This window comes from Eupeodes corollae, chromosome 1 (assembly GCF_945859685.1).
Source record: "Eupeodes corollae chromosome 1, idEupCoro1.1, whole genome shotgun sequence".
NCBI classification, from domain to species: domain Eukaryota; kingdom Metazoa; phylum Arthropoda; class Insecta; order Diptera; family Syrphidae; genus Eupeodes; species Eupeodes corollae.
Genome location: NC_079147.1, coordinates 159796186 through 159940364, shown reverse-complemented (window position 1 = coordinate 159940364; position 144179 = coordinate 159796186). Strand labels below are relative to the sequence as shown.

The window sequence follows — 144179 nt, the reverse complement described above, 5'->3', positions numbered from 1 at the left end:
CCCTATATCCTTGCTTCCTAATCTCTGCAAATTCTTGAACTACTAATCCTCAGAAAACTTCGCTCACTAGGTCTAGTGCAGGATAACCAGTTCGGCTTCAAAGCTAAACATTCCACGTTCAACGCATTGTTGAAGCTGCACTCTGACACAACTTTTGGTCTTAACAAAGACCATACGACAATAGCCTGCTTGCTTGATATTAACAAAGCATTCGATTCCGTTTGGAAAGAAGGTCTGGTCTCAAGCTGAAATCTTTTCAATTCCCTGCCCACCTTGTCCGTATTGTACACGGTTTCCTTTCAAACCATAAGTTTTACGCTTCAATAGGAAACACTGATTCGACTCTCAGGAATGTCCTAGAGGGGGTTGGTCGATCAGCCGATCATATTCCACAAACAACGACACTTCTATTCGCTGACGACTCAGTAACTCCTGTAGGAGTCCTCAATTAGCTCGCCGTAGAATCAAAGAGCACATTTTTACACTCTGGGAGTATTATCTTGCTGGAAGACATGCTCAACTCGACTTAATCTTCTTAAATAAGGTACTAAATTCTCCTCAAGGACCGAAGTGTAGTCAACAAAACTGTTCTAGTATATGTGAAGGCAAGTGCAACCTTACCAAGCTCTTAGAAGGCCCCCAAACCATACAGCTGCCACCACCAAAGTTCCTATTGGAACCAAACTTTTTTCTTTCCTCAAACCGTATGCCAATATCCGCTAAAATCATCTGGTCCATCAAGATTAAATTTGTTTTCATCACTGAAAATAAACTAATAAATAACGGTACTTTATTTTTCTTCTGAATTTCCTTGATCATGTGATGCAACTCAATAAAAAAATAGTAGGAGTAGTAGTAAAGTTTTCTATAAAACGGTGTGGTTATACTTATGCAAGGCACTGTAAATTTATTCCGTCGAATGTGGGCGTGGCAGGCTTTAACTTTTTCCGGTTTTCCTCAGTTGGGTCAAAGAAAATTTACCTTTTTAACCCAAATATCGTCTGCAGCTGAAATCAAACCATTCGTCGTTTTCTTTGGTGTTGATGCTTATTCAACTTGTTATAAAAGTGATACTAATTTAAGAATAGAGTAATGGTCTTTTTTTTAAATCTTAGAAATGTATGTTCAATGTTATTTTTCAATAAAACCTTAACCTGATTTAAATGTGGTTTTTAGGTTTCTATAATCTTTAGTAAAATGCCGCTGAATTAATTTTGTATATTAATATGAAGACTATTATTTTTTACATTTTATAGGGGAACTTCCTATAAGTCTACACCACAAGACTGAAGACTGAATCTCTAAATAAAATCAAAGAGAGTGAGTCACAAAGGTGCCACACAAAAAGTAATGTGCTTCCCATTGGTATGATGATGAAGCATCTACTAAATTACGTATACGATCTTTGTTTTTGATGTGAGTGCTTTAGGCTTTAGCGCGTTGTGCTCTCTAAATTTAATAATCTGTCACCCACCTTATTTTTTATGATTTTTATTTTAAACGATTATATCATTTTACAAATCGCCCACACAATTGGATAAAATTAACAAGTACTAAATTTGTATACATATTATGTACATTATGTGTTTATAAATGTTCATCTATTATGCGAATGACCACATAGCAAGAATTGAGATAAAGAATATAATTTTATTAGGATAGTATACACCCTGATCTATTCAAAATGATTCAGAAATTGTTTAATATTTGAATACAAACCTTATGGGGTTTTCCTTGGGCAAAATAAATCAATTTATTCTTAATCTACATCTTTCAAAAAAAAAACCAGAGACAGATTCTTCGAGGTCTTGGACAAGATATACGTATGAGCAGTGCCCTGGTTATGACATTAAAATTATCTTAGGAGATTTTAAAGGTCCGCCAGGACTGTAGCGCCACCTTAAGAAGAAGATCTATCAAAATACAAATTTCCCCTGTTTTTCAATTCCATGGGGCAAAATAAATCGATTAATTTTTTATTTAAGATCAAATCTGCAGATCTAGATTTTTCGGTGGATTTACCACTCTTTGCGCCAATACCAAATGCAATTTTAAAAAATTATTAAGCATTTTCATAGCTCTAGCGCCCTCTATAGCATGTATACGAAATAACAAAAATACAATGACAGAAAAAAAACAGATCCAATTGTGTACAACGCGCCGCGAATAAACAAAAAAATAAATAGGCATACGAGTAATAATATATAACATTGTGTTTAATACAATAATTGTATAAACATGGTTTTATTAATTAATTCGAAAAGAACTAAAATAGGTTAAAGGGATTAAAGGGAAAGGGGTTATTGTAAACACACTTAATTTTCTCAAAACCGTTTATAATTCGAAGCATGCCATTAAATTATTTGAAAAAAAACATTAGGCAGGTTCTGACGACATACGGGACTTGAAAGTTAGGCAAGTTTCTAGTATTTGATTGGCCAGCTGCCAAAAAATGACCTTCCAATTAAGGCAACTTTAATGGAAAGTCGACTGGAAAGTTAGTCAAAAAAAATCTCCCTAACTAGGTATTAAGTCAAATCTACTTCTATCAAAATGACAGTTGATCATGTTTTTTCATTCAACTGAAAGCTGAACTTTATTACTTCATGATTTATTTATTTTCTGCACAACTTCATTTAATGCTTTCTCTAAAAGGGTTCCTTGTCAATTTGGAAAAGAAATAACTAATATTTCTTAACAATACAAAATACAAATCGTGATGGACTTGTAACTTGCCTGAGGAGTATTTTGTAGACAATAATTTTGTTGGTACTTTTTGTATTATGAAGTTATAGTAAAGGTTTGCGAAGTAAAGTTCTGAATTTGAAATTCATGACACTTGAAAAACTAACTAGTTGCTTTAAATGTACGTTCAAAGAATGAAGTTGACTGCAAATGAAGTCCCTTATGTTGCCTGAACCTGCCCAATTTCATATTGCGTTATTAAAACCCAACTATAATAGGCATAAGCAAACACAAGCTTATGTCAAAAACTCAACGAAAATTCACTTAAGTTAACTGCATAGCCATAATGCAATTTTGCTCACGTATCTACTACCCTGGTTACAAGAGGAGATCGAGGAATCGAATCGAATTGAGATTTCGATCCAGGTATATGGTGGCACTGAATCGAGGAATCGAATTCAAATGGAATCGAAATGACATTTGGGTTGTAGTTGTGTGCGTACTGCTACGTGAATAATTTTCAAATTTTAAAACAATGCTCTCAACACAAAGACGAGCGCCAAATTAAAATCAGCTTATAACCAAAAATACTTCATTTAAATGGAGTATTTTTGCTTAGAACAAACAAGATAGAAAAAACTTATCGCACGCACACAAGCAAGACCTCACACACCAATAACTCGCTTCCCCGATTCAGGTTTACAAACAAATTTTCGATTCGATTCACCTCTTTCAGTGGGATCGGATCGAGTAATCCTATTTCGATCCGATCCAGGTCTATACGGCGCTAAATCCTGATTCAATTCGGATTCAATTCTCCTTGCAAACGCGGTATTTATGTCAGATTTTACTTATGCGGCGAGCGACTAGGATCGCTCTTGCTTAAGTGTGCTTAAGTTAACGAAACTGAGAAAAATTGAACGAAACGGAGCTAGAATCCATTATGTTCACTCGTATTGAGATTCTTTGTATTCGCACCTTTATGGCTGAAACACATACACGCTTCAGCTTCGGCTTCGTCTGTGTTACGTTAGGCCTGCTTCGAAGTTGCTTTGAATGACATTTCTATTATTTCATCCCTCCAAAGAGCAGTTGACATTTTTTTACAGCTGATGAGCTGTCAGACAAAGCAAATGTTCAGATAATTGAACTAGAGCTTCCGTTTGGAGTCACATTACGTTACATTACGTTCTTTTCCTTACGATTGTCAAACGAAACGTGAGGTCGAAGCTCCATTGTGATAGCATGCATTTAATTCCTATGGCTGAACTCGTAAACGTCAGTCGAAGCCGAAGCGTGTTTGTGTTTCAGCCATTACTTATACGCGCATATGCTAGCTTATGCCTATTATAGTTGGGCCTTTACTCTGTAACCGTCATATTATTCATTCTTGGATTTAAATGAACCCAAATGCATTAACCTGACATAAATGCACACAAAACTCTCTTTCTTACATAAATGTTTCTTATATCCCTAAAATACTGTGCCTTCTAGTTCAAAAATCAACTTTACCGCGTTTATCAAAAGTCTATAATCAGCCCTATCATGAATTCCATCGTAATCGGAAATTTTTACGAATCCCAAAAAATTGTATCATGAAATCCGTTCGTAGTGGAAAATCTCATACAATTTTGCATTACGAACGGATTTCATGATATACTTTTTCGGGATTCGTAGAAATTTCCGATTACGATGGAATTCATGATAGGGCTGAATCTATAAAACTTACCGCTCAGTTTTTTCCAATTCAGATTTCCAATTGCTTTTGTTCTTTTGTCTGGCTTTCCCATCACCGACAAGAATAGGCGAATTTGAACTTTCCAAAACATTTTTCACAGAAGAAAATAATAGAATCTTTTTTACAAGAACAACCAAATTCTCGAATTTCGAAAATCAAAGAGGTATTTTATGACAATAAAAATGAATAAAACACGATAAAGGGGATTTCCCTCATAAAAAATAGGGAAAAATTAATGTGTCCATAGACAAACCATATATGGTGTGTCTTTAATTGCTGTGTAAGAAAGCCTATTTGGGAATAATTTTTCAATATTTCTTTTGAATATTTCCATCTAACGTCATACCATGGATAAAAGGTTTTTTGAGTTGCTATCTGATAATTTAAAATATATTTTAAATGGATGTAATGGATTTTGGTGCGAACAAAAAAATAGGATATAATGGATTTTAAAACAAAAACTCAATTGGATGAAATTGGTTTTGAAATGAACTACAGATTTTGTGGTCTGATTTCTATGGCAGAATTCTTTGGTGGTAGTGTCGCAGCCAAGTTTTTATGATAACCTTGACTATTACAATAAATAACTGCCAAAGTAGTGGCAATTCCGAAGAAAGGCAGCACCAATATGATCTGCAACTAAAGGCCCATCTCAATCCTCAACAACATCAGCAAAATTCTGGAAGAAGTCATTTTAAGGAGACTGAAGAAATTCTGCAATGAGCATAGAATCATCCTCGACATGCAGTTTGGATTCCGACAAGCTCACTCACAACGATCCATCCACTTCTAAAGTTTCAGTCCGACATCACCGCTGCCTTCAATAGCCACCGAGGCACAGTTGGATGCTTTCTGAATGTCGAGAAAGCTTTCGACAGCGTTTGGATTGAGGCTCTCATCCATAAGCTCGGAATTTTTAATATCCCAGTATCCCACATCCAATAATAAAAATTTTGTTTTCTTTTCTTTCTTTCAAAAACTTCTTCGTAGAAATAGATAATTGCAAGTCAACGATTAGAGACGTTAAGGCTGGAGTCACCCAAGGATCGAAACTTGTGCCGTTCCTCTACAGCCTGATGACATCTGACCAGCCAGTGCCAACGGATTGTGAGAACCTGCTGTTTGCGGATGACTCACTCACCTATTCGTCCTCCACCCGGGGAATAAGGGTAAATACCTCAAAATCGGAACTGGTATGCTTCCAGAGACCCGTCACCAACAACAGCCGCTGCAGATCGGCGGCAGTGGCCCGAAACCTTGTTCTGACGTTCCCGGATGGATCAAGGCTGTGATAACGAAAGCTAAAATTGCACTCCACCGAGTTTATCCTCTCTTGAAGAAGATAGATAAAGTAAAGGAACGAAACTGTTCCAACAACTGCTAAGACCGGTTATCAACTACAGTTTTCCGATACGGTTCACCATATCAAGCACTGCAATGGGAAAACTTAAAGTCTTTGAGAGGAAGATACTTAGGATATGCACTGATCTACAATTCGACCGTCAACGACAGAAGCACTATAGCAAACGTAGAGTCTACGAAGAAGCTGAAATTAAGCCACTTGACCAGGTCCTTGCACAGGCAGCAAGGAAGATAATCACCAAAGTCTCCAGCCACCCTAACCAATTAATGAGAAGGATGATCAATCAGGACACGACCCGAGATATCTTTGTGGTATGAATATCTTGCAAAAATCCCCACTGACGAAGACAACGACGTCTCCTTCTATGCTGGCCTGGAGTCGGCATACTACCGCGGCTGAACGCGCACCGCCACACCCAACCATCCTCCATCAGGACAACTGAGACTGAATAACCCGAGATGAACCCCATCAACGACACTCTTTTTTTTTAGCCATCGACTTCATGTTAAACACATGTTAAATTTTGAATTTTATCAATGTATAACGTTAGGCCCCCTTTGTGCCAACAAATGTTTCAGTTAAAGTTATTGTTAAATATTATTTATGTTAAAATTAAGCCAAATGTATATAAATTTGTATGGTTCAATAAATTAAAATGTAAAAAAAATGCAAATTTGAATTAATTTAAATTTAAAATGTTTCTAATTTTCAAATTTTCCAATTTCAATATCATTATTAATTTTTTGTATATTCCATTCTTTTTGTTATAACTGTGTTTAATAAAAATGTAAGTCACGTTACGGTGTAATTGATACGTTTTTTTTTATTTTGTCAATTTTTGCGTCCAATTAAAATGTTCAGTGGTGGTGCGGTAGGGCTCTTCAGTGAACAGGGTCAAAAAACATAACTTCAGCTTCGAAGTCAGAGGAGATTTCGAAAAATGAGGCCAGTTGAACTCCAGATTGGGTGGCTACGGCCATGCTGCACCAACAGCCGCAGAGTTCTCGAGGTGTGTCAGGTCCAGAGTGTCGGTAGTCCGGTGTTGGTGTGTCTGGTGATGGTGTGTCGGTCGTGGTGTGTCGGTAGTCCTGTGTCTGGTGGCGGTTTGTACGTTGTCTTTGAGTATATGCTATTTTCGAAGTTCTGGTTGTCGTGTGTATGTCGGTTTAAGTTTTTGTTCTCTTAGAGTTATGTGTATGTAAGGTCCTTCTATCCTAGTTCTGGCCTACCCTTATGTGGTGGTCTTGAATTATCCGCGCCCCTAACCTATCCTGAGTCCTAAATCCCTTCCTTATTGCTTCCCTTATCGCCGGCCTTATTGCCTCTCATTTCAACTGTTGAAAGAAAAATTGTGTTCTTTCGTGGTACTGGATCTCGATAATACGTAAGACATCCACCCAATACAAAATATGTTTAACAAAAACAATACAAATAAAATAGGGTCGAACATTTTAGTTTGGGCTTGTTTTTCTTACTCAGGTGTAGACCAAATACATTAAATTAAAGGCATTATGGATCAACGGGACAACAAAAGAATGGTGCCGAGTTAAGGGAATTTAGGTTATGGTTTGGCCGGCACAATCACTCGACATCAATCCAATAGAAAACTTATAGGGAGATGTAAAGGAAGAGGTAAGGAAAGCCAAGCCTACGAATAATCTGGGAACTGTGGAACGTAGTAAACGAATCGTGGAAACAAAGTACTTATTGAACGTTGTGAGACTTGGATTGAATAAAATTTCGGTGTAAAGCTCTTGTTGGCAGTAAAGGTTACCCTACTAAATTTAATTTTACTTAATTTTGTCTCTTATTTTCGTGAAGTGGCGGATTGCATTTACTCGTTCTTCAGAAGCGGCTATGAACGACCTCTAACGATTCGTCTTAATACAAGCTAAAATTTAAAATCGTTCCTAACTCTAAACATCATCATACAAACATTTAAAACGTGTGGAAGATACACTCATCTCGTTGGCTCACTTTTATTTATTTGTTTTATCTACGAGCTACAGGCTCAACAGTTGCAAAAAAGAATAAAATGATTACTTTCTTAAAAAAAAATAATAATACAAATCATTTTTGAATTTGTTTCTAGGCCATGCTATGTCAATAAGACTAATTACTTCGTTGAACTCCTTTATTGACATTGAAACTGGTTCATTCATTCCAAACTTTGTCCTAAGCTTAGGTTGAAAAAGAAGTTATCTTTCTCTCAATGGTATAATCGGACCATAAACACAAATAAACGATAGAACGTTAGAAAACTTTATATGGTAACATAAAATATCTCGCACAAATATCATATCATGAATAGTTCTTCGAGATTTCAGACCCAGAAGATTAAGTCGAGCTTGAGAATCTGAACAAAAACAAAACACATATTTTGTGAAACGATTCTAAACTTTCTCAATTCTATCCGAAAACGTTTGTTGGAAAGGATACCATATGACATCAGAATACTCAAGTAATGATGTAACTAGTGAGTTATACAGAGATGTAAGCTGAGTTTCTTTTAATGAAACCAATCATAGAGGCTTTAGCTACAATTGCATCCATGTGAGGAACAAATGTAAACTTGGAACCAAAGAAGAGACCTAAATCCTTTATTGTAGCAGTTCTCTGAAGAGGGAAACGATCAAGAGAATACGCAAACTCATAAGTTGAAAGTTTCCTAGATACAGAGATAGCGAAACATTTCTTGACATTAAGTTTAAGACAGTAAACCAAACACCAGTTTGATAAATGATCGAGGTCTATTTGGATATCAATCATAAATGGAATTCATTTTTAAAAAAAACATAAGATCATCAGCTGAATTTTATGTTTTTGCAAATATCATCGATAAAGATTATAAATAAAAGTGGACCAAGATGACTGCCCTGGGGAACTCCTGAGGTACATTTAATAGATCTCGCGGTTTGATTGTCAAGTTTTACTTTTTGTGCCCTATCAGTTAAAAAGGATGAAATCCACTGAAGGAGATTAGAGTGAATCCCAAAGTTATGAAGCTCACGAAGCAGTATGTTGTGGCATACAGAATCAAATGCTTTACTAAAACCCGTGTAGATAGCGTCTATTTGAAACATGCTAGATTTGTGACAGTTGATCTACCCGATTAAAACCCATGCTGATCTATACTAAACTTTCGAGCAATTTAGGAATTGTAGACAGCTTACAAATGCTTCTGTAATTTCCAACATTTTTTTTCGAACCAGACTTATAAATTGGGATCAAAAAAGAAGATTTTCATTCGTCCAAAAATATTCTGGACGATAAAAATAGATTGACAATAATTTGCAATGGAAAGCATACAGAACTAGAGCATTTTTTTAAGACAAGAGCAGTAATGCCATCGACACCAGGAATGTGATTATTTTTAAGATTCTGAAGTCCATTTAATTCTTTAGATAATTCTTAGTTTATTGAACTAATATCTACTTTAGGGGTAATATCTGAAAGAAAATCCAAGTTTCCTTGTGAAGTTGAGTAAAGTGATTCAAAAATTGAACAATGAATGAATTTCGAGTTCAATGAAGTTTGATTTTAAGAAGTTAAATGATTTTGGATTGTTACAGTTAAATTTTAAATATCTATATAATTTTATTTCAATATATAATTCCTAATGGATTGAATTGTTTAACAAACTATATGGAACATTATCTGTGATTGAAACTTTCAATTCATCTTGTGATGTAAAAACTAAATCAAGAATTTTATCTAAATTATTAACAATGCTATTAATTTTATATAAGTTTAAAGCAAATAAATGATCAATAAAAGTTCATTCAGAATGTTTTTTTTAAATTACATGGGATAATTTATATCCTTAAAACTAAACAAACATCACTTTTTATAAATTTTAGTTTAGCCCGATTGCAATTCCAGTACACTTTTTTTGGGAAGCTCAAAAAAATTGTAGTTGAGGATAGGTAAAATAAAATCATTATGATAAACAGAGATCGATAGAAGAGGGAGAGGGGTAAATATTAGCAATCAAATCTTCAGAAACGAAAACTCAATCAAATAATCTATTTAAAGAATTAACAACATTATTTATTTGATGAAGGTTTAAAGAAAACAAAGACTCAACCAATACAATTTTAGATTCAGAGTTTATTAAAAGTTTTACTAATTTCTTTTCATCTGTTTCACATCAAATTAAGATGGTTAAATGAAAACTCACCCCTCACAGAATGATGTCAATATTGGGTTCACACTAATATTCTTATTAAATAGATCGAGATCAATTCAAAGTCAAAATAAATTCAATGATTTATTTAAGATAATACTTTTATATTGTTATTTTTGTTTATAAATAATAAAATCTAAAAGGTTATTCAAAGTAAATTAAGTAAATCCATGAATTTGCAGTTAACCTACTAATAAATATAAATAAAACTATTTCATTGTACTCTTTAAATAGTATCAGCGCCCTGGCCATTTTCGTGTTCACGGTTGACATGTCGCTTCAACAAAGCCTTCTGTGTAAAGCCCTTTTCGCAGATGTCACACTTAAATGGTCGCTCGTTTGTATGAATCAACAAATGCGTGGCTAAGGTACCGCTGTGGCGGAAACTCATCTCGCAATGTGGGCAACAATATGGCTTTTCGTCGGTATGAATCTTCTGATGACCGGTGAGTGCTGCACGTTGGATAAATCGTTTTCCACATTGATCACATTCGAATGGTCGCTCGCCGGTATGCGTGCGTAGGTGATACTTGAGGTTATCGTTGCGAGCGTATGATGCATCGCAATAGGTGCACTTGAACGGGCGTTCACCCGTATGACTTCGGGTATGGGAAACCAGACGCTTTCTCTCCGCAAATGCTTTGTCACAGTAGGAACATTTATGGGGTCTCTCACCGGTGTGGGTACGCATGTGTCGCCGCAAATAGCCGGACTGTGTGGTCGCGTAACTACACATCTGACATTTGAAAGGCTTCTCATCGTCGTCAACTGGAGTAGGAGCCGTCGTCGGTTCCGTTGTTGTATGCTCTTCTTTATGCGTACTATAGTGATTGCGTAGAGCCTTATAAGAGGCGAATTTTCTATCGCATTTGGGGCATGGTAACAATGTTTCAGGAGTATGAATCTTTCTATGTTCTTTTAACTCGTCAGCCTCTTTAAACGATTTGCTACAGACAGAACAAACATAGAACTTGTCACTAGAGTGGCCCTGTTTGTGGGCGTTTAGAGAATTGGGATCTGAAAAAGATGCCTCACAAATATCGCATTTCAACTTTTTTTCTTCATTGTGAACTTTTAAGTGGGCCAATAGAGTTTCTCGTTGAAAGAACACCTTAAGACAGATATGGCACGAGCGTTCTTTATACGTGCGCTTCTCGTGGATTTTCATGTGATTCCGTATGGACGCCAGTTGGGAAAATACTTTGTCGGGACAAAGTTTGCAGGTATACGTAGCCTCTCCATCTAATTTGACGGAAATGTTAACATAATCTTGGAGAAGTTTCTGCCTGGATAATCCAGGGACCTGAGTTGGTGGTGCTTTGTGGTTGGAGGATTTCTTCGGGAGATGTTCGTACAGCTCCGATTTGTGCTCTGCAGCATGCAGTGAAAGATCTTCTGTGGATAAGAAACGTTCACCACATATTAGACACGAAAAATAATCCATCTGTTCGTGCTCCTCAGGTTTTACGAGGAACGAATTTACTTCATCTTTATCTGGTTCTTGGTCATTTAAAGTGAACCTAATAAAGGAATCTGGCTCTTGTTTGATTATGTTTTCGGTCATAAGAAATCCATTGATGTGGTCGGCTTCGTCTACATTGTTTTCACCTGACCATTCGCATCCATTGTAGGTATTGTTTTCCTCCTTAATGAAATTTGAGAATTCAGTTTGTGCTAACTCGCCATCTCCAGCCATTTTTCTGAAATTTGTAATGAAATGATGAGATCAACGGGGATGAATTAAATTTCTTAAAATATCATTATTAATTATTGATTTGGAAATAATTCATTCCACTTAGGAAGGACTAGAAGAAAAAGAAACAATTCACAAACTATACAATATTACAATTTTGTAATTTTCAGTATGTCAAATGTGGCGTTTGCGTTTGGTTTTGTTGAATGACGTTTATTTTAAGATTTAGGGTAAGCTGACATTTTATATATAGTCGTCGGTAGTGTAGTATCAATGTTAAACCAATCTTCCGGATGCTATAAACATTTTTCTTGTAATCTTTGTATTTTTATAAAACATGATAAAACTTATATTTTAATAGAAAGTTTTTGGTAGGAGTGTTATTTATAAGATAATTTACTGTTATGGCCAAGAGAGTTCGCTTGGGGAGTTGATTCATTTAATGTTGACTAACAGAATAATTACTTCAAAACTGGGCAACTATTCTGGCAGACGATTCGTTAGTAGTGGGACACCGCAAGGTGGTGGTCTATCACCTTTAATCTGGAACCTAGTGATAAATGAAATCCTTACTAGTATGGATGCGGAGGGTTTCAGAGTAATCGCCTATGCGGATGACGTTTCTATATCCGTTTCAGGAAAGCATCTTAACACATTAAAAGAACTCTTACAAAATGCCTTACACAGACTAATGGGCTGATCGGTGTGGACTGGGTGTTAACCCACACAAAACCGATTTATAGCACGTTTCCACCAAAAAATAATCCGAGATTTAAGGCAAGTGATTTAATATAAATCATGAGGTGGTTCCACCAAAGAAAAGGAGATTAATTTGACGTTTGGTTAATGTCATAACAACCAATGTCAAATTATTCTCATGGAACATCCGGACTGGATAATGCGGCAGGAGTAGTGGATGCAGCAGCGATCGAAGTGGAAGCGGAAAAAGCAGCCGACGGAACTGGCAATAGGGAAAAACATCACCCAAAATGAGTCTAAAAATGACTCTTGAGTGGAGTAAATTGATTCTGAAATACATAACAAATTTTAACAAAATTATTTTTTTTGAGTAGTTATTGTTTTACCCATAATGCTGTCCTCTTGTAGATTTTCCACATTACTCAGTTGTCTTTCTCCCAGTATTGCATTTATTTGTAAATACAGACCCCATTTAGACGGAAAACCACCAGAATAGCCCAGCAATTTCTTTTCCTTTCTGTTAGTGAAAAGAATTTAACAATACATTAAAAAAAGAAAACAAAAAACTTTACTTATACCGATTCGTTAAGTTTTGAATTTTCACTTATATTTCCTCTGGAGTATATCCCACCATAATCTTAGCCATTTCCAACAAAAGCGTTTCATCCTCCGCTGCCCAGGTTTATTTGTATTTGTTCACTAATCATCGGTAAGTAATTAGTTTTATTATATTCTTGTTTATATTTATTATTTTTGTATACCTACTTACATACATTTTATTCCGTCTGTGATTTCTTGAAAGTTGTTTATTGTATTGAATTTGAATCATTTGGAAGTGAGACAGATAGTTTTTTTTTTTGACATTTCCATCTGTAAATAAACGAAATTGGCGTTTAAATGGTTCGGTTCAGCAACCCGTCGCATGATGGTTAGTGCGTTGGACTGTGCCTGTGCCACCTTAATTTTAGAAAAAAAATAATAATAATATTTTTCGCGGGCACTGCCTCTTGCGAGGAATTGACAAATCCTTCAAGAGTAATTCTTGTCATGAAAAAGTGCTTTCTCAAACTAGGCGTTCGGATTCGGCCTAAAATTGTAGGTCCCTTCCATTCCTGACAACAGTACTCACATACATGAATGGTTGAGAGTTGTAAGTCACTAGGCCCTGGTTCACAACGGACTGTTGCGCCACCCCATTTGATTTTTTTTTCAGCCCTTATTCTCCGATTGATTTGACAAACTAATGTTTCCAAGTAGATTTCAATGAGTTTTATTTGAAATTTTCATTTGAGGAGATTAAAATTTGTATGGTAAGGAGATTGTGAAAAATCTAGCTTAATCTTGGTTTAGTGCCCGGTGGAAACGTAGTAGGCCCCTCCGTAATTCTTAGGTATTTAAAACGAATTCCAAAGTACACAGTGTTGTGGATGCCTTCCGTTAACCGCATCCTCAATCCTAAGATAATAAAATAAAAAAGAATAGTTAAATAAAAAAAACAAATAAATTTCATACTTACCCAAAAGTTGTTGACTTGTTGGATGTTGTTTATTTTGTGATGTAGCTGTCACTTGCCTCATTGTTGGTCTCCATGGAAACTCTCCATAACTCAGTGGAGAGAAATTCCATGGGAAAGCAATGGGTGCGTTCCGGAAGAGATCTGGGTTTGGTGTATTGTCGTTTAAGTTGGTTGAATTGTTAAGTTGCATGTGAAGGAAACTTTGTTTTATGTCCGTGTTTAGTTTTCAGTACTGACGGTTAATGCATGTCATTGCAGTGGTTAGGTGGTTCGTATTTATACGTTTTGTGGTTACGTTGTTATTATGTGTATGGATTTTTTTTTTAAATGTTCTGGTTTCATGTGGTTCTGTGTTACAGGTCTCTCCGATTTCGACCGTGGAACACACCCTTAGTTCTTGGGACACTGATACCCCTATTCTGTTGGAAGTGTTCTAATACCTAAGTGGTTTCCCACTATTTGAGTGTGATGATGTTGGTTGAGGTTATATGTATGGATAGGTGGATCGGATGATGTGTTCCTGTTAGAGATAGAATACATCATCCGAATATTTTTTTTTGCCGGTGTTTGTGGGATGATAATTTCAGCCCTCCCTCATTTGGCCATCTACCACACAGTGGATTAAAAAGTGAGTGATAGTGGTAGAATTAAATTCAAATATTAAAAAAGAAACAGTTGGACCACCAGATTCTAAAATAGTTAGTTTTTTTAATTAATTTGTTTTTAACGCGAATATGTATAAAAATTAATTCTTTATAGGAAAGAAAAGATATTTAAGAAAGTGAAATAAGTGGAATGTTAATTGGTGCCAACAATTTTGGATAAAGAAACCCAGCAAACAACAAGAAAAGGTGGTGAGTCTGTTAATTTAGCGAAGAATAGGAATTTACTTAGGATTATTTTTTTTTATAATAGTTTGATTCCCGGCGGCCCGAATTAAATTATGGAGAGCGGGGCCGCCGCCCAAAAAAAAAAAACAAAGATTTTGAAATTTAAATAAAATTCGAACAAATTTTGAAATTGAATAAAATTCAAAAAATTTTTGAAATTGAACAAAATCAAAAATTAAATACAAATTTGAAAAACTGAAACCCAAAGAAGAAAAATCTGAAATTGAAGGAAATAAAAAAAGGAAACTTGAAAGAAAAGGAGGTTTGGACGTGAACCAAATTGAAGGAGAAAAAAACAATCAATTTTTAAATTATATATACATATGCGTACATCTCCATATCATACATATATTTCTTCGTACCTAACCAGTGGATCTTTTTGTGTTTGTGATTGTCCTATATTTAAGTTTTTTTTTCGAAATTTAACAAATTAATTCTTTAAGTAATTCATCGGCGTGGAAGTTAATTTTTTTTTGTTTAATTCCATAATCTTTTTTGTATCTTTTTTTTTATTGAGGTGCGAAAAGAAACGGTTGGTGTTAATTTCGTGTTTGGTCCCGTAAATTTGTTGTTGTATAGGGTCCTAAAAGATACCTCCTGAGAGCTCTTTAGGGGTAGGGAATTAGGGCTCCGATAAACGTTTTCGCTTAATAAAAATAGAATATACCCCAAAAGGGTACTTCTACGCAAAGGTAGAAGCAAATAAAGTCGTGGAACTACCAACCTGGCTTTTTTTTTGTTACCAGATTCTTTTTCTTGTTTTTTTGATGTTAATTTTTTTTTGTTAATTTATTTTGTGAATTTATTTTGTTTAAATTAAACTTCCGACAGAAACGCCGGAAATAGAAAAGAAAAGTTTTTTTATGTTTCGCCCAAGCGAAACGATGAGTGTTTGAGTCTTTTTTTTTCAGGGGTGTCGAGGGTAGCGGAGTGGACATGGACCTAGGATGACCTGAACCCGATCGTCGACCACAATTTTGGGGGTATCCAAAACTGGCCACGGATACCTAAAGGTAGGGTGGGTAATGGCCTCACTGCACATCATCCGCAGTGCCCTGATGTGCCAATAGTCCGTCCGTTTATGTTTCCTTCCTTTTCCTCATTCCTTGGCCTGATTTATGTTTTTGTCTGCAGGCGAGGTTGAGTTTCGGGGGCAAGATCCCCCCCCGTCCGACGAGCTGACGCCGTGCACCGCAAGCAGGCCGCGTCCCCCGGATCTCAACAATCCCACCTAACCTATTCCAACTCTTCCTATCTCTTTTTCCTACCTCATCCTTATCCTACCCTTCCACTTCACCCACCTCCACACCTCCTCTTGCCTCGCAACAACAGACTACACCATCCCCCAACTGCAATTCCACAGAAATTTCCAGATTTCTACACTTCCCAGATCTTTCTGGGAGAATGTGTATGAGAATATCTGTATGTATATACAGATGGTTCAAAAACAAAAGAATGGGTTAGTGGTGGTGTGTACTCTGAACGACTGAATTAAGCCTTTCATTCCACCTTCCCACCATTGTAGCGTGTTCAAGGCGGAATTTTTGGCGATAAAAGAAATCTTGTCCTGCCTTAAAGAAAACGTGATATCAACAAGTGATATCCGTATTTTTTCAGATAGTCAGGCCGCTATTAAATCTCTAGACTCTGTCTCTACAAACTCTATAACAATTCATAACTGTCGACCATCTCTAATGGAGATGCCACAACAGTTTAATATTCACCTTTGCTGGATGCCGGGCCATAGAGACATTCCAGGTAACTGTAAGGCTGATGAACTCGCCTAGAACGGCACAGTGCAGCTCATCCTACCACGTTTGGTACGTACTGGCATACCAATCGCTGCTAGTATACTGTTGCTAGTGCAAGTCGCTATGAAGAAGGCAAACACCAGGTGGAACAACATCACCACCAACAGCTCAATAATAGGTGTCAAAACCGGACACTGTCAAATAGGAATTCACTCCACGCGGCAAGCCGTATTCACAAATGACTTTTGCAGAAGCTTAATGGACGAGAAAGAGGAGGAAACAGTTCTTCACCTTCTCTGTACATGCCCTGTTCTAGGTCAAAAACGCAAGAATTACCTAGGAGGATTCTTCTTTAACAATCTAAATCATATCAGACTAATCAGCCTCTCACGTTTCGTAAGGGACTCAAACTGGTTCCATTGAGCTCAGGAGGAAGCCTCAAGATGCATGATATATCACAATGGGCAATTAAACTGGCCCAATTGTGTCCGTTTCCAATATGAACAGCCACTTTAACCTAACCTATCACCAAGAATTTAGCTTTTATAAAGAGACAAGGGTTTGCAAATGAAATTTTAAACATGGTCACAAGGTAACCACGACACAAATGGTGAAGAAAATTCATTTCATCGCATATTAACTGCAAATTTAGACATGAGCAAGCTGTGCCTGCCGCGATTACTCCTAATCATAGTGAAACAAAAACAGCATCGTGAGGATGTTTCAATAGAGTGTTTGGAGAAGTTTCAAAGCAATGAAGCAGAGTTTTAGCGTCTTAAAAAAATAATTAACACTAACTCTATAACTACTGTACTCTACAATACTCTACTTATGTAGATTATGGGGTGTGCTACTTAAAAACTCCACAGCCGTCCTTCCCTCACCTTCGTTTAACTCCGAAATGAGCCAAAAGATTCTTTCGTCTGCTCTTACATATTTTGATCTTTTAGTGGGAGGCTCTTCTCCGCGAACAAATTGTTCGTAGTGCTTATCCCTTCCATTTTGTGTGTTTTTTTTAAAGCTTATAGGTATTTCCAAATAGTTGGATGATCTTCACCACATTTGATCTGCATCCTGCGATGAGCAGCCTCCACCAAGTTGTTGGTTTGGCAGCACCGGTTACCGTCCTTCCAAAAGACGTTCCAAATTTGTGATGGAAAGAGTGCCTGTCTTCGCCCACCGGTTAAATTTGGCCGACCCAGATAATTATCTTCGAACCAATTTAAAATTAGTTCTAGATTCGGCGGAGAAAGCTTCCTCTAAACGCTCCGGTGGCACGAACGCCATCGCTACAATTTTTCTGGCCGAAAGCGAGAAATCGACTTCGTTGTTGTACTGTGTCATTAAATGTTCTGCAGCCATTTATTTCTTCATGTTTTTAACAAAATGGAAGAAGCATCCGTCAAAAGCCGCATTTGGAAAAAACCCTGAGTCGTGAAGCAGGCAATTTTCCTCCTCATCCGGGCCCACTCGGTATTGACACTTTTGTGGTGGTATTATTAGGTCGCACAACCTATTGAGGTTAGGTGGGACACTTGATATTGCGATTCGCTGCCTTTGCACGACCTTTTTCAAGGCGTCATGGTTGGGTAACTTCCCACTTACGACAGGCGATTGATTGCCATAGTCTTTATTTAAAATAGTAGACGTGGATTAAAGTGTCGTTGCAGTTGCAGTTCCCCTTATTTCTGACACGACCTGTAAGAATATTTCTTTTTAATTTTATAAATTACACTGTAAAGAAATGTGTTTGTTCTTGACAATTTCTTTTTGGAACAAGGTAAGCAAAGATAGAAAATTTAAATATGTATTTTTAAATACCTTTGAAGCTGCTACTCCGGCCGAATCGCTTCCATGCGTGTGGCTCCTTATTTGCTGGATGAAATTGCCAGAATCAGCAAAGGTGTGGATTCGATATGCGCTTATCGCAGCCCCAAAACGCTTTGGTGCCGTCAACACTCAATTTTTCAACATTGTAAGTGTGACCTTCATACGAAATTTTTTAACCGTTTCTTTTTGTTTTAAGCATATCCATTATTCTGGAAACATGTATATGTAGTAATATAATGAATAAATAAAATAAGTTTTTCATTTAAACTTGACTTACCGGCTGTTAAAGGTTTGTTAATTCAAACTTGCTCTTCACAAATTTAACAAAAGATAAATTCATGTTTTGAATATACAAAAAACAGTAAAAGTCATGGCCTGCTAGTTGAATTAAATTTTCAAAAATTTTAATAAAAGTGGTTACGCCTATTAGAGAAGTTTGAGATACATTTTTTAGTCGACTATATCTCAAGAACCAGTGGAGATATCGACTACAATTAAAATTTTGTTTTACAGATAATAACATCAAATTCTGAAAAAAGAGTTTTCAAAAAAATTCAATGGGTGTATTTTTTAAAACACAATTTTTAAAAAATCAAATATCTTACGAACCATTGAAGATAGCGCCTTCAATAAAATATAATATTATATATTGCGATGTAATACCAAATCAGTATAAGGTTGAACAAAATTTAACAAGCAATTTTATTTATAGGCCAAGAAACTGACAACAAAATATTTGAAAATCTAGAAAATGTATATTTAAGGTTTTCGCCTCAAATATGGAGAAAATGATTAAAAATATTGGATTTGTTCTAATTGTATTTTAAAAAATAGCATTGCTCTTACTTACTTACTTAAGATGGCGCTACAGTTTCGCACGCCACCAGGGTGCGCCACCTGTGTCGCGGTCTTCCTCTACTGCGCCGTTCCTCGGGATTGGATTCGAAGACCTTATGGGCTGGAGCGTTGATGTCCATTCGCTCATGACCCAGCCATCTAAGCCGTTGGACTTTAATTATGCTAACTATAGGTCAGTGTCGCTGTACAGCCCGTACAGTTCGTCGTTATATCTTCTCCTCCACTCTTCATCTATGCGTACAGGATCAAAAATCACCCGAAGAATTTTTCTCTCGAAGCATCCTAAGATGCTCTCATCTTTCTTTGACAGGGTCCAGGCCTCAGCGCCATAAATTAGAACCGGGAAGATGAGTGTCTTGTAGATGGTGATTTTAGAAACTCGAGAGAGGACTTTATTTCTCAATTACCTTCTAAGTCCAAGGAAGCAGCGATTTGCAAGAGATATTCTTCGTTTGATTTCAGCGCTGGTGTCGTTGTCTGCAATAATAGCGGTGCCTAGGTAGACAAAGTCCTTAACTACCTCGAAGTTATAGCTGTCCATGGTGACGTTTTGTCCAAGAATGCTCAAAAGCGCTAAACTGACATCACGCTTTGATCTTCTAATTATGTCAATTTCATCTGCGTATCCGAGTAATTGGTTTTACCTTTAGAAGATTGTGCCTCTAGTGTTGACGGTTGAGTTTTGCATGACAGTCTAAAACCTTTTTTGACATCAAATGCATCGGTGAGATCTTTTCCGGCCTTGATAGAGCAGCGTGCATTCTCCATCGTCATTCTGCACAAACGGATAAGTTTGACAGGGATGCCAAAACTAGACATTGCTCGGTAGAGCTCTTCCTTATAGATGCTGTCATACGCGGCTTTAAAATCGATAAAAAGATGGTGGGTATCGATTTGAAGCTCCAGGGTTTTATTCCAAGATCTGCCGTAGTGTGAATATTTGGTCGATAGTGGACTTTCCTGGTCTGAAGCCACACTGATAAGGACCAAAGCTTCAGACGTTCACATAAGCTGACCCAGACAAACCAATTCGTTTTTGGGAAAAAGTGTTCTAGAGCGATGAATCCAAATTCTGCCGGCTCGGATCGGATGGGAAAAAATATGTATGGAGTCTTAAAACAGGGAATATGATCCAAGGGCCACTATTAAGACAGTGAAACACGGTGGAGAAAACGTTATGGTCTGGGCTGCTTTTTCATGACACCAAAATGAACCACAATGTGTACAGAGCTATCCTGTTGGCTCATATGATACCCTACGAAGAAGACAATTGCCGTTATTATGGCGCTTCATGCACGACAACGACCCTAAACACACTTCAAAGTTAGTGAAGTGTGCCTAAGAGGTGAATAAAATCGATGTTTTGAAGTGGATTTTTGGATTTTAACCTGATCGAAAATTTGTGGAAGATGTTAAACATCACATTGAGCAAAAAAAAAAACAATTTAACACAATTGTGGCAGAAGATTCAAAATGCTTGGTCTGCAATTCCAAAGTCACGATGTGAGGCTTTGGTTAAAAGATTGCCAAGAAGTTTTGCTTCTGTACTGCAAAAAGTCAATAGGCAAATCATTCACTACTGCTTCCTTTATCGAAGCCCTAATTTAGACAGAGTATCAACTTCTCGTGAATTTGATGCTTTGTCTGATTCCATCCAAAGAATTGTTTCGTCCTATCCTCGCACTGAAATCGTTGTTACGGGCGATTTCAATGTACACAATTCTTCATGGCTTGAACATTCAGGCCAGACAACACCCGATGGAGTGTGTGCAGAAAACTTCGCTGAGTTGAACCACCTAACTCAGCTGGTCAACGAGCCCACCCGAATATTGGACGTTGAAGGTCGAGCAGAAAACACTGTTAGTGTTCTATCTCCTCTAGGCTCATCGAACCATTGTGTTATATCAGCAAATTTCTCGGGTCAAAACTGTTCAGTTAAAGAAAGAGCTCCTAAGAGAATCGTTTGTCAATACGAGAAAGCCAACTGGGACGGTCTAAATAATTACTTCAGGATCTTTAACTGGTCACTATGCTTCCTCGATGGTGACGTTGACACTGATATGATAACAAGTTAAATTCTCCTGATAATGAGAACTTTTATACCAAACATGGTTAAAAGTATCAAACCCAAGGGAAACGCATGGTTTGGTGTGAGCTGTAGAGGTTGCTAGGGTCAAAGAGGTAAGTTTCCGTTGCTATAAAGCCAACCGTACTGACGAAAGCCGGAAAAAGTTCAAACAAGCCAGGAAGGCCTGCAACGCCCATATTCGACGGACCAAATTTTAACATGACCAAACAATACTGCAATGTCCCAAAGGCAGTACAAATTTTTGGCATTTGTAAAAAACATGAGGAATTCATCCTCTTCATCGGTTAATACGCTCGTTGTCAATGACACTCCATTTGTTAGCTCTTTGGAGAAAGCTAATCTCTTTGTTATGCAGTTCGCCACCAATTCTACGCTGCCAGTGAGTGCTATGACTCCACCTGTACTTGAACGAGTTAGTGATTCTATGGGACCAATTTTTTTTCGCACTCGTACTGTGGCAAGAGTCCTTAGAGATCTAAACACACATAAATCCGCTGGTCCGGATGGTATCCCCGCTATTGTTCTGAAGAGATGTTCTTCAACGCTGGCAAAACCACTTCGTTAGCTTTTTCATCTGTCCTACTCCTCAGGCCTCGTTCCGAGAGGATGGAAAACTGCGTTTGTCCAGCCCATACCCAAAAAAGGCGAATCTTCCTCACCCTCTAATTACCGACCGATTGCACTTACGTCCCTTCTTTCCAAGGTCATGAAAACGCTGATTAATTATCAGCTCAAGAAATATCTTGAAGATCGAAAGCTTCTTAATGATCGGCAGTACGGCTTTCGAAGCAATAGGTCCACTGGTGATCTCATGGTTCATCTCACCGAACAGTGGAGCAAATCTTTACATCGCGTTGGAGAAGGTAAGATTATTGCACCTGATATTTCAAAAGCATTTGATAGGGTTTGGCATCAGGCTCTCTTATCGAAAATGCGTGCTTTCGGTTTGCATGAATCCCTGCTTCATTGGATTAGTAATTACCTTTCGGATCGTTCAATACAAGAATAACTGGATGAATTCAAGTCTGAAAACCATAAGCCCAGGGCTCTGTTTTGTCTCCAACACTCTTTTTCATTTTTATTAATGATCTCCTGTCTGCATCCAATACATTGTTTCGCTGCCGTAGTACTCTTATCTTTTCAAATTCGTTTTCAGACTCACATCCCTCTTCTTCGGATGTGGAACTGCAACGACAAAATATGATAAGCTCATTAAATTCCGACCTAAACAGCATTGTTCAATGGGGATTAAAAAACCGCGTTTAATTTAATGCTTCGAAAACCCAATGCTGCCTTGTATCGTTAAAGCGATACATTGCCATTGCCATTACCTATGGATGGCACTTGCATCAATGAGACTGAACACCTCGATATTCTCGGTATGTGTATCACCAACCACCTCTTGTGGAATGATCACATACGCGATCTGGCTATTATCTACATGACTTACATACGTCCTAAGCTTGATTACAACTCCCATCTCTGGGCTGGCGCTCCTGCAACTTACTTAAGCCTCTTGGATAGTATTGAACGTAGAGCATTTAAATTGATAGATGATAATATCATCATAAGTTCATTTACTTCGCTTGAACATCGTCGTAAGGTCTCTTGTCTGACCCTTTTTTACCGTTATTTTTACGGCTTACGCTCTGTCTTTCCTAGTCATTGCAATATTCAGGAATTCTAAACCTATGTGCACGGACATCTCCTTTTTAATCCTCTCTCCTCTTCCTAGTGCTCACACTGTGCCTCTGCATAATAAGGGTAGTAATATCCCCTTGAGTGTGTGTTTACTATAAAAAAAAAGAAAGCATATTGAAAATTAAATGGTTTTTCTTTCTTTAACAAGTGTGCTAAATTCTTGTCCACCACTGTATACATTTATACATAGCTCATATCTCGATTTTCTCCAATCTAAATTGGGATCATTGATTTTGGACACCTTGTTTATCAGATTCAATAAATTAAGAGAGAAAAAATATGAATACGAAAAAACATAATAACTTGTTTATTCATAATTTGAATTGCTTCTTGTAATTTTATTTTTCCCACTCAAACAAAAAACACATAATATAATTTTGTATATTGTAATCAAAGACTAGAAACGACACACTTTTTAAATTAAATTATAATATATATTAATTATGCATTCATGTGCTATTAAATATGAAAATTCTCCCCCATTGTTGCAGTATCCCAGCTTATTTTATTTGTATTTTAAATAAATTTGGTATTTTTATTTCTACTTAATTTTAGATACCCCCATCCCCGTGTACTCTGGCAACATGTCGCTTGAGCAATGCCCTCTGTCTGAATCCCATTTCGCAGAGATCACACTTAAATGGTCGCTCGTTCGAGTGCATCAACAAATGAGTGACCAAGGTCCCGCTCTGGCGGAAGTTCATGTCACAATGGGGACAAGAATATGGCTTTTCGTCGGTGTGAATCTTTTGATGAACAATTAAAGCTGTACGTTGGGTAAATCGTTTTCCACAATCAACACATTCGAAGGGCCGCTCACCGGTGTGAGTTCGCAGGTGATATTTGAGGTTATCAGTGCGAGCGAATGCCGAATCGCAATATATACATTTGTAGGGACGTTCTCCCGTATGACTTCGGGTGTGTGTCACTAGACGCTTCCTCTCCGAGAACCCCTTGTCACAGTAGGAGCACTTGTAGGGCCTCTCGCCGGTATGGGTTCGCATGTGCGTCCGCAGGTATCCGGACTGTTTGGTAGCGTAGGAGCATATCTCGCATTTGTACGGTTTCTCGCCTGTATGTACCCGCAGATGTGTTGTCAGACCTGTGCTTGAACGAAACGTCTTTGCGCAGTAGGAGCACGCATACGGACGCTCATCGGTATGCGTGCGGCAGTGGCCGCGAAGAGTCTTATTGGTGGTAAACTTCTTGTCGCATTTGGGACATTGCAAAAGCTTCTCAAAATGAGTTTTCTTGTGGGCCGCGAGCTGTCCAGATTCGCGAAACGCTTTGCTACAAATCGTACACACATACGGCTTCTCACCAGTGTGGATGCGTTTGTGCGAGACCAGGGAACTGGAATGTGTGAAGGAAGCATCACAAACGTCACATTTGTACTTTCGTTCGTCGCTGTGAACCCTTAAGTGGACCAGCAGCGTATCTCGCCGAAGGAACGTCTTATGGCAGATATGGCAAGAGCGTTCTTTGTAAGTTGGATTTTCGTGGATTCTCATATGATTCCGTATCGAAACTTGTCGCGCAAAAACTTTATTCGGACATAGTTTGCAGGTGTAAGTAGCCTTTCCGTCCAGCTCGACGGCAATATTAACGTAGTCTTGCAGTAGTTCCTGTCTCGAAAATCCTGTGTATTGAGTTTTCGGTGCTTGTCGGTTTGTCAGCTCCTTTGGGATATCATCTTTAGATTCGGTTTTTGTATGCTCCAACACATGCAGGGAAAGTTCTTTGGTAGTCAGAAAGCGTTCATCACAGACCAAACAGGTAAGCCAATTGAGTTGTTGTCGCTCCTCATCATCGACAATGGTCTTCTCGAGGAACGAGCGAATTTTATGCTCCTCGTCAGGATTATTTAAGTCAACTACTAACTCTGGTTCCTGCTTAATCATATCCTCCGTCATGATGACTCCATTGATGTGACTTTCGTTGTCTATATCGTCGTCTGGCCAGTCGGTGAAGCTGCAACTGCCGTCCTTGACCAAATTAGAGAATCCGATTTGTGTTAACTCGCCAGCCATTTTTTAAAGATTTGTTTATTTTATTTTATAATGATGGAATGATGGTGTACATTAAAACTATATGCAGAAGTTAATTTTTCTAAGGAATCATTGTAGTTAAATTGGTATTAAAGATAAGGAAAATAATTCATTTGAATTAAGAAAGTAGATAAAAATAAACTTTGCAAAGCAAAACGAAGAAATTGTTCAATATTTTCCTGTCAGCTGCGTTTTGTTGACGTTTAGGTTTTTTTGTCAATTGGAAAAACTTGTATTGAAAAGTTAAGGGCGTATTGGCACTTTAACGTTTGTGTAACATCTAACAAGCAAAGGTTAGCTACACGAAGAGATTTTTTTCATTTAAAGTCGACAAAAGTTTCATTCACTAAATTTTCAAATAAAAGGGAAAGCTTATAAATTTGAAAACATTTCACTGAGTTAAATAATACTAAATATATAATAAATAACATCCCACATTGTCTGCTCTTAACTTGCTTTAGAATTTTAGACAAAATTGATAAGATAAATAAAAACAATGTCCAGATCAAAGTTAAGTTTCTTTTTTAAACAAAAGGATAAAAAGAAAAGAGAGGAATCAACAAAAAATATTAGCTTATTGTATGGTGAAAATGTGTGGTTCTATTAAGATAACAAATGGCATTTGAACTCACGCAAAGATTTAAGGATAATTTACCTTATTTTAAACTATTTTAATACCTCACTATAATTTAACAATTTGTTAAAGTTAAAATCACGAGTTGGGTACTTAAAGTTTTATCGAATTCCCTAAATCCATATGTTCAGTTATTCTTAAAAGAGCAGTGGATGGAATGGTCCAGCCTACAGTTGTGAATTCCAATTAATAGCACAAACCCTCTAGCAAAGATATAAATCCTTGGTAGCCATATTGGTTTCCCTACAAGTAAAACCGGAAATCAGACTCGTTAACTCTTTTAAGAATGCGTGTGATTTCTCCTCTTATTTTATGAAACTTCCCATAAAAACTTAGTAGTTGATTCTATGTATGCGTGAAAACACGTCAATTTTTCCCGTTGACTTCGTACACATTACAAATACAACAATTTAAACAAATGGATTTTTTAGTTTGTTACGTGCAAAGGATTTATATCTTCATCAAGAATGTTTTTGACTCATAGGCCCATATAAGCTTATTTGCTTTGTTTATTTTCATGAACTGTCGCTTTTTAGACACGTTTGGATGCTTCTTTTATGGCTGAAACACACACACACGCTTCAGCTTCGTCTGCGTTACGTTAGGCCTGCTTCGAGGTTGCTTTGAATGACATTTCTATTATTTCATCCCTTCAAAGAGCAAATATTTTGTTTGTTGACATATTTTTACAGCTGATGAGCTGTCAGACAAATGTTCAGATAATTGAACTAGAGCTTCCGTTTGGAGTCACATTACGTTCTTTTCCTTACGATTGTCAAACGAAACGTGAGGTCGAAGCTCCATTGTGATAGCATACATTGAATTCCTATGGCTGAACTCGTAAACGTCAGGCGAAGCCGAAGCTGAAGCGTGTTTGTGTTTCAGCCATTATTAATAAAAGGCAGTTAGAAATTTAGTACTTAGAAAAACAAAAGGAAAGGCTTAAAATGTTGGAGTCCCTTTGTAAATTGGTAACTTTTTTTATAGCAAATTGCTAGCTAGTAAATTGTTAAACCCTAAACAATAGGATGTTTAAAATATTGCACCATCGTTTTTACCCAAACCAAAAAAAAATTACTTATTTGAGAATGAGTTGAGTAAGGATTGCTCCAAATCATAGCGTTTAGGAACGATAATAGTTAACGATTCTTAACAATAGAAAAGAACTGGCATCATTTAATTTTTCATGCTTTTTTGCCGCATTCTTATGGTTGTCTATATTTGTTTTTGTTAACGTAGAGAACTCAAAGATCGATTTCATGCCGAATAATGTTAAGAACCTGCTGTAAGCATTGAAACCCAGTGGCAACGTTGTGTCGCAGCCATCAGAGATGCCACCTTTCATGTGCTAGCTTTCACATGGCAACCAGAGTGAAACCCCTGGTTTGACGACAAATGTCGGCAAGCGCTACAGCTAAGGAGATAGAGGGATGTCACAACAGGAATGAGGTTTGTTAATATTACCAAAAGGTAAAAACCGTAAGGGTACCAGCCACGAACGAAAGCCTGTAGAGACGATAAGGGAAACTGAAGTAAATGCTGAGAATATGAAAATATCACTCCATTAAATTATATAATGGCAATCACAAATCAAATTCCGCTATAAGGGAGTTACTAAATACTTTAACTTGGCAACATAGAATAGCTATATCGAAACTAAAGTCCAACAAAGCTGTTGGAGCTGATGGCACCACTTCCTAATTATTCAAAGCAGAGTAAGCAATGATTTGGTACGAAGCATGCACGAACTCATCTGCAACATATGGTCGGAAGAAAGCATACCAGATGTGTGGAATCTCAGCATAGTTTGCCCAATACATAAGAAAGAAGACCCTCTAAACTGCGCCAACTACAGAGGCATCAGTCTCCTTAACATTGCATAAAAGACCCTTTATGCCGTATTATGTGAACGTCTGAAACCGCTCGTCATCAACCTGATAGGTCTTTATCAGTGGGTTTCAGATCAGGATAGTCCACCATTGACGAAATATTCACATTACGGCAGATCTTGGAAAAAACCAAGGATCTTTAAATCGATACCCACCATCTGTTTATCAATTTTGAAACAGCATCTATAGGGAAGAGCTCTACAGAGCACTTGGACTTAGAAGGCAATTGAGTTTACTACTCTTCTATCGCGAGCATCTTAAGTCACCATCTACAAGATACTCATCATTCCGGTTCTCATTTATGGCGCTGAGATCTGGACACTTTCAAAGAAAGATGGGTGTTTCGAGAAAAAAAATTATTCAAGTGATTTTCGGTCCAGTCTGCATATTGACAAAACGACTAACCGTGTCATCAGAGTGCATCATGAGTGACGTCATGCTGTTGTGTTGTGTATGTTGAATACAAAACTCTGGTACGGAATAGAACTTTAAGAAAAAACTGTACTCTACTTTACTACTTATTTTTTAAAACGTCATTTATACAATTTTAATAAAAACTACTGTTAAAAAATGTAAATAATGTATTGTTAGAATTGCCTATAAACATTTACAGTCTTATTTAAAAACGCTGTATAGAGCCTACATAAAGTTATGTAATCTCTATAATGCCTCTAAACGGAATAGTCCCATAATAAGCTAAACGCGTTTCGAGGTTGAATAGAGCCTACATAAAGAAATAATTATAGTTATTATCATTTCGTAAATGTCATTTTGATTTCCCTCCATTATTGAAATTAAAAACAAAACAATCATGCCTTTCCAGTTTAGCTCGTTTATTATTGATTTTTATAATTTAAATTACCAAATCCGAGAAGGCGGAAAGTTTATAAAATAAAGTTCAACCCAATGAGCCTAAGAAACGAAAAATTAAAAAAATACTAAGTAGAGGAGGCCACATCCCCATAGATATTCAAAAATGCAAAAACTGATTAAAATTGCATGTCTGAACATTAAGATAAAAGAAGCATAGAGGATAATAATTTATTTATTTTCAATTGACTGCATTAATTTCATAGTTTTTACATTAAAAAAAAATACTTATTTTCTTAACACTTAAGAACATTTAATGGAAATACAACTGGCTTAGCACTTCATTAAATATATATTTGTAAATGTTATCAACTCAAATATATCAATTTTTAAGAATTCATTTATTTAATTAATGATATTTATTTAATCGGCCTATAAAAGTAGTAAAGAAGTTTTGGAAAATTTCGTGCTTATATTTACACCAACTTAAAACCAAAATTCGCATAAGGAATAGATTTTATTACAAAAAACTAATTGCTACGAAATTTTAAGTGTTTAATATTAAATATTTCGTAACTCGCAGTTCCGTAGTCTTGATTCGTGATGTTTCCTTTTTCGTTTATATTTCGTATTTTGTGTTTCAAAAATGGTCTTACCTACTTACTTACTTAAGGTGGCGCTACAGTCCGGGCGGACCTTGGCCTCAACCAACATGCGTCTCCAGCCAGCTCGGTCCCTAGCTAGCTGTCTCCAGTTACAGTTGACAGCATATACTTGGTCTTGCCTCATTGACCACTAAACCCATCTTCTTCGCTTCCTAGACATGGCTCTGTAGAGCTCTTTCCTATTGATGCTATCATACGCGGCTTAAAAATCGATAAAGAGATATTGGGTATCGATTTGAAGCTCCTGGGTTTTTTCCAAGATCTGCCGTATTGTGAAGATTTGGTCGATAGTGGACTTTCCTGGTCTGAAGTCACACACATTTTATCTTCAAATGTTCCATATCAAGAAAATAAAATAGCTACAATTTATTTCTCTGAAACTTGTAGCAACCATATAATTCACAGTAGCTTTATGTAGCTCATATTATATGGATTCACGATTTATTTGAGAAAATATGCGCCAAGACATGGTGTAATGGTCGTCTTCTGATGAGCCCAACCATTACATCAGGGTGAAACGCATATATGAAAACCATGCTGGTTTATTTTTATATTCATTTTTCATGATTTTAAAATCATGTTTATAAAAAAAAAGACCTATTAGGTTGTTGACGAACGGCTTCAGATGTTCACATAATACGGCAGAGAAGATCTTATATGCAATGTTAAGGAGACCCTCTGTAGTTGGCGCAATTTCGAGGGTCCCCTTTTTATGTATCGGCAAACTATGCTGAGATTATACTCATCGGGCATGTTTTTTTCGACCATATTTAGCAGATGAGTTGGTGCATGCTCCCTACCAAGTCATCGTCTGCTGCTTTGAATAGTTCAGCAGCGATGCCTTCATCTCCAGCAGCTTTGTTTGACTTCAGTTTAGATAACGCTATCTTAACTTCATCGAGGTTCAGTAGGAGGAATTGTTGATCTGAGTCGCCGAGGTTGAGTGGTTCTATCTCTCTTACAGCTGAATTCGGTTCGTCATCGCCGTTCAATAATTTGAAGAAGTGGTTTTTCCATATTCTCAACATTGACTGCGGTTCTACTACGATGTTCCCCTGATAGTCTTTAAAGCCTTCGGTTCTTGGCTGATACCGAATAAATGCTGAAATGTGGAAAAATGCTTTGTTGTCTGGAAGCAATGATTCCGCATTTTGTTATCAGGTATGAGGTGCCAATTAGAAAATGCCAAAACAACTATTAAAGCCTTACAAATTCTTAATAGCTTGGCCAGTTTTTATATTTTATTTGTTTTGACAAACAGCTGATTTGATAGACAGATAAATGGAATAGATTACTCCATTTTGGGACTTTTTTATGCTTGTATAACCAAAAATTATAGAAGAATTTTGTATATATAGGAATTTTCGCAACGTAACATAGAGCCTACATAAATCCTTATGCACTGCATAACCTTCATCCATCCAACTTCCATCTGTGTAGCGAATTATATTTATTGTTGCACCGCTTTAAGTTTTCCAAATAACAAATATCGTGTCCAAAAAATTAAACAACTTTTTCGGAAATTTTACGGTTTTATTTTCTAGAAAAAATGAGAATTATACATAGAAAATATTTAAAGCCAAACAAACTTACAAATTGGTATATATACAACGATGAACAAACATACAAAACTATTTAAAAATTCAATTCTAAACACTCCTTCACAAGATTTTAAAACAGAATGAAAATTGTTTCTGAAAATTTTGAAAAAAAAATAAAAATAAAAAAGTCAAAGAAAAAGCTGTTAGATATCACTGAAATAAGAAATAGTTTTTTGAACAAGTGGAAAATGAATTTTGCGATTTAAAAACTAATAAGCAAAAGATTATAAAACTAATGAAAAAATGATAAATCAAATATGGCTTGATGAGACTTATAAATAAGACTGTTAGTTATTATAAATCTCACCACAACTGAACAGAGCCATTTTCCACAACGAATCAGTTCAGCAACGTTCTGCCATTCCAATCATTCCAATTCCAGTTGTTTTCCAAACTTCATTCTGCAAATTTGACTTGGTGTGCTCTGCTGGGCTGTCTCGTTGGTTGGTATCGGTGCTCTATCGCCTCGAACTCTATTCATATAAAATTAAAAATAAGTTTTTTTTTGTTTTTTTAACTTAATTCAATCCAAAAATGTCTTCATTTTAATTTTTTTAAGAAAAACAGAAAACACATCGGAACATTGTGCGTTTTTAAAAGTGTCAAGCCGGACAAATCGCTTGTCCAATTATTTGTGAAGTGCGCATTTTGACTAAAAATAAAAAGAGGAACCATCTTTGGATAGAAAATACCCTTTCCTCCACCACCACCACCTCGTATTCCTTTCATCATTTTTATTGGGAACGAACGAAACTTCCTTTTACGGTAAGTTAGAGCCATTTAAAGACAATAATAATTGTAATTCACGTCTCGAATAAATATGAATTATACTTCCTGGAATTATTTAATTTTTTTTTGATTTAAATTTATTGATTCTAACTCGTATCCCTTTGTCTAAAGATAAACAATACATTAAAGGGGTAAAATATCTTCGTTTCGGTCTCCGTCTCTAACTCCACTTCACCAGTTGGCAGAGGGTTTTATCTTTTTTTTATCTTCTCTTGTTCGATGATAGGAAGTGGCATTTCGCTTGACATTCATTTTCTTCTTGTATCTCCCCTTCTCATTGTGCCCCTGCCTTGCCTGCTCCTTGGCCATTAGTTTTCATTCAGCATAATGTATCATCAACACCCTTAAAATTAAGAAGCAATTTCTATAGCCAAGCCCATTTCCTTACACTCGTATCATTTTCTTCCTCAATTATCTCCTTTCAGGGCCTTGGCTGCTTCTGTGTCGTGGTTCGCGGCGTTAAAGAGAAGAGGGCAAAGGCAAAAACACAGTTCGCCTGTTCTCAGTTCATTTTGTGTGTTCTATTTCTTTGATAAGAATAAGAAGAAGGCCAATTATTTCGGAAAATACCGAATTATGTCGACCACTGCGAATTTTTATGAAATTCTTCAATGCAGTGAGTCTGCCACCTTGGAAGAGCTCAAGCATAAGTACAAGCAACTCATTTTGCAATACCATCCGGATAAGATGAATGACCTCTCCGACTCCCTGCCATCGTCATCATCTGTGAGCGAAAACAACTACGATGATGCATGCTCCTTCCATCAGATTAACACCGCTTGGAATACATTGAAAGACCCCACCAAACGTAAGCTCTACGATGCCGAATTGTGTCAGAATCGATTTCAATTGCACAACAATGTTTTCGATCGGCTGCGAATAGAAGATCTAGACACGGAAACTTACATCGATGATGATGATGATGGAACAGAGAGAACAATTAGAACTTGGCGATGTCGTTGTGGCGGGCAGTACATTTTTGAGGATGAAGCTGAAGCTGAAATATCCACGTATAACAACACCGATGAGCTGCTTATCGAATGCACCGAGTGCTCATTAGTTATAGTTTTAAGGAGGTGATGTATGTGGATGAATGAAAATGGGCTGGAAAAATAGGTCAGTGTGTTTTTGTTGTTGTTGTTTTTTTATTTTGAATTGCCACCAATAAAGCGAAACTTGATTTTTAAGTTGTAAAAAATTGTCTTTATTTGTTTGCGGTCGGTGGTGGGTGGAACAAAAAGGTGATTTAAGTGAAAATGCTTGTGATATTTTTGTTCAACTTTATTTCGTCTTCTAAATAAATTTTGTGTCAAGACAATAATTTTGGATTCAGTTATGGGAGTAATATAAATGTTGTTGTTCTTTCGCTAATTCTAGGAATAGGTTGTATTGATTTTTTGGGATTGATAAAAGTTTTGTTTTTGTGTTAAGTGAATTTGATGATTGATGTTTGAAACTCTTGAATGAGTGGGTGACGAGTGCTTGACATACATATTTAGTTTGACTTGATGAAAGAATGAAGTAAAATGTAGAGTTGCTAAATTTAGATAAAAAAAAGCTGAATAAAAGGCAACAATTCCAGGAATAGTTAAAAAAGCTGTATTTAGCTTAAAAAATTCGCTGCATGTTGCATAACATTTAATATTGAAGAGTAGTGTGGAGAAAAAATGAACGTATGTTTGCGTTTTCTTTTACATTTTCTGTGTTGAACAAAGCCATCAAAATAAGATGACATTCTTATTTTTTTTTGTAAATGATTGATTGCTTACATTCGAGATCAATAGCTTCGAAACCCTGAATACAGTAAGAACCGTCGAGGTCCTGTGGCCTTTATTTTTATTTTGTCTCTCAAGCGCTGCAATAAGTTGGCATAATACTCGCCGTTGATTGTTTTTCTTTTCTAAAGATCATCAATGAAAATTATCCCACGCTCATCCCAAAAAAACTGACGCCATGGCTTAGTCTGCAGATGGAACTGTCTTCGCCCTCTTTGGAGCCGATTATCCAGTTTCAATCCATTGTTTTGACTGTTATTTCGTTTCAGATGTGAAGTGATGGACCCATGTGCTGCTTTATTGCTTTAAAACTTCTCCAAACACTCAATTGAAACATTCTCACGGTGCTGTTTTTGTTTCACTATGATTATGATTAATTGCGGCAGGCATCTCACGCACAGCTTTCTCATGTCCGAATTTGCAGTCAATATGCGAGGTTCAGCACTTTTTTAAATGCACCATTTTGTGAATTTTCTTCACCATTTGTGTCGTGGTTACCTTATTCGACCTCGATATTGGTTGGACCGATACCTTTCAAATACTTACTTACTTAGGTCCTCAGACCTGTTAAGTCCGTTTTGAACCCTTTAAGGGGCATAGGGCCTCTACTACGCCTAAGCGCCTTTTACGTTTTCCGGAGATGTGTTTCAGCTCCCTCCAAATTTTGCCTAGTGATGCTGATTCCGCTTCGACTGTCCTGCGCCATGTGCTTCTCGGTCAGCTTCTTGTGTGAACGGATTCCACTGCATTGCTTGGCCTGCAATGCAGTGTTACGTCTTCGGATTATAGATTTTATAGGTTCGTGACATGTCCTTCTATGAAGGACCTTTATTAAAATAAGGGTTGGCCAGAAAATCCTTAGGATGTTACGAAGGCATCTATTTACGAAGGTTTGCAGCTATCTTGTTATGGCTGAAGTAACCTGCTGAACCCATAAAGAAGTACAGATTCGACATTTGTGCTCAACAGTCGCAGCTTTATTCTTAAGCTGATAGAGTTATTCTTCCAAATATTTGACAGCATACCGAAAGCCGCCTTTGCTTTACCGATGCGGCAGATGACGTTTTTTTCGGTTCCGCTTTCGATGGAAACGATACTTCCAAGCTCTACACTTTTTCCACGGGTTGCGAGAAAATATTTATTTGAGGGGATGGTCGGGTTCCGAGGCTGATCAGTTTGTTTTTGCCGGAATTAATATTCAGACCCACAACTTCTGCTTCTCTCTCCAAACTTGTTGTGATTTGATGGAGATCCATAATCCTATGAGAGAGTAAGCTAACATCGTCCGCGTAATCCAAGTGCTTTAAATAGGATGTCAAAGTCCATTGGATCCATCCGCTACCTGACAGAGTTGAGCGCAGTACATCGCTTATCACCAAAAAAACAGTATTGGCGAGAGAATACAGCACTGTCTGACTCCGCTTCGGATTTCAAAATCATCTGACAACCTACCATCGTGCAGAACGTGACACTTGGATCCATCCTATTTGCTGCTTTATTAATAGCAATTGGTTTTTCTGGGATGCCTCTCCTCCGCAAAGCCAACCAGATATACTCCCTGTTAACGCTATCAAAGGCCTTCTCGAAGTCGATGAACAGCAGGTGTAGTGGTGATCGATATTGAACACACTGTTCAATTATGATCCCCAGGGTGTTGATATGATCAATACAGGAGGATCCAGCGCGGAATCCTGCTTGTTCCGCATCAAGTGTGGCCTCAAGGTGTTCTCTGATGCGTTCCAGTATGACTTTTGCTACTATTTTGGCAACGGAAGGTAGAACGCAAAATTCCTCTCCAGTCATCGGGGAAGCTTTCGATGGTCCAGGCTTCTTTTTTAAGCGGATGAAGCAGTTCGCTTGATGAATTCCATCAAGTCCTACCGCTTTGTTATTCTTAAGTGCTTTAAATGCGGCAAGGATCTCATCTTTACTGGGAGGTGCGGTGCGGATTCGGGGAGTAGTTTCTTCAGGCGCTTCAGAAGGAATCGGCTGCACGGTTTAAAACCGAGGAAAAGTGTTCTTTCCACCTTCTTACTTGCTCATCCACCGAACTTATCACAGTACCGTCTACTTCTTTCACCAGGTGTTGCTTTGAGCTGTGTGTACCGTTCAGCTCTTTGGTTATTCTGTAAACGGTCCTGCTGTCGCACCTGTTTGCAGCATCTTCTGCGCCAAATCGTTGATGTAGTTACGCTTGTCACGGCATTCCAATAGTGTTCGATGTCGTCATGTACTGTGCTGCTGATTGTTCTCATTTCGTGTGACAGCTGGTTCCTAAATTGTTGACGGGTCGTAGGATCCTTTAGTCTGGCATGTTGAATTTTGGGGCTCGTGTTGTTCCGTTGGATCTTCGAACTGTAGCTGTAAGTAATCTTAGGGTAGCTATCATTAAGTGGTGGTCACGGGCAAATCCCATATCGGTGCTTCTTCTGTTTCCTTTCAAATAAAAGTATTGTATCACCTAAGCGCTATATATACGTCACCTCGGGTACTTCTGGGACTACCCTCGTATGACAAATCATTTTAGCCATTTAACTTTAGCTATTCAACATGTGTACGAAAGGTTTTGCTACAAAACCGAAGAAAAACGCAGGAAAAAATCATCAAATCTAATGATTGGAATCTCTTCATATCTGATATTTCTATGCAAGGGTTTTGTGCCATCTGATGGCGCTAACTAATAAGAAAAGATTTTCAAAAGAATGATCACCAGTTTTTCTTTCTGTCATTTGCACAGTTTTTGCTTTGTAAATTAGTTCGGTTATGAATCTTACAACCTTTTGATATTGTTGGACAATTTTTCGCTAAACGCTAACTTAATTGCAGAAATTAAGGATTCTTTGTATTTAAACTGACGACCACCCTCATCAGCTGTGGGTACTAACCATTAAATCAGGTGAGTTTTTTAAGGAAGTTCAAATTTAGCTTCTCTGTCGGAATAATTTCCTTATAATGGCTCTAATAATTGTTGATGTTAACTCCTCAACATTAAATGTTCCATAATAACTGACAGCTGTTAATATAACGATACCTCCTTCACAATTGTGGTAAATTTTTTAACACCTTTTCATTTTCTCAAACCGTGGAAATGAACCATCAGGGTCAGCGAAATTAAATAGTTTACAAATTTAAACATTTCTTTGAGAAGTCTTTCAGCCATGCTCTCGAATTCTCCTAAGACACGTTTTTGTTGTCTTTTGGCTTTGTTTGTCTCATCAAAACCCTGTAGAGGAACGCATCTATCTTCATTGTAAAGGTACTTGTTAAAACCTTTACCAAACCTCTCTACCTCTCTATGGTGCACATTTTCACATTCATTCTGAAATATGGCGAAAAATTCAAAGGTTAAATCACAAATATTCAAGATTTGTAATAGTTTTCCCACAAAGCAAAGTGCTTATCAGCAGGCGGTTATAAACAATAGTTATTATTATTATTTTATTTAACGTAGAGATTGAATTCATGATGAAATTGAAGTTTTATTTTGAGAATAATAAACTTAACATAATCCATTAGGTATTCAGCAATACTTATTTGACTTATAGAACAAAATGCAATTCTAACAGAGGTTTTTTCAATTTCTTTCTTTCGTTTCTTAAAATTTCTTATACTTTTCATATTCTGTGGTAATTCATTTATTGTTTTTGGAAGAATGTATCTGAGCTCTCTGTTCCCATATAAGTTGAAAGTTGACGGGATTTCAACTATTCCAAGTGCTCTTCTTCTAGTATTTAGACCATGTCTTATTGGCTGTAGGAATCTTTGGTCATCCATTTAATGCTGTAAAGTAGTCATGCGATATATTGCGTTTACATCTAGAACTTTGAAGTGTGCATAAGAAGGTTTAATTATTTTAATCAGACGATGTTGGAGATTCAGTATTTTATCGACATGTGTTTTTTAAGCTTTTTACCAGGCCAGGATTCCATGTCGAATTCGAGATTCCGCGAGCGAATAATAAAATTGCTTAAGTACTTCGAAGTTTGAAAATCTTTTGAGGTAAACCAAGGCAAATAGGGTAATTTTTAGTTGAAGGCGTAAAGTGTTAATATGTTCACGCCAAAGCAGATGTTTGTCCATGATAAGTCCAAGATACTTTTTCTTTTTGACGATTTCGATTGGTTGCTTGTTGGCTGACAATGGACAGTGATCGTTTCGGTGATATATGTTGAAAAGGTCTTTCTGTTGAAATGGGTGGCGTATATGCATAACTTTTGTTTTAGCATTTATAACCACTTCATGGTCATGGCACCACTTACTGCTGAATTCATAGTTTTGTGTTTGACTATAATGGCTATATCGTCAACATATGCATATGCTGTATTAGTTTTAAGCAATCGTAGTAGTTCATTAGAATAAAGTATGAACAAAATAGGTCTCAATTTGGAGCCTTGTAGAACGCCATATATGGTAGGATTTTCTTCACTCAAAGTTCATGTTACCTTAATCTTTATCGTCCTATCAGTAATATGAGCCAGTCTGATAAACATCATCTGATACCAATTTTGTTCAAGCTTTCAAGAAGTTTTTCTGGGCTAAGGGTGTCAAAGTTTTTGCTGAAGTCCATTAACAGGACAAGAACATGGTGATTACGATTAAGGCCTGCATGAATTGTATTTGATAATTCTCCTAACAGCTTTCCCGTAATCTTTCGTTTTTGAAATCCGTATTGGTTTGGGTGCAAGATTTGATATTTGTTTACAAATAAATTGAATCGTTTGACAATTACTTCCTCCAAGCATTTTTTGACATGAAAGCGATCGGTCTATAGATTTCGGTTTTGTTTTTTTTTTTCCCGTCTTTATAAATGGATAATGCTACGATTTATTATGGCTACTAAACGGTGTCCCAAAATTAACGCAAGATTTGAACTAAATAGAAAACGCCGTTTTTAGTCTTTTGATAGTTATATTTTTATTGACTCGTAAAGTACATAGGATAGGGTTATGTATGGAATAACACATCGGACAAATGGCCTCCACGGCTTTGCATGCACATGTGCACTCTTTTGTTGAAATTTTCCATGACCATTCTGCATAAATGTGTCTGAATTTCGTTGATGCAGCGTTGAAGCTCCTCCTTTAATGCACGGGTGGTTGTGGGCTTGTTGACATAGACTTGTGATTTCAAATAACTCCATAAAAAGAAGTCTAATGGTGTTAAATCACACGATCTAGGAGGCCAATTTTGATCACCGAAACGAGAGAGTACACGACCTGGAAATGTCTCATGCAGTAATTAAATTGTTTCACGGGCTGTATGACATGTGGCACCGTCTTGTTGAAACCACATATTGGACACATCAATATCATCCAACTTTGGCAGAAAGAACTGTGTAATCATGTCGCGATATCAAACACCAGTAACAGTCACTGCTTGACCAGCATCATTTTCAAAAAAATATGGCCCAATTATGCCTCCAGCCCAAAATCCACACCATACAGTCACGCGTTGTGGATGCATTTGTTTTTCGACTATCACCTGTGGGTTCTTGTTTTTGGACGACCAGTGTGTTTGGCGTCTCCAACGGATCCAGTCTCCATGAATTTTTCAATTAATCTCTTCACAGTTGACGAAGTTAAAACACTATTCCGACCATATTTTGTATGAAATTTTGAACTGCAGCCGCCAAGCTTTCACTATTTTTGAAATATTCTTTAATAATGAAGACAGGTTTTTTCTATCGTTTAACGCTCCATTTTTAATAACCCTATACTGTTAGCTGTCAAATTGCTTTTTTTTCAGGGTTGCCAACACTTTACTGCACAAATGGCGGCAAATTAAAATCTTGCGTTAATTTTGGGACACCCTTTACATCCGATGCAAAAATTTCTGCGTTCATTTGGAGATCAATTGGTCTTATGTTATCTGCCCCAGGTCCTTTTTTGGTGTTTACATATATTGCTCAGAATTTGAAATATCTCTTATCAGCTGGCCTCTTCAATGAAAATACTGTGCTGTACTTGTAAGTTTTCATGGTTCATCGTTTTTGTTTTAATGTTGCACATATGCATAATGTTCACTTCTTCCTAAAAGCTCATTTATCACGCTCCATGTCTTTCTAAGGTCGTATTGTGCATTTATAGATGTTGTTTGTAAAAGTTTTCTTTTATCATTTGAATGGATTTGTTTACAAAATTTCGCAAGTTTGGTCAGTTTGGAGCAAGACTTTTAATGAAACCATTACAGAAGCGTAGACATGGTTATATTTGATTCTTGAAACAACATTTTTTGTTTGATATGTTGGTATGGCATAAATTGTTTGGTTTTCTTAATTATACATTTTTTTAACGGTAAAAAACTTTTCATTCGAAAAGAAAAATGATTTTATGCTCAATTCTCGCGTGACACAGTAAAATGTCGAACAGATTCCGTACATCGTCTGAACACCCTTATAGTTTGCGTACAATAATTTAATTGTAGCATTCGCGCTGGTTTTTAAACTTTTTACTGGCGCCAGAACCGCAAATATGTGTGGGTTTTTATATTTCGTCTACTCGTAGCTTAACATAAAGTGCTCGTACTTATGAAGAATTGTGTAAGATCATTGGTTGGTTGTTTATCCGGCTTCCTATCAATTAGGGGTATCAGTCTGTGATATTGCGTTCTTCCATCGGTTGCGGTCCTTTGTAAGCGCTCTTGCACCAGTAACCTAGTCTTTGTAGCGGATGCTCGGTCTTCCTCGTCGTCTCGAACCTGGAAGATTTTGAAGATTTCTTTGCTGGACCCTTGTTGTCCATTTGATCGATGTGGCTGGCCCAGTTCCGCATCGTGATACAGTTCATACAGTTTATGATTAAATCTTTTCCTCCGTTTGGTCTTTTTGCATATAGGACGAAATATCAGCTGAAGAATTTTTCTCTCGAAATTTCGCTGTATCAATTCCCCTATTTTGTGGCTCAGCACTTGGCGCCGTAGAGTAGAACTGTTTAAATTGGTAAAATAGACCATAAACATTTTGAGTTCAGAATTTTGTAACGTATGTCCACGAAGCTCTTTCACCATACAACACAAATATGTTCTCATCTGTTCACTTAAAAGCAATTTTTTCTAACGTGACTGCGTCAGCGTTTCTTGAGCAATTTATAGAGTTATCATTCAAGATGACAAATACTTTATTTCCTTCTCATTACCAAAGTAAGTTGCTAGAATACAAAGTGCCTCATTAAATTTATCAAATTATTTTTAAAACGAAAAGATTTTTAAAAAATCCATTACCGAATAAAAAGTGAATCCAGTTTTTGTTCTCCACTCTTCTGATAGCAAGAGTGACGAATTAGTTCATAAGAAAACATGTGCTGTGACGCTTTAATTGCATTACAAAACCACATCAAGACATCATTTCAATTGAATTAATCATTTCTATTGATTCAAATTGCATATAAGTAATACGTATGTACATAGTGTGAGTATTTGTTTTCGATTTGAAGAAAGCAAAAGTGTTTTGTGTTGTTGTTGTTTTATTTCACATTGATATCACACACTGAGAAACACAAGCTTCTACTGGAAGTTCATTTGTAATTCAAAACGTCGTCGTTGTCGCGTCGCTCGTCGTCTTGACGTTTACTTAACATTGTCAAACCAAACATTGCAATACTCATGAATAGGTCTTTTTAAATCGTGTAATTCTTCCATTCCATACTTATTTTGTGTTAAATAAATAATAAAAAGTCAATTGTTTTCAACATCGTTTTCTGTTTCTTTTTTTTATTTTAAACAACAAACGACAAAAGGTAATTCTCTGGTAGACCTACATTTCGGAGCAAACAATATTTTCCAACTTTAACCCAGTTAACAAGGTAATAAAATATAAAGCAGAACTCTTTTTCCATGTTTGTTGCATGGTACATTCTATATGGTATCCAGTTTTGTTTGCATCAATCCGGCACACTTCTCTTTTCTTTAAGTTTTATTATTTCCACTGGAGGATACTGTTATCATGAGAAGAAAGAATAGAAGCAAAAAAAAAAAATATATAAAACATTTATATAAAAATAAAGCTATTTTAAAGTGTAACCAGATAGAATGTAAACAAAATCCTTCTTGCCAGTGTTAGTTCCAGTTCCATTGCGCCAGTACCAAAGCTAGTGCAGATGTTGAACCAAAGATTCATGGATTAAACTGCTTTATTTGTGTGTTGTTTTTTTTTCGTTGCAACCGCATTATCGACCAGCCACTGATGATGATTGTGAAGGAAGTAGTTTGTTATTGGCAGGCTATATTAAGCGACCTTTGTGAAGTCCATTACTGATGCACGTTTTGTCTTCCGGACCGTCTTGTGTCATGTATTAATGCAGATAAATAAAAAATATATCCGGATGTAGTCGTAGACAACGCTGGACATGGGCGCACTTAGTATTTAAAGATAAAATTAGCAAATTGATAATTTTAATATTAAATTCGATTAATCTTTTAGAATCAAATATGATCATTTGTAATTGTTTAGATAGATAGATTTTTTAATTTATTTATTTTAGATAATATATTTTTTTATAATAAGCGCACACTACCCTTACTATGTAAAGACCCAGTGTGAGCACTAGGAAGAGAAGAGATAGTTTGAAAGTAGGTGTCGGTGCACATTGATTTTGTATTCCTGAATATTGCAATGGCTGGGTAAAACGAAGTGTGATAAGGTATTCCACATTCGCGTAGTACGACTAAAGAAAGAATCTCTATACTTGACAGTACGACCGAAGTTGTGCTCGAGGATATACTGATGAGCATTGCTAGGAGCGCGAGTATTATGGTTGAACTGTTTAAGGGGAGGAATGCAACTGGCTATTTCTCTTGAGCATAAACCGTTAAAATAACGGTAAAAAAGCATGAGACAAGAAACTTTACGACCATGTTCAAGCGACGTAAATGATCCTATGATAGTGTTATCACCGATTAATTTAAATGCTCTCCGTTCAATGCTGTCCAAGAGGCTTAAGTAGGTTGCAGGGGCACCAGCCCTGATATGGGAGTTATAGTCAAGCTTTGGACTTATATAAGTTTTGTAGATAACAGCCAGATCAGAGGGGGAGAAAAACTTCTTGCATCGCCTTAGAAAACCCAAAGATCTTGCGGCATTTTTGGCGACATGGCGTATGTGATCATTCCACAAAAGGTGGATGGTGATACACATACCGAGAATATCGAGATGTTCAGTCTCCTCAATGCAAGCGCCATATATGGATAATGGCAAGGGGGGTGTATCTCGCTTTAACGATACAAGACAGCATTACGTTTTCGAAGCATTGAATTCCACGCTGTTTTTTTATCCATTCAAAAATGCTGTTTAGGTTGGAATTTTGTCGTTGCAGTTCCACATCCGAAGAAGAGGGATGTGATTCTGAAAACTAATTTGAAACGCTGATAGTACTATCATCAGCGAAACAATGTATTGGATTAGAAGTTGCATACAGAGGGTCATTAATAAAAATGAAAAAGAGTGTTGGAGAAAGAACAGAGCCCTGGTAAACACCAGGTTCAGACTTAAACCCATCCAATACTACTTGTATTGAACGATCCAAAAGGTAATTACTAATCCAATGAAGCAGGGATTCGTAAAAACCGAAAGCACGCATTTTCGATGAGAGATTGGATGCCAAACCCTATCAAATGCTTTTGAAATATCAAGTGCAATAATCTTACTTTCTCCAAAACAATGTGAGAATTTGCTCCACTGTTCGGTGAGATGAACCATGAGATCACCAGTCGACCTATTGCTGCGAAAGCCGTACTGTCGGTCATTAAGAAGCTTTCGGTCTTCGAGATATTTCTTTAGCTGATAATTTACCAGCGTTTCCATGACCTCGGAAAGAAGAGATGTAAGTGCAATCGGTCGATAATTAGAGGGTGAGGAAGATTCGCCTTTTTATGAATAGGCTGGACAAATGCGGTTTTCCATCCGCTCGGAACGAGACCAGAGGAGTAGGACAGATGAAAAAGTTTACGCAGTGGTTTTTCCAGCGTTGGAGAACACCTCGTGTATTACGTGTATTAAGATCTTTTAGGATTCTCGCCACAGTGCGAAAAAAGATTATCCCCATAGAATCACTAACGCGCTCGATGACAGGCGGAGTCATAACAAATGGAGTGCATTGAAAACGAGACAAACTTACACTATAAGATATAATATTTTTTTAATATAGTGAAGCTTTTATATTGTATTGTATAGTACCCGTGGCGTGATGGTTAGTGCGTAGGACTGTCATGCCCAAGGTATTGAGTTTGATCTCTGCCTGTGCCACTTAGGCCAGTTTAATGGCGCATTCTGATACAACATGAATCTTGAGGCTTTCTTCTTAGCGCAATAAAACCAGTTTAGGTCCCTTACGAAACGTGAAAGGCTGATTATGTTAAAATTCTCGAGATAGTTTAGATAATTATAGAATAATTCTCCTGGGTAAGTCTTGCGGTTTTAGCTAGAGCAGGGCATGTAGTTCCATACAGCTCCTGCAAAAGTCATTTGAGAATACGCTTAGCCGCGTGGCGGGCTGTCTTATTAGATAGTGCCCAGTTGACACCGATTATCGAGCTTATATGCGATCTGTTTAGAGATAGCAAGCACCTTGATTGCTTTAAATCCAGTGTAGGCCAGATGTTTCTCGTGACCTGACACGTGATAGTGGTGTTATTCCACCTGATGTTTGCCTTCTTCATAGCGTCTTGCATTAGCAATAGTTTACATGTAGCGATTGATAAACCAGCATTAGCCAAACTTATAGGTAGAATGGCTTGTACTGTACCATTCCTTTTTTTTGGTATATAATTTACAGACACTCAAGGGGTTATAAGTACCCTTTATATGTTTATATGGAAGCACAGTGTGGTCTTAATGTTCTGAACATCAAAATGGGAGGGAAAAACACAGTTGGTTAAAGCATTCCACATTCTCGATGTGCGATCACTGGCATCATTTTTGGCATTCCTGGCGAGTTCCTCTGCCTTAAAATTTCCTGGAATTTCTCTATGGTCCGGCACCCAGCAAACGTGAATAATAAACTGTTGTGCCATCTCCATAAGAGAGCCAGAGACCAGAGATTTGATAGCGGCATATCTATCTGAGAACATACGGATATCAGATGTTGATATCACGATTTCTTTAAGCCAGCACAAGACTTCTTTTATCGCCAAAAGTTCCGCTGGACACACTCTACAATAATTGGAAAGCCGGAACGAGAGACTTGATTTCAGTCGTTCAGAATACACACCACCAGTAACCCCTTCATATGTTTTGGAAGTTGCTGTTTCAACGAACTCTATGCGACAAGAATTTAAGATCATAGCTGAAAAACGTTATGAAAGCTCGAGCTTATTCCTAGAAATAACAATACATTTTGATTTATTTGGGTTTATTTGGGTTTAGCACTAAACTATGATTATCCGACCATAGAAATATTGTTCTGAGACATGAAAACCGAAAATTAACCTAGACCTAGTGGGAATTAAACAACCCTCACAATTGGTCTTTATACATATAGAGGGTTTTCCAACTGATCCAGGAGCTGACACCAAACGATCATTCGTAGCGTCGTCGTGTGTTCTTACTTACTTACTTACTTAAGGTGGCGCTACAGTCCGGGGCGGACCTGGGCCTCAACCAACAAGCGTCTCAAGCCAGCTCGGTCCCTAGCTAGCTGTCTCCAGTTTCACACGCCAAGTTGGTTGAGGTCTGCACCCCCTGAGTGCGCCACCTGAGTCGCGGTCTTCCTGTACTGCGCCGTCCCTCGGGATTGGATTCTAAGACCTTCCGGGCTAGAGAGTGCGTACAGGATCGAAAATCACCCGAAGAATTTTTCTCCCTAAGACGCTCTCATCTTTCTTTGACAGGGTCCAGGCCTCAGCGCCATAAATGAGAACCGGGATGACGAGTGTCTTATAGATGGTGATTTTAGATTCCCGCGGGAGGACTTTACTTCTCAGTTGCCTTCTAAGTCCGAAGAAGCAGCGATTTGCAAGAGTTATTCTGCGTTTAATTTCAGCGCTGGTGTCGTTGTCTGTGTTTATAGTGGTGCCTAGGTGGACAAAGGCCTTAACTATCTCAAAGTAATAGCTGTCCATGGTGACGCTTGTCCAAGACGTCGTTGTTCAATGTCCTTTTTTTGATAACAGCATATACTTGGTCTTGCCTTCATTGACCTCTAAGCCCATCTTTGGACCTTTGGAAGATTGTGCCTCTAGTGTTCACGGTTGAGTTTTGAACAATTCTTTCCAGAACGATATTGAAGAAGTCGCGTGACAGTGCATCGCCTTGTCTAAAACCTTTTTTTTTCATCAAATGCATCGGTAAGATCTTTTCCGACCTTGATAGAGCAGCGTGCATTCTCCATCGTCATTCTGCACAAACGGATAAGTTTGACAGGGATGCCAAAACTAGACATTGCTCGGTAGAGCTCTTCCCTATAGATGCTGTCATACGTGGCATTAAAATCGATAAAGAGAGGGTGGGTATTGATTTAAAGTTCCTGGGTTTTTGCCAAGATCTGCCGTAGTGTGAATATTTGGTCGATAAAGTGGATTTTCCTGGTCTGAAGCCACACTGATAAGGACCAATCAGGTTGGTGACAAACGGCTTCAGACGCTCAAATAATACGGCAGATAGGATCTTAGATGCAATGTTGAGGAGACTGATGCCTCTGTAGTTGACGCAGTTTAGAGGGTCTGCTTTGTCATGTATCGGGCACACTATGCTGAGGCTCCACTCATCGGGCATGCTTTCTACCGACCATATTTTGCAGATGAGTTGGTGCATGCTCCCTACCAAGTCATCGCCTGCTGCTTTGAATAGTTCGGCGGTGATGCCATCAGCTCAAGCAGCTTTGTTTGACTTAAGTTTAGATATAGCTATCTTCATTTCGTCAAGGTCGGGTAGGCGGAATTGTTGATCTGCGTCGCCGAGGTTGAGTGGTTCTATCTCCCTTACAGCGGAATTCGGTTCGTCATCGCCGTTATATAATTTGGAGAAGTGATCTTTCCATATTCTCAGCATCGACTGTGGTTCTACTACGATGTTCCCTTGATCGTCTTTACAGGCTTCGGTTCGTGGCTGGTACCCTTGGGAGGTTTTTTTTACCTTTTGGTAAAATTTACGAATCTCATTCCTGTTGTGACATCCCTCTATCTCCTCGATCGCGCGCTTCTCATGCTCTCTTTTTTTCCGTCTAAGAAGCCGGTGTTCCTCTCTCCTCTTCTGCTCGTAGAGCTCGCGAGCAGCTCTCGTCCTTTTGTGCAGCGCCGTTTTGTATGCCTCTTGTTTCGCTGCGTGAGCTTGCCGGCATTCGTCGTCAAACCAGGGGTTTCGCTGTGGTGGCCGTGTGAAACCTAGCACTTCAGAGGCGGCATCTCTGATGGCTGCAAGGCAATGTTGCCAATGGTTTTCAATGCTTAATGCAGGAAGCATAGGACTCCTTAGGAGGTTATTAGAGACTCGATCAGAAAAGGACATGGCAGTCTCTTACGATTGTAGCCGTCTAACCTCGAATATGAGGCTTATGTTGGCGAATTTTGCCTTGATGCCTTGTCGTGATGCGTTCGCTCACACTGTTAAAACTCGAGACTTTTTGCCTGAGTCTAGTTCCAACAACACATCCACACCCAATAAACGCTGTCCTTGTTCTCGTTAGCAGTCGCCGTAGTTTGCATCGCAGTCTTTTAGTTTGCGTTTGTCCGGTCCATCCCATCGCACTTCTTGGATGGCGGTAATATCTGCCTTCCAGCAGTTTAGGGCTTCCGCTAATTGTTCGGCTGCACGTGGTCTGTTAAGGGATCTAACATTCCACGTACAAATCCAAAGTTCGTTGTACTTAATTAATTTGCTTGGGTTTTCTACAGTGAATCCGTCCGTATCCGAGGCTTGTTGGTGCTTCGCAACTAAGGTATTTTTACGTGGCCAGGAAGTCATCCCGAAGGTACAACCCCCAACCAGGAGGGCCAGATCCCTCATATAACTCCAAGGGCGGGGAGCCCGATAAACCGCTCCTTACAGGCCTGGGCTCCGAATATGTCGAAGAAGCCCTATAAGGTGTTCACTAAGTAGTTCAACCTTACTGGAACTGTAGACGCCACCGTTGATTCCATCTCGAGAAATCGTCCTCTGCCGTCTGGATAAGGAGAGGTGCCTTAGTGGAAACACCTCTCCCCCCTCTATCGTTTGCTGCCCCAACAATTTGTCACTAGGGTTAAAACCTAACCTCCAGTTTAGGTACTAGGCACCCGATGTTCACCGTGGCAAGGTGATAGTAGGAGTTGATAGACAGTGTGTTTTGAGAAAAACCTGTGGACGCTTGTGTCCTCTTGAATGCACATGTCTACGATTTGAACATTAGAGGTGTTAGTATATATATAATTAACTATTTGTGTATATATACTTTACTAAAAAACACATGTGATATTAATATTTATAGTTTTAGTATCGAACAATATTGAAGTTCGATATTTTTCAGTTTATTATTATTCGATCATATTTTCTGTTTAATTTTGTTGAATTAAATTTTATTCTTAATTATAAAATTGGACTTCCTGGTATAGCAGTTCTGATAGGAACTACAAGAACTGTTTGTGTTAGTTTTCCTGAGGGGGTTCTCTTTCTATTGATAGCTTTCCAGTGCTCTAAAACATTAATAGTAAGTCCATAGGACACATTTTCCAACACCAGTTCTGGGAACTATGCCATCCACAGAAACAAAAATGGTGCGAATAAAAGCCAAATATTCCTATCTTCTCTGTAATTACTTTAGTGTAATTTCAGAATACGGGAAATATGATCGAAACATTTTTCACTTTTCGCCTTGAATAAGAGTCTAACTAGATTAAACAATTTAAGAAGTATTTTAATGACAGTTTGACAAGAATATTGCTTATTTTTTGTGATTTTTGTTAATACTTATGTAACTCAAAATCGCTAAATTTTGAAATAGAACTTTTTTCGTTTGAGGCGGCAAGTTGTTGTACTGTACACTGTAATATTGAAGAAGTGGGTTTTTTGAAACCTATGACCTGGTTTTTTAATTTCTATTGATTCTTAGGAATAAGTCACACAAAATCCGGCCGCGTATTTTAATAAAAAACGACTTTTTATTCTATTTTGTTTGTTTGTTTTTTATTTTGCTTAAAATCTAGAACGTGTGGAACCTATATACATACATATACTATATATAGGTATACAGGCTTTATAGGTTTATTTATCACCGATAAAACTAAGCTTAGACTTAAAATGTAGAGATGTATAAAACCGGATTTTTATGTTTTGTTTTGATTCGATCTTAACTTTATATAAAATTCTGTCGTTGCTGATTCCACGAAATTGACCGCATTTTGAGATTATTTTTTAATATTGCTTTTCGTTTAGCGGTATTTATAATTTCTAGGGGAAGGGGAAGAGTGTGTGAGAGACAGATAGACGGTGAATTACGTATTCATATGTGTATGAATAAATGTATCTATCTTAAGATTTAAGAAAGTTTTAATTAAGTTGTTCGTTTGACCCTGGAACTATATTGCACTTTACGTTATATATATAATATGACTTCGGGTTTGAATGTCCAGGTTTAGATAAGCTAAGATCACACAATTTGTGTATATCCATACATTTTATTCGTTTATGGTCTTTCTACTTACATTTCTTCTTTTTGTAATCTTGTAGTGCTTACAATTTTGTTTGTGTCTATTTTATTTTATATATTTTTTTTTAAATCAATAAATAATATAAAAACAAATAATACCAAAACTTGAATTAAAAGGACCGAAACTGGTGGGACCAATAATTAGAAACACACATTTATATTGTTTAATATTCGTTCCATTTATTCATTTTTTTAGTATTATACCTAATAATATTTTTTTATTATTTCATTAAAATTTTGTTTTCAATATTTTGTGGAATAACATCGGTTAACGCTTATACATTGTAATATCCTGGGCATAGAGCCTTCCAAATCCTTACAAACTTTTTTTGGAATCAATGTTCAAAGATTCTGAACTTCTATGAAAAGTGTGATGCAGATGTCTTCGAACCATTTTTGAGTGCGTAACTGGTAGTTTAGTTGGGATCGTTGTCCTCCATATTACGGATAGGTATTCTGGTAAGATGGTGCAATATCGGATCCCGTCTATATTACCCTTCATTTTTTAAACCAAGTTAACCTGGCAACTGCATGCTTGACAATTATTGAGTGTACTTTAGATTATATTTTTGGGATTTCCGACGGCAAACACAATTTTTGATGAGAATTAATCCTATTCAATTCATCCGAAAAAAGCACATGTTTCCACTAAATCACTGTCTAGTACTTTGCCTATACTTTTTTGTAAAAGCCATGCCATGTGTCCAAAGAGAAACGGACACACTTAAGCCAGTTTAATACCACATGAATCTTGAGGCTTCCTCCTAAGCTCAATGGAACCAGCTTGAGTCCCTTACGAAACGTGAGAGGCTGATTATACCGATATGATTTAGATCGTTTAGATCGTTAAAGAAGAATTCTCGTAGGTAATTCTTGCGTTTTCGAGCTAGAGCAGGGCATGTGCAGAGAAGATGAAGAACCGTTTCTTCCTCTTCCTCGTCCATATAGTCATTTAAAAATACGCCTAGTCTCGTGGCGTGCTTTCTTATTAGGCAGTGTCCGGTTATGACACCTACTATCGAGCTTATATGCGATCTGCTTAGAGAGAGCAAGCACCTTGAACGTTTTAAATCCAGTGTTGGCCAGATGTTTTTTGTGGCTTGACACGTGGTGATGTTGGTCCACCTGGTGCCTGCCCTCCTCACAGAGTCTTGCATTAGCAGCAGTTTACAAGTAGCGATTGGTATGCTAGTACTTGCCAAACGTGGTAGCATGGGCTGTACTGTACCGTTCCTGGCGAGTTCATCTGTCTTACAGTCTCTATGGCCCGGCACCCAGCAAAGGTGAATATTAAACTCTTGCGGCATCTCCATTAGAGATGATCGACAGTTATGGACTGTTATAGAGTTTGTAGAGACAGAGTCCAGAGATTTGATAGCGGCCTGGCTGTCGGAGAAAATACGGATATCAGATGTTGATATCACGTTTTCTTTGAGCCAAGACAAGACTTCCTTAATCGCCAAAAGTTCCGCCTGGAACACGCTACAATGATTGGGAAGGCGGAATGAGAGACTTAATTTCAGTCGTTCAGAGTACACACCTCCACCAACCCCTTCTTTTGTTTTTGACCCATCTGTGTAAAAATGGATTAACTCATCCTCCAAGAATGTCCTATCCTCCCAAAAAGATCTGGTAGGTATAGAAATCTGGAAGTTTTTGTCAAATTGTAGTTGGGGGATAGTGTGTGTGCTGTGTGCTTTGGAATTGATTCTAAGTACCTTAGAATTACGGAGTGGCCAATGTTGTTCTTAGTCCACTGCTACGAAGCATTGAGGCGAATAGCAGAGCTTGCAGCTATTTCTTTGCTAATTATGTCAAGAGGTGTAAGGTAGAGCAAGGTGTCCAGTGCTGCAGACGGGGTCGTGCTAAGCGATCCGCTTATACATAGGCAGGCTGAACGTTGGACTTTATTTAGCTTTTTCCTGTTTATACCTTTCTTTCTTTAAAGCAGTCCACCATATTGCCACACCGTACATTAAAATCGGTCTGATTACCAATGTGTATAGCCAATGCGTGATACTGGGTCGTAAGCCTCATTTATTACCAATAGCTTTTTTGCAAGAAAAGAGAGCTACAGTAGCTTTTTTGACTCTTTCCTGTACGTTGTGTTTCCAATTTAATTTTTTGTCTAAGACAAGACCCAGGTATTTAGCCTCTACTGAGAATTTTAATTGGATTCCTTTAATATAGGGAAAGTTGACAAATGGAATTTTGTATCTCCTCGAAAATAAGACCAGATCGGTTTTGTGTGGGTTAACACCCAGTCCACACCGATCAGCCCAAAGGCATTTTGTAAGAGTTCTTTTAGGATGTTAAGATGCTTTCTTGAAACTGCTATAGCAACGTCGTTCGCATAGGCTATCACTCTGAAACCCTCCGCATTGAGAAACAGGACACTCTACAAAAAATATGCCAGATTGTAAGAGGTGTTTCACAATTTGAGCATTCCTCTGTAGCTTTATGAGTGTAGAAGTGTTTGCTTTTAAACAGTGTTTTACCTATTCTAACTCTTAATACTTTTAGACATTCTTCTCTGCTAAAGGCTTGGTTATATTGGACACGTGTGATGTAGGCTTGATGTTTTTGAATAAAGGTTTGAGCGCTGCGCCACTTTTCTGAAAGATCTAGCTTTTGAAAATGTGTGAAAGTTGTTTTCAAAAGCTAGTGTAGTTTAGAATACTGAAATATCTGAGGGTAGCGAATAGCGTGTTTTGCCTCAAGGTCAGCTGCATCATTACCTTCAGTTCCGCAGTGTGCGGGTATCCAAGCTAAAGTGATGTTTGTGTTGCAGTGCAAGCAGTTTCTTAAAGCTTGGAGAGGTGGACATTTGTTATTAACGTTGCTTAGCCCCTTGAGTATACCAAGATTGCCGGTGAGGATTAAGAAACGTTCAGAATTTAGTTGAGCTGCAGAGATCGTTTTGTAAATTGCAGCTAGCTCGGCTATGTAACTGCTCGCATATTCTGGAAGGAGGGTCTGGTGAAGAGTGGAGAATTGGGCATTGTGTTGGAACTCTAAGAAAAGCATAGGAGCACCAATGATTTTCTTTTTGCGAACCGTCGGTGTAAAAGTTCTGTCCGCTCCTATGTTTGGGATAAGTTCTTCATGTAGCGTGTTTGCTTTTTTGTGGTTAGCCAGACTGATGTTTATTTGTAGAGAGTTTCGTTTCCATGGTGGGGCGTTGTGAGACACTGTTAACACGTCATGTTATTTGAAGCAGATACTGAGTTACTTTTTCTATTTGTGTTTGAAGAAATAGCTTTTTCGACAGTTTCGAACAATGGGTGTGTTGGACTAACTTTGGCATTGCTTAAAAGATTGTTTGCCCTTTTTCAGCGAGATGTTTAAAGGATACATAACCTCCTTCAACTCTAAGTGCTTCAACTTTGACGATCTAAGGGCACCTGTTGCCTTTCAAAGCATTCGTTTATAGCTGCGTCGATTTTCGAGATGTTCTTTTTTGTAGTCCACCTAGAGAGGGTAAAACTGTGTTGTAGTGTCCCTTCCACCAAAGCCTTAGCAATTCAAAGAGCTGTTTCTATATGTGGTCCTTTTTTCTTTGAACAGATCATTATGAATGCGTTGTGCCTTTATTTTAAGCCGCTTATCACCTTGTTGACATGTTTATCCCATTTGAAATTCTTTGCAAACATAACTCCAAGAATGTTTGCTTCTTTTTTTAATAGATTAGGAGTGTTACGTAAGGAGATTGGAATGCATTAATGCAAGTACGTTTTCTTTTTCTGCAGAGATGAAGCGTCTCAATTTTTGAGAGTGGTATAATTGCACCCGTTGTTTCGGACCATCTTGACATTGACAAGTCCGCTTGTTGAAGAATATCTTGAACCTTACTTGGGATGCCGGAAACTACGACATAAATATTATCGGCGTAAACTCCAATAAAATAGAAATTGTAAGTTGGTTGTAAAAGCTTAGTTATCAAGGAGTCTATGTATGCGTTGTACAACACTACAGAAGGTGGTGAACCTTGAGGTGTGCCTTTGTCCAATTTCCTTAGAATAGAATCGTATCCATCCACGTTTACTTTAAAAGTTCTATTAGCCATAAGGGATATAACAATCTTAAGTATTTTCTTATAGGTTTGCCCCATTTGTAAAGCTGCTCGATTACCGGAACCATTATTATTCTGTCAAAAGCTCTAAGTCCGATGATATAACGATATTGTGCTTAGTTTTCGGCAACGACTAAAAAGTCTTGTTAGCAAAAATAGATTTTGAAATCAAACTGTTTCATCATATTTAAAATATTGTTATTAATTTTTAAATTTTTAAGAATAATTCAATTGACAACTTTTTTAACAAAACAAAACTTACAAACCTTTTAAGCAAGACAAATCGACAGACAGGATGGGAAGTTATCAGTGTGGGTCGCATCCCAGCCTCTTTTTTTTAAATATTTAAGCAGAAGAACTTGGCCTGCTACACAACATGGCAAATTTCGAGTCGTATTTGGGACTGCAACCATAAAAAATCGAACTCACTCAGGAGCTGAAATTGACCATACACAACGTTGTGTATTCTAGAATTTGATTTCAGAGCTGTCAAAAAGTTATTTTTAGCGATAAAGCATATATTTGGATGAATAAGCACGAATAAGTAAGCTAAATTGCCGATCTTGAAATAAAACCAACCCACACAAGATTCACGACCTGCTAATGCATCCAAATAAAGTTACAGTTTGGTATTAATTATGAACTGAAAGCGTCATCAATCTGTAATACTTCGAAATAATTATTGTCCAGGCCATCACCTACAACGGTGATCCCCAACTTCTTGGGGCCTAAGTTGGATGATCTGGACATCAAAGTTATATGGTTTTAACAGCTTAAAACACAATCGATATTTTGTGCGGTTATCGGCCTAGGTGATTTGAATTTGCTAAGATCGTGTGATTTGACTCTGCAAACTTTTTCTTGCAGTCTTTCTTAATTCAAAGGTCTATGTAAATAAGCCGTTTTTTTTGCTGACACACGGCCTAATTGCTACAAAAAGTGCTCGAAAATTGGGGCTTTCGGCTTGAATTTATTCGAGCCAGTCGCGGAGGTCACTTGCCTGAAAACTTTTTTAAAACACAATGGCAAACCTTTATCTTTGTAATGAAGCTTATTTTTTATCATGATTCATTATATTTCTTCTTGAAAACTATAGTCTGCAAAAAACACCCTTTATAAGTATGAAGTTTTATCTCCAAAAAATTAACTGGATTAAGTATGATAATATTGAATTTCGTATACATACTCGAGATCTTCTTAACTGAAACAATTCTGTAGTTTTTTGTGGTTGACTTTAGATAGTTAAGAAATCATGCATTGATTCTTGTTGTTTCACTTTAAATATATAAACATTTGATTTTGAGTCATGTGACTTAATAAAAATAAAAAAAATATGTATATTTCGAAATCGAGAATTTATCATTGCTATTTTTAAAAGCTTGTTTTTTCTAAACTAATATGCATGCAATATGATATTAATAAGTTAAGTATTTTTAGCGATATCAGACATTACAAGGTTCTGACAAAACGTGATTTTTGTATTTTTTATAATTTCTACCTACTGACCTTTAAAATAAAAAATGCAAATCCGAATCAAATAGGGAAATAAAAAGTGTGCATTATTAATGTTTATAATTGATATAGTTTCAACGTCAACACATAAATGAATATTTTTAGCTCAGAAGATGACATTATTTTGTTTAAATTATAAGAATTGCCACAGCCGATGCAACACGTACTCTCACGTGTCAATCGATGCGTTGCTTATCATTCATTCTTTTTTAACTTTCCACAGTTCTGACTCATGGCGCAAAAAACCCATTCCCTATATTCGTATTAAATGTAGTTATTATCATTTTAAACCTGCGAAACTTCCGGCAACGGATTGGGGCTCATAGATTTTGCAGCGGGCAAAACGCCATTTTAGCCAGTACGCGTTTTCCACACCTTAACATCCTCAAATGAACTTGGAGGTTTCCAGATCAATCTTCCGTCAACAAAGATTGACCAATTAGCAATCGACGCCAGACACGCTTTCAGCATCATAGATGTCCGAACTTTCCGAGGAGCTACATCGACTCGGACCACTACCTCGTTGTAGACAAGGCAAAACAGGGAGATGCTGGGAGAAGGTACAACGTCGAACAGATACAATCGCTAGAGATCGCCAAATCCTTTTCCGACCGAGTTACAAGTAACCTCTCTCGAAGTTCTCTGCCGCCAACACAAAGTATCGAAAACCAGTGGCAACATTGCAAGATGCAATCAGAAAAGCCGCCTCTGATGTGCTGGGTTTCAGACAGCCAACAACAAGGAACCCCTGGTTTGATGAGGAATGTCGGCAGGCAAATGCAGCCAAACAACAGGCACGCAAAGCATCGCTGCATTAAAGGACGAGAGCTGCTCATAAGCTCGATGAGCCGAAGAGGCAAGAGGAACACCGACTTCTCAGAAGGAAAAAGAGAGGGCATGAGAAGCGTGCGGTCGAAGATGTTGAGAAGTTTAAAAGCAGGAATGAAGTTCGAAAGTTTTATGAACAGGTGAAACGAAATTCACAAGTCCATAAACCTAGAACCGAAGGCTGCTAAGACGAAAGTAAAAACATCATAGTGGAATATCAGTTAATGCTGAGAATATGAAAGGACCATTTCTGCAGACTGTATATAGTATAACGGCGAACCGAATTCCGCTGTCAGGCAGGATCATCCATTCAACATAGACGACGAAAGCCAACAATCCCGTTCTCCCGACTTAGACGAAGTAAAGATTGCGATATAAATTCTAATAAAGCCGCTGGAGCAGATGGCTTGAATGCCGAACTTTTCAAAACAGCTGGAGATAAGTTGGTTAGGTTTTGTTTATATCGTGGGTTTCATCCCGTTCCCCGTTTCCAGGAATACACCAAGGAATCGCCACTGAAATGCGATGGAAAGGAATCGCTTTTTTAAGCCATGATTCTTCAGATTTTAAAAATTGTTCTAGAGACTTTCTTTTACTTTAACTCTTTTTAAAGAGTTGGCTTACGAACGCCTTGCCGTATTCAAGGCATGAAATGCGATCCTCTTCTTCAAGGTTAGAAATGGGCATTTTTGACATTGTGTATAGTAAAACAGCACTTGCACTCTCAGTAATTATTGTCTTCAACAAGAAGTTTTCATTCAGTTTAAATGAAAAAATGTCTTCACACGTTACAAAGGCAAGGTTAGGTTAGGTTGGAGTGGCTGTCCAGATGTCATTGACGTACGTAGACCTCAAGGGTCCATTGTGATACCAGTAATGAGGTTACTCATGGGAGAGTAATGAACTTAAACAAACCATTTCGTACTTTTAATAAAGTTAGAGAGACGTTTTGTGTCAATCGTTGCCAGTTCACTGGTATTATCGAAGAAGGGATTACTGAGAAAGTTATTCTTTCTAATGGAGAGTGCTGGACATGTACATAGAAGGTGTTGGACTGTTTCCTCTTCCTCTTCGTCCATGCAGCTTCTACAGAAGTCATTTGTGTAGACCCCTAGCCTCAGAGCATGTCTTCCTATGAGGCAGTGTGTCCTGTTATTACTCCAATTGTAGAGCTTATACTTTGTCTGCTCAGTGATATCAAGCCTTTTGACCGTTTTAAGTCTATGCTTGGCCATATTTGCTTGGTTGCTAGGCAGGTGGTACTCTGTGACCATCTACCATTTGTTAATTCTAGACCATATTGCTTAAGAAGATATTTGCATGTAGCAAGTGTTGTTATGTTATGGCGAGCTCATCGGCTTTGCAATTTCCCGGAATGTCTCTGTGGCCCATCCTGCATCGGCTGTGTCTGGGAGAAGCCCCGGATTCTCCTCGATGACAGATAAAAATCTGAAACCGAGGTGAGCCTTGACGTCTGCCCAATGATCATGAGAGATGTTACCATCCACATGACTCCTGTCAATGACCGCGGCTATGATCTTGCCTTTGAGCGCGTCGCTGAAGGAAAGATCTTTGTTGAAGGCTGTTGTGTTGTTGGAAAGCACCTTCTGCCTTTTTGGTTCAGGCTTGTCGCCCTCGAAAGACCTATTGCGCTTTGACGTTGAGTCGCCGCAGGTCGGTTCAGCTTTTTGCTAAGAAAGCCACTAGCCCACTCGCGGTTTTGCGTTTGCTCTGGGGTTCTTTCCGCCGCCGGTATGACACCGACTGCGGCTAGAATACTCTCAGCATTGCGTTGGTCTCGATTGGCTTGTGACTTCTTTTACTTCTTTTTGGCCGGCCCAGAGCTATGTACGTGTGACACCTCCAGATCTAGTCGCTACCGATACGAATCCGGGTGTGCCCTCACTCTTCGAGTCAATTCCACATGTCACAGATTTTGTCTCTCCGGATGGAGTGTCCCTTCTTGTGGTCGCTTGCAACGTCCTAGCAGGAGTGGGGAAGAGGTGGGGTGTGGAATTGCCGCCCCAGCCGAGCGTCACAGCTGTTCCACTGACGGGTAATTCCTTCAAGTAAAGGTTGCGGCTAGCAGAGGGAGAAAGACTGCGGCTACTAGTGGCAACCGTAGGGTTGACAAGGACAACCCGTTCACACACCTGAGTTGGCTCGACAGCCTTTTCAGGAGATGTGACCGCATTGGCAGCCATGGCGCGGTTTTTTTGTTTAATAATTGTTTTATTTGATTTTTTTGTATTTGAGTTTTCATTTTATTCCCACGAGTAATGCGGAAAGACGGTCAGCCCCGGCAGAGCCGCTTGCTGGGGTAAGGCAGAAATATGACGGACCTTGCCACAGCATCCGAAAGAGCTCGTTAACGGCTGGTTTATCCCCCAGCCTTTCATTCTTCGGCACGGTTTTCGTACTAGTACGCTCACAGCACCACTGAAATTAGGAACCTCTAAACTATGATTAAATTGGGTTTCCGAACGTTGCACTATTGAGTTACAACAATTCAGCGACCCAACTCAACGTTAGCTAATCACCATCCTGCCAAAAACGCACAGGACTATTGCGGTGATCATTGCCCGCCTGGCACCCACTTGGAGGGTTTGAATGAGGATTTTGCCGGGTAAGATCAAAGGCAAAGTTCGTCCTAAAAATGGCGGATTGGTTTATATAAAAGAGAAAAAAAGAAGGCACTTCAATATAGGTTTGTCAATACTCAAATCTTTCAATGACAAACATTTTGAGATTCAACTCCACATTACTTTTTTTCACAAACGTTTAAACACATGGTAATTTTCACTGAAAAAAACTCACTCTTTTTGTTTGAATAACTTGCTTAATGTAGTACCCGTAGCATGATGGTTAGTGCGTTGGACTGTCATGCCAAATGTCTAGGGTTCGATTCCTGCCTGTGCCATCTTAAGTATTTTTCAAGGGGACTGCCTCTTCCGAAGAATTGACAATTATTCCAAGTGTAATTCTTGTCATAAAAAGTGCTTCCTCAAAAAAGCCGTTCGGATTTGGCTTTAAACTGTAGGTCCCTTCCATCCCTGATATCATTACTTTTGCACTATAGTCTCGTCTCAGTATAAGATAACTGAAATGTCAAAATTAGCTCAACGAAAGCTAATGCTTGTTAACTTTAAAATGTTATTAAACTTGGTTTTTGTCTATGAAAAGTTGCAACAAATTGCTTTTTGCCAAACTTTCTAACTATTTTGTGGTGTTTATTGTTATTGTTACTTACTGTTTTTATTTTTTGCCGCCGAAGATATTAATTATGTCTGATATTATTGAAATTACAAAGACTTTTTTTTGAAAAACTTTGAACTAAACTATAATGGTTTAGATTTTGTTACAAGTGAGAAAGAAAAAAACATAAATGCTTTACATTCACTACATCAAAAAAATTGCACGTACAGCAGTTGAAAATAAATGGGTTTCTCTTACACTATGGACTTCCTACCACAAATCTGAACTTATTGACTTTATAGTCCAGTCATTTTAGGTTTTATCTGCGGAAAAATTCCTAGTGAGCTGAATTTTTGTATACACCTTTATTACGGCATTGTAATGAAGATGTGAAAAATCGACATTGATATCGTGCCGGCTAAAAAAGTTATAAAGGTCAAAAGGTCACGAAAATCAGTTTTTCGCAAATATCTCGCGATCTATTGGTCAGAGGTCAATAAAGGTCATTATAAAAATTGTTTGTCATGAAATTGTCTACAAAAAATGTCTCTTGCATTTTTCTGTAGAATTAACCGTTTTCGGAGTAGAGCACCGAGAAAGCGACTATATTATAACGATGCACTCGTTTCCTCACCACCTCCGAGGTAGAATGCAGGGCGCGTTTTTTTTTACATGGTTTCCCCAGTAGGCATAATCCATAATATGTAATAAGAGGTTTTTTTTGTACAAGTGAATAATTTTTTATTTGAATACAGCAAAGTACAGAAAAATTAACTTAAGTATATTTTTTTTTTTTTAACATTCATTGTCAATATCTTCAGTTTCTGTGTCATCAACAGTTGCTGACAAAACGTCGAGTCCTGTATTTAAATCAACATCTTCATCACTTTCATCGTTGGTTGACTCTGCGTTTAAGCATGACTGTCCACGGCAATGTCCACAAACTTTTGAACATCTTAATCCAATTTTTCTAAAACCCGTGGCATGATGGTTAGTGCGTTGGACTATCATGCAAGGGGTCTTGGGTTCAATCCCTGCCTGTGCCACCTTAATTTAAAAAAAATTAATATCGCGGGTACTGCCTCTTGCGAGGAATTGACAATTCCTCAAGAGTAATTCTTGTCATAAAAAAGTGCTTTCTCAAACTAGCCGTTCGGATTCGGCATAAAATTGTAGGTCCCCTCCATTCCTGACAACATTACTCGCACACAGGAATGGTTGAGAGTTATAAGTCACTAGGCCCTGTCTTGGATCAATTTCTCTTCCTAGCCAGGTTTGTATTTGATAATACACTCGAAAAATATGCTGTTCAGCTGCTGAAGATGTAGGTGGTAATAATGGAAATTTTACAGCTGTACTTTGCCTTGTTAGTTTAGCAAAGCTACAGTATCTGTAATTATTGATCGAAAGTTCTGATTTTGGAGCACCGTACATTGCTAGTAGAAAATCTTTCCCAGCATTGCCAATGGCATCTCGAGAGCAATTTTCTTGTTGGAATATTTCTGCAGAATTGTTTAAATCGGGTCTTTTTTCAAACATCTTCATGATTTTTAACTTTCCTTTTCCAAAAAGTGCTGAAGTTGTATCACATCCGGTCATGGCATGTAGAAACAGAATATTTTTCTTGCAATGTGGATATTTGTTGAGGCTATCAGTCGAGTATATTTTTGTTTCAACATTGTTTTTTCCTGGTTTTTTAAAAAAAAATGATGTAGGTTGATCAAGTATTTGTGTGCGTGCTATGAGAAGTACCAACAGATCTATGTCTTCACCAACAATAATTGTAGTATTATTTTTTGATTTTTCAATGGCTGTTTCAACTATTAAAACGTCAGCATCATCACGTGATTGTCTTGTAGCAATACCAACTTCTTCGAACTTCTTAATAAGCATTTCAATTAATTTTCTTTTGTTAAATCGATTCGATAAGAATTTTTCTTGACTGATAGGAACTTCCATCGATTCATTGAAGTGCACTTCACAAGATGTAGAAACAGCAGCGGTTCGTCTTAGTTGTTCCATCGCTTTGATATTTTTACTGGTATCAGAGTAACCATCAAAAATGACGACAATATTTGTTCTGAAATTATTTGATAAATAATTAATATATTTGTGAATGATAATATGAAATGTATCATTCTTTTGCCATACGACACGATGCAAAAGAAATCCACCATCGATTATGTATGTTGTATTATCACAAATTACTTGATAATTAATTGGCTCGAAGTAGTCGTATATTTTTGACTTTTGAGTTTTTCTCATGCCAACATTATCAAATAGTGCTGTTGGGTATGGACTTAATTCGTATTGTAAATATTCACAAAGATTTTCTTCAAATTTTTTATTTAAACTAATTCGTTGAAATACCAATAACGGATCGATCGTTACCTTGCAGTCATGAACCATGATAGAAGTATTTACTGATGATAATGGAAGAACTCTGTCAGAGCGTTTTAATTTAACTTCGTCAAATTTTACTCCTATAATTTTTTTAATTGACTGCAGACCATTTTCTTTGGCATTATAACAGTTGATTTTATTATTGCCTGTTGATACAGAGACTAGTTGATTGCAACTTGAAAAAGGATTATGCAAAGCAAACCACTCTACAAGTTTTTTAATGTCAGTATTATCTCTTTCAATACGTGAATCTCTTGAGTCTACATGTAGATCTGTTGTATCAAATGAAAGGTCGCAAAATTTTTCAATTTCTTCACAAATTGCATTTGTCGCATGCATGCCATATATCCACTTAGATAAGACGCTTTCATGAGTACTCCTTCCTCGAGTAACTCCTCCTTCAGTCTTCATAGACTTCATCAAACTTTGTTTAATAGTCATGTCTGTCCAGGCTCCACAATTGAATTTTTCTGTGCGTCTCACTGCAAATGTTTTTGTAAAGTTTATATAGTCTTGGTGTCCCATTTTGTCTTTCAAAGCTATCATATCGTGCAAGTATAAATGTGCAGATTTAGCATAGAGGAAATGACCAGATGCATGGAAATATGGAAGCATTCGCTGAACACTTGTAAGATGATCATTCCATAACCCTAGTCTCTCAGCGCGAATGAAATCATTAGCTATCGATATCATTTCAATGTATTGTAGCCATAACTGAGCAGTAGGACCATCGTCCTTCAATTTAGGTACTTCGTCATTAAATAACTGTATTAGTCCGTTCAAAACATCTTCAGATTCTTCAATGTTATCGTAAGAAATTGTCCCTCTCAGAATATCCATGATGTAACCATCTAAAAACTCCTGCAGATTTTGATCGATTGTTAATTTATCATAAATAAGCTTCATTAGTGCAACTCTAACAAGTCCATGTCCTCTTACACTTCTTGCAAAAGCATGGCCATCTAACATTTTGTCTACTGAATTTGGAGCATAAATAATACTGAGAGCTTCCTTGAGTCCACTTCCTTCCATTATATATCCTATAGATCCAAGAAACGACATAAGCATATGAAAACCACCTAGTCTTACAATAACATTTTGCTTCATGTTTTTTTGTTTGGCCTTTTTTATTCTTCACAATTAATTGATGCAAGAAATGTGTTAGAGTGTTAGGAATTTCGTCATTAATATTATCTAACATTCGACTTGGTGGTGGATATGCGTCGTGAATAATTGTAACAGAACGAATATCTTCTTTAATTATTGATGCAGCAGCTTCTACAATTCGAAGACGTTCATCACAATGATTTAGTTTTTTTTCTTCGTACCACGCATTTGTTAAAATATTACTTGCAGTATCTCGAAAGCAAATAATTGTTAATGATTTACTTTTCGTGGTAATTACAATATTATTCCCATATCGAGCAATCAATTTTTGTATTATTGTTTTATCAATAGCCAATGTGAATTGACATTCGTCATTATTTTCTATGTAATAAAAAACATTTTCCATGGCAATTCTGATATTTTCATCCAATGGACGGCCTGCGTCACCCTTTCCACTGACTAATAAGAAATTTGAGAAACATTTATCATGATACTTAGCTTCGAAAGATACTAAGTCATACTCAAAATTCACACGCTCCTTTACACTTCTTCCATATTTATCACCACGCGCCTCTGCAGCTTTTAATACTGTCTTTAAATGAAAGAGTACTCACTTCTCTAATAACGCGTCTGTATTTTTTTTCTTTTTTTTTTTCTCGATTACCTCACTCGCTTCTTCTCCACAAAACAAACATAATTTTTTGAAATCTTACGTGGAGATATTGATGTACTCGGTTCTTCTTGGCGTCGTTTAAAAGCCGCTATACTCAAATTGTTCGTATAATTTTTACGACAATTGCTATGAACATTTAAAAAAGTCACAGTATTTAAATATTCAATATTACCATCACCTCTAGCGATACTAGCATTTTTTAATGTCTGAAGACCACGCCTAACTTGTACTACTTCACCATCCGATAACACGTCTTTGCATATAAAACATGTATCACTCATTATGAAAACTGTTTAAGAGCAATTCTACTAAAATAACGTCTTTTACACTCAAGAAATAATTTTTAATTTAATAAATACAGCCCGTAAATAAAAAAATCTTTTATTACATATTATGGATTATGCCTTCGGGGGAAACCATGTAAAAAAAACGTTCTCGGTGCTCTACTCCGAAAACGGTTAATTCTACAGAAAAATGCAAGAGACATTTTTTGTAGACAATTTCATGACAAACAATTTTTATAGTGACCTTTATTGACCTCTGACCAATAGATCGCGAGATATTTGCGAAAAACTGATTTTCGTGACCTTTTGACCTTTATAACTTTTTTAGCCGGCACGATATCAATGTCGATTTTTCACATCTTCATTACAATGCCGTAATAAAGGTGCATACAAAAATTCAGCTCACTAGGAATTTTTCCGCAGATTGGGGCTTAAAATAGCTAAAATGACTGGACTATTATATGATCAAATTATAATGTATAATAGGAAATACAACAAAACTGCAACAAAATATTCTAGCTTTGCCTCATGTTTTTTTTTTTTGACCGTAAGTAGAATTTTGCCTGGAATGTCAAAAAATTGCTCGTACATAAAACAAATGTTTGTACACTGGAAATAACGGTTCTTTTGAAATGTAAATTGTGTTCTGTAATGATATTGAGAGATCTAGGCAAAAATACTCCATTACCAAGATCGGAATCTCAGACTGACATTTCGGTTTGCCTACAAGCTAAGTACCCACTAAATGTGAGAAAGTGTGCGTGAAATGATGCAAAAACCAAACACATTCTCACATTTAGTGCTCCGGCCTATCAAAATGCTTCATTATAGTCTGCAGGCATATCTAAATGCTTTATTTAGAATGTTTTATGGCCTTGTTCAAAAACTAAACAATCCTAACCAACAGAATCTGAAGTGCTGACATGGTCTTAAATTGGAAGATTTGTATAGCTTTTTAATTTAAATCCAAATAAATGTTGTTAATGTATATAAAATAAGATTGACCAAATACATATTTAATGATTTATTAGTGCTGGTTTTTATTTACTTAAATTATTTGCGAACGCAATATGAGCTGTAACTGGTTAAGTATAATTGGAAATTGACAAAAGTGTAACACAATATTTTGTAAAACGACAAAACAGACAATTTTTTCAGTTTTTTTGGCGACGTTAGAAGTTCAGGTGGAAACAATAGGCGGATGCCTCCGTATTTCTTTGTACAGACAATGCTACGAGAAGCATACTTGGGAAGTTCCATTTCCAACTTTAGCTAGTTTAGACTCCTCAATTAAATTAGTTTTTTTTATCATTTAAGCAGTTCGATAATTGCAAGACCAAATTTTAGTTTTTTCTTTTTGAGGGACTATTTGAGAGTTAGAAACATACCCTTTAAACAATAATAAGTTAACTTGAACTTTGGTAACTAAACATTTTTACGGAATGAATGAAAATTATATTTTGCGTTAAACTGTGGGAATGCACTAAAAAAAAATTCTTTACGTCAACAATAAACATTAATGTCGATTATTTGATCTATTGAATGAGTTGTACATGATTTTAGAACGATTTTTTCACGTTTTCATTTTGTGATATATGTCAAAATTTTCATCTCATTTGTTCTGCATTTATTCAACAGGTTCGCTATAATCGTTCTGATTAGTTTTTTAAAACATTGGCGTTCCTTTGATGCAAAGTTTTTTTTTTTATAGCAAACACAAGTATATGCATCCATCAAGTAAGAATGTTATGGATAAGGTATTTTTCGATTATAACTCTTTTTTTCAACATAATATTTATTAATCAAAATGGAATTGAAGAATAGTTGCAAGCTTAAATCATTAAAAACAAACTATAAATATACTTGGATTAGTTAAATTAATACAGATTTTGATTAATTGCAAACAAAATATTTGGGCCGTTCATTAACGAAAATTTATTAGAATTCAATACAAAAAAATTGCGCTCGCAACCTTAATTTAATGGTTCTCCGAACGCATCTTTGATACAATTATTCGAGGTTAATTATGAAATTTAAAGAATTTCGTAGTGATTATTCTAAATTAGTGAATTAATTACAATAACAAGATGTTGAATATGCTTTTTTCAAGACAAAAATGTACATTGGTTTGCTATCAACAAAATTACAAAGCTTAAAACTGACTTTTTCATCGAAAAAAGTAAAAAGAAAAACCTGAAAAAAACATATTAACCTCCCCATTTTGTTTTTGCTTTGCAAAGTGCCGCTAGCCCACGGCATCGTTTTTTTTTTTCTGTTTGGTTTCACATCTATTCATGGACTAATTGTCAAAAATACAAATACAACAATGTAAACAAACGGGTTTGGGAGAGTGAAACGTACGAAAGATTCCGATCATGGTAAATGGAGTATTTTTGGATCTAGGCTCAGTATGCCGGGGTGTATTGATTTTTCCAAGTGTTATTTTTTGAAGTTTATTTTGAAAATGAAGGCTTCTCAAAAAAATGTACCTCTTGAAGTAAGAAAACTGATTATTAAACTAAGAAACGATGGAAAAAATTATGATGAGATATCGTCAACTATTGGTAGACCCCGGTCAACAGTTCAATATGTATTAAAAAATTATTTGAAAAATAAAAGCTTTGAAGTGGCCCCAGGAAAAGATCGAAAAAAAAATACTAAATGCTCATATGGAATGAAAAATTGAGCGAATGGTAAAGGCTGATCCCATGTTTAGTGCTCCTAAAATAGCTGCTGACATTCAAGCAAATGATGGAATATCGCTTAACCCTTAAACTGTTCGGAACTTTCTGCATTCAAAGGGATTTAATGGACGCACGGTACAAAAAAAAACCTATATTTCAAACGCTTGAACTATGCGAATGCATACGTTTCGACACTAGATGATTTTTAGAAAAATGAGTTATTCCTTAACGAGAGCAAATTTAATGTCTTTGGGTGGGACGGTCGCAGATTTGTGTGGAGGAAACCAAACACAGCATTAGATGTGAAGAATTTACAATCAACGGTGAAACATGAAGATGGAAACGTTATGGTCCAATGGTGTGGGAAATTTAGTTTTTATAGAAACAACTTGTGCAAGACAACGATCCTAAAGATTCATCAAGGATAGTAGAGGAGTGGCTTCTCTATAATGTTAAATCGCAAGTGCCTTGCCTCATCCTCCCCAATCCCCAGACCTTAATCCCATTGAGCATCTTTGGGATTATTTAGAAAGAAAGGTCCGAGAATCAAAAATAAGTAATTAAAAACCAGCTAAAAGCCGGTATATTGGAAGAATAGAAAAAAAATTTCGCCGGAAGTCACTTCAAAACTAGTTCTCTCTATAAAGAATCGCTTTCAGGATGTTATAAAAGCGAAAAGTTATCATACTCCCTACTAAAACTTACATATATGTATGTATATATAATTAAGTTTTTTATCAGTGTACGTGCAATTCTTTGACCTTTGATTTCCTACTTTGCTATCGTTTGACGATAATCGTTTTGCGGAATGACCCCCCAGTTTTAACAAAAGACCCTCTAACCATTCGCTGTGAATTGTATTTTTGATTTATACCATTGGATATCAGAAACAAACTTAGGCGCAGCATAAATTCTGTCATGACCCGCCTTGAACCCAAACTGTTTATCCGAAATAATTTTGCTGCCCGCAGCCTACTTGGTCAGAGCCCTATTAATGATCTTCTCGAAAACTTTGTTGATGCTCAGAAGAAGACTTATCGACCGAAGATTTGACGTATTGGAGTTGTTCATTCCCTTTTTTGAGAGTGGGATTACCACAACGGTCTTCCAATGGCTGAATAATATACAATATTGAAGAGTGTGGTATATAAATATCAAGTCTTACGCACTAGCTACCGCGCCACGGCCTTTCATACAAAAATTAATTTGTGAATTTCCGAAAATGATTCATATTATATTATTTTTATTATAATAATGATAAAAAGGTTACTCTTTGGCACTATAAAAGAAAAAAAATATTGAATCCCCTTGAACCAATCTCTAAAAATAATAATTTTTGGAAATTGCACATTTGCTACTTGAGACTAGCAGTTTGTGAACACGTAATCAAATATAAAGACATCACAAAAATCTGAACTTAAATTGGCTTTCAAAGTTGTGAATATTCGATTCGATTTGCTTCACAAAATCATTTGTTTTTTAATGTATTTAATTAAGTTTCAATACGTTTTTTATTTTAATTGATCTTTTCACAAAACATACAAATGCTAAAACATCGAAACATTTTGAATATTCGGTCCGTAAAAAATATATAAAACAATTATTTGAAACCACATAAATGCATTAAGATGTCAACGACACTAATTTACCATCGTTAAACAAAAACGTAAACAAAAAAGAATCAGGACAATCACTGTTTTAGTTCAAATTCAAGCATTTTTTTTTAATAAATTAGATAACTTAATTATGTATTTCGATCAGAAGAATAGCATAATAATTTACAGTCAACGTCGATCGGGGGAGAAAGCCTCCAGGGGAGTTAGATAAATAGCACAGCTCCACAGCACCTCATTTTAACGGTGTTTCTTTTAGTAAATTATTCATTTTATGTAAAGTTTGAATTGTCAATTTATTTTTGGTCAACCACAGCAGCGTTTGAATATAAAAAACCGTTATATTAATATATGTATAGTTTTATTTTTAAGATACTTTTATTTCTAAATGTTTATTAACTGACATTATTCTTTGAATTAATTTTTGAAAAATGCGATTTTAAAATTTATTCAAACTATAATTCGCAAGCTATTGTCTAAAGCCTATATACCTATGATACGTTTGCAGCTTTTATTGAATCTAAAAGCCGCTCGACGCCATCCGTAGCCAAAGGTGAGTTGATGGTCTCAATTCAATTTTAGTCGGTAGTCGGATTAAGCGTGATAAACAATGAAAATTTGTTTAAGAAATTTTCAAAAAGAACAACACTAAAAAGAGTGACACTAAAAGATTTTGTGAAAAATTAAAAGAAAAGATTTTATTTACTCCGGTGATATAAGAAGTGAAATATTATATCTTACAAGTTTTCTTCGGATATTGTTATTAAATAATTTAAAATTAATAAATCACAATAATAAGTTAAATGCGTGACAAAGAAAACAATTATTATAGTGTCTGTTAAAAGTGAATCAGGGTTACCTCCTTACCACATCTCGTTAACTCTGTGATCATAAGTAAGCGTGTGTCATACATATTGAACATTTTAGTTTATAACCTTTTTTTAATGAACTTCAAACTCCGCCTTAATTTACGAAGGTTTTACTATTGGTATGAATAAAGTTCATACATTTTAACGATTCTGACTATGCTAGACTTTAAATTTATATAACATCTCTGCTTCACTCATTCTTGTCGGCATAATTTTAGCTATAACTGTTCTTAATAAGCTGAAAGAAAAATCTGAAACATTTTTCTTAAGAAATTATTAGCTGAATCACAAACACGCTTCAGCTTCGGCTTCTCCTGACGTTTACGAGTTCAGCCATAGGTATTCAATGCATGCTATCACAATGAAGCTTCGACCCACGTTTCGTTTTACAATCGTAAGGAAAAGAACGTAATGTAACGTAACGTTCAGTTCAATTATCTGAACATTTGCTTTGTCTGACAGCTCAACAGCTGTAAAAAAATATCAACAGACAAAATATTTGCTCTTTGGAGGGATGAAATAATAGAAATGTCATTCAAAGCAATCTCGAAGCAGGCTCACCGTAACGCAGACGAAGCTAAAGCGTGTTTGTTGTTCAGCCATAATGCTTTCTTGCTTCTTCCTGCTTTTCGTCTAAAGGAAATGTTCTGACATTCAAAGTACAAATTCTTAGTATTTTGTAGATTTTTGATTGATATGTTTTCTGTTTAGTTATTTTTGTATGGGGGTTCGATCTACTCTTCTCTTTGAGTAGTGTTCGGTGTTCATTTTTTTTGTTGGCAGATGATTTTAAAGTTGATTATTGGTATATTTAAATAGCTGGAACGGACTAACGGACTTGTTTTCAACATCGTATTTTGTTTTATCCGAAATTTCGTGATCGGGTTAATTGGTTGTCTTCTGGGGTTCATGTCAGTTGATCCAACTATTGTAGTTTTCGTATTGTTTTTTTTGTCCTGATGGTGAATTTTCGTTTGAACGGAATCTCTTTCTTATCTTCCTACGATTTTTCAAAATTTGTAATAACCATTTCTTTATTAAAAATTTTAAGTACATAAACAAAAAATAAGAAAAATCTTTCTAAACCAATACAAAATTGGAACACTGGTCATTGTCCAAGCGCCTTCCATTTTACCAAGTTTGGGTAATGTTTTCACACCAATCGCTACATGTAAACTATTGCTAATGCAAGACGCAAAAATGAAGTCACGAAAAATATCAATTCTACACTAGATTTACGCCCAAGGTGCTTACTATCTCTAAGCAGATAGTATATAAGCTTAATAATCGGTGTCATAACCGGTCACTGCACATAGGAAAGCACGCAACGCGCCTGGTCGTATTCTCAAGCGACTTTTGCAGAAGCTGTATCGATGAGGAAGAGGAGGAAATAATGCTTCATCTCATCTGTACATGCCATGCTCAAGCTCAAAAACGCAAGACTTAGGAGAGTTCTGCTTTAACGATATAAACGTTTTGTAAAGGACTCAAATTGGTTTTATTGAGCTTAGGAAAAAGCCTCAAGATTACCCGTATTTTGTTGGAAAATCTATCCATAATATAGTAGGATTTTACACGAATAACAAAAGCAATATCCATAGTATGAATAACACCGATAAAAGTTGAAGTAGAATCTTAATAGGGATGGGTTTTTGAAATTTATACGAGTCTCGAATGGATCTTATGTGATTTCGTTCTCAAATGTTGGTACGATTGATATTGCATTTGTATGTCTATGGCTGTGTTCGTTGTATAGTTGTGCATTTGGAATCATGTGTTTTCTATTGGGGAAAAAAATCAATCTGTTACTGTTGATATTATTTAGTTTTGTTAATGAAAATGAACTAACTGGGCTTATTTCGCAAGAGAAAATAATAGAAAAGATAATTAAGTTTTGCTATGTTTCCACCAAAGGTTTATGTCAGTTTAGATTAAATAAATCTTTTTGGTAATTCCACCCCACAAGAAGATTTAAAAATGATTAGGTTTGACAGCACTTTCTAAAATGTCAATGGTATTTCGATGTTTCTTATGAAGTGCAAGTGAGATAGTTTGATTCTTGTTAAACAATGAAGAACTGAATAGTTCAGCACCATATAAGATTATGCTACCTACTCCATGTGCATTTTTTTTATTTGATTAAAAGAAATCTTTATTTTTTGTACACAATCCTGCCAATAAACAGACCATAATACATTATCTGTAAAACAAACTCCTCCACACAGGTTTTTCTTCGCAAATTTTGACTTGACTCCAATCCCCGATTGGAATCAAGTCGAATCAAACTCATTTCAACTCGGTTCAGGTATTGAAAGAATTGTGGCGAGCTTCAAGCTCGCTTCAATACCACATTTTAATGTAGCAGTCTACGAACAAACCCCCTTCTTGAAGCAATTTTTAAATGAACTTTTTTTTATAACATCTCAATTTCCAGATGTTTTCTTAACATTTCATCTTGAAAATTGTATATTTTATTAGTTTGAGTTAGTTTTTTTGCTAAGTTAATTTTAACTTTTGATTTTCACGAAAAATTCGTCTATTTGTGTGCTCGTTTATTATTATTCTGACAGATCTTCTTTCAGTTGTACCAATTTTAAATAGATTATAGATTAAGATTTTAGATTAAAATGATTTTATGTATATTAACAACATAAGAACATAACAATTTACATTTACAAAATCTTTATGGCGTGGCTTTGCCGTCTGCCGAAATTTAAATAAGAAATATTTTTAATGACAAATAAAATGAATCACTAATGATTTACTTGAAATATTAGAAGCTAGCATTTAATCCACGAAGAGTCGGACATCTACCCATAAAATGAAATATGTCTTCTCTTTTTGCTGTGTGGCCTAAAATTAAGCGGAAGAAGTTCTACCTTCGCCCTTAGCATCATTGAGATGGATACTACGCCTAGTTCGTCGGCATGTTGAAATTTATAGTTCAGTGTATACTGTACACCGATCTGTAAAGGGATCCTCTTGCTTCACTTTTATACACATTCCAGCAGTTTATATCTGTGTTGGAAATGATCTCGTAGAGTCTTTGTTTCCAGTTATTAGGAGGCTCTTGGTCTCGGCTTAGATCGAGTTTTACAAACGTGCATGACCCAGCCACTCATCATACCATCCAACTTTTCTGCTCTCTGTTATCATCATGATCTTCTTCGGAAGTCGACCTTCATCCATGTTTAAGACTTTTATAATGTAATCAGACTGTAATTTTAGTGTTTTTATGTATAACATTAATAATTCAGTTTCCAGGTTCAACGCATAGTTTGGTGTGTTCGATGGTAGTCTGAACATGTGTTTAAAGTAGAAGCGTAAAAGTTTTTCAACTTCATCATATTGCTGACCTCCCCATACTTGCGCTGCGTAAAGCATGATTGATTCGGCAACAGATTCAAAATCTTTAAATTTCGTGCTATGGTTTAGATATTTGTTGGAGAAACACATCTTCCAAGTTGAGTTTATTGCAGTTTTTGCCTTTACAAGCTTATCTTTCAAGTGCTTTTCCATTTTTAAGTTGCAGGGGGAGATCACTCCAAGGTACTTGTATTCGCTGATAACTCCAAGTCTTTCGTTATTGTAGTGCCACTTCTCATTTGTTCGTAGTCTGCCTCTCCCTCTATTGAAAATCATGATCTTCGACTTCTCTTGGTTGACCACTAGGTTCCATTTGGCACAGTATTCGCATAATCGGTTGATCATCATGAATGGTGAATGAGCTAGAATCACTATATCATCTGCAGAAGTGCTTTGATAGTAGTACTGCTGACTTCAATTCCACCAGGCAGGATTTCCATAACATCGTCGATCAATAGCGCAAAGGGCTAAGAGTACAAATAACAGCGACAGAAACGAATGCTGTGATAAAAGATCTGCAAAATGGCAAAGCACCAGGGTTGGATTGCATTCCCGGGGAATTCTATAAGTTCTGCTCTATAGAGCTCATACAAACAGTAACAAACTTAAGCAATGACATCCTTGAAAAGGGTAATATGCCTCGAGATTTCAAGAAATCTTTGATATTCCCAATCTTTAAAAAGGGCTCCAAATCCGATCCAAACAACTATAGGGGAATATCCATTTTAAACTTACATCTTGGATCAATCACAACAATATGTTCAAAGAGTACCAAGAGGGATTTAGAGCGGGATACTCAACTGTCGACCACATTTTTGTACTTCGCAATGTAGCTGAATATTTTGCATTTTGAAAGAAATTATACGCGTTCTTTGTGGATTTCAAGGCTGCATTCGACACAGTCGATAGAAGATCGTTGATGTACAAATTGTACTGCAAGGGAATGTCTTGCAAATTTGGAAGAGTCATAGAAAATCTGCTGGAAGATACATGGTTAGTATCAGAATGGTTTGAAACGAAAATTGGAGTGAGGCAAGGCTGTACTCTAAGCCCTTTGCCAATTTTAAATACAAAAATCTGGCTACTGCGGATCGTTTTGTTGGCAAATCTCACTCAAAACACGCACTTATTCGTGTGATATCACAAGTTGTCCTACTCCATCACGGACAGACACTTCACCATAACCTAAGCTAATCACAATGAAACTTTTTTAACCTAGTTACAAGTAAAAACAATTTACTATTACTATGTTTACAAATCCATAAACAGAGTTATTATTACAATCTTCCGATGATTAACACGTCCCGAAAAATTTGCCAATCCACACTACACGCAATATAATATAATTCGTCTTCAGAACGACGACAACATATGAAGCTCCATGTAAAAAACTCAAAAAAGTCATGTTAATTTGTTCACGTTTGTTTGTTATGATTATGGCTCTTGCAAAAACAAAAAATTGAAAACCTCCAAGCAAATATTATTTCAGTTATCCGTGATGATTCATTTAATTGATGTGGCAACAAATACAAAAAAAAAGGTCATTATCTGATAAAATTATTTAAAATAATACAAAAAAAACATTTCGAATGTATAAAATTGATGAAACTGTGAAACTGGAATAGCAGCGCAGCGCAATGCTTATTGTAATATCTGTCATGAGATGGGAAAGCTAGCTGTAGCACTTGTGCGTCCAGCTGCTGCTTCCGGTTCTGAACCATAAAATACATTTAATTTTCAAATTCAATATCTCTTCTCTTTCCCCATGTGCTTTGAATTCTAAAAAGACCTTAATATTCTCAGTCAGTCTGGTCTGGTCTGGTGTGACTCTGAGTTTCTGGATGCTCGCAACGAAGTCACAAACCGCAATTATATGTTCACAACAAAGAAAATCCGAATTCAAATTTTATTTGATAACAAAACGCGAATGGAAGAGATGACTCAGTTTTGTTGCTCCTCAATCGTGTTTTTGTAACTTTTTTGTTTTTGTCTTGTCTTTTTGTTGTTTCATTGCTTTAAAAAGGCACTCGTTTGGTGCTACTTGGCTTGTGGCTTTCAGACGTCAACATCAGCTAACCAGCGAGCGGCAGCACCAGCGCCAGCGCCAGGGCTCGTTTGGTGCTACTTGCCTCAACAACATCAGCAAAGCAGCAGCGATTTTGCGTAAATCGTTAAGTACCTTTTGACTATGAATACGCGCGTATTCTTTTTTCTTAGCTATAAATATCGCTAATGTCATTCTGCGGTTAATAACCGCACGGCACTTTATTAAGTTCAGTAGAGGAAAAGTGCCGACTCACACAGAAATCGAAAAACAAATAAACCTGCAACAGCAGCAAGTGGAGTTAAGCATATTATTTCAGTTCTTTTGTTTCCAATTATTTTATCCTCACTGAGTCATATTGAATTTCTCACTTTTAATTCTGTGCAATCATCTGAATGAGTGACACAGTGACAACTCTTATGTAATGCGCCATCGAGGCAAGAGTCATCTGTTGGCGAAGAATGTCTTGTCAATGTCTCATATAAACTTAGTTCTTTTTTGCTTCTTTCCAATGACAAATTATTTTCAAAATTTTCATTAATATTTTGTTATCTTCTCGTTACAGACAAAACAAAACTCGTGATACATTCATTAGAAAGTGATCATTTGGAAGTTGACAGACCACTATCGCCATCTGTGTGCACCTCAGCAAAACTCAGAAAACGAAACAACAACAAGAACAACGAGAAGAGAAAATAATAAAGTACAATTATTGCTTGTGTGAAATTGTGCGGAAACTTTTTGGCTTTTTACAAATATTAGAGAAGAGGAACAGCCGAAACCGTGGCGCATCAACAAACTAAAAATAGATACTCGAATAAAATGGCTAGTACAGGTGACATTTGGTTGCAATGGTTCTCATGTTGTTTTCATCAACCACAATCACCTTCGCGAAGACGACATCAGCGATTACGCATTGATAGATCAATGATTGGTAATCCGACGAATTTTCAACATACCGGTCATATTGGCTCTGCTGATGTGGAGCTAACAACGAATCACCTGAATGCCATACAAACTCAGATGCAAAGCAAAGGAGGCTATGAAATGAGTTCTATTCGAGTGCAGGTATATATTTAAGTATTTAGTAATGTGCCATATGCCATAGATTCGAAATCAATGCTAATTAGAAGCAAAGAAGTTTTTGCTTTAGTAGGCGATAAGATTTGATTAAGCTTTTGGGTAAACTTATTATGTCAATTTCTTTGTTCTTGCAGCCTTATGACATCTAATTTAATTACATAATATAAAATCAGGTAGCGCTACAGTACGGGACGGACCTGATTCTCAACCAACGTGTCTCTCCAGCCATCTTGGTCCATAGCTAGCTGTCTCCAGTTTCGTTCGCCAAGTTGGTTGAGGTCCTCTCGCACCTGCATGCGCAACCTGATCTTGCTCTACTGCGCCGTCTCTCGGGATTGGATTCGAAGACCTTCCGGGCTGGAAAGTTGTTGTTCATTGGCTAAACATGATTCAGGCATCTAAGTCGTTGGACATTTATTTTAACCAGGTCAATGTCGCTGTACAGCCCTGTACAGTTGGTCGTAGTATATTCTCCTCCACTCTCCATCTATGCAGACGGGACCGAAAATCAATCAAAGGACCCTAAGACGCTCTCGTCATTCTTTGACAGAGTCCAAGCCTCAGGGCCATAAATTAAAACCGGAATGATGGCCGTCTTATTGTTGGTGACTTTAGATGATTGAGAAAGGATTTTATCACTCAATTGCATTCTAAGTCGAAAGAAGCAGCGATTTGCAAGAGTTATTCTTCGTTTGATTTCAGCGCTGGTGTCGTTGTCTGTGTTAATAGCGGAGCCTAGGTAGACAAAGTCCTTAACTACCTCAAAGTTATAGCTGTCCATGGTGACGTTTTGTCCAAGACGTCGTTGTTCAGTGTCCTTTTTTGATGTCAGCATATACTTGGTCTTGCCCTCATTGACCACTCTTCTTCGCTTCCGTCGCAATGCTCAAAAACGCTCCACTGACATCACGCTTTGATCTTCCAATTATGTCAATATCATCTGCGTATCCGAGTAATTGGATGGACCATTAGAAGATTGTGCCTCTAGTGTTGACGGTTGAGTTTCGCACAATTCTTTCCAGAACGATGTTGAAGAAGTCGCATGACAGTGAGATCTTTTCAGACCTTGATAGAGCAGCGTGCATTCTCCATCGTCATTCTGCACAAACGGATAACTTTGACAAGGATGCCAAAAATAGACATTGCTCTGTAGAGCTCTTCCCTATTTATGCTGTCATACGTGGCATTAAAATCGATAAAGAGAGGGTGGGTATTGATTTAAAGTTCCTGGGTTTTTTCCAAGATCTGTCGTAGTGTGAATATTTGGTCGATAGTGGACTTTCCTGGTCTGAAGCCACACGGCAGATAGGATCTTAGATGCAATGTTGAGGAGACTGATGCCTCTGTAGTTGACGCAGTTTAGAGGGTCTGCTTTGTTATGTATCGGGCACACTATGCTGAGGCTCAACTCATCGGGCATGCTTTCTACCGACCATATTTTGCAGATGAGTTGGTGCATGCTCCCTACCAAGTCATCGCCTGCTGCTTTGCTAGTTCGGCAGCGATGCCGTCAGCTCCAGCAGCTTTGTTTAACTTAAGTTAAACCTGTTGTGACATCCCTCTATCTCCTCGATCGCGTGCTTCTCGTTCTCTCTCTTTTCCATCTAAGAAGCCGGTGTTCCTCTCTCCGGCATTCGTCGTCAAACCAGGGGTTTCGCTGTTGTGGCCGTGTTAAACTTCAGAGGCGAAATCTCTGATGGCTGCAAGGCAATGTTGCCACTGGTTTTCAATGCTTAATGCAGGCAGCATAGGACTCCTTAAGAGGTTATTAGAGACTCGATCGGAAAAGGACATGGCAGTCTCTTGCGATAGTAGCCGTCTAACGTCGAATCTTCTCACAGTACTTCCTTGTTTTGGCTTGAATCGGAATATCTGTAGGTGTACCTTGGCTACAACGAGGTAGTGGCCCCTCGGAAAGTTCGGTCATCTGAAGAAGTGTCGTGCGTTGATCGCAATGTGGTCAATATGGTTGACAGTTGATTAATCAGAAGATTTGCATGTCCCCTTGTGAATATTGAGATGTGTGAACTGCGTACTAGCTACCAGAACGTCTCGCCCCGCAGCGAAATCGACCAGCCTGAATCCATTGTCGGAGGTTGTGTTGTGCAGGCTGTATCTTCCGATTGTCCCACCACAGAAGTCTTCTCTTCCTAGCTTGGCATTAAAATCTCCTAAGACAATTTTAATGTCATAGCCAGGCCACTGCTCATAAGTCTTGTCCAAGAGATCGAAGAATATGTCTTTTGTGTCTTCATCTTTCTCCTCTGTTGGGGCATGCGCATATTAGGCTTATGCTGGCGAATTTAGCCTTGATGCGGATTGTCGTGATGCGCTGGCTCACACTGTTGAAACTTAAGACTTTTTGCCTGAGTCTAGTTCCAACAACAAATCCACACCCAAATAGACGCTGTCTTTGTTCTCGGTAGCAGTCGCCGTAGTCGCAGTCTTTTAGTTTGCGTTTGCCGGTCCATCCCATCGCACTTCTTGGATGGCGGTAATATGTGCCTTGCAGCAGTTTAGGGCTGCTAGTTGTTCGGCTGCACGCGGTCTGTTAAGGGACCCAACATTCGACGTACAGATCCGAAGTTCGTTGTCCTTATTTCGTTTGCGTGGGTTGTCAACATTGAATCCGTATCCGAGGCTTGTTGGTGCTTCGCAACTAAGGTCTTTTGTACGTGGCCAGGAGTCACCCCAACGGCACAACCCCCTGCCTGGAGGGCCACATCCTTAGTATAACTCCAAGGACGGGGAGCCGGATAAACCGCTCCTTACAGGCCTGGGCTCCGAATATGTCGAAGAAGCCCTATAGGGTCTTAACCGATCTGGTCTTATTTTCGAGGAGATACAAAATTCCATTTGTCAACCCTCCTTACATTAAAGGAATCCAATTAAAATTCTCAGACGAGGCCAAATACCTAGGTCTTGTCTTAGACAAAAAACTAAATTGGAAACGCAACGTACAGGAAAGAGTCAAAAAAGCTACTGTAGCTCTCTTTTCTTGCAAAAAAGATATTGGTAATAAATGGGGTTTACAACCCAGAATCACGCATTGGCTATACACATCGGTAATCAGACCGATTTTAACGTACGGTGTAGCAGTATGGTGGACTGCTTTAGAGAAAGGTATAAACAGGGATAAGTTAAATAAAGTCCAACGTTCAGCCTGCCTATGTATAAGCGGATCGCTTCGCACGACCCCGTCTGCGGCACTGGACACCTTGCTCTACCTTACACCTCTTGACATATTTAGTAAACAAATAGCTGCAAGCTCTGCTATCCGCCTCAATGCTTCGTCGCAGTGGACTAACAACAACATTGGCCACTCCGTAATTCTAAGGTACTTAGAAACAATTCCAAAGCACACAGACTACACCATCCCCCAACTACAATTCGATAGGAATTTCCAGATTTCTATACCTACCAGATCTTTTTGGGAGGATAGGACATTCTTGGAGGATGAGTCAATCTACTTTTACACAGATGGCTCAAAACCCAAAGAAGGGGTTGGTGAACGACTGAAATTAAGTCTCTCATTCCGCCTTCCCAATCATTGTAGCGTGTTCCAGGCGGAACTTTTGGCGATTAAGGAAGTCTTGTCTTGGCTCAAAGAAAACGTGATATCAACATCTGATATCCGTATTTTCTCCGACAGCCAGGCCGCTATCAAATCTCTGGACTCAGTCTCTACAAACTCTATAACAGTCCATAACTGTCGATCATCTCTAATGGAGATGGCGCAACAGTTTAATATTCACCTTTGCTGGGTGCCGGGCCATAGAGACATTCCAGGTAACTGTAAGGCAGATGAACTCGCCAGGAACGGTACAGTACAACCCATCCTACCACGTTTGGCAAGGACTGGCATACCAATCGCTACTTGTAAACTGCTACTAATGCAAGACGCTGTGAGGAGGGCAGGCACCAGGTGGACCAACATCACCACGTGTCAAGCCACAAAAAACATCTGGCCAACACTGGATTTAAAACGTTCAAGGTGCTTGCTCTCTCTAAGCAGATCGCATATAAGCTCGATAATAGGTGTCATAACCGGACACTGTCTAATAGGAAAGCACGCCATGAGACTAGGCGTATTCTCAAATGACTTTTGCAGAAGCTGTATGGACGAGGAAGAGGAAGAAACGGTTCTTCATCTTCTCTGCACATGCCCTGCTCTAGCTCGAAAACGCAAGAATTACCTAGGAGAATTCTTCTTTAACGATCTAAACGATCTAAATCATATCGGGATAATCAGCCTCTCACGTTTCGTAAGAGACTCTAACTGGTTCCATTGAGCTTAGGAGGAAGCCTCAAGATTCATGTGGTATCACAATGGGCCATTAAACTGGCCTAAGTGTGTCCGTTCCATCTTAGACAGCCACTATAACCTAACCTAACCTATAGGGTCTTCATATTTGTGTTCATAATTATAGTAGCCTAAGTAAATTTCGAAAAAGAAGTTAAATAAAATGGGATATCCCCAATAGGAGTAAAAGTTCGAGTTAAAGAAATTATTTTGCATCGAACAGAATCTAAAAAGTTCGATTTATAGAGAAATTCTACTTACAGAAGTTTCAATTATGGAGGGCAAAATTCATGAAATTAAGGTTGAAAAATCAAAGTTCTCAATAAAATTTTGAGTTATGGAAGTTGGACTTATAGCAAAAATTTGATTACTTATGACAAGAATTTTATTAATAAACAAATTAATATATTTACAGAGCAAAAGCAAAATTTTTCTAAATAAATAATTCTCACAAATTTTAAGTTAACTATTGTCTTTTTTAATTCCAGGCATGCTGATAAAAATCAACTGCATAGATTAAGCAACTCAACTTTAAAACTATTCATCTAGATTGGTAGACCTTCCAAACGTAGTAGAAAGCTGCAATTGCGAACTACACAAAATAAGAACTTCATAATAATGAAAAGGGACTCTTAATTCCCTTTCAAGGCTTCCAAATAACAAGTAGTGCAATCTGTCATAATCACACACTTATAAAAAGAACTGAAGATCGCAATGCATTTGCCGAGTATTTATTTTTATTTTTTATTTAAAATTTCAATATATGCCTTTTGACTAATATTATTATTAATAATTAATTAAAAAAACAAAAATACATAGGTAGATAAGCAATGCATGGCACGTACACATTTTTGCTACTTTGAAGTTGATTTTATTTTACAAAACAAAAAAAGAGACATAAAAACTGACTATTTCTCTGTAATTTATACTTTATTCTTAAATATATATTAAAATTTTTTTTTTATTTTTAAAATAATACAAAATAAAAGTGAATAAAGCGTGAAAAAACACTAAACACGCACACATACACATAATTGCATTAGAATGTAAATATTTACATAAAGAATATATACCACTTAATTCGTAGTTAATTGTTAGAATCTAAGAATGATAAATAAAAATAGTTTATAAGTCACACTCATAAATAAATAAATACAAAACAAAAACATGTTAATGAAAAAATGGACTTTCAAAAATAGTAAGCAATTTAAAATGAACTTAAACAAAAATGGACTTAAACTCGAATAATATTAATAATTTAAAGTGCATTTGAAATTTTACACAGTGACTGAAACTTTATATGACTTTTTTCTACATTTTTTTAAAAATTACAACTTTGTCAGAATTTTTATACATTTATCTAGAATTTCTTTTTTCTCTTAAAGATCCAAAAATTGTATTACATTTTTATGATAAATTATAAAAAAAATAGTTTCTTAGCTTTGTAGTGTATTCTCTTTTTAAAGCATTTTTCTTGGTACTTAAAAACGATAAATAAAAACACAATGTTTTTTAATTCTTCTTCTCCCCAAGTGTCTACCTTATATAAATTTTGTGTATACAGTTGATGTAGTCTGAAATGAGAACTTAAAAAGAATTTGCATTTACGCACAAATAATAAAAAGATAATAATAATTACATATAAATATTTATATATTATTAGAGATATAATTTTATAGAAAACTAAAATAAAAAAAGAAAGAATAAAGAAACATTAATATTTTAGTTTATATTTGATTGAGTTTAATATAAATGCGAATGCAAACTACAAGAAAGAAATTAATAAAAATAATTGTTGCACGTTTTAAACTTGTACCTTAGAAAAATCAAACTCAATATTTGTCAATGTAAAATATTGGAAAAGAAAATATAACTCAAGATAAATTGTAAATTTGTATGTTGATTGTGTTTCTTTTTTGTTGAGAGATCTGCTGAAAAATTCTTCAAAATATCGATAACGTTTATCCGACTCTGAATATCGGACATGTAACGGTATAGACAGCAACAATAGTTGTCAACCCTTCCATCTTACAGATGGCGAGGACCGGGCAGGCATGCTTGCAAATTTTCTTAAGGTCGTCGGATGTGGAGTGGATTCTTTTAGCCTGCCTATCTGGAGCACCGTACATAATATTCATGCCTGACTTCAAAAATAATATTAACAACACAAAAATTAAAAAATAAGATTAAAATAAACTAGGACAGCAAATAAAAATTTGACATACAGACAAACAAAATGGACAATTGAAAATAAGCTACTTTGAATGTATGTAATCAAAGTATGTATAGAAACTAGCAAAGAATTCTTCTGAACTAATTTACTTAACTGTCCTTCCAATGCACGGGTACATTTGGTGTTATTGGTACGCTTGAGCATCCCACCCCTTTGCCTATCTCATTGCTGAGAAGACACCTTGGCTGCCGCGCGCTCACAAACTACGACAGCCCCTAAATATAGGCCTAAGCCTCACCTGCGGAAACACTCAACTATTTTCGGACTCTCATATCCTATCTGCCATCAATCACTCCTGTACAAAATTTAAAATCCCATTTTAAAATAAATTTCCAAAATGAAAATCATAAAACTGTTCATTCCATTTTTCAACATGCAATTTTATTTAGATAATAAATGGTTTAAATATTTTAAATAAGTTAGGTAATAATAAATTAGATATAGAAACAATGAAAATAATTTTTATAATAAATGAAGAAAGTAATGACTGAAGATAAATGAAATTTTGCTCGAGAATATGTATAAACAAAAATTTAAAACGAAAATATACACTACCTGAAGATATCCTCCTACGTGTACGCACAAGCAGCTCAGGATTCTCAGTTTTGTATCTAAGGAAAATTGAAACGAAAATCGGCATACACACAATCTCGAGTTAATTTCTGTACACATAAAGAAACAAGATTACAGCAACATAAATAAAAACAAGGAAAGGGAAGAAAATTAAATTATTTAAACAAATCTTTATAACTAAGAAAACTATGACAAAACAAGAATTACATACAAATTAAAGACAAATTATTTAAACCAATTCAAAAATTTAAAACAAAAACAGGATGGTCTCAGGATTAGCAGGGACTTTCACGAGTTCAGGGGGTCGAATACGTATTTTTTTCCAGTTGTTCAGTTTTTGTTTCTTATTTTTTTTTTTTTGTTAAAAGTATTATTTCCTTCACATAGGTTAGGTTAGGTTAGGTGGCTGTCCAGATGTCCAAGGGTCCATTGTGATACCACTAATGAGGTTACTCATGGGAGAGTAATGAACTTAAACAAACTTAAACAATTTCGTACTTTGAATAAAGTTAGAGAGACGTTTTGTGTCAATCGTTGCCAGTTCACTGGTACAGAATTTAAAGAAGAAGGGATTACCGAAAAAGTTATTCCTTCTAATGGAGAGTGCTGGACATGTACACAGAGGGTGTTGGACTGTTTCCTCTTCCTCCTCGTCCATGCAGCTTCTACAGAAGTTATTTGTGTAGACCCCTAGCCTCAGAGCATGTCTTCCTATTAGGAAGTGTCCTGTTATTACTCCAATTGTAGAGCTTATACTTTGCCTGCTCAGGGATATCAAGCCTTTTGACCGTTTTAAGTCTATGCTTGGTTGCTAGGCAGGTGGTGTGACCATCTAGCATTTGTTGATTCTAGAGCATATTGTTTGAGAAGATATTTGCATGTAGCAAGTAATGTTCCTGTGTTATGTTTTTGTCTAACATAAGGCAGAAGTGTTCCGTTTTTGGCGAGCTTATCGGCTTTGCAATTTTCCGGAATGTCTCTGTGGCCCGGCACCCAAATGAGGTGAATGTTTAACTGTTCCGTCATCTCATTCAGAGATGATCGACAATCGTGGACTGTTTGAGAGTTTGTGGAGACAGACGCGAGAGATTTAAGAGCAGCTTGGCTGTCTGAGAAGATTCGTATATCCTAACGAGATATAAAGTTTTCTTTGAGCCAGGATAGTGCTTCTTTAATCGCCATTACTTCTGCCTGGAATACACTACATTGATTGGGAAGTCTATAGGATAGACTGAGATTCAGTTGTTCTGAAAAGATACCACTTCCAACTCCGTGATCGGTCTTTGAACCGTCTGTATAGAAGTGTACCGCATGGTCTTCCAGGGGTCTCTCTTCTTCCCCGGAGGATCTTTAAGGGATGGACACATGGAAGCTTTTACCAAATACCATTTTTGGCGTGTTATAGTCTAAGCGATCTGGGGTAGATCTGAAACTGTCTAGAATAGTAGTATGTCCAGTATTGTTACTGTTCCATTGAGAGGTAGTTCTAAGCCTCACACATGAGTTGGCTGCTACCATTTTGGAGAACATGTCATGAAGTGTTAGGTTTAAAAGCACTTCCAGTGCTGCGGTTGGTGTTGAGCGCTCCTGTTATGCACATACCTGCTGACCGCTGGACTTTAATGAGCTTATTTCGATTTACCATCTTGTCCAGGGCGGTCCACCATACGACAGCTCCATAAATGAGTATCGTTCTGATTACCGAAGTGTATAGCCAGTGGGTTATTTTTGGGGAGAAGCCCCATTTTGAACCTATGGCCTTTTTACAAGTAAAAGCGCTACAGTAGCCTTTTTTACTCTTTCATCAATATTTGCCTTCCAATTTAGTTTTTTGTCTAAAATGAGGCCAAAATATTTAGCTTGGTTGGTAAAGCTTAATGGTATTCCTCTAATCTTGGGTGGGCTAATCTGTGGAATTTTATATCTTCTCGAAAAGAGTATTAATTCTGTTTTATGTGGATTGACGTCCAAGCCACATTGCTTGGCCCATTTTATTAGCCTATTTAAGGCATTTTGTAGGATTTCCGAGATACGGATATTGCAACGTTCGTCAGCATAGGCAATCACCCTGAAACCCTTTGCTTCCAACTTTCAGTTTTTTTCATACAAAACTAAAATCTACAAAAAATTTTACGCAAAATTGTTAAAAATGTACGGTCGAGGAAAAGGTATCGGAAGCCATTGGTACAGATGTAGGGTGCCATTTTAGAGCGAGGTTGGGTGCCGGCTGTCGTTAGGCAAATGGGAATGGGTATGATAGGTTCGGGAGTGAGAGGTATGCGGTGCATAACGTAGCTTGTCGTGTGTTGGGGGGTCTTGCTACCGTAACCGGAACTCATCTCTTTATAAAAACCAACACTTCATTCACTTTTCTCCGGGGCTGCTGATTACGTCACGCCCTGGCATTTACCCAACCATCCTGGAATTGACTCGGCGTGGTTTTTCGGATTCCTCTAAAGCGGAACCAGAAAAGTTCACCTCCGTGCATTTACATTTCCGCCTAACCTGGAATTAGTTATCCCATACCGCACCCCCTGAAAATAACTCCCTATTCCATCTATAAAGCCAAATCACAATAAAAAAAACACTGAATTTTATAGCATCGTTTTTAGAAAAAGACTTAACTCTCTTATTCACATTATTAATACTCAAAATACCTATAAAACACTAAGCCAAAAAAACAAGACTACTAGGAAAATTTCATCAACACAAAAAAACAACAACGGGCGCTATAATCGCCGGAGCCACGCGGCGAGTCTTTGCTTCTCCAGCGTCCCGTATCTCAATCGATTCCTAATCTGCGTCCTGTGTGCTGTAAGCCTCGAGGTCCAGACAGGATCCTCTGGCTCTTGCGTAACCATTTGCTTTTTTGTTTTACTGCGCGGATGGATTGTTTCACGAAGTAATAAATAAATACTTATTGCTTGGGAGCCCGGGTAATAATTTTAATCCAAATAAACCAAAAAAAAAGGACAAAAACGAACACGAGTGCGGGCCAAAACATGTACATACATAGAACATCAACACTAGAGTAGCAAGGAAAAGGAAGAAACCTAAATGACAATAACTCCAACCTGGGAGTGGCAGGAATCCCTGAGGCTGAAGCTAAATAACATTTTTTCCCTTCTTCTTTACTTTCTATAGCCTTGAGTTTTTTCTACAGGTTAGGATCTTACAACACTGGGACGATCTAACGAAGGACTAAGGAGCCAAAATCCACACAAAACAAACGTATCATATAAAGGACGATGAATGGAATACATAAATACATACATTTTTATCTTCCAGGAGGAGAAATACTACCAAAATACAAAAAATTGGTTTCGACTAAATCTCGTTAGCAAAAATAGGTTTTGAAATCAAACTATTTCATCACATCCAAAATATTGTTGGTAATTTTAAAATGTTTTCTGTATGTTTGTTCTTTGAATTATTTAAATCCGTTTAAAATCTAAATAAACACAAAAACACTACTTATAAACTATATCAACTCAAAAAGTCTATTGCACTGAAATATTTAGTCAAGAAATTCTCTTCTTTTAAATATAAATTTTCATGAACATAAAAACTATTTGGCAACTTAAAAATCGAAGTTAAAAAAATGAACCTAACTCCATTAAAATCTTTCTCAAACAGTTATCCTTCCTTTAAAAAAAAAAAACGTTAAGTAAGATTTGTATAGCTGCATTGTAACCGCTATAAAAGCTTTAAGAAAGGTTGGATTCTGAAATCTCAATATCTAAAGAAATCAACCATCAACGAATGAATATGGAAACCCTGAAAAAATGTGATTTTAATTTTAATAAACCAATAATCGAGAGATAAAACAAATAATGGTGGGACGTACGTGATTTTATGGAATATTAAAAAGTATTGTACATTCGGAAATACTTATTGCTTACTAAAATAAATAGAACTTAAAAAGAACATTTATGTCAAGTTGAATCAAAATCAATCAAAACAGTCTTGTCAAAGTGTTAAAATTGAAAATAAATAACATTTTCCACCTCAAAATTAAAAAATTCTCTCCACTTCACGACACCAACGCCAATAATGCGGAATGTGCTCGACCTAAAAGTTCTAACTAATGAGAGTACTATGGTTTTCATATAAAATGACTACACTTCTCTCCTCAAACAAGCCATTCCATAGGCGTCACAAATCTTTTCACTTTCAGATAACATAATAAAATGGGAGGTGTTATTCTTTTTTTGTGAAGAAATAACGAACAGTAGAAACACTTCTATCTTCAATTGTTAGTACACGTACTGACATAAAGGTGGTGTGAAAATGTGTACCTAATAAAACGGTGTTTGAAAAGAATTAGCCAAGAACTCAACCACTATGTTTCGATAACGAAATCTTTGAATGCACCCATTTATAGGCGGAAGTGTACATTCATTGTATATATATTTTCTATAGTACTCTCATGAAGAGGAACGATCGAAGCGACATCTGAGAGGCGTGGAGATGATTGAATTTGATCCCTTTTTTTATACCCCTCAATAGTTGAGAATGAAGGAAAATTCAACAATAATTAAAGAATAGAAAATAGAGAAGAACATATGCAAATGTAGTAGGAGATCGAGGGAGACAATAGCAACAACTTTTTGACATTATATGTGTGTATGCATATTATACTTAAAGAGGAAAGTTTTTACGGTTATGCTTTGAAAAGAAATAGAAAAAATATTTATAAGAGAAACAATAACAACGCAAAAAAGTACTGCAAGAGTATTTTTTGAGGTAGGTAGTGAATATAATATATTTTTTAATATATTTGTTTTTCAATTCAATAGGGTGTTCCTGATAATTGTCTTTATTTTTGATATGACTCTTAAATCAAAAAAATTATATTTTATCTTTTTTATACCAAAAATGTAGTTTCATGTAATTCCTTTAGTTTGTCAGTTTCATATGTATATGTATATATTTATAAAGGGTGAATTTTTAAAAAATATATGAAAGTTAAAAACAAACATAGCTACATACAATTCGGAAAAATGCATGAAATTTTTATTTGAATGTATAGCACGATCCATATAATTTAATTTTTGAAGATTATTTCATGCTGATGTTGAACTTGACCGCGCCTCAAGGCGTCCATTCGCTTAGTCCAATTTTCAATATTTCAATTCAATAAATTGCAAGCGTTGTTCGTTTGTAAGACGATTCATGGTGCAATTATACTCGTAGACCAAACTGAAGACGTTTGATAGTGAAACAAAACACGAAACGTGCGTCAGCTGTTTAAACCAGTTTTGCCAAAAAGATAACAGGTACAAAATCTCCCTTCACTTCAAAAGGGACTCTTTTGTTTTCAAAAGGACTTTTTTCTTGATTAGCTTTTCGGTAATAATTTTGATTTCGTCAGTACTTGCAGTTAAACCTCAAACTATCTACCAATTCATTATTAAGATCTCATATACTAGAGTCAAATTGGCTATTTATTCTGATAAGATATCCGTTTTTGAGAAGTTTTTGTTGCTAAATTCCTAGACATGCTAATTAAAATGCCCGCCGTAAAAAAACTCTTGATACAAGGTGCAAACTCGGCATACAATGCACTAACAAGTATGTTTGTATCTTTTACAAGAAAAGACCTTAAAAGATTAAAACCGAAAAAAGTAAAATATTCTGGACTATATGAATCGAAGAGTTCCATGGAAGCAATTAATGTTATCATAATGATATCTCCATACAAGAAACACTTCCATTCTGTCAAAATCACGATATCTTATATATTAGGCTTATATCTTTCCAATTAAGGCATTGATATCTGTAAGGTTAATTTTTGAACCTAGTTTTATATTATATTGTATTTATTTATTTGAATGTTTTCATATAAAAATTTCAAATTCAATTCAGTACACCCTATTTAGCCGTTAAAAAACAAAAAGCATCCAAGTTTTGAATAAATTTTAATTTTTGATTGTGTTTATACTTGATGCGTACAAATAACAAATAATACGCAAGAATAACAACAACAAAATAACTGAATATATTTAAAATCTTCAATGCATCATATGCCAAATATGGCAACATTTCATTTTTCACAAAAATTGAAAATTTAAAATGAAATGAGAATTATTAATTTCAAAATACCTACAACGTTATTGTATACATAGCTACAAACATATGTATTTGTATATGCCAAATATGGCAACATTTAATTTTTCACAAAAATTGAAAGTTGAAAATTTAAAATCTAACGACAATTTTTAAATTCAAAATACCTACAACGTTAAAGTATACATAGCTACAAGCATATGAATACATATGCACATCTCCTCTACATTCACGCATGAAAGCAAAACAAAAATGTAAACAAATATTATTCCTTTTTGGTTTGAAATTTGTACTTTGGCTATCTCCCTCGAACATATTAATGCTTATGGAACCTAAACAAATTTACTTTTCTCATTCTTTCTTTAGTAATTTTCTCCTCATTTTTGATTTCCTACCAAGCATTTTGATACACTCAGCGCCATAAACGGCGTGGAGATGAAATAAAAATTTGCGTTCCATAGGAGTACTATAGGAAATATATATACAATGAAGTGTACAAGCAGACATTTTAAAATTTTTAAAATTTACCCAACGAACGTCGCGATGTTTAACAGCCTCGAATTGATAATATTTTATTTGTTAATTCTTTGGTAGAGCAGGAAGTCATCACAAAACAAACGAAGTAACACAATTTCTTGATTTTATCAGTACAGTACGTACAATCGAATATTCCCTCCATCATAAACAGTACACCTTAGTTGCCTTCTTAGATATAGAAGGTGCATTTAACAATGTCGGTACATCTGCACTTGCACGTGTATTGACATCACTGAAGGTAGATAAGTCGATCAGCGAATTGATTAATCAGATGCTGATAAGCAGGATTATCAATTCAAAACTGGGCTATTTTACTGCAGAAAGGGGTGTCAGCAGAGGTACGCCACAAGGTGGTGTCCTATTCCCTCTCCTCTGGAACTTAGTAATAAATGAATTACAAGTTGCTCTAGAAAGAGTAACTCTATTGCAGTCACAGTTAAACATCCCAATATACTAAAAGAACTCTAACAAAACGCTCTAAATAAGCTCAACAGATGCGCAAATCGGTGTGGACTAGACGTTAACCCACAAAAAACCGACCTTGTCCTCTTCACAAGGAAATACAAAGTCTCACTTATTGACCCTCCCCTCATAAACGGTGTACCACTTTAATTCTCAGAACAAGAAAAATACTTGGGTCTCATTTTGGATAAGAAATTAAGTTGGAAACCTTATAATCAAGAGAGAATAAACAAGGCCACAGTAGCCCTGTTCTCCTGCAAAAAGGCCATTGGTAATAAATGGGGTCTACAGCCCCGCATTACACACTGGCTATATATCTGGGTCATAAGGCCGATCCTTACTCATGGAGTAGCGGTATGGTGGACGGCTCTAAATATAGCAACAAATCGCGATAAACTCAGCAAAGTCCAACGAACAGCCTGTCTGTGTATGGGAGGAGCACTTCGCTCTACCCCTTTCGCCTCACATGATGTTCTGTTCCATCTAAGACCGCTGGACATTTTCAGCAAGCAAACGGCCGCTAATACAGCCATACGGCTTCAAGCCTCCTCTCTGTGGATCAATAATGGAACTGGCCACACCACTATTTTGAACTCGTTCAGAACTATAAACAGTAATATTGACTACACCATACCCCATCCTCAGTTTAATAGCTATAGCTTCAAAGTGACTATACCTCCCAAGTCTTCTTGGGAGAATACATCATTTTTAGACGATGATCCTATAAACTTTTATGCAGACGGATCAAAACGAAGGATGGGGTTGGTGGAGGCGTATACTCAGATAGACTAAACTTAAGTCTCTCCTTTCGTCTACCCAATCGTTGTAGCATGTTCCTGGCTATAAAAGAAGTCCTATCATGGCTTAGAGAAAACGTTATATCAACTAATGATATACGCATCTTCTCGTATAGCCAAGCTGCGTTAAAGTCCCTAGACTTTGTCTCCACTAACTCACTAACAGCCCTAAATTGTCGATCATCACTTACGGACATGGCTACACAGTTAAACATTCACCTTTTCTGGGTGCCGGGCCACAGAGACATTCCAGGAAATTGCAAAACTGACGAACTTGCAATAAGCGGAACAACTTTACCTCTGCTGGTCACAATGCTAGCTTGGGTAACCCCTCAGCTACATGTAAACTCATGCTAAAGCAAGATAACATAGAGAAAACAAACTTCAGGTGGAATATCACCACCACCTGTTTAGCCACAAAACTAATTTGGCCTAATCTTAGTGCCAGGCGCTCAAAACAATTAATCTCTCTGAGTAGATTGCACATTAGCTACGTTATAGGTGTCCTGACTGGGCACTGCTTGATAGGAAGGCATGCTTTTCGACTTGAAGCCCCTGCAAATGATTTTTGTAGGAGTTACATGGACGAGGAGGAGGAGACAATCCCTCATCTTTTGTGCACATGCCCTGCCTTATCACAAAGACGTAGAATCCACCTTGGAGACTACTACTTCAACGATACCAGCGATCTAAAAAATTCTGACATTATTTGTCTCCTACGCTTCATTCGGAGCTCCAATTGGTTCGACGAGTTAAGATGATCAACTGATCCATGTGGTATCACAACGGACCATACTTTGGTCTAAGTGTGTTGGACTTCCCAAATCCCAACCAACAGGCACTTTAACCGAACCTAACTTAACCTAATTTACGGTAAACATAACATGGCATTACGTCTATTTTGAAATTTGAAATCCAACAACAATTCGATGCGGTATATTAACTTGTTTTGACCGATGTCTTTTTAATTTCCCATAAGAAGTTATTGTAATGGGTCCGATTTGTCAAATTGAAAATTTTGACATTTCTCGACGCTTCAAGGCTCCTAGAGTCCAAATAAAATATTTTTAGAAAGATGTCTGTGCGTGCGTGTGTACGTACGTTCGTACGTCCGTACGTTCGCTATGTTTTTTTCGTTCTCCATAGCTCAAGAACCAGAAGAGTAATCGATTTCAAATAAATTTTGTTATACAGATAATAAGACAGAAAGGGCTCTTAAGACAATTGCGTGGGTGGTAAAAAACCATAGCAGATTGAAAAAAAGGTGAACATTTTGGTTAACCATAAATATCTTACGAGCCAAAAACGCTAGAGACTTGAATTAAATTGTATATAATAAACTGTAATGTAGACAAAATCTATTTAACGGTTTTTTTTTTATAAATCGAAAAAACTGAAAAAAAAAAATTTGTCACCTCCATAATTTTAAGACTAAAATATGATTTCATCTCTAAAAATTTTGTGCAACGAAGAATAATGTTTTTGACAACTGATAAAAGTTTGAGAAAAATCTAATTGACAGTTTTTTTTATAAAAAATAAAAATCTAAAAAAAACATTACTCAAAGTTCGTAAAAATTAAATAACGATTCAAACATTTTTTCAAAAAATTGAAATTTAAGCTTCAAGCTTATTTTATCTTATAATAAATATTGTTTTCAACATTTTGAAAAATGTTGAGAAAGTCGAATTGGCAGTTTTTTTTACAAAAAATAAAAACCTAAAAAAAAATTTATAAAAGTTGGTAAAATATGACTTTCGACTCAAATATCTTTTCAAAACTTGAAGATATTGGCTTTAATTTACTTTTATCTTTCAAAAAATCTTGTTGTCAAAATTCAGTTAAAGTTTGAAAAATATCGAATTGACAGTTTTTTTACAAAAAATTAAAACCGAAAAAAAAATTAACAAAAGTTGGTAAAAAATGATTTTCGACTCAAATACCTGTTTAAAACCTTGAGATAATAGGTTGTAACTAATGTTGTCTTATAAGAAATATTGTTTTTAACATTAGAACAAATTTCGAGAAAAATCGAATTGACAGTTTTTTTACAAAAAAAAAAACCTAAAAAAATGTATAAAAGTTGGTAAAAATTTATTTTCGACTCAAATATCTCTTCAAAAATTTTAAGTATTGGCTTCAAACTAATTTTATCTCATAAGAAATATTGTTTGCAACATTTGGTAAATTTTTTAAAAAATTCGAATTGACAGTTTTTTTTACAAAAAAATAAAACTCTAAAAAAAACAATACTTAAACTTGGTAAAAATTTACTTTCGGCTCAAATAGCTTTTCAAAAATTAAAAATATTGGCTTCAAACTTATTTTATTTCACAGAAAATATTGTTTTCAATATTCAGTAATTTTTATATAAAAATCCAACAGTCCGTTTTTTCATAAAAAATAAAATCTACAAAAAATATTACGCAAATTTGGTAAATATTGATACAAGTACATATAGACAAACTTTTAAGCAAGACAAATCGACAGACGGGATGGGAAGTTATCAGTGTGGGTCGCATCCCAGCCTCTTTTTTTTCTAAATTGCTGTGCTGAGAATAGCTGTCAAATGACGCAAGTGTTGTTTTCTTTACTAGAAGAAAGGCGGATGCAAATTTTCCAGAAAGAAAACATCACAACTGAAAAATGATGATCTCGAACTCTATGATATTTTAACATTTCAGAAACACCCTGACATTGCCGACATATTTCCCTACTATTAATAAAAAAATTAAAACAAATTATGAAATTTAAAAAAAAATGCAATAAATAAAATAGTTTCAAAAAAGAAAAAATAAAACACTTGACATTTAAAATAAAAAATATTGTAATATATATTTTTTGAAAACATCTCCCCCCAATCATTTTCTGCGTTCGCCCCTGTTTCTTAATATATCTTCTTTAAAATTAACAATTTTATAAAGTTAAAATAAGTCCTTGTTTGAATTTCGCTAAATTTTTAACAAATTTGTTATAAATTAATCTGACAGATGTTCAATTTTATCAACCAGACAACTGCGGATCTTTTTTTTGGCAATTTCTCACTATGATTTCTATGGAATTTCAAAACAAAAACACGGCTGTTATAGTTTATTGTAAATAATACACCATTTTAAATTTAATTATAAATGTATTTGCTATTTATTGTTTTAATTAATAAAATTAATCATACTAAAGTATAAACTTATAACTTAATTTTACTATATTTATACAAATATTTCGTAACTATAAAAGTCTAGATTTATTAAGTGCACTTTAGGAAAGTATATATTTAGTTAAAATTAAGGGAATGCTATCATCATATTTGTTTAAATTACAATTATATAAAAACTAAATTTAATATATATGTTTTTTTTTTTTTGTAAATTAATTTATCAAGATATTTATTTTATACATAAAATTATTTTTAAATGTATATAATGATAAATGTTTATGACTATAAGAAATAATACTACATTTTGTTTGTTAAATATTAAATAATGCATTGATTAAAGTTCCATACAGCAGAGATACGGATTAGTTTGCAATTACATAATTTTATTTTTCTGGTATATTTATATTTACAATTGTTAAAATCTTACAATTTATTTTGAATACTTTTCATTTATTATAATAATAATTGTGATAAATTCCTACAATTTATAAATGCATTTTTTTAAATTTTGTTCAAGAATTTTATCTACAAATCAAGATTATGCTGTTTTTAAATTAGATTTTGGAAACGAACGATACAATATAATGGACTTCAGCTAAAGTGTTTATTCTTGAAAAATGAGAAAATATTTGTATTAACTGACACGAAACCTTAATCCGAGTCGGTAGCTAATCATGATTAAGAAGTGAATGTTACAAAATTTTAAACAATTTAGTAAATTGTTAAAAGGCAAACAGGTACTTTAGGTAGTTTTAAACGATTTCAGCATATTATCATATCTCTTAACATTTTGCTGAAGTTAAAACCACCGAATGGCTGCCTTAACTTTTAGCAGATTCCTAAAGCAGTATGCACATGAGTGCGAGCACGAATGAATTACAAAATGTGATTTTATATACGTTTGAAGACTTATTTCCACAAAAATTCTTAACAAAACGATAGCAATATAGTTTATTTATGATTTATGATGCATACTTTTACTTTTCAATATCAAATATTAATAAATTTAAGAAAATAAATTTATTCGTCGCGAAAAAAATTGTAGTTGAAACCAACTGTCAAACTTTATTCGCGTTCCACATTATCCACACTTGCAACGAATAAAATAATCGCGCGTACTTAACCTACAAAAACTCTCATGTGAAAGAAATGTCAAAATCGACGAATATTCGCTCATTCGTTGGTCGTGCTCATGTGAATAGTGCTGGGCCACCCAGTCTACATTTGGGATTTCCAAAAAAAGGTCCGTTTAGGCGTGTTTGTTTGTTTGTTTTCATGAACTGTCACTTTTCAGCCCTGTTTGGATGTTAATTTTTTAAATAAGAGGCCAGAGCTAAAAGAAAGGTTTAAAATTTTGAACTCACCTACTAAACTGCTTAATATTCAGAAAATTGCTATGGCTAACTAGTACATTTTTAAAGCCTTAATTGAAGCGCTTAGAAGATGAAGGTGTTAAGTGACAGATTTTTAAATTTAGGATTTTCTCTAATTTTGATATTGCTGCGCAGATGACTTAAAGTATATGTACTTAAATTTGAATACACATGTTCTGAAACTAATGCTTATGATGCCCCTTTTGTGACATCAAACGCTGCTCTTTCAGCTCCCACAGGTCTTAATATTAGCGAAGGTGAGAAGAAATTTTAGTAGAAATCAACGACGAGTACAATCCCGATTACGGATACGGATTTTAGGGAAAATGAGACCACGTTTGAGCCAGAAGTAGAACCTGAAGCAATATTATCAGATGTTTTTCCAAAATCTTCAAAGAAGCAAAGAAAAAACCGAAAGACCAAACTCAATGGAAAAAACAAAAGGCTGCCTTGTTAAGAGAACAAAGTCAGGAATATTTTCTCAAAAAGGTGAAGTTATGAAAGAAAAAAGTGTCAATAATGGAAACTTGTGTGAACCTAGCAAAAACTGTCGCTATCAGTGTTCACAAAATATCGATTTCAGTGTAAGAAAAGAAATGCTTTCTAGGTTTTATAAGTTAGATGTTAACTCGAAAAATGCATTGCTGTTTAGGAGCATTCAAATTAAATCTCCAAAAGAAGGGACAACCTTAAGCAAAAGAAACGTAACCTGCGAATATCACATTAATCTTGCTGGAAAATCAGTACGAATGTGTCAGTTTGGTCCTTGTTCTCTTTTCCGAATAGGTTTAAGAAAATTGAGAATAATACAGCAAAAGCTCAGATCTGGACAGTCAGTTGCAGTTCCCTCACCGGACAAAAGAGGAAAAACTCTTGTTTGGCTAAAAACAGTTTAGGACAAAGTGAGGGCCTATCCATATGCGAACACATAGGGAAGTTTCCTTCGGAAGAGTCACATTATTCCAAAAATAAAACCAATTTAAAAAATATCTCTCTCCACTTCTAAGCGTGTCCAAAATGCACAAGGTGTATATTGAAAAATGTCACCGTAATACCAAAGAATATTGTTTTTTTTTTTTAAAGGGAGCATTTTACAGAAACATTTTTGGCTCGAACTTTAATCTTTCTTTTCGGCAGCCTCGTAGTGATAAATACAGCACTTGTGATGAGGGAAACAACATTACAAAGCATCGATTTAGCCACAAGGCCACAAGCAAAATATAGAGACAACATCGAAGGCATTTTATTTGAGGAAGAAGTGGTTATACAACTTAGGAGTTGATTCTATAACGTCAAACGGGAAAAAAGCCTATATGTTTACATGGACGGAAGACGTAGGCTAGCTCCCTATTCACCTTTTTTCAATCAAACAGTGACATTAAGGATGGAGATCATCTTTTTATTTGGTCTGATTCATGTGCTGATCAAAATTAAGATTTTAACATTATAAGCCCGTACCAAGCCTTGATACTTCAAGGATACGTCAAAACTATCGACCACAAATTTCCAGAAGTAGGACACGTTTTTAGATAAGAGACTTTGGCAGAATTGAAAAGGTTTTGCGAAAACATGAGAGAGTTTACACCGCAGATCAGTACCGAGACATCATAAGAACTCTTTGTACAAAAAAACGGGTGTTATTGATATGCAAAATCATTTTCGTTCATTGAGTGATCTTCAATATAAACTTAACGTACACAATTCATCAAAAAACTCCTCTAATGAAAAAGTCCAATTTATTGACTCGATCAAATGGATTCCTAACATAAGAAAGAATGCTATGAAGAAAATATTCCTTTAAGTTAGGTCTTTATACCCAAAAGTAGCAAAAGTCCTGATAAAAATCAAGAGTTTATGCCAAGAGAAATCGAATAATGGAAACAACTTTTTGCAGAAAAAAAATCAAAACTTACAAGAACAGATGAAATTTGTTCCTCTAGAACATCAATGGTTTTATTCTCATGCAATTTCAGCAAGTCCTCGAGAGGCCTTTCAAATTGTCACTTAACACCCTTTTTAAAGAAAAGTCAATTAAATCTAAAAAAAAAATCATGGATGAATGTGTTATACCCAAAAAATTTTGAAAATCTCAAAAACTATTTGCGATGAATAAAAAATAATAATTCAACTATAATTTCCTGAGTTTTATTGACTTTAAATTATACATATAATATTTTAAATATCCCACGAAAATTTGTAGACTATAAACGTTAAATTCTGCTTAACCAAATGTTTCAAAATGTCGCTTAAGTCTTTCATCTTCTAAGCGCTTTAATCATAGGTTTAAGATTTTGCGCCCATCAATTTATGCTTTAAATTCAACTAATTTCTTGGAAATTAATAAAAAGTTAGCAGGGAATATAGTAACTGTTTTTCTCAATTTAGAAGTAATGGATGGCTCTTTCCATAATAAATTAATTTCTTTTGCAAACTGTAGCTAAACGTCACATTCAATATGAAACAAATCATATAAAACATGATAAATAATAGCCATTGAAATTCAATATGACAGGTCTTGTTCACGATACGATTACATTAAGGGATTACCTACTGTCACATGTCACTCGCAAAATAAGAAATGCATTTCTTTTTGACGTTTCATTAATCATTTTTTGAAGGAATTGTTATATACATAGTTGAATTATACTCCTATTAATTATTAACATACATATGTACATATGTACATATGTACATCATTTAAAATGGATTTCAAGATTGTTTGTTCACCACTCATTGGTCTCCATCATTGAAAATTTTGCTTCGAGATTTGGGAGCGAGTAAAGAGTCAAATTTGCTATGTTTTGTGTCGAAATAATGCTTATGACTTGTAGAATTTGTCTTTAAAACCTTAAAACATTATTAAAACCAGAATGTTTCTTTTAGTAATTTTTAGTTTTCCAATGATGAAATCGTTTTCAATGAACAGCTGATTGTAGATTTCGCATTTCGAAATTTTATAGTCAGGTTCAGTTAACATAATGGCTGAATCACAAATACGCTTCAGCTTCGGCTTCGTCTGCGTTACGGTGGGCCTGCTTTAAATGACATTTCTAATATTTCATCCCTTCAAAGAGCAAATATTTTGTCTGTTGTCATTTTTTTTTACAGCTGTTGAGCTGTCAGACTAAGCAAATGTTCAGATAATTGAACTAGAACTTCCGTTTGGAGTCACATTACGTTCTTTTCTTTACGATTGTCAAACGAAACGTGAGGTCGAAGCTAAAATTGTGATAGCATGCATTAAATTCCTATGGCTGAACTCGTAAACGTCAGACGAATCCAAAGCTGGAGCGTGTTTGTGATTCAGCCATAAGGGACTTAAAAGTAAAGCAAGTTTCTAATATCTGATTGGCCAGCTGTAAAAAAATAGCCTTTAATTAAGGCAACTTTATTGGAAGGTTGATTGGAAAGTTAGTTAAGAAAAATATCACTATTATAATTAGACAATAGGATTTTTAGTAGTTTTTGTACTCATAAACTGAAGTGAAGTAAAGTTACATGTTTGAAATTTGTGACACTTGACAAACTTACCAGTTGACTTGGTCAAAATGTACGTTTAAGGAATGCAGTTGACTACAAATAAAGTCTCTTATGTATTCTGAACCTGCCCAATCATTCTACTGAAAGTTCCATTTTATTTGCATTCCCATCTGTCAGTTTTGTTTCCAATGATCAACTCTAACCTCAAATGCTTGATTCCAATCAGAGAATTTCCGTTCAATGACAAAAGAATTCAATAAGTGCTACTTATAATCAACCCGTCAAAAAATGTGAATGAATGGTTTCAATGGTGACAGCTAGTGATTCATTAATTCTTATTAAACAAAATCGGTATTTATGTTCTTTGATACTAGCATTTTTTGAGTTTGTCAGCTAATAGCCTTAAATTCAGAAGATGACAGTTTACCACCTTTGAAGAAACTTCCATGCCTTATTATATTTGCTCCAGTTGAGGTGTTGCAAAAACTGTGGGTTTTACAATAATCGGTTCATTTTGATTAGATTGCTATTTAGTCAACTTTAATTTTTTAAGCATTTTTGACATTTGAAAATTAACGATCTTTGGCCTTTGGCATTCCATAAACAAAATTAGATCAAGTACCGGTAATTTGACAGCTAATGGCCTTAAATTCAGCTTTTAGAAGATGACAGTTTATCACTTTTTAAGAAACTTCCATGCCTTATAATATTCGCTCCATCTGAGTTATTGAAAAAACTGTAGGTTTTACATAAGGGGTTCATTTTGATTAGATTACTATTTAGGCATCTTTAATTTTTTAAGCTGTCATATTTTGACATTTGACAATTAACGATCTTTGGTCTTAGGCAATCCATAAACGACATTAGATCATATTGAGCAAAAAGACTTACATATTGGTCTGAAGTCCTATAATCAACGCGACGATCTTTCGATGGTTGGGACTCTTAAATGCTTTAAAATGGCCTGAATTTGTATCTATAAATCATCTTCAGGGATAAGGCATATTTTCACCTCGGAAAAATTGATCCATTTGGGGCTTGGAAAACCTAAAAATCATGTGTCACTTATTCGGTGCGGTTTAAGGGCTGGAACAGTGGGCGTTATGATTGAAAAAAGAGGCTGGTATTATTGGCTTACCAATTCCTCTTTAGACTGAAATAAGCACCCATTGATTTCTTTCTTTTTATACTAAAATTAAACCCTTATTGAAAAATCCAGTACTACATGCAAATAATTTCGCTAAAAGTCTAATATTGTATCGTTCACAAAATTTTTCTATATGAATGTCAAATTAAATCCATGATGTAAATGCAATTAAAATTATTTAACAGCCTTTTCGAAAAACAACTGCTTTTATTACCTATAGATACATTTAGGAATAGTTATCCGAAAACCTAAGAGGACGCCATTAGTTTTGCAGCTTGTATAACATTGTGCTGATGATGATAGCCAGCAAGTTCCGTCGCTCCATGAACTCCTGCACCGGCGGATGTGGCGCCCAGAGCTCCAAATGTTCCACCGAAATAACAATTATTCACATAATCATAATTTGTGGTGTTAGCTTCAGACTTCACTCCATAAGTGTGTTGGCCCAGGCTCGAATGATGGTGGTGGTGGTGGGCATGATGGTGATGCGGATGATGGTGGGCATGATGATAGTTCGGACTCGGCGTCCCAGTACCAATTCCATTAGTCAGCGCTGAACTTAAGCTTGTATTGCTACTTCCCCCGGTCGAAGATGCCAACAAGTGTTCGTATTTGGAGGCGGCAGACCCGAATGACAAACCAGATGTGTTGCCAGTGTTGCTGTGAGAGGTATTGAATCCGTGCATATTTGAGGAATACACATGATTGGAGGTGCTGTGCGTCCGTGAAGATGCCGACGATGATGATGATGGCAAATGCATGTGGTTGTGAGATAATGGATTCGAGGATTGCTTGGGGCTAAGATCGGCACTAAGCTTTGACGAGGTGAGGCTACGTTCAAGCGAGAGCGACGATCCACTAGTGAGGGCTGGCTTCAAGTCGGCTAGAATGAGATGGAGGCAAACGAAAAAACGATAAATAAGAAAAAGAACTACCAATACAAAGGCATTAATGAACTTGTACCTTCCTCCTTGACGTCCTTCGAGTCCCCACCAGATTTTTTGGGTTTTCGTTTTCTCGTCTGGATGCCATCTTTGCGCATCGCCAATGGACGATTAACGCCATGCAATTTAAAATACAGGCCACAAGCATTGCAAACTGGTTCGCCTTCGTTGTTGCGCCGCCACAGCGTCGTCGTTCGGGTTCCACAGTTTGTACAGCAAAGTCCTAGTCGTCGTGTTGCAGTCTGGAATAAATACAACAACAACATAAAATCTAATTTTATCCAACCTTTCTTTGGTTGCCGCTGATGCTGATATAGCTGATGCAGCTCTTGACGATGACTTACCAATCTCTTGCTGGGCTTTATCAGGGGTCGATTCATGCCGTTCATCTTGTGGTACAGTCCGCATGCATTGCAGAGATAATGGCCCGTTCCGTCTCTTCGCCATAGTGGCGTGCTAATTGCTCCACAATTGACGCATTCCCGGCCCTCGCCGAATTGCAGTTCCATTGCATTGTCATAGGGTGAGGTGCGTTGGAATCCGGTGGGATCGTATGCTCGCCAGGTACCCATCATTACATTTTGGGCATAAAATTGGGCGGGTATTTGTGAGTGTGTTGCTCCGAAGGTATCGGCTGCTGTCCAGGCGTTCTGGGCGGCCGCTGTACCAAAATGGGCAGCCGCATGGCCATACTGACTGTGCGTTAAAGCACGATTTGAAGGAACATACACTGGGGTACTGGCAGCAGCTGCTGCAGCAGCTTGTTGATGATAGGACACGGAGTTTCCAGAACCACCCGTAAGGTCTGGATAACCCGAGCTCGAATGGAACATTTTGGGATTTATGTCCAATTCAGTTCCCTAAAAAAGAGAAAACAAAAATAAAATTATAAATAAATAGGTAAATACAAATTTGCATAGAAACTTTATTATAACATTTTTGTCTAGCATGAACTTTACAGAGCAATGACTAGTTTGGTATCTCTGTCAAACTTGTCCTTTAGTGAAGATTGACGATGGAGAAAATATGATACTCTATCAAGGTCTTAGACAAGTCGATGCACTGTAATGTCATGCGACTTCTTCAACATCGTTCTAGAAAACATGGTGCAAAACTCAACTGTCAAAACTGGAGGCACAATTTCCTAAAGATCCATCCAATTGCTCGATGTTGTTGACATAATAAGAAGATCAAAGCGTGATGTCAGTAGAGCATTTTTGAGCATTGCGACGGCTACAGGACTAAGTATATGCTGTCATCAAGAAAGAACATTGCACTACAACGTCTTGGACAAAACGTCATGATGGACAGCTATAACTGCGACTTTAATGGCTGAATCATAAACATTCTTCAGCTTCGGCTTCAACTGACGTTTACGAGTTCATCCATAGGAATTCAATGCATGCTATCACAATGAAGTTTCGAACTCACGTTTCGTTTGGCAATCGTAAGGAAAAGAATGTAAAACTCCAAACAGAAGCTCTATAATCTGTCCGATAAAAATTGGCAGTACAGGCCTTATGGGAGAGCTTTTTAAAAATCAGTGGCGCGCTATTTTCTACACCATACCCAATTGAAGGAAACTCCTTTAAAAAGTTTAATAAAACACCCATGAATTTTCGATGGCATCCAACGTAGATCCCACAACGACCTACCTGGCACACACTTGAGCATGAGCAGAGCATGCACTGATCGTTCTCTGCTGCTTTTCAACCCTCATTAAATCACACACATTCAGAGTTGCCTTTTTCAATTTCTTAACTCACTTCGTATTTTTTTCTTACTTTTTCAATGGGTTTCTGTTGAAGAGCTTTTGCTTTGAGAGCTTTTTTAAAAGTTCTTAACGATGAGTGTTATCGTGTTGTGTTTTGACTTTTGCATTTCTTTTAAAGTTCTGGAAATCAGTTAAAATGCAGTTATAAAAATCATAGCCATTTTATTTGAGGAAGTATAGATGCTGTGGAAAGCCTCATCATAAATTTAGATGAAGAGAGCTGCAGCAGTAACTACTCTTCGGATTAAAATGTATATATGTATATGTAAATAATATGAAACATGAATTGTTATTTATTTTTGTTATGCTTGTTTATTTTATTTTTTTGTTATCTTAATATTTATGAATACATTTTTTTTTTTTTGTTTTTTATCAAAAAGGGATTAGTCCTACTGGGGATACCCTTCAAAAACGCGCCATTTATCTTACCTCTTGGTGGTGTGGAAAAAGATAATTTTTATTTCATTTTCATATATAATTATGAACAAAATGAAATTTCAATGTAAAAAAGAAGAATGGTAACCCTGCAGTTATTTTTTTAGCTTTTTCAAATTCAAAATGCGCATTACGGCAACCCTGTAAGAGATTTTTTGAGAAAGGTACTTATGCGTAGGAAAAGAGTGCGAACGAGATGCAGATATCCTTATCTTCCCTGTACTGCCAATTTTTATCGGACAGACTATAGTTAAATTATCTAAATATTTGTTTTGACAGCTTAACAGCTGTAAAAAAATGTCAACAAACAAAATATTTGCTCTTTGGAGGGATGAAATAATAAAAATGTCATTCAAAGCAACCTCGAAGCAGGGCCACTGTAACGCAGACAAAGCCGAAGCTGAAGGGTGTTTGTGATTCAGCCATAATTTATTCAAGGTTTCTTCTTAAGAATCTGAATATTTGCAATTTCTTTCGGAAAAAATCTTATTAAGATAATTTAAGGCATTACTAAAGTTTTTCCAAATTTAAAAATTTGTAAATATCTTTAAGGCTACCTATAACTAGGATTTTATTTATTTTTGGCAGACAAACGAGTGCGTTAAGTTAGACCGTAGACCCCCTTTTTTCGATTCTGGTTAATTTCCCTTTTTTCCAAAGTTTTTTTGAAATAATTTATTTCTTAGAATTGGAAGAATACAGTTTTGGCTTAAAATTTTTAATTTTTTTTAAGGGGAACAATTATTTTGTTTCTTTTTATGCGCCTGAAGCTTGAATTTCTGTCTGAAATTTGGACACGAACTGAGGGAAATATGACTTGGAACATTTTTGGGATTTCCGATTTTTAGAAGAGCGAAGGTAAAACAATGTTTACCACTATAAGTTTTTAGAACAATGGTTAGAAGACTTTAGAATCTAAAAAATATAAGAATTCAGAATTTCAAAAAAAGGGGCTGGAATTTTGATCTTATAGAGGCCCAAAAATTTGGAATAATGTTAACAACAACTAGAATAACCTCGGGGAACTAGATTAAAATCGGTTTTCGGATCTAAAACCCCCATATTTTTTTATTTTTCAAAAAAAAAAACTTGTACCAATCCAGGGCAAGTCGGAATAACCTGGAACAACTTTCAAAACTAAGACAATAATCCAGTCAAATCGCTTTTTTGGTGAATATTGCTACATTATTAAAACATCTGTAGATGAAATCATTGCTACAACTAAACTGTATGAGCTGTATTGTGGAGAAGGAGCGTAGAGTGAAAATATTAAAGAGGGATGAATCTATGTGCAGTCGAATTGTTCTTGCGCAGGCAGGCAGTTTTTTTTTTTTGAAAAGTTATTGACTGTTTTAACGCTACTTTTAATGTACGAGTAGTTCCGAGGGCTTGGTTGATTTATTCAAAATCGAAGGATTGTGTTTATTGTTTCTGTTGTCTTTTTTGGCAAAAAATAAAAATTATCATACTTTGTCAAGTAAAGGTAGTTCTGATTGGCCACAATTAAGTTCAATTTTAAAAAGTCACGAGGTTAGTTTTTTCCACTTCGAAAAGTTTAATCATGGAAGTTTTTAAAAAAGGTTTGACACCAGGTACAGCAATTGACACAATATTTGAAAGTTCAATGAAAGCTTAAACGAAGCATTATAGGGCGGTTTTACAAGGACTATTCAGTGTTGTAAAATTTCTTGGTTCTCAGTCATTATAGCTTTCCGCGGTTCTTCAGATAAATTGTTTGAGCTCAACAATGGTAATTTTTTACAACTCGTAGATGAAAAAGCTTCATTTGATTTGGTTTTAGGAGAGCACATGAGGAGAATTACGAATCAAGAAACCTAAAATAAGTATTTAACCAAAAACATACAAAATTAAATTATAAGCATTTTTGGCACAGCCATTAGCAATAAAATTGTTTCAATGCTTAAAGAAGCAAAATATTTTTCAATTATTGTAGACTCTACAACCGATAGAACAAGTTACTATTGCCGTTAGGTTTGTACATAAGATAATCAGAAAACTTTTACAGTGAATGAACATTTCTTAGGGTTTTCGAAGGCGGAAATCAAGACCGGAATGGGACTGACTTAGTTGATTTTAGACAAACTTGAACTACATGGAATTTTAATAAGTATAATAAGTAAATGTCGAGGACAAAGTTATAATAATGGTTCGAATATGAAAGGAAAAGAAGCGGGTGTTCAGAACCGAACTCGAATCCTGGAACCAGGAGCATTTTTTGTTCCATGTTGCTCGCATTCCTCAAATTTAGTGGTTAATGATGAATCATTATATGCAGTTATATTTTTTCATACAATTTAATGTTTGTATAACTTTTTTGAAATTTCACAACGAGGTGGGATATTTATAAGAACAAAAATCCAAGTCTTACTTTGAAAAACCGTTCTGAGACTAAATGGGAGAGCAGGTTAGATGCAAATAGTCTGGTATGAAGCCCTAGCAGAAAAATCTGAAATAGGAAATCTAGAGACAAAACACATTGCGGAATAGTTAGGAGAAAACATTTTTGATTTTACGTTTATTTGCTCCCTGCAAATAAAAATAAAACAAGTAAATATTTGCAAAGTCCGTCCGTTAATCTGTCAACTGGCATACAAATTTTAGAAAATACAAAAAAACAGTTTGATTTTAATGCGTTCCGATGAAAAATTTAATGAGTATGTTCTATTAACCAAGCGTATTGCAGTTTCCTAGAAATACCAAATATGTTTCCTAAAGCTACATTATTACGATCTCGACGGTGGAAAAGTCTTTATGCTGATGAATGTACTGAAACTATATTAGACCCGAAACAAAGATTTAAAGTAGATTTTTTTTCAAATACTTGATCAAGCCATTCAATCAATTACAGAAAGGTTTGATCAGCTTGACACGTAAAGTATACATTTTTCATTTTTAGGTAACATAAGCGAATGTTTAAAAAATAAAAAGTTACGTGCTTCATGCCTTAATTTAGATGGAGAAAAATTGTTTCAAGAGTTAACGGTTATATCCCCGCTGTCACACCACAAAGCTCAAGTTTAGATGTGTTAAATTTTATTATTATTTCAAGCCTTTTTTGCTCCGAATTTAGTAATTGCTCCTCAAAATCTAAAAACAATCCAGGCCACGGTAGCTTCAGGAGAACGTTGTTTTTCTAAACTTAAAATTATCTTTGGACAACCATGACTCAAGAGAGATTGGTAGGCTTATCAATAATGTCCATTGAAAAGGAATTCTGTAAATTTTGATGATCTCAAAGCTTTCAAGTTTTAACGTTTCCTCTCTGCTCATTTCTGCGCTACGTTTTAGTTTATGGTTTTACTTTTTTTTCCTAAAAAAAATGAACTAAAGCTAATATCTATTTTGTATATTTGTATATAGTATATATTTTTATATTATTTTCTTGACAACTACGACCAACAACCCCCCCCCCCCCCCCCTGGATCCGCCATTGGGTTCAGAAGACATAAAGGACTTGAAAGTAAGGCGAGTTTCTATAGCATTTGATTGGGCACCTGCCAAAATGGAAAACTGACTGGAAAGTAAGTAAAGAATAATCTCGCTAACTATCAAGTCAAGTTAACTTATGTCAAAATGACAATAGGTCATGTTTTTTCGTTCAACGGAAAGCTGAACTTTATTATTCTATGATATATTTATTTTCTATGCACAACTTCACTAAGTTCTTTCTATAAAAACGTTCTTTGTAAATTTAGAAATAAGTAATATTTTTTTACAATAATCGTAGTGGACTTTTAGCTTGCCTGAGGAGTGTTTTGTAAAAAATAATGATTTTGGTACTTTTTGTACTCTAAGCTTAAAGTACAGGTTTGTGAAATAAAGTTCTGAATTTGAAATTCATGAGTTTGAAAAACTAACTAGTTGCGTTGGTCAAAATGTACGTTCAAAGAATGAAGTTAACTGCAAATGCAGTCCCTTATATTATCTGAACCTGCCCATTGTATGTACTTGGAACAAAAGTATTAAGCTTGTGACGGTGATTAGTCACGCTTCCAAGGTTTCAACTTCACAAGCTGAAGAGTGCAAAGTAGTTTTTCAAACTAAATCTGACTTTGACTTCATTTTTGTAAACCAGAAATTACCTATTAATTTAAACTAAACAGACTCATTAATTTATAACAATCTAGTTTCTAATTACGTTAAACAGCGCATTTAAATGGACAATTCATTTAAGTTAAAAACAAGCACTTTCAAAATTATTAATGATACGAGCTTTACAAGAAAGGGAAGATTTTATAATTTTACTATACACGTTATTTTATAGTTTTATTTTATAAAAAATAGTTTGAGTTTTGGATGACCTATTGTTTCTCGTTTTATCTAAATTTAAATATATTTCATTTGTCAACATTAGCATAAACATTAACTTAACAAGACATTTAACTAGGTTCATTGAAATTATTTTGTATCAGATTTTTGTTTGTTTGAATTTATTATACAAACTTTTCTATTTCATTTATACTTTATTCCCCATACCTATAAAACTAGCAGCTACATAAAGGTCTAAAAATATGTGGTAAAGTATGGTCATTAATTTGGGCCTAATTTATGGTTTTTTCCCTTCCTTTTGAAGCCACTCCCCTTCTTTTATTTCCATTTTCATTATTCATTCTTTTTGGACATTGAAACTGAGCCAACACAATGAAAGAGCGTTAAATTATAAACAAAATAATAAATTTTCATTTTATATCCCCCCTCAAAATAAAAATAAAAAAAAAAAAAACAAAATGAGGAATGTTCTGGGGATTACTCTTACATCGAGGGCGAGTAAGACCACTCACCCCATTTATTTCGGAAATAAGAAAACAGGGTTGGTTTGAATTACGACAACAAAAACTTATGGAATCCAATTAAAATTTCCAATTATATTGGCTACCACCATATTGTCAAAAAAGCCAAACGAACAAAAGATCGAAAGTTTATTGTGAATGGGCCAACAAACAGTAACAGTGGCCATTTAATTAATACTCCGTCCGCACTCTCTCGCATCATCATATGACATTTTAAAACGAACGTTATTTTATTTTTTATTTTGTTCGTTTGTTTATTGAATATAACGAAAGAGATAGCGCGCCAAAAAGAAATCTTAATGGCTGCCAAACTAATTGCATTCCATTTGGCTAATTGTGGAAAGAGCGTCCATTACTCTTGTGCTTTGTGTGCTTGTGGAGCGCAAAGAATGATTACATCAAAGAACAGAAGAAAATAAATAAAAATAAAAAACAAGAAACGGAACTCACCCTTCGGCCATTGCCACCATCATCGTCAAATCGATCAACAATAAAAACGACCATTGCTATAAAGAACTTCAGTAGAAAATACCAAAAAAAAAACAAAAAGTCTCAAAAAGAAATGAAGATTAATAAAGGGGATATCGTTATATACTCGCACGGAATGCCAAACTTATTTTCTTTTTTTTATTTTCATGGCGTTCTGACGTCGTCGAAGTGGTTGTGGTCGCGTCGTTCGTCGGCGCAAATTGGTCCTCTCTTGATGGTGAAGGATGTGTTCGTTTTCGTTTTGGTTAGTATTTTTTTTCTTTTTTCAAAACGAAATTCCTTCCCATGCTAATGACGTAATTAATTCATATTTTTGTTCATACATATATTTGGATTGATTTTTTCTTTAGGTTTTGGAACACACATAATTAGGGCAATTTATGGAATCATAAAAAAAGCAAAGTGAATTATGTCTATAGAACTTGTTCAGTAAAATCTATCAATTCATACATATTAATTCTGATTACAGAATCCGGACTGCGGACCGGGTGTGACAAAATTTTGCAGTTTTTACATAAGAGAATCCGCTAATCAAAAACTACAGAAATACCCTTGTTTTTTTGGCATTCTATAAATAGTAAAGTAGAAAATTCCAATTCTAATGCATCGGCATTAGCCAGATTTTTTTATTTAAAAATTGGTACAACTGAAGGAAGATCTGTCAGAATAATAAAAAAAAAATACACTCAAATAGAAGAAAGCTTTGTGAAAATCGAAAATTAAAATTAACTTCAGCAACAAAAAAAACTTACTAAAACTAATAAAATGGACAATCTTCAAGAAGAAATGGTAAGAAAACATCTTTAAATTGAGATTCTATAAAATTAGTTCATTTAACACTTGAAGCTGTGCCATAAAAGAAAAACTTCAAGAAGGGGGTTTGTTCGTAGACTACTACATTAAGATGTGGCGTTGAAGCGAGCTTGAAGCTCGCCTTAATTCTTTATATACCTGAATCGAGTTGAAATGAGCTTGGCTCGCCTAGATTCCAGTCGGGGATCGGGTTGAGTCAAAAGTTGTGAAGAAAAACCTGTGTGGAGGAGTAGGTTTTACAGATAATCCATTATAGTCTCTTTATTTGCATATTTGTGTATAATAAGTATAGTTTTGTTTTAATCAAATTAAATAAAATGCACATGGAGTAGGTAGCATATTCGTATATGGTGCTGAGCTATTCAGTTCTTTAAGACTAATCAAACTATCTCACTTGCACTTCAAACATCGAAAACATCGAAACAATATCTGCATTTTAGAAAGTGCTTTCAAACCTATTCATTTTTAAATCTTATTGTGCGATGGAAACACCAAAAAGATTTATTTAATCTAAACTGAGATAAAACTTTGGTCTAAACATAGCAAAACTTAATTATCTTTTCTATTCTTGCCCAGTAGTCCATTTTCATTAACGAAACTAAATAATATCAAACAGTAACAGATTGATTTTTTTTCGTAATTGAAAAACACGTGATTTCAAATACACAACTGCTCAACGAACACAGCCATCGAGATACGAATGCAATACCAATCGTACCAACATTTGAGAACGAGATCACATAAGATCCATTCGAGACTCGTATAAAAACCCATCCGTAGTAAGATTCTACTTTAACTTTTATCGGTAGTATTCATACTACGGATATTTTTTTTGTTATTCGTGTAAAATCCTACTATACTATTGCTAGATTTTCCAACAAAACACGAGTAATGTCGATAACATAGCTCGAAACGTATAGATTACGGAAAACTTCACGAATCCGCATAAAAACTGTCGCTTATAGAACTAAAAATAAATTTTTGCGAGCAACCAAAAAAAGACGTAAGACATGAAAAACTAGTTATAATCTTCATAATCAACATTTTTGTTTATAGAAAGAATAAATGTTCGTCAATTCCAGAGATGAAGAAGCCAATGAATAGCCAACCTTATATTGGGAGCAAATCACAAAAATCTCCATACTTTTCCCCAATACGGCAGCGAATTAATAAATGTCGGTCATTTGGTGATTCTTTTGAATAAAACGATACCGTTCGACAGACACACGTCAAAACTTTTTTGACTTTTTTCTCAGTCATAAAGATTTTGCCGAAAATTCTTGACCCTTTAAATCCCAATTCCATTCTTTGTTGTCTAACTCTAGATGATTCATTGCTATCAATAAAGAATTAGATTGCATCACTTTACATTTTTTAACTTACAAAATATACATAAACCTCAAAAAATCACTTTAATTATATTTTTGAATGAGATTTCAATCGATATTTATTTCAAATAATGACATGAGGCGGAAGGCAGTTTCCGAAATGGCAAGGTAGTAGTTTTGCGGATTGTGATGCTTAATTTTGACTAAAAGCCACGATTCTCAGCTGAAAAGTGGTTTTCCTCTTTAAGGGTCACGAGCAAAATGGAAAATGAAGGAAAATTTTAGTAAGTTTATCGTATGAAGAAAATTTCTGAATAAACGAGTAACAAGAACAAAACGATGGCATGAAAAGCACCGGAAGTAAAGTTACTAGATTTTTGCTTTTATATTTCAAAAAAGTAGAAATCAAAAATTAAATACTGTTCTAAGCAGGTACTATTATTGGAACAATTGAACTCATAGAACATTTTTGAAGATAATTGAAAAATGTAAGTTGGGACTTTGATTATTCAAAGATAATTTGGTTTGTGAATTTATCAAAATTATTGTTAATTTATAAGTATTTTGTTTAAAAGTGCAAATAATGATGTAATTAATTTATTCAAATAGCCAACGACCGACGTTAGGTTTGATAATGAAGAATTTTAATTAAACTGTTTTGATCCCAAAACTTTTCTCGTTAGTTATACTTCTGAATTCGTTTATTCACAAATCTGAACTGAATGTTAAAACAAACGTTGTTAAAATTGAAGTACAGTCAACTTCCTCTAAGTCGAATTTCTCTATAACTCGAACTTTTTCACCATAGTTTTGCATTCCCCTCAATTTTCCATAAAAAAAAACATTTTCTAAGTTCAAACGTTAACAGAAAATTATAAAATTAAAATTTTACAAAACTTTAAAAGAATTAATTATGAAATTGGTACGTAATGCATTCGATATTACTTTCAGATATATTATGACCAGAAGAAAATTGAATACATAAGATATTGACACGAAGTCTTTCTTCGATATGAGCTGAAAGAGATCGTGCTAATGTTAGTGATAAAACGGGATTATTCTTACAAATGTTTGCCGACACGTGTAGTACCCGGGGCATGATGGTTAGTGCGTTGGACTGTCATGCAAGAGGTCTTGGGTTTGATCCCTGCCTGTGCCACCTAAAGTTTTATTCACGGGTACTGCCTCTTGCGAGGAATTGACAAATTCTCCAAGAGTAATTCTTGTCATGAAAAGTGCTTTCTCAAATTAGACATTCGAATTCGGCATATAAACTGTCCCCTCCATCCCTGTAACTACTCGCACACATGAATGGTTGAGAGTTGTAAGTCTCTAGGCCCTGGTTCTTTACGGATTGTTGCGCCACCTAATTTATTTATTTATGTATGTTTGCCGACACGTACCTTGTCTCTGAAATTGGAAACATTTTTGGAGGGAAAAAAGAGTAACATGGCTTGCGGGTTCAAACATGACAGGCTCAGAAAAGCCTAAGCTCTTATTCACCGGGTAGATAAATGAATCTTCGCTGTTTTAATAAAACAAAATCTTTGACAGTTAATTATGTAGCCAAACAACGTTCTTGGATGACAGCAGATCTTCTTACATATTGACTTTTAAAGCTCGAGGTAAATTTTGGACAGTCAAAAAGCAAGGCATTATTCTTCAACGATAACTGTCGTGCCTACCCAAAACAAGTCGAGGATAAATTAAAGTTTATAAAACTTGATTATTCCCCCCCCAAACATGACCTCAACAGTTCAACCAATTGACAAATCTAAAACTTTGTATAAACGTCGCCGTGTACTAACCAGGATCTTAAGTGTTTGGGGAAGCAAAAAAGAGGACTAAAACATAACACTATTAGACTGTCTACACCAGACTTTAAAAGTGTAGTTACAGGTTGTAACTACTTGAACAATTGAAACTTGTTTTAAAAAGGCCGGCTTTAAGGACGAGCCTTGGGACAATGAAGATGATATTCCGCTTAACAAACTGATATGTAAAACCAAAGCCGACGACTCGAAATCGAGATGATCTGGAACCGGCTAATTGAAAATGATTAAAATAATGCGGGTGTTATTGCAGGGATTATGTTGAAGTCGATGACGGTACGATAGCAACAAAAATACATAGCGAAACAATTTTGAACGAAATAGTGTATGCGACGACGTCAGTGAAGCTGATGAAGAAGCCGAAATAATAAACATCTAAATTCCAGAAAAGAATGTAATTCTTATATTTAATACAAACAAAAATAATAATCCCTCTAACTCAAACTTATTATGACATGCCTTGAAAGTTCGACTTAGAAGAAGTCGACGTAATTTAATTTATTTTCAAGGCATAAATATATACACCAAAATCTTTCTATAAAATTTGATACTATGTTATTAACTTGCAATAACATCATTTTTAATAGAAAATTAACAACTATACGGTGACTCAATTACTTTTCTTCCTTAATTTTTAATACCCAACTTGAACTTTATGTGATACTAAGACACTATAGAAGTATTCAAGAACAGTAAAGCCAATACGTGATTTGAAAGATCTAAATTCTTCTTTACTGCTATTAATAAGAATAATCGCAAAAGAAATTTAAAATCTTAATTTAATTTGCTGAGGCAAGGCTTGAAATTATAAAACAAAAATATTTAAATATTGTATCCAATCAAAAACCATAATTATTGAAATCATGTGAGTATTAATTTCATTTAATCATTTAATCTTCGAGAGAGTAAGTAAATGCGACACAGTTTTAGACCTATAGCTTTTTTCAAATTCTTATAAGGCAGATACAGTGTTGTGAATACTGGAAATAAGAATCTGCATTTGTCTTTGTTGGTTTTGTTTTGGATACATTTGTTTTTTGTTTGTTTTACCTACTTTGAGACATAAATAAATCGAAGAATAATTAATACACCCTTTGATCTTTGCCGACAATTTGTTGGTTTTTTTAAATTTTTCTGCCTTCACATGAGGTTAAAGAAAAGAAGTTGTAGATAATGACTATGGTAATTTTGTCTTTGTCAGACTGTGAGTCTTTTGAAACTATGGTGGATCAAATTTTTTAAACCGCCATCAGGAACTTAAAGAGTGTCGGTTAAGTTATAACCTTTAAAGCTTATTTTGGCTCCTTATGCCACATTCATATGCATCACATTCTGCGTTTGAAACTATAAAGGATTTGTGACAAAAAGTTCCCAAGTCATTAGGTTAGTTTAAGTGCCCATTGTGATACCACTTGAAACCTAAGACTTTCCTTTACGCTCAGTAAAATCAGTTTGAGTCCCTTACGAAAACTTAAAAACTGATAATTTTAATATGATTGAGATCATTAAGATTGTGTATTGTGTTTTTGAGCTAGAGCAGGGCTTTTACAGATGTGTTGAAAAACTCTTTCCTCCTCTTCCTCATTTATACAGCTTCTGCAAAGGTCATTTCAGAATACTCCTAGCCGCGTAGCGTGTTTTCCTATTAGGCAGTGACCGGTTATGACACCGATTATCCTTCAGATTGTACGAATCCACTAACCCCTTCATTTGTTTTTGGTCCATCTGTATAAAAGTGGATTGTATCGTCTCACAGGAATGTCCCATCCTCCCAGAAAGATCTCGAAGCTATAGAAATCTAGAAGTTACTGTCGAATTGCAGTTTGGGGGATAGTGAAGTCTGTTTTGTTTGGAATTGTTGATTAAAATACTTAAGAATCATGGAGTGTCCAATGTTGTTGTTAACCCAATGCGATGAAGCTTTGAAGCGAGTAGCAGAATTTGCAGCTATTTGTTTGCTAAGTAAATCAAGAGGTATAAGGGTAGGGTATTCATTCCAGATCCAGGTCCGTTTATACATAGGCAGGCTGAACGTTCGATTTTCTGTAGTTAGTGCCGGTGTATAGCTTTTTCTAAAACTATACACCATACTGCCCTTTCGTAAACTAAAATCCTGACCCGATTCTCAAGTCATTAGCAAAATTAAATAATATTTTATTTCTACGTACAAACATGGTTATAATGGGTGTTTTTTAAGACGTGTAGTTTTCAAACTGGGCAATATTTTTGGAGTTGGTCTGGTCGACAACTGTCACTTCATTTATGCTCAATTTTGAGTGTCATTTCATAATGAATAGATTCCTGAAGAACATTTTGTGAAACAATCACTTTTGGTGAGCGCATTTTCTCCAAGATCATGCTATTCAAAAGCACTTGTCTGCCGAAATAATCCCAAGACGATTTGCGCCTTCAAATAGAACATTCGGGACGTTGTTGCACACACACGCCTCAATCGCAAAAAGTGGTAGAAAATTGGGCCCAAAATCATTTTTAAAACATAATGGCAAACTTTTACGTAAAGGAGTTTCAAGCAGGCTTTAGGAAGATTATCCGACGTTGGCCACATTTTTTACCCTTGAAAGTATGGCAGAAACATTCCTGAATGCGGACAAGAAGCTATATACGTTTTTTTGATATGATCGATAGACATGCGCTTATCTAAAAGCTGTATAGTAACGGAATGTCATGGAAGTTCGGAAGAGTTATACAGAGTCTATATGCAGATACAATTGCTAAGGTATGGAATAAAAAAGACTTGTCGAGAGGGTTTAAAACATAATTGGGAGTCAGACAAGGCTGTACATTGAGTCCGAGTCTGTTCCTTGTTTATTAAAGATCTTACTGACCTCTTACCAGGTGCATAGACTCCGAAGGACAAATATTAAAAGCATTATTGTTTTCGGACGACATTGTTCTTTTGGCAGCATCACCTGAATCATTGCGGCTAATGATAAACCTCCTGTATCAATATTGTCAGCTTTGGAGTTTGATGGTGAATCATTTCAATAAGTTCAAAATTTTGATTTTTAAACGGGAGGAGGCCGCAATTCAGTGAAATAAAAATGGCAGTGTCTGAGTCTGTCATGTTTTACGCGGCACAAACTTGGTGAACGAAACAACAAGAAACAGTTGAGAAACTTCTCCGATACTTTATTAAGCGAGTTTTTAAACTGCCATCAAATACACCCAACTATGTTATTATGTTGGAATCAGGATTATCACCTATGTTCTTAAGAACCCTAAAAATGCAAGTCGATTACATCTTGAGAGTTATGAAGATGAGCAATAATAGACTTCCGAAGATAGCAGCGCTCCAAGTAATACGAACCAAAATAAGTTGGTGTGATGATTGGATAAATTTGTCAAGTGAATGTGGAATGAAACTTAACCTTTTGTGTAATAATCAGGATGATTTAAAAGCTACCAGCTCATTTCCGCAGTGGACATAAAACAGCGAGAGAAATACTTGAACGACGCCACAGGATCTATATACAGACAGCTCTACTGTTAACTAAATCATAACTAAGAAGAGACGAATTATTTTAGGGACGATAATAGCACGTGTAAATAACACCCTTTATATGTTTTATGAGCATATCTTTTATGTAAAATGTAATCGATCTAAAGGTAGGTACTTTATAGTTAGTATATTTCACCCCATTGAGATTTTTTAAGTATCTGCCCAAAAACCACATAGAATGTAAACGGATCACTTCAATCGGCAGTCTCCTCGCGTCGCCCATATGTGAAGGTATATACCACTACGAAGCCCAGCACCGCACCTCAGCTTCAGACAAGTCGATCCACTTGAAAATGCATTACAACCCATCCTTATGCTAATGGCAGCCGTGCTTCGCCTATTTCGTCGTTTACATTTTAAGTCACATCACAACAGTCGCAGTCGTCTTTATCGTCAGATTCCATCAGATTGACTTTGGCCACAGTAGCAAGACCGACTCGGCATCAGTGCCATGCATACAAAAATGATAAATACTCTTCATCACCTCTCTCAATATGTTCCCCTAATCACAATTTAATGGATCGCCTTTCGGACCCATGAAAGCCACAAAACCGCAAGAAACCTGAGAATAAAATTTGCATTTGTGGCATGATGCATGGATAGGGAAGGGATACGCTCATTAAAAGCTCATTGAGTGTTACGCATCCTTTGATCCTGCTATAAAGTTCCGAGTGACAAATTGGTATTGATTTTTTATTTGCTTTTGTTTGGTATTCTCTGAAGGCTTTTACAGTGGGTATATGTGAAGTTTATGACATCGTTTGGGTTTATCGTATTATGATCCACAAGTGGAGGGATTGCTGTGATCTGAATCGCACCATCAGCCATACAGATATTGAAAATGATCTTGATAGAATTTGAATATTGATGCACTGATTCTATGAGAGACATATAAACCCGGTCATCCTCGTGAAAGCTCATCTTGCCTTCTTGATTTTCGGTGTACTTAAGGCATATTTTTTTTTTTAACAGAGGATCAACTTCTTGTGAATTTGATGCTTTGTCTGATTCCATTCAAATAATTGCTTCGTCTTTTTCTTGCAAGGAAATAATTGTAAATGTCAATTTCAATGTTCACAATTCTTCATGGCTTCAACGTTCGGGTCAGACAACATGCGAAGGAGTGTTTGCTGAGTTAAACCACCTAACTATGCTGATCAACGAGCTAACTCGAATATGGGTCGTAGAAAATCGAGCAGAAAACACTCTTACTACTGAACCTGATAAGTAAACTATCCTTCTAACTCCTTTAGGCACATTTGACCTTTGTGTTATATCAGCAAATTTCTTGTGTAAAAAATCTCCAGTAAGAGAAAGAGCTTAGCAGGATCTTTAACTGGTCCATATGCTTCCTCGATAGTGACGTCGAAATCAGGGCTGGTATGATCACAAGTTTGATTCTTGAGGGAATGAGAACTTTTATCCCGAAAAGGGTTAAGGACATCAGATCCTTTTAAAGCCAATCCAACTGAGGAAAATCGGAATAAGTTTAAGCAAGTCAGAAAGGCCTGCAACACCAATCTTCGAAGGATAACATTTTTGCATGACCAAAAATTACGGCAAAAAATACTGCAATGTCCCAAAGGCAGTACAGATTTTTTATCGTTTTCAAAAAACATGAGGAATACTTCCTCTGCCTCGGATCTTACGAGCGTTGTCAGCGTTACTCAACGCTGGCAAAACCACTGCGTGAAAGTTTTTATCTGTCCTACTCTTTAGGTCTTGTTCCGAGCTAATGGAAAACAGCATTTGTCCAGCTTATCATCAAAAAAACAAGAATCCTCGATACCCTTCAACCGATTGTACTCAATTCCCTTCTTCCAAGATCATGGAAACACTGATTAATTATAAGCTGAAGAAACGTCTCGAAGATCGAAGGCTTCTTTATGATCGACAGTACGGCTTTCGAAGCGATAGGTCCCTGGTGATCTCATGATTCATCTCACCGGACTGTGAAAAAACCTATACATCGTTTTGGAGAAAGTAAGATTATTGCATATTTCAAAAGCATTGATATAGGTTTTGACATCAGGCTCTCTTATCAAAAATGCGTTATTTCGGTTTTTATGAATCCCTCCTTCATTGAATTAGAAATTACCTTCCGAATCGTTCAGTACAAGTAGTATATTGGATGTGTTCAAGTCTAAAAACCAAAAAATAAATGCAGGTGTGCCTCAGGGCTCTGGTCTATCTCCAACACTCTTTCTCATTTGTATTAATTACGTCTAAAATTATGTTTTAAATGTAGAAGTGTCTTAATATAAAAAGCTCAAAAATTGACTTTAATTCCCTATTAAAAGACAAATTTCTATCTACAGGAGGTATGACTTAACTTTACATTTTATCTGCAGTAATTCTATGAAATTCAATGTATGCTATCACGATGAAGCTTCGCCCTTACTTTTCATTTGACAATCGTAAGGAAATAACGTAATGTTATGTAATGTTAATTCAAACGGAAGCTCTAGTTCCTCAAATTTGCTGAACATTTGCTTTGTCTGACAGCTCAACAGCAGTCAACAAACAAAATACATTTGCTTCTGGAGGGATTCTCATTGGCTATTATAGGCTACTTCCGCGATAAAGTTAATTTTTTTCGATTTCAAAACTCATATTTGTTTTTTTTTGAAACAAAATAACAGCTGCTAATGACAGAAGTGCCATTTTAGAAATTTCATATTAGAACTGTCATTGAAAGCAACCTCGAAGCAGGCGCAACGTAACGCAGACGAAGCTGAAGCGTGTTTGTGTTTCAGCCATAAACTACTCCATTTAATAATTTGAAACTTTATATTTTAGACACATAGATAAAATATATACATCGATTTTGAAATGAAGCTCCAGCAGTGCCTCTTCCAGAACAATATTTAGCTAGTTAGGTATCTGTATAGTTAAGAAAACAACTAAATTGGCAAAGCATCCGATCCATCTTTCAGGAGATGCCCTGACTCCACAGATATCGATAGAACTTCATGTGCGATGTATTTGTATTGTTTTTATTTTTGAGCGAGATCAAACCTTCCTCTCGATCAAATATATCTGATGCGGATTTTTTCAGTGAACCTTGTATCGCTCGCTGATGGTAGATCCCCCAACTCCAACTCCAACGATCGACGACGCGACGACGAAAGACTTATATATGTTCGGACGGTCGAAATGGACGTGCGCAGCACACACATAAAGACTATTCGACTATACCCCACTCACCCTTTATCAAAGAGATACCTTTTTATTTGGATCATATCACACTTTTTAAGAAGGCGGTGGTGGTCGAGAACGAAGCGAACAAGCGGTGGCGGTGGTGGTGGCGTTGCGGCGGCTGGCGGTGGCTCAGCATAACAGTGCGGCAATGCGGATAAGATGAAGAGAAATGTGGACATCATTTTCACGTCGGTTTTTAATACAAAACCCATGTAAATGATCGTCGTGGCCGAAAGTGTTTTGGCGCCGCCACTGCTGGCCGTCGTCGCATCCGCCACCGTGTGCGTCAGTCAATCGATCGGTCTCGGTCAATGAATGCGGCCTGCATTAATATTGTGGGTAGCCCAGTCTGTGTCTGTGTGTTTAGTGTGTGTTGCCCAAGAATAAAGGAAAATATGTAGGTATAAGAAGAAGGTAGGTATACACACCGCCAGTGACAGAAAGAGTGTGTTAAATAAGACTGGTCCAAACTGGCAGTAGGGTGGTACCCCATGGCAGATTGGTGTTGATATTCATTTCGTAGAATAATATCTCATGCATGTTGATACCACTCAGTCAAAGAGGTATAGCGGCAGCACGGAGGTGACGACCAACGGTGGCAGGAGGCTGGGCGGGCGGTTGACGCAGCACAGCATACGGCATTACATTCACTGCATAAATGAATAATGCGTTTAATGATGGAACATTAAATTAAGGGCAACTGCTTTATGGGCACAATTGTAGTTAGTGTATAGTGTGAATGAGGTGCGTGTGCGTGTGCATTTTTATCTTCCTATAGCTTTTTCAAAAAAAAGAATCCCTAGGAAAATAAAGCCGCGTGATGCAGAGGGGCCTTTAAGACAAGAATGAGTGTCATTTCATTACCTATAGTATTCTCTTTTTCTTTTGTTTGTTATTTTGATGAGAGGATTATATATTTTATACAATCTAAAGAAGATAAATGCTTAGAGCTGTTGAATAATTTTAATTGAAAAGAAAAATAGAATTCATTGATGTGTTTTTAAGAATCTAGAGATGTTACGGATGATGGTATTTTATTATTGTAATAGAATATGCATGAAGGAATAGGTGTTACTTTTATTGGAAAACTTTTAGAGTTATTTCTTCCTGTTTTGCATTTTTAAGCTGTGATTCTTGAAATTAAGACAACCAATCATTCTATTTCTAGTCGTTCATTTAAATGATTAAAAAAATTAATATTTCGGCTATGTTAAGTTTTGAAACTATGTTGAAATTATCACCTGTAATGTGATAAGACTTTGAAGAAAATATTGATTTATTGCAGATTATTTGCATATTGTCTAATACCTACGTTTTCAGGTCTCAAGTCTTGAAGAAAACCATTGGTTTTTAACGAACGTTATAGGAACAAATTTTAGGTAAACAAACAGAACTCAATTGTTCAAAGATATGTGTGATTTAATTTCTAAGTTACACTAATTATGGCTTTATTATACCCTATAACAGAATTGCAAGACTACTCAAACGTTACTCAGGAATGCCTATTGTAAGCAGTTTAAAATATATTCTTACTTCAATACTGTACGATAGAACCACAGAGACAGAATGGATCAAAGATAGAAACCTCCTTACCGCATTTTTGAAGCTAATTTTCGGTAGGGTTTTTCAACGAGGGACCATAACTTTGCTCTTTGCAAGAAAACATCATACGCTTGCTTCGTCAACTTCAAAAGATGAATAGACAAGCTTTGATACACAAGCTCTCAACGCTGTTAATTTCTTGAACATTTTTAACGATGTCCTTTAAGTTTCCTTTTTCATCGAGTGCCTCTGTATAAAATTCTCAGATTTTACATTCTCGAATTTCTCAGAAGAATAGTTTGAAACGTCGTTAGGTGTTCCTCAAGTTTGCATTCTCAATCCATTTACTTTTTGCTTTATTTATTAATGATTTTTGTGATGTGAAAATCCCACTTTATGCTGATAGCTTTGTATAACTGGCTGGCAACCCTTTTACAGGCTTAATACTATTTGCGAGAAATATGGGGGCTAGCCAGTATTAAAAGCAAAACTAAGGGTCTGATTTTTAAAATCAGAAGTCCGCACGAAGAAAATTGGTAAAATTCAATAGTGTGATTATTGAAGTTGTGCAAGAATCTAAGTACATTTAACCTCAATTTCCCAAAACATAATGTGGCCCAACCAGGTAATCGATCTCGCTTCAAGATATCGTGTTTTTAAAGGAAAAGTCAACACATTTATGAGCTGTAGTGACTTGGTTTTTAGTTATTAGTTCTTTGAGGTGTTTGAAACCATGCAAAGGAATATCTTCAAACGTATATTCAGATTTCTTAAGCCAACGGCAAACTATGCCATCTATTTGAAAACTGGTATAATGCCTCTTTACATACACAATCTAAAAGCCAACTATGATTATGTGATAAGGGTTGTGAAAAGATTTGGTATAGAAGTCTTCACAGGGCTATCATGGGAAAACTTCTGCAAACAAACTCCTCTCCATGCAAAGAATGGAATGAATTAGCCCATTCCAATGAAGTAGAACTTAATGTATCACTTATGGAGTCAATCCTTGATGAAAGGCTGGCATGCTTACAGACGGCATGTCAACGTCCAGATCAAGTTCTTAATCCTTAAGGAATACATACTTGAACCTTAATCACTAGTTTTCTTCAGAGAATTATTTTCGTAACGTACCTTGTTGAAGCTATTAGCTTCATCTTCAGACCACGTGTTAAAGTTTTTAACGTAAACTTTAAGCCTCAACGAGCTGACTTAACTCAGATCTATAATCTTTGCAACAGACGAGAAAATAAAGATCTTAACCATTTTATTGCCACTTGTCCTCTTAGTCGACTTTGTGAAATACTAAACAAAAAACTAGGAGAGTCTACTTTATAAAAGTTTGCAAGTCTTATGTTTGATTTCATAAAGAAAAATTAAAAGCGCTTTTATCTAAAAGCTTTTTAAATTTTATTTAGCCTTAAAATTTTGCCAGTTTCCCCAAGCGAAAAATGGGATATTTTTATAAAAATAGATTCCTCTTCACAACCTTGCAAAAATGAAACCCCTTTTTTCTTTCTATTAAGCGATTGTGTGAGAAAAAATGAGAAAGCATTATATGTTGAAATAAATGACAAGCATCGCAAAATACAACGGTATAAACTTCTTCAAAATAAAAAACAACAGTTTCAGTTATCGTGTCTTTCAAAAATTAAATATGAAAACTAATTTTAATAAAAGAGAACGAGGACAAAATTATACGGAGGCGGAAAAAAATGGGCTAATGGATATTGTTGCCCAATTTAGGAATAAATTAAAAATAAAGCCACAGATGGGGTGACTCTAGATAAAAAAAAAAAACAAAACTTGGCAGGAGATATCAAATATCTTTAACTCCACTGTAGCAACCTCGGGCGAAAGGAGTTTTATGCAGTTATGAAGCACTTATGAGTCCTAGAACATAAGACCAAGAAAAAAATGTTATGATGTTAAATGAGACTACACTCAAGAGGAATTAGGCTCGCTTCGGCAGCGGTCGATAGTGCGTTGACCATATCAACACCTTACTCATTGTTCTTGAGCAGTCTGCAGAATTTCGAACACCGCTAAACCTCAAGTTTGAAGATTTTGAGAACGCCTTTGGACAAGTTAACCGAGAATGTATATGGATATCACTTCTTGGGAGAAGAATTCCGCCAAAAATTGGGCAGCTATCCGACTCTTTCGAAGTGCGTCAGGGTGTAAGACAAGGAGATGTTTTATCGCCAATTCTTTTTCTGCTGGCGATGTTCTGACGGCCAGCGTCGGTACAACTGAGAGACAAGGTATTGAATGGAAAACGTTTGAAAGGTTTAGTGATTTAGACTATGCCGACGATATATGTCTCATGGCAAATAACATCAGTGGGCTGAACGAGACGTGTCAAACTTTACGGGTGAAAGGAGAATCGTGCGGTCTTAAAATAAATAGCGAAAAGACAAAATAATGCTAACAGGCCCCCAACACAACATCATATTATTCTGCATGACACGCCTGTTGAAGAGGTCGAACAGTTTAATTATCTCGGAAATATTGTATCAGCAAATTTTGGTACGGATCTGGACATAAAAACAGAAATAAAGCTCGCGTTGCTTTTGGTGCTCTGTCACAAATTTGGAAATCCAGTCAAGTCTCCTTACGCACTAAACTGAGATTCTTCGAATCCAATGTGAATTCCGTGCTATTATATGCTTGTGAAACATGGAAAGTCTCGGCCACCATCTCGAGAGAATCGCAGGCTTTTGTGAACCGCTGTATGCGTCACATCCTTTAAATTCGCTGACCACGAACAATATCTAACCAGGAATTGTGGCGTAAGACAAATCAGAGGCGCTTGGACATCGACATCAGAAAGCGGAAATGGCAATGGTCACACACTGAGGAAACCAAACGATAATATTGCGAAGCAGTTCTTTGAATAGAATCCTCAGGGGTCAGGGCGGGTTGGAAGACCAAGAATAAAATGGAAATCTAAAGTGCTACGTGGTCACAGTTAAGGTATCTAGCTGCAGATCGAGAAGGATGGAGACGTTTTGTTGACACCCTATGCCCCGTACGGGGTTAGAGGACCTGATGATGATGATGATGAAAGGTGAATGCACTTGAATCCAAGTTGTCTGTGCTATGATTTATAAATAGTATATAATTATATACCAACATTATGTACCTTCCTAAAACTCAAAACTTGTTTGATGAAATTTTGATTTCTACAGACCGAAATCTAACTGGCCCTGAGTTGATTGGAAGAAAAAATCGCTGAAATGGGGGGAGATTGCAGCTCACACCCAAAGACACCATGTACGATTCCAATGCGGACTTTAATAGCAAAGTAGGAAGCGATTCCGTTGATGTACTTCTGGAGTACTTGGAAGAATTCCAAATAGGTACTCCGTAGAACTACAATAGTGAAATTATCAAACTTCAAAAAACTTTGTTCAGAAAGCAAAACCAAAAAGGTCGGAACTAATCTTTATATAAATGTGATGAAATTTGCTCTCTTAAGAAAAAAAAATTGGAGAAGGAGAAGAAAAAATTGAAGTAGAGCTTAAAATCAAGAAGATCGATTTCTGTTCCTATAAACTTCTGCTTCCTCCCCATCAGGTGACTGAATTCTAATGTGTGTGCAATCGATTGCTCTAAGAACTTTGGGAAACCTAGACAAGCCGTAGAATTTGTTTTGAACGTTCATCATATCATGACGATCAGTAGGAAGTGTAATGAATTGCGGTCTCATTAATGTTTGATGGTGGGTTACTTTTCGTACGATGCGGCAAACAGTTTATTTTAAGATATTAAACATATCTCCGATGCAGATTTGGAAAGATCCTGTGGCAAAAAATCTTAAAGTAATAAGCACGTGTTTTAACACATCAACGGGTTTATTTCGGTTAGTTGTATGCTCCAAATGATGACCAAACAAACTCAACAACTGATCCACAGATGCTTTGGAAAGTCGGAACCTCATTTTGAAGTCAACGAATAACTATGTATATGTTGTTCTTCTTCGTCAGATGAAGATGACCAATCTAAAAGTAAAATCCTGTTAAATGTATTAAAGTTGCTTATGAAATTGGGCATTAAAACTTTAGTTTTAAAAAGTTACTGCAGTTTAAAACACCCTAATATTTTGTGTTTCAAATCACTTTCAATATATAAAAATTCTTAAATTTATGGTTTGAATCCGTTTAAAATTGTAAAACTTCTTATGTTTTAAATCGTCTTGAAATTGGTATCTTTTTGGATTTCAAAATTATTTAAAAAATGATAACCTTTTGCTTTTTAATCATATTAAAATTGTTGTACCGCTTTTAAGTATTTAAGAGAAAGGAATTAGAATGGGCGACGAAATTACGTTTTTTTTGTTGCACAAACAAAACAATATTTTTTAAAGGATTAAGATGTCCTTTTTTCAAATCTCACCTTTAAATTTTTCTATAGCATCAGGTTTTTAAAATTTACTACTTAAAAAATGCCAAAAACAACTAGATACGGGTTTTTTTAAGATTAATTTAAAACTCAAAATAATATCTTTTAACAATAAATTGTAAGATCATTTTGAAAAGTACGAATCTTTCTTTTTTTAAAACAATTTAAAAAATTGTGTGATTATATTTCGGTTTTGGAAATTGTCATTAGTTATGAGTTTTAATTTGAATCTATGTGAAGTTTAGAGAAAAAACTAGAATTCGTTTTTTGATAGTTTTGAAAAATACGTTTTGAACATAATTTTTAGTGCTAATCCAAACTCTAATTTTAACTATTTGCTCATAAGTTTTAAAAACACCTGTTTTCAACAATATTTTTATAGTTTAAGAACTTGATATTATAGAATTGTGTAGACAACAGATTCGTTAAAAAAAACAAACTTTTTCTGTTGAATACCATTTTAGCAAAAATGGGTTAGCGTTTCATTTAGGTTTTTGAGAGACAGGTTACAACTTTCAAAGGTTTTTCGAATATTATATGAAATAATAGAAGTATTTCAACTCAACATTGAAGAAAAGGATAATAGGTTTGAAAAAAACATTTCGGATTTTATTGACAAAAGCTCCTTCATAAATGTAGATATCTTCAAAAACCCTAATTTTTTTAAAGCGTGATGTCTCAAAAATGTGGAGACATTAAATTTGAAAGTTGGATTTTAATTTTCTATCTAAATACTCTAAAACAACGTTATTTTAGATGTTCCACTTTCGTTCGAAACTAAATATTTCAAAATTGTAAAATTATAAAAAGCTCCTAGTTTTATCTTTTTGTTTTTAATTCGAATTCAAGCATCATAGTTCACACTATATACAAATTTAACAACAAATTTTACTTGAACTTTTTACTCTTAGAGCTCAAAAGTTATTCAATACTGAAAGGCAAGATATAAGGAAGTCTTCAATTCATAATCTTCAATTAAAGAAAACAATTGTTCGCAATTCCTTTGATAGTTTACTTGTTTTTCAAATTAAGTGCTATGTGTTTTTAACGTTAGATCGACTGAACACAAATTAGAACACATTTAAACTACACACATTTTAAAAATACAATTTTCGTATTAATATTTTTAACTCAGTTAAATATTTATTTGATATTCGACTTGGATTATTTATGTTTAAATCACTTAAATTATTATAGGCCTACCTTCATATATATTCCCATATCTGTGTATGTTAAAAAATTTGATAACAAAACGTAGAAGAAAAAATCACTTCACTTTTATGAAAATGGTATTTTTATCAAATAAGAATAAAGAATCACAAATGGCTTGATTTTTGTTTCGTATTCAAATAAGATAGCTTCACTATATTTACATTAAATATACATTTTCGTTCTTAAATTTTTTCACCCAAAACAAAACAAAATAAAATAAGCCACATTCATTCCGAAAGCGATGTTTAGAGTTTGAAATTTATAATCCAACTGACTGCAAAGGTAAATTCCAAAAGAGAATCTAGGTAGAAATTCAAGATCAAGAATCATCATCCAGGATGAGTAAGTGTGTCGTGATGTTGAAGTATATCATACCATATCCTCTTAGGTAGATGAACAATAAAAAAAGAAAGAGTATCTTATGTAGAAAAAAAGTATCTATCGGAGGGTTTTGTATAGTCTATCCGTAACCTATGTACAAATATATATTTTTCAACATTAAGTAATCGGTCGCCATGTAATCAGAAAGGTGTCTGGAAAATAAGGACACTTTTTTTTTTGACTGTCTACCGGTCTACTTTTTTTTCCTTTATTTTTTCTTTTCATTTTCAAGAATGTAATTTATTACTATTTCCGCTTGATTTCCACTTAACACTCAAGTACCTAGTAGCGACGGGATATTAAATATTTGTTTTTTGTTTTTTAATAATTACTAATTGTTTGTTGAATAGGTTTCTAGGGGAAAGTTGGTTTTAGAAGTTTTAGAATGCTGGAAAATAACTTTTAAGAATGGAGACCATGGACTTCACAAATTTCATTTTTACGTGGTCTTAAAGTCAAAAAAAATCTAGAAGAGTTAAAAATTACAATATCTCGGTAAAAGATAACACTGTCAGGAAACTTTACTTCCTAAATAGCGATTCTTTTGTTGCTTTTGTGGTACTGAACAAAACTCTTTTTTTTTCGCTAAACATTGTGCATTGTACTTATTGTAATCCCCGTTTACTACACCTTCCAATTCAAATCCTGAGGAGTTGAGGAAGTTCCAAATTTATTCTAAAAAAATGTCAACTTTCTTTAGGTATAGTCCTGTCTTTGATATTTGATCATTGTATTGACAATGGTTATTTTCCAGAAGGCAAAGATTTTGTCAGTAGCAAAGATCAAAGCTCTAAAAGAAGTGGATAACTTTAGACCTATTTCACTTCTTACTAATATAGCTACATTGTTTGAGCGGGTTTTAGACAATACCTTAAATAGCTTCTGCGAAGATACGGATATCATTCTAAACTACCAGTTTGATTCTAAAAAACGAAACTCAACAGAAGATGTCCTTTTCTTATTCTAGGATAATGTGATTCAGAATCTTAGATAAAAAAAGTGTACTGCGAGCTTAAATATTAACCTTGAAAAAAGCTTTTGATTCGGTTTCACATCATGATCTTATTTACAAACCCATTCATTTGAACTTTCCGAATTGGCTCGTTAAGATCATTTTTATTTTTTTAACAAATAGATTAACGTAGATTTTTATAGGATCTGAATACACAAATAGTTTTCCAGTGAACTCAGGTGTTCCTCAGGAATCGAAACTGGGGCCATTGTTATTCAACATTTGTCTGCCAGACTTTCCTCTTTGAATTATGCTGAGGAAACAATTATATTAAGCAAGCAACGCTCGATCAATCTTAGCTTTTAACAAAATTGAGCATAGGCTTATTTATTTAAAAAATGGAGTTTGAAAATCAACACACGCAAATGCGGATTGACTTGGTTTAGAAACGTCAGTTTTAATTTTAGCCATTAAGTTATATTTGCCATAAAAGAGCAAAAAAGATATCTGACTTCTAAGGCGTGTTCGAGAAGATGGTCTTGCGGACAATTGTTGATTATAATAAAATAAAGACGATTCCAGAGACGCTACAATCATATATGCAGCTGTATGTAATCTACCTGTAAGCTGAAATAGTGACAAAAATTAAGCTCGGTAAAGTCCTTTGGGCTGTCATCAGATGATGTTTTCGCTAAAGAAATGGCGTAGACACGGACACCCGAAAACTTGGGATGAGAAACCGGATGGCATCGGCTCAAGATAGATGGAGACTTGTTGTATGAGGCCAGGATAGAATTCCAGTTGTCGAGCCGATGATGATAATGAAGGTCCAATCACATCACCAGAGCAAAATATAAGTAAATGAAAGCTCCTTCAAAAAGTGAAACATTGAGCCCCTGATGCGTCAATTCTGCTCATTAACTTATAGCATCCCAGGGAAAAATGGGCCTTTTCACTAAAGATAATTTCTAGATGAAAATTGGATCAAATCAGTTAAGATACGACGTTTAAGTTAGTTGTGTTAAAGCACTTCTAAAGCTTTAAGACCTAAGCTTTTATGCAAACAACTGTTAAATTTCCTTTGTGGAATGACTTATTTTAAAATTTAATGAAGGGTTTTCGTGAATACTACGGGCTACAGTAGCAATATTCTTCTTGAGCGATAGGTACACAAGGTTTCAAAAAGATGCTTGTGGGACTCTTTAGCACTTAATATCAAAAACCCAATCGTTCCGATTGGTTACCGATTTTGTCCAAAGTGGGAATTCTTAACCGCGCAGAAATGAATTCTTTAAAAACTCAATGCTGTGCCCTGTAATTAATGCGTGACTCACTCCTGTTGCCACTATCCATGAGTATGAGATTTGTATTCTATAAACTAATCAACTTTCAACACTCGGTATTTGTATCACAGATCACCTCTTATGGAATGATCACATATTCTATATTGCCAAAAATACTGCTAGGTGCTTAACATTTCTCTGACGCGACGGTGCAAGAAATTTCTCACCAAAGCTTAACTATAACTCGCATATCCAGTCAGTTGTCCCGAAAACAAGTTTAAATCTCTTGGAAAGAATAAAAGAAAGAGACTGGGATGCGACCCACACTGATAACTTCCCATCCTGTCTGTCGACTAATATTGCTTAAAAGGTTTGTAGGTTTTCGTGTTTTGTTAAAAAAGTTGTCAATTTATTTTTTTTTTATGAAAAAACTGACTGAACTGAAATAACTGAATGTTTTTGACCATAGTTTGTATAAAATAAAATTAATTTTAAGCCTGTATGTTAAATTTTTAAGAAGATAATTGAGTCGAAAGTCTGTTTTTACCAACTTGTATTAATTTTTGTTTAGGTTTTTATTTTTTGTTAAGAAACTTTCGATTTGATTTTTCTCAAAATTTTACTGAATGTTGAAAACAATATATCTAAAAAGAACCACCCAGGCAATTTTCTTGAGAGCCCTTTCTGCATCTTTCTGCATTATTATCTGTGTAACAAAATTTATTTGAAGTCGATATTTCTCTGATTTTTGAACTATGGACGACGAAAAAAGCGTCGGGAACGTACGGACTTACGAACGTACGTACACATGCACACACAGACATCTTTCCAAAAATCTTTTATTTCGACTCTAGGGCCATTGAAACGTAGAGAAATGTCAAAATTTTCAATTCGACAAATCGGACCCGTTGCAATAACTTCCTATAGGAAGTTAATAAGTTGAGCGTTTTAAATAGTTTTGGAACAATTATATGCTTTAGAACAAAAAGAAACTTTATAAATTTCTAAAAGCAAAAACCAGAATAATGTCAAAAACGAATCCAAAAAAAGAACCAATTCATCAAGTTTGAGATTAATTTCGACATCAAGAGCAGATACACTCCGCTTCAACTGAATGCGCGGCAACAATTTTGAAAATACTTTTTACATTTTTTCCAAATATTCCAAATGCTTACTTATGGTTGGAACAAAAACACGCTTCAGCTTTGGCTTTGCCTGACGTTTACGAGTTCAGGTAAGGAATTCAATGCATGCTATCACAATGAAGCTTTGACCTCACCTTTCATTTGACAACCGTAAGGAAATAACGTAATGTTACGTAATGTGACTTCAAACGGAAGCTCTTCAAATTTGCTGAACATATGCTTTGTCTGACAGCTCAACAGCTGTAAAAAAGTCAACAAACAAAATACATTTGCTTTTGGAGGTATTCCCATTGGTTGTTATAGACTGTGTGATCTACTTCCGAGATAATTTTATTTTTTTCGTTTTTAAAACACATATTTTTTTATTTTGAGAAAAAATAAAAGCTGCTAATGACAGAGTGCCATTTTAGAAATATCATATTAGAAGTGTCATTGAAAGCAACCTCGAATCAGGCCCAACGTAACGCAAAAAAAAAGTATTTTGATAAACTTAGTTCAACGATATTTCGCAAAAACGCTTGGCTAATTGCAGAAATTAAGGATTCTTCTTTTAACTGACGTCTACCATCATTAACTGTGAGCACTAACTTTCCCCAAGTATGTATTTATGTATGAGTACGGCAGTTGTTGAAAGTTGTGCAAATTGTGCTTCTCTATCCAAGTTTGTATTATGCGCAACATGTGAATTGTCCCGTTATCAAGTTGTTACTTCAAGTTTATCTGTCAAAAAATGTTACATTAATTAGGAACATTTCTTTCCATGAGTCTCTTATACTCAGTTGTAGACATTCTTGAAGTTACAACCTCAAACTCAACTGTTTCTTAATAATTGACAGTTTTCCATATAACAACACCTCCACAGCAGTTCTAAAAAAGCTTTAAACATCTTTGTATTTTCTCAAATCGTGAAAACAAAAGATTGACCCATCAGGACCACCGAAATGAAATAGTGTGATCGCCTGAAAAAAACAATTCTTTTTCCAAATTATTCGATTTTTGAAAAACTCTAGTAGCATAACTTTCCGTTGTTCATCAAGTAGCCGTTTTTTCGTAAGTTTAATTCATACTAGATGGCTTGAATTAAAATACCTCTTAAAACTATTGAGAGACTTGCGTTAACGACAATGTTTTGTTTTATTTTTGCCAAAGAATAAGATGCACAACTTAAAAGTGTTCTTTTTTAAGGAGTGCAAACTTCTGTTTTTGTAGCTATTTTTACCCCCCTTTGTGTTGTATCCACGTACGAATCTTAATTTTTTAAGTAAGAATTAAAACCAATAACCCCCCTCTAGGGGTCATGATATGAACCAAAAAGCTTATACAGTTAAGGTGTATATGTATAAGTAAAGATTTGTTAGCAATTTTAAGACATTCACCAAAAATTGGTTTGTTGTCAAAAACATTTAAAAATTTTGTTTTTTCATAAAATTTGTTTCCAAGAAAAAGAGCAAATATTCAGGTTTTTTATTCACATATATAGTGAACATTGAAGTGAATTTTACTTCCAACACATAGAAACTATGTATAAGACAACTATTGCATTCGTTAAAAAATTTCGAATTTTGTCTTATTTCGGCTTCTTTCTACAAAAAAAAAAACATACAAACAGAAGCTTACCCCTATTAAAGCCCTTATTTTGTTTTCAAATTTTTTCAAGAACTTAATCAACATATTTCAATAATTTTGTCTTTCAATACAAGTTCTTGCCGATGGTAAAATTTTCAAATTGATGATGTTTTTTTATGATCGAAAATGTTATTATTTTGTTTATGGCACTTAAATTCTCAGCCACCCAACACATTTCTTTCAAAATTGATTTTCTGTAGTATACAACTTTAAGATCGTAACAAACTAAAGAAATCTACATTTTGAAGTGAATTTGCTTTAGATGTTTTACAACTGCGATTTATTTCAAGAATATAAATGTCCCAAAAACAGCAAAAGTGACACTTTTGCTAAACTAATGGCTAATTGAAAAACACAATGCACGTTTCATATCTATTTATATAAAAGCTTTGAATCACTTGAGAACTGAAGTGAAAAGAGATTCTAAAACGTGTAATTTGTGACTGCCACACAAAAGTTTCTTCACAGCTTATTTGTTTACCTTAGTTTGTTTTTATTGTATGTATATTCAGAGAAATTATGTACTTAAATGCACTTAAGGTGTGTCAATTAAGTTCCGGAATTTAGTTATAATTTAAAAAGTGGCAATACTTTTCCATTTGTTATCATCTGTCTAAGAAGGGGGATCTTCCTTTTAGTTAGAGTTCAAAGTTGAAGTAAATAGTACGTTTGGTTTGCGTTTTATGCATATTTTTTGCAAGTGACTTTTTTTAGTGATGTACATCACAAGCAACGTATTGTAATTCAATTTTTAGTGAAATCTGGCGAAAAATACTCGGAAATCCTCCGAAAAAGGCAGGTTGTCTATGGAGACGATAGCATGTCAAAAACGCGTGTGTTTCAATTGGCGAAGGAAGGAAGGGCGTGAATCGGTGAAAGACGATCCACGTGAAGGACCTCACGTCACCTCTCGTACTGACGTTTGCGCATGTTGATCACGTCTGACCGTCGTCGCCTAAGCATTCGTGCATTTTCTTACGAATTAAACATCAATAAAGAAACGGTTCGCAAGATGTTACACGAGAATTTAAACATGAGAAAGATCGGGGCAAAGATGGGGCCTAAAGTTCTCACCCATGAACAAAAACAAATGCGGACATCAATTTGCGAGGATCTGTTATCTCGCACTCAGAGCGACGGCAGAGACTGGATGGGTCGAGAAGTCACTGAAGACGAGACTTGGATATTTGAGTATGACTTTTTTCTATTCCCCAAGATGAAGTCGCACCTCAAGGGAACACATCATGGCCGCGTACAGAAGGTCCAAGAAGCTCTAACCGTGGTGCTTAACGGGCTAACTTCGGAGGACTACCAAGGGTGCTTCTAATCATGGGAGAAACGTTGGAATCATTGTGAGGAGTTAAAGGGAGATTATTGTGAAGGTCAATAGTAAAATTTATCCTAAAACTTAATTTTCTTGTTTTTTATTGACAAGTTCCCGGAATAATTGCCACACCTCGTATTTCCTTAAATTGAAGAACCAAACATTTTTCTCTATACAATTTTAAACTTTTTTTGACTTCTTCAATATCAAAATATTTTCAAGCAACAGCTCAAATCTATGAGATAGCGATAGTAATAATAGACCCCCGAAAATTGAGTCCGAAAAAAACTACGTCAAAAAACCAGACAATTCTTGATATCAGACTCTTTCTCATTTTCTAGGTTTTTGAATTTTTGTAGCATTTTTCGCATTAATATAAATGGCAACAAAAAAGAATATATTCTTTTTGGAAGAAAGAAAAACAATTTCGTACATTTCTCCACGAAAGCAATAAATATTGTGTATTGCTCTTAAATATGGAATATTTAGAAAACTGTTAGAATCTTGGAATGCTTTCATGATGAGAAAGTCTACTAAATTAAATAGTTAGACTATCCTTGCTGAACAATAGCGTTCTAAAATAATTTAATAACTAAAGTTGTCACTTAAGCCCTTGAAATGTGTACATTTAAGGTTAAGATGCAGCTTTTTTAGCTTTTGAAACACTACTAAGGCATGTGGATCTAACTTTTGGTATTACAATATTAGATCAGAAATTTGATTTCATTTAAAACACTAAAATTGTTGATTTAGACTACACAGTACTTGAAAACGCTCATAAATGATTAAATGGGAATATTCTTTAATAGTTTTATTTCTAAACAAAACACCTTTTTATATTTAATGTTTTCTTACCCCATCTTAATGTTACGAAGCACAAACTTCTGTGATTTCTTAAAATCATCAAAGCACGTTATTACCTTAATTTATTTGAAAAGCTTCTATATAAATAAAAATATAACCTTTTTTATTTGTTTTTCATATAAACCTTACTTTCTTCTTAAGGCCTGTGATGATTTTGATAAAGTTTGATTAAGCACACTTATGAAAAGCTGTTAAAGTATATAAGCTTGAATAAGATGAATGGTATAGGTACCAGCATACCAGCAACAAAATGCAATCAAAATTCTCCATAAAGGATAGAATAGAATTATTGTTTCAGTTCTTAATAAATGCAGACTTTAAAGTAAAATATTGTGAGTGCATCAGCCATAAGATAAGTATATTCTAGATCCCAATCGAACTTTAAAATACCAACTAGAATTTATGTAAATAAGTTCAGTGGCGCCACATAAAAAAATATATATACATTTAAATTGACAATTTACTTATCCTTTCGATAGGTACGAGTATAAAATGTCAAAGTCACCAATAAAAACTCAATATCTCAACAACAATAATAATAAAGACAAATAAAACATTCTTCATTTTAGATTAATTAAATACAAAAGAAAACCTAACTTATCAGTTAAGACACATAAACATAAAATGACAGACAAATAATCACAACCCACAATATACGAGTATGGTACATTAAAAACTTGTAGCTCGAGTCTATTAATTTCAAATCCCGACGGCATTTTATTTTATTTCCATCTAAACCTAATTTTTGTTCATAAATTTATATAATATTCAATCAATTCAGCACTTAACCCTTCCCCACCGCTATTCTTTTTTTGGACAAAATTTGAAACGCCTATTAGCCACACTAAAACACTCCCTTTGAGTAGGTTTACGCGAGTATATATAATTGATATCCCAGATCCAGCATCCGACGAGTTAATTGATTATTCTAATATCAATATACGAAAACCGCAAAAGATACACAAATGCTATCCATACCTAAGGAAAGAAAAAAGAAGAAGATAATAAATCGGAAATTAAAACGACAACTATACAACGGCTCTACAAGAAAACACCGTCAAGACGTGATCTCTTTTTATGGTGGAATCCACTTAAAACTCAATAATCATCTCTTGATGTCACCGACATCGTCATTTCGGACAAACGCAGAGGCGCAGATGCGCAGACATCAGAGACGGAGACGAAGACGAAGATGACTCTGAAGCTGGATTGGAGTGGAGGAGATATGATGCGAGTTTCTCTTAACGTAACGTATTATAAGGAATCATCATCTTGGCAACCACACCACTCCAGAGCTTCCCCAGAGTATAAGAGATACACGCGCATCATAGCTATAAGATACTCATATATAAAAATTAGTACAGAATATAAAACGCTTAAGAATGCCGCCGAGAGAAGTGGAGAAAAATTGACTTCTTGTTGGTTTTTGGGCCCTTATGGCCATATGGCTAGCGCCGCCACTGCCGCCGCCGCCGCCACTATAGCGACACCATCGATAATACTCGTACGGATTTATGATATACCTTAAAGATACAAAAGGACCATATTAGAGAAACAGAGACAAAAGAGTCAAAAGTCTTTGGAGCCAAATCAATTATCTGTTGTCTGCTGGCTTGATTCAAATCATGATATCAAAATCGAAAGGAAAATGTCACAAATTAAAAGAACTGTCATTGATGACAGTTGTTGAAGTTGTTTTTTTTTCTGTTGTAGCAATTGAAATAATGTGTTTTCACATTGGCGGCCATTTTACTTATGCCAAAAAGTTGTGTGCGCAGATGGTGAACGAAAATTGAACATGAAAAACGGAAATACACAACCAACCTTACGATACGAACACCTGTCAAAAAGTTTTTGACATTGATTAATGTCACTTTTATGTTAATTTTGCAAAATGTTTTCTTTCAAAATTAAGTGTTATAATTTAATACATGGAGTACCTGATGTATATGAGCCTATTTGAGATAAATTGAGTACCGGCAAGTGGGGTTATAATTATTGTACACCTTTACGAGTTATGCAACTTATGAACAATCATTTTTTTTTTTCATTTTATGATTACTCTGAATTAATTTTAATCGTTATGATATCAGAGCTGCCGCGTAGATGCATAATTCACATCAAAAATAAATAAATTAAAATGTATCGCCTGGTAAAAAGTTAAGAGCTGCGAGTTTAATGCCAACTTTTTTGTTCGCTGTTGTAATCGTTGACAGTGATTTTGTTCGCATACTAATTTAGTTTTATTTTTAATTATAAAGTAGATTAGATACTACATAAATGTTATTTGATTAGATTGTGACGTTGGATTGACAGATAATCAAGCTATTTATCTATTGTTGGAATCGGATATTGTGATGTAATATGTGACAAAATGAAATAAATGCTTTATATAAATAATTGTTTGTAATGTTTGTAAAATTACAACTTCACTTTGATCGAAGTGCGATAAATTGACTTAGTTTTTCTTAATTATTTCAAGATATTTGTGTCATGCATGAGACCGGGACTTGTAGCATTCGATGGGGATCCTTACTCGATTCGTGTTACCAAACAGTGTAAGGTTAAGGATTTAAGAGGAGATATCGGTGAAAATTGGTCTTAAAGTACCGAATATAAAAATGGGCGGGACAAACAGATTTCTCCAAAGCATTTCACATTCTTGATGTTTAAACGGTTTAAAAAAGAAATTGAACGCTCGAAATTGATCTCAAGAGTTAACTGATGAGCATTCCTGGAAGTGCGAGTATTACGGCTAAATTGTTTAAGGGGGAGGGGATGCAACTCCCAATTCGACAGGAAATTGTTTGTACAAATATCTGTAAATAACGAAAGGCATAAGACATTGCGGCGGTGTTCGAGTGATATAAATACTATCATTTTCAAAGCTCTTTTTAACTTCCCATAAGAAAATATTGTAGTGGGTCAGATTTGTCAAATTGAAAATGTTGACATTTCTCAACCATTTAATGTCCCAAGAGTCGAAATTAACGATTTTTAGAAAGATGTCTGTGTTCGCGACGTTTCTTGCGTCGTCCATAGCTCAAGAACCAGAAGAGATATCGACTTCAAATACATTTTGTTATACAGATAATAACGCAGTCAGATGCAGAGAAGGCTATTAAGTAAATTGCGTTTGTGGTTCTTTTTACCATAGCAGTTTAAAAAAAAGGTGAACATTTTTGTTACCCCAAATATCTCACGAACCAAAAACGCTAGAGTCTTGAATTAAGTTTTATATTATATATTGTAACGTGATATCAAACAAGTTTATTTTTGGAAAAAAAATCCAGTTAACGGTTTTTTTTTTATAAATCAAAAAAAAGTTGGTTTTATCTCCAAAACATTTTTGTGCAAAGAAGAATAAAGTTTTTATATCAGGTAAAGTTAGTAAAATTTGATTTTCGACTCTCATAACTTTCAAAACTGTAAGACATTGGCTTTAAACTTATTTTTTTTTTTGTAATATTGTTGTCAAAATTGAGAACCATTTTAAGTAAAATAGAATTGATTTGGTGCTATTGGTGTCAGGAAAGTACACCTTTGTGATTAGTGAAATCACGGACTCAGCTTTGAAGAAAGTTAGCAACTGGGCTGGTCTGGTTGTGGACTAGGAGTTAACCAAAGTAAAACTGAACTATTGCTCTTTACCACCAAAACTAAAGTACCGCCCTTCACGCTACCTCGACTCAACGGTCAAATCCTATCATTGTCTTCCAGTGCAAAATATTTGGGAGTTATACTCGACCCCAAACTAAACTGGCAACTAAATATTGAAGTACAGGTTAAGAAGGTATGTGTTGCCTTCTACGCCTGCAGCAAAACTTTCGGCAAAAAGTGGGGACTTCAGTCGAAGATGATTTTATGGACGTACACAGCCGTAGTACGCCCAATCTTAACATATGATTCGATTGTGTGGTGGGCTGCTCTTAGCAAAGCCTATAACATTAATAAGCTAAAGAAGGTTCAGAGAACAGCTTGCGTGGGCACCACAGGGGCCATACGTACTTGCTCAACGGACGCCTTAATTTTGGATCTTCTACCAATCGATCTTTTTATTAAATACATAGTTTCCTGCAGCGCTATTAGGCTGAAGAAACAGCTGGTTGTCAAAACCTTATGGTCACAGCAACACTACGTAATTGATTCCCTCAGATATTAGACACTGTAGTCGGTAGACACTGACTACTGCACTCCTAATTTGAACCTAAGGGTTTTAAGGTTATTTTCCCATCGAGAGAAGATTGGGAGGATGACATCGTGTCGACAGGTTTCGACACAACTATCTTTACTGACGGCTCAAAGATGGAGTGCGGAGTTGGTTCTGGGATCTGTTCTGAGTCCCTAAATGTAGCCAAATCCTTTAGGATTCCTGACTTTGCTAGCGTTTTTCCGGCTGAACTGCTGGCAATAAGGGAGGCATGTAAGATACTTAAACAAAACCCAAACCAAAACCGAAATGCGGCTATCTTAACAGACAGTCAGGCAGCTGTCAAAGCCATTAACTCGGCCATATCCTCATCTAAATTGGTCCAGCAATGTCGCGATGAGCTTGCGAACCTGAATATTAACCTCGGTGTCACCCTGATCTGGGTTCCGGGCCATAGTGGTATCGTGGGAAATAAACGGGCTGATGAGCTAGTCAGGCAAGGACCGGCCCTTCATAGCTCACTTGCGGAGTGGTTAACATTCCTCTAGCAATTTACCTAACAGCATTATATATCTAGGAAGATATGGCCCACCTATAATAAAACTCGTACAAACGATCTTCTATGCAGGCCAAGGCAAGACATAGCCATGATTGTTGCGGTTTGTACCGGACATTGGCCTATAGAAGTTCATGCAGAGAAGTTGGGTATCTCTTACAACACCTTTTGCCATAGCTGTAGTGACCGAAGAGAAAGTGAAACGATAATCCATTTCCTCTGCAAATGTCCTGCTTTGGCAAACACTAGAACGAAATACTTTGGAAAAGTATCCTTTCACGAACTTGAAGAGCTATCTGAGACAAAGATTAGAGACCTAATCTTTTTTCTCAATGCGACAAAATGGCTCTAACATAATCGCTATGAAGTTTCTCTCAATCTATCCCTTTCAATCAAAGATCAAACGAGTTTTTGGTATCAAAACGGCGCACTACAGCGCTAATTGGATCTCAGGCTAGGTTGCCTTGAGATCCTAAAATAGAATTGACAATTTTCATACAAAAAAAATGAAAACCTAAAAAATAATTAACAAAAGTAGGTAAAAACTGGTTTTTGACTTAAATATCTTTTCAAAACTTTGAAATATTGGCTTTAAACTAATTTTATCTTATGAGATATTTTGTTTTCAATATCAGTAAAATTTTGAGAAAAAACAAATAGACAGTTTTTTTTTTTTTTTTTAAATAACTTAAAAGAAAATTTAACAAAAGTTGATAATAATCGATTTTCGACTCAAATATGTATCTTTTCAAAAATTTGAGATTATGGCTTCCAGTTAATTTTAACTTATAAGAAATATTGTTTTCAACATTCTGTTTTTTTTAAAGAAAAATTAAATTGACAATTTTCTTACAAAAAATTAATAAAAGTTGGTAAAAATTTACTTTCGACTCAAATAGCTTTTTAAAAATAAAAGATATTGTCTTCAAACTTTTTTTATTTCACAGAGAATATTGTTTTCGATGTTCATTAGTTTTTTTTTTTTTTATAAAAATCAAACCGTCCGTTTTTGCATAAAAAACAAAATCCACAAAAAATTGTATGCAGATTTGGTAAAAATTGATGTTCGGTTCTTGATATCTCTTAAATTAATTTCATTCATCCAATTTGTAAAAATTTAGGAAATGCTACTTAAATTGGTAAAAATTAGTTGTCGATTGAAAATATTTTTATCAAAACTACATTTTCAAACTGAACTATTTCCTGATATTGTTGGTAATTTTAAAAATGTTTAAATAATAAAACTAACAACTTTTTTAACCCTTCAGGAAAACCTACAAGCTTTTAAGCAAGATAAATCGACAGACAGGATGGAAGTTATTAATGTGGGTCGTATCCCAGCCTCTTTTTTGGTTAGTTTTTGATCTTGGGAAAAAACCATTAAATGGCAATAAGGGTGGAAAAAGAAGCAGAAATTAAAGACTGAAAATTAACACAGCTCAGCCTCGGAACCTCCCACTCATTTTCTCTGTTAAACTATACACATCAACCAGTAAAAATATCCAAGAGCGTTTTTAAATCAGTTAAAAATTACTATACTATATGTACACAACTGAGTAAAACTCAGGCTTTTTATCGCACATAACGCCTTACTTATGGTCATCATAACCTATACCGACTATACGAAATCAATTGTTAAAACTGCTATGAAATGTAAATAGAGTCAAAGAATCATCGTAATATACTCAGTGGACATTTGTTCCGCTGCAAGAGCAAGTCTTGCTCATTAATTGCTTTCCCAGCTTTAGAAGCAATTGCACGTGTGATAAAAGATTTGTTGGTAAGCGTTTGAAGACCATGACTTGGATGATTTGCGGTTCCAACAACACAGAGCAACAAGCCACACATGTCAAATTATAACTTTATTTCGTGAGACGTTTTCGGTCGCGTAATTTCACTTTTCAGCTACTCCAATAGGCACGATAAAAGCATACGACTTGACGCGTTGAGATTGCGCCATATAAAGATATTGTTTTTTTACTTCAAACTTAATAATAAAATATAACATTCAATAAAAATTTATCACTGGGTGTTGTTCACCAGAAACTATGCTTTGAATTTTTAACCAATTAGAAAAACAGACTTCATAAAAATCATCACATCATTCCATACCATTAGACAAAATCCCCCCTTTAAACGTGATGAAGTTTCTATAGACAATACTAAGAATTGTGATAACCAAAACATGATATAAAAATATGTTTGGCCTTTTAGGAAAATTTTGAGTTTAAGTTTACTTGGTCCAGCCCTTAGCGCCAAAAATGAGACCCGGGATGATGATGGTCTTATAGATGGTGATTTTAGATACTCGAGAAATGACTTTACTACCCAATTGCCTTCAAAGAAGCAACGATTGCAAGAGTTATTCTTTGTTTGGTTTCAGCGCTGCTGTTGTTGTCTGAATTTGAAACGGGCCTGGGTAGACAAAGTCCTAAACCACCTCAAAGTTATAGCTGTCAATGGTGACTTTTTGTCCAAGACGTCGTTGTTCAATGTCCTTTTTTGATGACAGCATATACTTGGGCTTGCCCTCATTGACCCCTAAACCCATCTTCTTCTTCTCTACGCAATTCTCAAAAACGCAGCGCTGACATCACGTCTTGATCTTCCAATTATGTCTCCCGATCCCCAAAAACCCAGGAGCATGTAAAGTGAATGACTTTCGCCCTATATAATTGCTTCCTAATATCAGCAAACTTCTTGAAGTGCTGATTCTCAAAAAACTTCGCTCACTAAGCCAGTCACTGGGTCTAGTGTAGCATAACCAGTTCGGCTTCGAAGCCAAACATTCCCGTTCAATGGTTTGCTGAAGCTTCACGCTGACACAACTTTTGGTCTTAACAAAAACCAAACGACAATAGGCTGATTGCTTGATATTAACAAAGCATTTGATTCCGTTTGGAAAGAAGGTCTGGTCTTCAAGCTGAAATATTTTCAATTTCCTGCCCACCTTGTTCGTATTAAACACAGTTTCCTTTCAAACCATAAGTTTTACGTTTCAATAGGAAACACTGATTCGACTCTTAGGAATGTCCTAGCGGAGGTTGGTCAAGGATCGGTTCAATCTCTACACCCTCGATCAGCTGATCAATAACCCACAAACAACGAAATTCTACTCGCTGACGACTCAGTAACGTACAGTACCTCTAGAAGTCCTCAAATAGCTCTCCGTAGAAGCAAAGAGCACATTTTTAGGCTCTGGGAGTATTACCTCCAATGGGGAATTATGATCAACCCCTCCAAAACAGAACTTACGTGTCTCAGTACAGCCTCAAAGAATGGTTTAGCAGCCAAATGTAATCTGTTATTCTTGACCCTCGCTGACTGAGTTGTTGTAAGACCCAAACAACCACCCATTTCTCTGAGAGATTTTAATTTAACCAACACGCTAAATACACCCTTCGAAAGGCAAACGGTGCCTTTTCACTCTTACGCGGTCTTCGAACCCGGGGGAAGCTCTTGCTTTAAAAACAACTAATCCGTCCTATTTTAACCTATTGTTTCCCTGTATGGTATACAATAAGTCCCATCGACATGAAGAAGATTCAAGTTTTTGAACATAAGGTACTCCGAGCTTGCATTTCTCTCTATAGGAAACCAAATTCCGTTTGCTTTTATAGCAATACTAGTCTTTACGAAGCTGTATCGTGTCAATCGATGCATACCTCCACCACCTTAGTACTTACATGCTAAGGAAAATCTGAACCCATCTCAACCATCTTGTTAATTTAATTACGGGCAACTCAACACCAGACTACCGATACCTAGATGTGCTGTCTATAACGGATGCCCCACTTGGAATAACAACAAACTAAAACTTCGGCACCTTTTACGTAACCACCACTTCGCGGCACAACAGAGGATGAAGCTATCAGAGAAGCCCGGAATCCCTCCCTGGATCCGTGCTATAATCCTACCCAACGACAAGGACCCATGGTACCGGTCACCTAATCCGTTACTGATCATCATTAAAGACTTATTAAACTTATAATGTTAGTCTCAGATATTATATTTAAAAATATGCTTTAAAATTTAACTAAGTACCTAAGCAGAGTCCCTTCTGTGCTCCAAATTCCTATCAATGTTATAGCTTGTTTCTCCAAATTTTACAAAATAACCATGATTATCTTTGAGCTTATAATAAACAACACTATATAGTGGCTTCCAATTATGTCAATATCATCGGCATATCCGACTAAATAGATGGACTTTTAGAAAATTGTGCCTCTAGTGTTGACGATTGAGTTTTGCACCACTCTTTCAGGAACGATGTTGATGAAGTCGCATGACAGTGCTTCTCCTTGTCTAAAACCTTTTTTGACATCAAATGCATCTGTGAGATCTTTCCAGACCTAGATGGATCAGCGTCAGCGTGGATTCTCTATAGCCATTCCCCACAAACGTACAATTTTGACAGGGATACCAAAACTAGACATTACTCTGTAAAGCCCTTCCATATATAGAGTTTTGTAAAAGGAATAATTAGACACCTTCAAAACGAAACACCCAGTGTATACCTATATAAATCAAAATTCGACAAAATTATTTTCAATCTTGCACCCCTGCAAATTATTACTAAAACTAACACACATTTGAACTTAAAATTCATTCTCCATTAGAAAGAATATTTTTATAGACGAGTAGAAGAAATATAAATTAGACTTTCAACCGCATTTAAATCCGTTTATAATAAATCATGACATCACTTGAATTATAATCGTGCGCAAACCAGTTTAATGCCTTTTTAATTCACTAGAATAAAGGCTGCAACAACAACACCAAAGCTTACACCAAACGGAAACATTATTCCATCAGCCATCTCTATAAGTAATAAAAGTAAATCAATCGATCAAAGTGATTGTGCCTCGAACATAGTACAATTCCTCGTGTATCTTATAGATACATATGAATAGAAATGAGAAATGAAATCGTATAATCGATTTGAATAAATGCTTTACTATCGAAAGTTCGCAGCTACGGAGTCATTAATCTAATCCCCATTGAAACAACAACACACAACAATAACCACCAAATGAAATATATAACATAAGATATAAATTTTAAATAATTTAGACCGGAAGTTGTATCTATCGAGCAATCGAGATGATATCTCTAAATGACCCCATCAGCCATCACATCTCCAAATTAATCTAATTTGATATGTTAGATTTCGTATAGGTGCTGATACTAAAAAGCTTATAAGAGAAGGTTTATCAAATTGTTGGTGACATGTTTTTAATTTTTTTTTTTGAGTTTGTATTTCATTTCGTTTTGTGGTTTCAATTTATTTTGTGTGTTTTGAAACCTGTATGTGATTGATTTTAATTGAACTTTTGAGAATTAATGAAACAAATACATTAATTAGTGTAAATTGGTAATTTATTCATAAACACATAAAGCAAACGAAAATCCAATGAGAAAGAAAAATATTTTTGGTTGCGATCAATTAATTAATTAGACTGCATTTGGTTTTAAGTTAAATTGTCATGTTGTATTTTGTTATAATTAATTCTGACACTAATGTCAAATTCATTAACAGGGATGGATTTATTCAAATGTGTTCATGAATTGCATATGGATATTTTTCGTTTTTTTTTTAAACACCGGTTTGGTGTTGATAATTTCATACGTCATGTCGTTTTTGGTTTAGTTGTGGCCGCTCGTTAAAAGGGCATTGGAATGCTTATGGACGACTTGTTCGGTAAGAGACTAATATAAGAATAACTTACTAACTGCAACCAAATCAGAGCTGCAGTCACAGTAGCCGTCAAAATGTGTCGCACGCCTCATTTTCAGAGTCTCTAAAATAAACTTGTAATACAGCTTTCTATACTAGAAATGGTACCTTTATAGCTGCTGCGGGTTTGTCGGGTTTTTCAATAGGGACTTGACAATTTTGAATATAATTTGTGAAATTACCCTTTCACTTATTATATCAAACTGTCATTGTCAATTTATAGTGTATGCACAACATTTTCATCACTTGAAGTAGCGTAAAACGTGATGAGTGAAATTACACCAACTTTTTGGCTCAAGAAGCAGAAGAAGCCGCAATAAGGTACGTCAGCAGTATCCTATATATATGCACAACATTTTCATCACTTGAAGTAGCGTAAAACGTGATGAGTGAAATTACACCAACTTTTTGGCTCAAGAAGCAGAAGAAGCCGCAATAAGGTACGTCAGCAGTATCCTATATAGAAAAACTAAAGTCCTCGCTGGTGTTCCGAGCTCATAACAAAACCCGGTGAAAGCTTAGAAGATGGGAGATACATTTTGCCTTCATTTTAAAGCATTCGACAGCGGTGTGCAACTGACATCTTTTAAGTTTGCTCGATGCAACAAACTTCCAAATACGCACCACACCGATCAGTAAAAAAGAGATATATACCGCGATCCAGGCGCTTAGGAACAACAAAGCGGTAGGGCTTGACGGAAATTCCACATCTCTGAACGCTTTCACTAAAAGTGGGAAAAGAAAATGATTATTAAGCTCCCCAAAAAAAGCAGACCTGATGTACTGCGAAAATTGGAAAGTTATTTCGTTTTGAATGCAGTCGCCAAAATGTAGCTAAGATTAAGTATCTTAAAACATGTAAGAGAAGGCTTCGAAGGGTATCCGAGGTAAGTTGTTCTCTATTATCAAGGCGACTTAAGATAGGCCGAAATGTCATGTCTTACACAGAGGTATGTTGTGGAAGGAAGCGAAGAAGATGGGTTCAGCGGTCAATGACGGCAAGACCAAGTATGCTGTCATTAAAAAAGGACATTCGACAAAACAGCACCATGGACAGCTACAACTTTAAAGTAGTTAAGGACTTTGTCTACCTATGCACTCCTATAAATTCAGACAAAGAAACCAGCTCTAAAATCAAACGAAAAAGTACTCTTGCTTTTTTTGCTTCTTTGGA

At 35.8% G+C, this 144179-nt stretch overlaps 4 protein-coding genes and 1 long non-coding RNA gene across 7 annotated transcripts; 3 read left to right on the top strand and 2 right to left on the bottom strand.

Annotated features, from left to right (window-relative positions):
- Nucleotides 1-9876: 9876 nt before the first annotated feature.
- Nucleotides 9877-25243, bottom strand: LOC129946324 (zinc finger protein 845-like). The gene is made up of 5 exons (XM_056056466.1): nt 23553-25243; nt 13881-14021; nt 13807-13819; nt 12751-12881; nt 9877-11700 (listed from the first exon to the last, which is right to left on the bottom strand). The coding sequence occupies exons 1-5, from the start codon at nt 25027-25029 to the stop codon at nt 10199-10201; spliced, it is 3264 nt and encodes a 1087-aa protein (XP_055912441.1). The 5' UTR covers nt 25030-25243; the 3' UTR covers nt 9877-10198.
- Nucleotides 13880-16095, top strand: LOC129938657 (uncharacterized). Its single transcript, XR_008780480.1, has 3 exons — nt 13880-14578; nt 14640-14731; nt 14796-16095. It is a non-coding gene; the product is annotated as an uncharacterized LOC129938657 (long non-coding RNA).
- A 5810-nt stretch (nt 25244-31053) lies between the features above and the next one.
- Nucleotides 31054-80754, top strand: LOC129939692 (CDC42 small effector protein homolog). 3 transcript variants are annotated; one of them, XM_056047800.1, is made up of 3 exons: nt 31054-31411; nt 74037-74539; nt 79346-80754. In XM_056047800.1, the coding sequence occupies exons 2-3, from the start codon at nt 74294-74296 to the stop codon at nt 79352-79354; spliced, it is 255 nt and encodes an 84-aa protein (XP_055903775.1). In that variant the 5' UTR covers nt 31054-31411; nt 74037-74293; the 3' UTR covers nt 79355-80754. The 3 variants fall into 3 exon arrangements, with proteins under 3 accessions (XP_055903775.1, XP_055903776.1, XP_055903777.1); XM_056047801.1 differs by lacking the exon at nt 31054-31411 and adding an exon at nt 40758-41009; XM_056047802.1 differs by lacking the exon at nt 31054-31411 and adding an exon at nt 73269-73597.
- LOC129939693 (DPH4 homolog) lies at nt 31861-32712 on the top strand. Its single transcript, XM_056047803.1, has one exon. The coding sequence runs from the start codon at nt 32012-32014 to the stop codon at nt 32513-32515; it is 504 nt and encodes a 167-aa protein (XP_055903778.1). The 5' UTR covers nt 31861-32011; the 3' UTR covers nt 32516-32712.
- Nucleotides 80755-98851: 18097 nt separating the features above from the next.
- LOC129940991 (GATA-binding factor A) lies at nt 98852-100480 on the bottom strand. Its single transcript, XM_056049527.1, has 3 exons — nt 99971-100480; nt 99646-99868; nt 98852-99565 (listed from the first exon to the last, which is right to left on the bottom strand). The coding sequence occupies exons 1-3, from the start codon at nt 100457-100459 to the stop codon at nt 98931-98933; spliced, it is 1347 nt and encodes a 448-aa protein (XP_055905502.1). The 5' UTR covers nt 100460-100480; the 3' UTR covers nt 98852-98930.
- Between the last annotated feature and the right edge of the window lie 43699 nt (nt 100481-144179).

Excerpts from the sequence above, each read along its gene's own strand:
- LOC129946324 (XM_056056466.1), bottom strand. The coding sequence starts at position 25,029 with ATGGCTGGCGAGTTAACACAAATCGGATTCTCTAATTTGGTCAAGGAC. Across the intron at positions 14,022-23,552 it reads ACACGGGGATGGGGGTATCT|ATCTCTTCCGGAACGCACCC; the intron begins AAAATTAAGTAG and ends CACCAAACCCAG. Across the intron at positions 11,701-12,750 it reads ACAAGAGGACAGCATTATGG|GATCTCATCATTTCATTACA; the intron begins GTAAAACAATAA and ends TTCATCCCCGTT.
- LOC129939693 (XM_056047803.1), top strand. The coding sequence starts at position 32,012 with ATGTCGACCACTGCGAATTTTTATGAAATTCTTCAATGCAGTGAGTCT.
- LOC129940991 (XM_056049527.1), bottom strand. The coding sequence starts at position 100,459 with ATGTTCCATTCGAGCTCGGGTTATCCAGACCTTACGGGTGGTTCTGGA. Across the intron at positions 99,869-99,970 it reads TAAAGCCCAGCAAGAGATTG|ACTGCAACACGACGACTAGG; the intron begins GTAAGTCATCGT and ends TATTTATTCCAG. Across the intron at positions 99,566-99,645 it reads GAAGGACGTCAAGGAGGAAG|CCGACTTGAAGCCAGCCCTC; the intron begins GTACAAGTTCAT and ends ATCTCATTCTAG.
- LOC129939692 (XM_056047800.1), top strand. The coding sequence starts at position 74,294 with ATGGCTAGTACAGGTGACATTTGGTTGCAATGGTTCTCATGTTGTTTT.